We start from the raw sequence: 144,179 nt of genomic DNA, 5'->3' as shown, positions 1-144,179 counted from the left end.
GGGATGTGACTACATGAAGATAAACAAAATTGCATGTCCTTGGATAGGCTCAGACTACTTCTTTCACTTACTGGGTCCTTAACATCTCTATTTAACTCAGATCAATTAAAGAATAAATGAGTAACTAGGTGACCTGTCTGCACAGCTAATTGCTTGTCTGGTGTCTGAATTTTTATCTTTAATATCTCTTCATTGCAAGAAAGCTAGTAACCCTTTGAGAGGGATGACTAATGCCTATTAGAAATATTTTAATGAATTTCTGAATTGCTGGGGAAGGTGTCATAGTTTAATGGTAGATTTTTGCTCACACAGCTGTCTGTGGAACATTTTAGGTGCACTATTATCTATTAAGCTCACAGTGGGTAACTGCATAGTGATAAGTATATTTGCTGGCTTTGCAGGAGATGGAAGCTCAATTTTCTGTTCTGTTGGACTCTTATTACAAATTTAAACATGGTTCTAGAAATGAGCCGTAGCTACCAAACTGGTTTGGAATCTGGTCTTTCTTCTGGAAAGTTTCCTTTCAGAAGTTGTTAAGTGCTCAGAAACTGAATACTCAGAAAATTTAACAAGAGGAGAATAATATTTCCCTTAGTTTCCATCATACTGACTTTTAACATAAACTAAGAGTAACACATAAGATTTAATTCCTAAGCCAGTTTATATTTACGCTATTTCCTGCACCCAGGTCCAAGCAGAAATGCCCTGGACTTCAAACTTGCAACCTGCACTAAGGTCACACTCAGATTAGATCACAAGAACAAGTGTGTGTTCTGCTCTTTATTGAGTCTGAATAACCCCAGACTTTAGGTTAATTGCTGTAAAGACTCCACTCTGAAATGAACTTCTTATGCCTTTTTGTTACAGCATGCTCTTTTTCAAAAGAATTGCTAAGGCGTTGTTACTAAATAGATTGATTTAGCAATAAAACATATAATTAACTGGTCATTTGTCTATAACATGTCAGTAACAGTTGTGCAGAGATCAGTCTCTTGGTTAGCCAGCAGAACTGATACCTGCATGATACAGCATCATCAAAATCTAGTGAGACTGTTATATCAAGAGGGAAACAGCATCTTGCGGCATTTGTGTCTTTTCTCTGAAGATACAGGTGGGGATAACAGTAGAACCACTGAAAGGGAGAAAATGAAAAGTAGGGTTATTATGTGGTAATCTGATGTCAGTGACTCAAGGTCAATAATCACGGTGCTATGTTACATCATATGTTTGATTCCAAAGAAACGGGATGCTGATGCTAATTAGAGGTAAATGTTACCCTAATGCAAAGAAGAATACCTGGGCAGGTCAGAGCTTATGTTGGAAAAAGAGCATGAGTTAAGCCAAAATAATACTATGTGGAAATGTGATTCTCAATAAGGTTGCACTCTCATAGTGTGTAGAGGAAACTGAAATTCAAGCTATTACAGCGTTCATCTGATTCCTCCATGTCCTGAACAGTAAGCTGCAATTAAAAAGCATATAGATCCAATATATTAAATGAAAAAGAGCACAGCAGAGGTAAAATAGTTTATGAATTTTTGAAACCAGTAATTTCTGCAGAAACTTGTTAATTTAATTTTTGCAATATAGCCTACAAAACCTATGTACCTATGCTTACAAATGTAGCATAGGTACCTGTGCTGGTTTTGGCTGGGATAGAGTTAATCTTCTTCACAGTAGCTAGTATGGGGCTATGTTTTGGATTTATGTCAGAAACAGTGTTGATATTGCAAAGATGTTTTAAATATTGCTGAGCAGTGCTTACAGAGCGTCAAGGTCTTTTCTGCCTCTCACAACACCCCACCAGCGAGGAGTCTGGGAGCGCAGAACAAGTTGGGAGAGGACACAGCTGGGACAGGTGACCCAAACTGACCCAAACTGACCAAAGGAGTAGGTATGTATGACGTCATCCTCAGTATGTAAAGCTGGGGGAAGAAGAAGGATGGAAGGGATGTTTGGAGTGATGGCGTTTTGTCTTCCCAAGCAACCATTGCACATGATGGAGCCCTGCTTTCCTGGAGATGGCTGAACACCTGCCTGCCCATGGGAAGGAGTGAATGAATTCCTTATTCTGCTTTGCTTGTGCAGGCAGCTTTTGTTTTACCTGTTAAACTGTCTTTATCTCAACCCATGAGTTTTCTCACTTTTAGTCTTCTGATTCTCACCCCCCTCCCACTGAGGAATGTGATCAAGCAGCTGTGTGGGGATTAGTTCCTGGCTAAATCATGATAGTACCACAGAAACTGAAGTAAGACTATAAAGTCTTATGCATGAACTTCTTTCTTCTCTTTATTTCCAGGCATCTGGAAGGAAAGAGCTGGCTGGTATTTTTCATCTCTGACTCAAAATTAGAAGTCATCTTTTTCTTTTCTGCTGTATCCAGTAGCTATGACAATGTATAAATGTTCTAGCCCCCTTTCTCAGATTTCTGCCTTTTCTCAGCTATGTGAAGAGGTTTTAAAAGATGAAGCAAAGACTCTCATGTAGCCCATAAAGGAAAGAGGATATTTTTTTAGATTAAGGGATAGCAAGGATTTTTGATTCAAAGGCTGAATGGCATTGACCCGAAGAAAAGTGTTCTTGATAGAGTATGATAATTAAAAACATAATAATTTCTTTCAGAAATCAGGAATGGACAGAAAGGAGGAGTAAGTCAAAGCTACATGCTGTGGAAATAACTGTGGGAAAGAATGGGATGCACAGGAGGGAATAGAGAAGAATGGAAATGATGTTGCTGAATAGCTTTGAATTACTGCAAATGCTATTAAGAATTGGTGTGGGACTTGATGAGAAAGAAGGAAAATAGATAGCCTTGGAAGAGGATATTAAAAGCATTTTATCCTTGCAAGAATAGATGTTTGGTTACAGGGAAACTTACACTGATATCCTATAGAATTTGTCAATGATGAACTCTTTCTCCATTCACCGTTTAAAAACAGCATATTCCTCCAGTCTTTCCTCTCTACAGCAGCTAGAAGACAACTAATAAAATGTTCTGAATAATCTTCAGTGCATTAGCACAAGTCAAAAGCCAGACTAGCATAGAGAATCCTCCCACTTCCATTACACTAAGAAAACTTGTTTTTAAAGGGGTTGTTCTTTCTCTCTCTTTATATGTGTTTGTTTGAATTGTATTTATTTTGGTGAAGTTAATGGCTCCTAGGATCCCTCTGTTCTGCATAAACCACACAGCATCAGCAATGGGGACACATGTTCCTTCTACCGACATAAGTTCAGCACTCCTAAATTTAATCACTGGTAACACTAGGAGGCTGGTTTAAAACTGCTGAGTAATTTGGAACTGACCTTAAGCACAAGAGTTCTGCAGGCTTTTCATTAACACTTCATAGTACAGGAGGTAGCAAGACACTGCTCTTTCCCCTCTCTGTTATAATTTTAAGTTTTAGGGATGGAAGGTTTATCACAGGTGTTACTTAAAAGACAGTGTTATATTCCTGTCACAGCAAGTCCAGATGTTAACTCTCCTAGCTCCTAGAAGAGAATAAGCTTTATTCGTCACTAATGTCAGTGACAAAAAGCAGAACATCTCTGCAATTTGCCCACAGTGTGCTGGTGGAGACTCTAGAAACCATCTGTATGGCTAAGTAAAACAGGGTATCTCATAATGCTTCATTGTAGCTTCATATGTAGTATTTCCTTCATGTTTTTGTTACAAATCTTTTTTTTTTTAAACTGTTAAACTTATTCTGGGGCAGGTTTCTTTCTGAAGATGTATTTTGGGGAAAATTTCCTCCTCTTATCTTCCTTTTCTTTTTTCTTCCATCTGAACTTCTTTCCTCCCCTCTGGCTATGGACTGTTTGGGGGATTTAATCTGAGCAAGGTAAATAATCCCTTAATGGTCTTCATGCTCTTTTATTGCATGGTCTCATTTGAGGCTGATAACAAGGTTCATTTTCATTGGACTGATTTTCTTTATATGGACATTTTTCTGTAGAAAGCTGTATCAAATAGATTGCTTCAACTGAACTGACAAAGAACCTTCAAAGGGTAACAAGTCTGAGGCACTATTAAACTAGGTTAAAAATCAGTGATCTACAGCCAAAAGCTTAAACAACTAGAGCTCATTAATCCCCAAAGCTTAAAATGCTTTCTAAGTTTCCATGAACTGTACTTTAAGTTACTTTTTAGTACTTATTTTAGCTTTTAGAACTTAAAAATTTAATTGAATCAGGCCATTTTATGTTTCAGTTTTGGATCTCATAAGAAGATGGATTGTATTCAGGCATAAATTAGTGGAAATTAAGTACAAATGTGTCTTTAAAAATCTGTCCTTATATGTATACATAAGTCCTACTATGACTGGGCTTGTGTTACAGAATCTGTGTAAGTCAGAAGGAAATTTTTGTTTCAAATTCTGGAGAATTTAATTAATAAATATGAGAATACAAATCAAGTATAATTGTTGTTGAACAATAAATAATCTTGTGTGTGCATCTATAGCTCTGCCTTTAAGAAAAAAAAGACTAATTGTACATTATTTCTTACTCATTTTATAATATTACTTGTGTTTTCTGTACAGTAACTGTACTAAAATTCTTGCCTTCCAGACAAGTTCAGAGAAGAAAAAGAAAAAATATTCCTCAACAATAAAAATATTTTGTTGAATTTTGACAATTTGAGGAAATAGACTTGAGAACCTTATGATGTCACCAGGAATGTAACTTTTTATTCTGAGTGAATTTGGTATCCATGAAAGATACCAGACTGATGATATTGAAGAAGAAATTACTTTATTCATTGACATATATGCTTTAACACTGACCTGCAAAAGCTTTCTCAAGGGGAGGGAAATAGTCAGATATTCACTTTTGGCTAGACACTATCATCTTCAATGAATGGTATCTTACAGTAGAAGGACTCCATTGGGACTAAATATAGTAAAAAGCAACTGGTAATGTAGGGGTAGAACCCTTTAACAGTGACAGATAGATGAAGTTGTGAAGTTACAAAATGTGATCTTTGTGCACCTCATGAATTTAGAGGAAAATCTGTAACATGACAGTCATTTATTCTGGTTGACATAGTCAAGAGAAGTTTCTTCACCCCATGCAAGGTCAGTTTTTTGGGTTAGGTCTGGTTCAGATTTCAGAGTAAGGTCCTTTCAGCAATCCTGACAACTCCGGCAATAAACTGCAGAAGCTGCAGGGAAGCAAATTCCACATAGAATCATAGAATCATAAAGGTTGGAAAAGACCTCTAAGATCATCAAGTCCAGCCATCAACCCAACAGCACCATGCCTCCTAAACCATGTCCCGAAGTGCCATGTCTACGTGTTTTTTGAACACCTCCAGGGATGGTGACTCCACCACCTCCCTCGGCAGCCTGTGGTCAGGCATTGACCACTCTTGCAGTAAAGAAATTTTTCCTAATATCTAATCTAAACCACCTTTGATGCAACTGGAGTCCATTTCCTCTTGTCGTATCACAAGTTGCTTGGGAGAAGAGACCAAAAATTTGAATGTATTTCACCCTTCTCCCCCAATAAATATTTCTCCTTTAGTACTTACATATATACTAAGCCCATGTGATAGTGAATGCTTGTGGTCAGGTCAAACGTCAATGTACACAAATCTGTTTACTCCCAGTTTTGGAAATTTTTTTTCTAAGACCAGGATGGAGATCCTTTTTGACGCTCAGATGGGAGGCAAAGATTCTTCACAATGTTCTGTACAAATGCTCCCACAGGTGAATTTTTCCCACAGCCTCTCTATTAAAGTCAAATATCTCAGTACATCTTTGTGTATGGTAATCTATCTCCTAGTAAACATGTAAGAGGATTTCACCAAACAAGGGGAAAAGTAGAGTCAACTCTCACCTCATATCTATATACCTCTTTGTAAAATCACTATTTCCAGAATTATCTAGCCAAAAGCAAGAAAAACTGCTACACCCAAGATTTCTGGGTTTTGGCAAAAATGTTTGCTTTTCTTGTAAGTGCCAGCATAGATTTTCACTAATTCTTCACAACTGAATAAAAATTTAAAATACTTTTTTTCTGCATTTCAGCCAATTTCTGTCATACCACACACACTTTCATGTGCTGTGCCTATGTCTTCAACATAGGCATGTTAATCCCATGTCATATAGCAATAGCATGGTCATATTCATTTGATTTCACCTTGTAATTGCATTTTCTTAGGAATAGTCAGCAGACTTGACTTGCATTACTTTTCCTTTCAGCTTTTCAACAATAATGATGAAAGGATGGTGCATTCTTTCAAGACTACAGGTTAAAATTGTCTAAAGCTAGAAAACAGTCTGTATACATCGCTAACTGTTGGCAATTTGCTCGGCTTTTTTCTTTTAGATTTATTGAAATATTCACATAATAACATTGCAGTTTCAGATTTTTCTTGCCCTGTGTAGTTTTGCTGTCTTTTTAGGTACCACTGTGATGGTTGCACAAGTTTCTAGTTGGAATATAATTTCTTTTTTAAGTTAATGGGACATTTTTATTCTGCTTGCAACAGCCGGACTAGGCATTAGTTTGTAATTTCCCCTCCAAAATTTCACTGTTGAGAACAGCGTATCACGTCAAGGAACCATGCTCATAACAATATGGCAGGTCTTAAGTTGATGTGTATGACTTCTGAGGCAGATAAGAGTTTCGACTATTATGTGGGAAAGCACAAGGATTACCTGAAACTTTGTTGAGATATAGGGATTAGCTCATGGACATGTGGCTGTTTTAAGGATTCAGCCAGTTTATTCTGCAACAGTAGTCAGCTGTTGGAAATTTCAGAGAAAGGCAGAAGTTCCCCTATGATTTGCATATAAGAATTTATTCCGTAAAATAATTTCAAAATAAAAGATATTTCTTTCTAGCCTCAGGCAAACTCTGATTGTATATGTAGAAACATGAGGATTTTGCACATCTAGTACACCTTACTTTCACACGTACGTGGTCTTCTCCGTAACCCAATAATTCACTGGAAACAGTAAAATGAAGTAGCAATGAATTCCACAGGCTAATTAGAGATTCCTCATTTTTGTCAGTTGCCTTTGAATATCTTTTGCCTGGCTGTCATAAGATAAGCTAAAGAGGAGCAGTTGTGTGACCTTCAGTATATCATTATCTAACATATGTACAGGTAACACATTGCCTATTATTACTTGTTTCCAAATCTAAACAGCACACATATACAGATATCTATCTAATTTCTTTCCCTGGATTATTTTATTTTCTCTATGTCTTGAAGACAGAATGATCAGAAATATAAGAAATATAAGTAGCATTTTACCTGAGCAAAAAATCTTGTCAACTTTCTTCCTTGAAGAAAGTTGAATCAAATGCTGTACAGATGTGGGTAATTTAATATGCAACTTATACATCTTGAACCATCCTACTCACCTTCTACTAAAATGAAGAAATGTCCAGTCAATGGGACCAGATACACAAGTAAGAGGAACAACGTCTATCTTGCTGCAGCAAAACTTTTTGATCACCTTACATATGTAGAGACTGCCCTCAACAGGAGATAATCACTAAGAAACCTAATTATAAAGTGTAACATTATAGATCTCAGGGAATGTTAGACTTGAAACTTTCACTGTCCATTCACTTTCTTAATTGAGTTTTTTATAATACAATACATGCTAATTAGTAAAAATCAACTGCTTTACTCATGGTGCTTTTTCTTCATTATCATTTAGCAACATTAGACTTTCCAAGACTGAAATTTGGAAAGAAACAGAGGGATAAACTTACACATTGAATAGACAGCCATGTAACTGCTTTTAGAACTCTAAACCTTTCAAATCAACAAACAGAAAATGAAGGTAATTGTAGGGAACTTTCCCCTCATGTCAACCCAATGCATATGGAAGTAATGCTTGGAAAAGCCAACTGGAGATCATGAGCGATGATTTTATTGATCTGTTCATTCCTCTTTTCTGTGCCATCCTTCAGAGGATTTGTTAGAAAGAAATGTTATCATAAACTCAGCTTCCCTAGTGAATTTGTTCAAGGTATTTATTACTACAACTCTTTGGTAAAGTTTATATTTTTTCACATCTTTGTTCTCCAGTATGATGTATTTTATGACAAGCTGTCAGCCATATCTGGTTTTCTGTTTCTATAGGGGCCAGCAAAATTATGCTTTTACTGTTGCTGTCAGCTAGGAAAGAAATGAAGACAGATGTACAACTTTATGGAATAATCTGTAATGCACTAGTGCTGAAGAGTCCAAAACACTGACTGGCTCCCTCCTATGCAAGATGCTGCACAAACACACAAAAAAGACAAGTCTGTCCCAGAAATCTGACCATCACATCTGTGTGCTTTGAAGGAAATAGGTAGTATTATTCTAAGGAAAAGGGTAGGTTAGTGAGGTGAAATATTGCCCTTTTGTTAAGTCCTTGTTTTCTTGTGTTACAAGGCACTTGAGGCTGGCAGTACAGGAAAAGCTGTGGTATTAAAAGGAAATATTTTGAGATTTCTTGATTTCCACGAAAGAACACAGTTACCTCATCCTTACTAAGCACTGCAAGAAAATGCATATGCTCCGTATGGGTTCACTGCAGTTCCTGATCAGCACACCTGACATGGTCAGAGCCTGCAGCAATCTCACTGTCTTTACACACTATCTTGTCATGTTTGATTTCAATACAATATCAAGAATACAGTTTGTGATAAATTTTCTCCTTCTTTCTCGCATAAGGAAAATATTCTTTTTTCCTGCCTGCGGTTAAGGCAGTGCAACAAATAATACCAGCCTGAAGCAGAGTAATGTGTGTCTCTTCATTGAAGAGAGAGAGCAGGCATGCAGCCTTCGCTCAGCTGTAATTCAAAACCACATCTCTGTCCAGAAAGCCTGAGTTCTCCTTGGGCTATCTCCCAGAATGATCCTGTTATCAAAGTGATCAAGAGGGCTGTTAAATATAAAATACATGCATTCTTGCAGAAGCAAATCTGGAAGACCCTGCTCCTTTTTGAGTGACTAAACTAAGCTAAGTTCACACTCCATCATTTTTCCTTCTTTTCTTTCAAGAATCTTGTATTCCTTGCTTCACAGTGGGGAGTGGTAGAGATAGAGTAGGTTTTCTTCCCTACCTAAACCTATAGCACAGTGATTAGTTCATCCTTTTGTAAAGTTTTGAGTCTGAACTTCCTCTAGCTGAAGAGGAACCTGAAAGTGGATTTTCATTTTCATCTGTGGGTTGTCTAACATCCAAGCCACTATATAAGTCAATTAGCACCACTACGCTGGTTTAAGTCACCAAAGTTGCTTAACTGCTTATTAAAGCAAAATTATCTTTGTGTTAGGTATACTTACACAGTATCTTCAGGCAACTTGGGAACTCTTCTGTATAGAATATGGATCATCAAAAAACACAGCCTTCAGACGTGTTCTGGGTATGTGCTTAAACCAAACAGTTGATGTCTTTATTTGGAAAATTGTTATTCAGGTAAGAACACAACACAGAAAATGTAGACACCAACTAATCAGTTATTTTGCTATTTTGGACGTAGGTATATCAAGACTGTTCTTTTTATAGCTGTTAGATGCTTCAAAAATGTAGCGGAAGTGATTTTTGTGGCATTATTCAGAGCAAAATCTACAGTCTGAACTCAGGGTTCGAGCCCTGCAGTCTTTTGCACAGCATCGCTGCTCACTTTGAGATGGTCAATATGCTGCACAGCATTCCAAGTTTTTGTGTTATGTATTTCACTATTCTTAAAAAATACAACATAATATATAATCTGTTTAGAAAGGTATTTTTTTCTAGAGCTTTAAATAGATGAGAAAAAGGCAGAAGAGCAAAAGTAATGAAGTTATTCTACTGACAGATAAATTAGCTATTCATGTATTTTGTATAAGCAGAATTCTAAGGAAGAAACTGAAATTTTAAAGATATTTTTGGAGAAAAAGCATGGAGAGGTTAAGCAAAAGCTCTTAAGAAGCCTTGATTCTCTTTTAATGCAAATATATTAATAATGAGAACAAAGGAAAGGAAATGGAAATTGCTTTTCTATGTTGACCCCATGATATCAGCTTTATAGGTCTCTGATGTTTCCACATTTCCCAGCAATGTGGGATGAGGGAAGGTTCTTATTTCCTTTGCCATTTTTGGCAGGGAAAGCTGGTTTGCCTCTGTCCTCTCTCAGCTGAGTGGTAGTGGTAGTGTGCATTTCTTTTTTGTTCCTCTGCTTAAATTTGAATTCTGGCCAAGGAGACAGAGAGGAGAGCGGTGGTACTTTGCTCAGCATCTTACCTTCTTGCACCTTTTCCTCTGTCAGCCTAACTACCAGAAGAGATACGAGCATCTCTGAAAGGAAAATGATCTAATCCCACAGTGCACCATGAAGAGACCTGGCAGACAAATAAATGACTGACAGATATCCAGTGTTCTTTTGTGTGGTAGATTCTTTGCCCTACAGTCTTAAAACTCTGGAATTGGACCATTGTCAACTATTGCTTCATTTCAGAACTCCTTTGTTTAAATTTATGTTTAATCAAATGAAGTGTTATGCTTTTCTGAGCAAACACTGATGAGTTATCTTCTAGTAATCTGTTTTCTCCAACAGAGGGGTGTTTAAAGATCCCCCCTATGGCACTGCGTTCATGGAGTTCCTTGGATTTAAATCAACACAGCTGAAATAAGGGAGAAAAAGATAGAGGTTTCTGCTCAGAAGAACTCCAAGGCAGCATCATTCTTTTATTATTCTTATATTATGTTTCTTTTTGTGTTTTGTGCATTATATTTGAAATACTTTATAGGTGCAGAAGAACTGAAAAGGTCTAGTCTATTTTTTCCCGAACTGCCTTTCTTCCTGGGCCAATAAGATACTCTAAACTAAAAAGCAACACCTGATTCTTATTGGGTGTTATTTTTAATAGATTCAGACTTTTAAATCAGAACAGTCCATTTTTAACACATCATTTGATAGCAAAGGTCACAGAATTTCATGCAGTTACAGATAGCAGAGTGTCATTTCATAGTTAAATAACTGAATGACTTGGTAGCAAAAAATTGTACCAGTATAATCTGATTGAAATTTCTAATCAATGGTGAAAAATTATTGAGAACTACCTGGCAATCTCTTGGTTCTTGTTCGTGGAAAAGACTAAGGGTAAAAGGCTTTAAGGATAACAGAAAGTCCTGTCTTAAAAACTTAAAATAACTGTCCATACCGAAACATACTATTTATTGGATTTTTCTGAGCAACCCATACTGCTTCAGATCAGTGTCCAGTTCCTCTTTTTTTGGCTATTTCCTTTACCTTTTTTTCAGGAAACATTCTCAGCTATGTTTTTCTCCTGTAGAACATTATTAAAAATACTACTAAGCCTAGTTAGAAGACATTTCCTTTCTCCTCCCCCCAGTATTTCTGAAAAAAGCATTCATAGTACATATTCCATAGTATTGCCACTATGGCCTGTATCTGGAGTCAAATAATGATTAACAATAGCCATAAAGTTTGGCTGTTTAGCTCTTACCTCTCCCCCATTTTCTTTATACCCTCTTTTTTGAAGCCATTAATAGAAATGTTGCTGTGTGAACTTTTTGTCTCCTTTCCCATGCTTTTCTGTTTGCAGTCTATTCTGTCCAACAAATAAATAGAGCAGTAACTATTATCTGGTGTCTTAGTCCAAAGACCACAAGTTGCAAGACACTGCACTGAAGTACTTAAGAAACATGTCAATCAACTTCTAACCCATTAGCAATTATCTTTAAGAACTCCCACAGGACCAGAGAAGATGGACCGGTGTGTGGCTCCTTGCAAAGGAAACCTTTGTGAACAGAACAGTATGCATATATTATTTCTCAAGCCCATAAATATACCATGGAAAGTACTGAATAATCTGTACACACTTGGCAAGTAACAAGGTGAGAATAAAATACCCAAATTGCCAGACATTTGTATCAAAATATGTTGTCAGATGTAATCACCCTCTATGAGGTAGTAACTGACACAGAAGATCAGGAATTTAAAATCTTTTTAAAACCTTCTGATAAGCATTTTTACACTGATTTGTGTGACTTCGATAGGAAATTGTAGTAAAAATTACCATAGTACAACAAGGTGGTTATAGATCAATTGAAAACACATATTTAAAAAGTTGTAGTAGTTATTTACAAATTTTGAAGGAGGAATCAAGTGTCCTAAGTCCTATACCGTTCAATATTTTATTAATAATTAATTATTATTGTAAGTGAAATCTTGAAATAAATCAATAAATGTGGGAATAGGAGAGGCAGTGCTGGTATCCCATCTTGGAAAGAATCAATAAGCAGCACTGAAAGACATCAGAGATGATTTCTTAGTTCTGTTTCCTCTGGCAGCAGACCTCAGGAAGCACAGTGTCAAATTTTAAGCACAACATGTTACGAAACACAGAGAAGATTAGAGACCAAGAGAGAATGGCAAATAAAACTATGAGCCTTAGAAAAATAAGAGAAAGAAAAGCTAGTGTCATTGACAGACAAGTTTTGTTCAGCTGAGGAAGGACTTGCTGAGAATTTACCATTTATGGGCATGATGAGAATTAATCATTTGTGAAAAATTTTCCACTTATGGATTTATGAAGGTTTCTTTTTCTACATGTCTTTTGAAGAAAGAATAAGAAATAATCATAATTTTTAGCAGAAGAGATCTTTTTTGGAGGGGCTTTCAGTCTAAGAGTACAGTTGAGCACTAACTGATGGAGCCTGTAAAACTCTCATCATGAACACAGATTAGACAAGCACCTGAACAGGACAATATAGATGTACTGTGTTCTGCCACAGGATGGGAGAAGGGACCACTGGAATTCTGTAAGTCATTCGGTCAACCTGCAATTTACATGTTTCAGTCATCAGAAAGACAATTTACTAAGGTTTTTTGTTAACTCCTCCTGAATATTTAAGGTGACTAGCTAAAATGGGTGTTGTCTGCCTGTCCCATATGTAGTTAGGAGAAAACCACTTACATTGTCAGATTCTAAGTAGGGGAGATTAGAAAACTCTGTCTTTTACAAACTATATTTAATTTAATCATGTTGCTGAAATGTTGCCATAACTCATCACTTTCAATGGAATGCCATTTTTAAGAATAACTAAATTTTCTTGTGGAGTTGAACTACTCTCTACTGCAAATACATTCTCCCTCAGCAAGTGTGTAAGAGACTGTGTTACCCCTTAGTACTCTGACCACCTCTTCTGGGAAAAAATCTACCATTATCAGTGCTCAGCTGAGTAAACACCAGCAAGATATCTTAGGTGGATAAGTTTTTCTGAAACACATTCACATCACCATTTTCTTTTGGAGTTTTTTTTTTTAAACCATTCAGCATACTGGAATTTGCTGGAATTTGTTTATGTCCAGTTTTGGAAAGCACAAAAGTTGCTAGGTCATCTGGCTTTACAGCTGTATGTCATATGTGGAAATTAAATGAGTAATTAGAAAATAATTTAATTAGATTAATTTAATGATTAGACAGGCAGTCTGTTTATTTTAACTGGTTATGATATAACAGCCTGATATATTAGCTACAAACATGATCAAACGTCTTATAATTACCTAATTAAGACTGCAGTTTTCCACTTATATTTCACAAAGATTTATTGTGCTTATTCCAAAATGGTAAGTTTTTTCATATTACATTAAAGATGTAAGTCTATTATCTAATATTTTTATTTTGGTCTAAGTTGAATATCCCTAGGTACTCCTACTGACGGTTTAACTCATTATTTGGATGTGAGTTGGAGTGGAGACAATGTTTTTCAGTTCTAAATCCATCATTGCCTTGTCATTCAGATTTTTTCTGAATATTTTTCTGTACTGTGATAGCTATAATTTGTTATATGATAGGAAATCAAATAAAATACTAACAAAAAATACTTTGCAAAAAATACTTCGAATTTCAGTTCTGCTGGGTAGGAACTATCTTATACTTTATAATTTATAGAATGCATTATAGCCATAAGGGCTATGACACATCATATTTCAGTGGTCCTGCTTCAGTAGGAACAATCTCTGAAGAGTATTTCATTGACATTACAGCAATCTCTGAATAAGTACACTATCTACAAATTAAGGGCTTTAATCAGAGAATCATAGGATCATGTAGTAGTTCAGACTGGAAAGGACTTCAGCAGGTCTTTAGTCCAGCCTCCTGGTTAAATCCATGTGGACTGTTTTAATTTATTTTCTTCAGCTTCATGTGTACAACAAAGGTTGTGAAGAGGACTAGCTTCTTGATTTTCTCAGGGACCAAACTGGGGCTGAGCAGCCCGCAGCTCCACAGATTGTCCCTCCTGCCTCTTTTTGAGATGGGTGCTGTAATGGTCTTTCTCCAGCCACCAGGGACCTTGTGTGACTTTCATAACCTTTTAAAAATTACAGAAGTGGCCCAACAATTACATCAGCCAAAGAAATTAGATTTAGACAGCTTAAAGGTTGGGATTCAGCTCCAGATGAAGTAACCTAAATTTAAGTACCAACAGTAGGTGTCTATAAGCTAGATATTAAAGCTCCTCTTCTAGAAGCACTTAAATCTTACCTATTGGCAGGCAGCTGACTTGCTCCTTGGATGCAGTTGACTGCTTTGACTACTTCTTCAATTACTACCATGGAAGTTTAGATATTTAGTTGAAACTTGCATATAAAAATAAATCTTTTGGTGTCTTCATTGTAATGGCATTCTACTGCTGGCATTAATGGAAGACAATAGAGGAATTAGAGTGTCATAGTGAATCTTTCTTAGGAAAATTAAAATAAAGAAACTTGTTTGAGTAAAACAATTGTTTTAAAAAATGATTGCTTTGTTATTGATTAGAAAATATCTATCTTAAAATGCTTTGCTTAAAAATAATTTTTAAGCGTTCAAGATTTTTCTTGAAGCACAGAAGCATGTGTAAAAGTGTAATTTCAATTCTATCGGCAAGCATAAAAAGTTCTGCTATCTCCACTCAAATACAGGGCCCTTACCTCTCAAAGATTATTAATAAAGATGTTACATTCATTGTGCCAGATATATCTTTAGTATATAATCATCTGCCTCCTATTTCCTTACATAACAGTTTAGAACCGGGCTCTCCTTTCCTATCTGCAAATCAGAGGCAGTTTCACTACTATTTCCCACATTCAGTCATAACCTGCCTATGCAGTAGTAATTTTACATCACCTTCTACTCTTAAAGTCACATTCAATTAGAAAAAAATGTTATACCATATAGCTGGGAGAACACCTGGATCTCCACGGGCTTAGTAATGTATAACAGAATAGAAACTGGTCTATCACACTACCAAACCTTCTAATGCATTGAGAGGGATAGAGAATTGCAGCAACATAACATATATAATCAGAGTAAATACTTTTGCCAAGGGCATTAGAACTAGTAATAAATCCTTTTTTTCCAGGGAGCTAGAAGTCCAAAAGGAAGAGTACAAGGTCAAAAACTGAGCAAGTAATAAAATGAGCACTCAGGTAAGATAAGCAATAGAAAAATGATTTAGTTTTTTCATTAGCCTTCTCAGTTTACAAACAGAAGCTTACAGAGACTTTCATTTCAACCTTTCTCTACAGGGGTTGTGTTTCAAATAGAACTGAATACAGAGTTTACCAGATAAAAGCCAAACAATATCAAGTTGCCACTGATATTTACTTAAGATTTTTAAAATTATCTTGTTTAAAACTGTATTTGTGTTATGGGACTGGAAGCTAGCAAAGGCAATGCCAGTTTTACTAATGGCGTCCATGAGGAATCCTGAAAGCTATGAACAATTAAGTCTTATGTCTGCAGCTACCCTGTTGGTAAAAAAAGTGTAAGAAAAGGTAGGATTAGTGGATAAATGTGACATTCAAGGCAACAGTCATCCCCCTCTTTGAATCTTTAAAGGGATTTCATGCTTGACAAAGTCATTAGTTTAGTTGTGGGAGTCAGCACACAGTCAAAAGAGACATGGTTTATTCAGCTTTCCAAAAGATGTTTCACAAGGTTCCTCGTGAGGTGTTCTTCAAGAAAGTAAACTACTGTGGGATAAGAGAGAAGGCCGTTTCATGGAAGCATGGCTCTTCAAAAGGAGAGAAATAAAAGTGGGAAGCAATGATCTATTTTCTCAGTGCAGCGTGGTTACTAATAGAGAAAGGTCCTACAGGCATCTGTGCTGGTCCCTGTGCTATTCCCCAGGAAAAGGACAAACAGCGAGGTGATAGTCTGTTGATGACACTGAATGTCCACGCAGAACAATTCAATGTGTATATGCCTAAAGTAACACTCTTAGGAAAAAAATAATCTAAAATTTCCGTACTCATTGATGGCTCTAAGTGAGCAAATATAACTCAGGAAAGAGATCTTGATCATAATAAGTAGCTGTGTGAAACCATCAGCTCAGCAATCAGTAGCAGAGCAAAACCATACACTTTAGGAATGATTAGGAAAATAAAAGAACATGTCGTGTCCTACTATGCAAATCCATCCACTCTCATCTTGAATAATACATAGACATCTGACTGCCCTATTAAGGAAAGTATATAGTAGTTTTAGAAGGAAAAGGCACAGAGAAAAGTGACAGGAATAATTTACTTCAAGAAAATAAGGAACCATTCCTCATGCAAGGAACTTCTAAAGAGAAAGACATTCTTCAGTCTGCCAAATTGTTGTGGGGAGGAAATGGACAAGGAGATGCAACAGAGATCTACAAAATCATAAATGACATGGAGAGTATGAATGGGGAAAAATTTGTCACTGCCTCTTCAAATATAAGTGTCAGGGAGGATCAGATTAAGTTGACAGTAGAGCTTTCTGGCACAAGTTACTTTGAATATCAATAGACACCAAAGACTTCTGAAAACAACTTTAAACTCACAGAGAAAATAATAGGAAAATAATCCATTGAGGGCTATTACACACAAAGATAGACCACCTTGCTTATAAAGTTCATGATCTGCAGATTTCTGGGAATGTATTGGAGACCATGCCAGCAAAAACATCCTTAGTTTCACTAGTCTTTTCCTCATGCTTTCACCTATGCATCTATTGTTAGCCATTGTCACAGACCAGACACGAGATTTGATGAGCCTTTGATTTGATGACTCTTCCAATACTTCTATCATTATGTATATTTTCAAACATGATTTCCAGCTGTTTGTGAAATAACAGATTCTTCCATTTGTCTCTCTCTTCCTAAGCCTCTAATGGTTTTATCAACTCCTTAAAACAAAATATTAAATCATTACTACTGAAACTTTTAGGTGATACTACAGAATGTTTTGATAAAAATAGGAAGATTTTATTTAGACATACAGACTTGGATAGATTTATAAGGTGGTTATAGAAGAAAAAATATATAAGGAGCTCCTCAGTGATGAAGATCTGTATTTCAGAATAGTGTTTCAATAAATTCTTTGTCATTACTAGTGCTTTTGTACTTCAATCAGTTACAGGATTGTTAAAAAAAGTACTTTATGAGGTATCTTGGTCTCTATAGCAGGTAGTCAGAAAACATCATACCCTTAAAATGATTGGAACAACGAGTAATTAGCTCAGTTCTACACCTTGTGACTGTGGGGTCATGGTCCTGCGACTCGTCACAGGGTCTAGTCACAGGTAAAGTCTACTGAATCATTCTAATAGTTTTCTCTGGTTTTTATATCATGCCTGTTGCCATGAGCCTGAGCACACAGATAATGAAAAAATACTCCTGCTTTCAGCCTATGCACTTTATAAAGAATCCTTGCCTTTAAGCATCCTCAATAATGTCCAGATCCTTTGCTTTTTTCTCTTGTTAGATGGTTCATCAAAGTCCTCTTTGGCCTAAAGATCTGGCAATCACACTGACTTTGGTGCTGCAGTATTGTATCTCTGGCTAAATAAATCTCAGAGTACACCTCATCATAACTGTCAATCTCCAGACCTGAAATAACATTATTCTACTATGATTATGCTTTGGATTTTCTACATTTATTGTTTTCTTTTTATCTGTTTTCTTAAATGATGGTTTCAACTATGCTCCTGATATGCTTTTCTTCTTGAGCCTACTAAAAGGACATGAGACGTCAGATAATTTCTGCTTCTACTTTGATACTTTAGCTGAATCCTTTATTAATAAATTATTTGCAAGTCTTCCACATTTGTATTAGAATGCTTTTTGTTGTTGCTCTGCATTGAAAACTGCTTTGATCTTTCCGGTATGTTTACCATGCCACCTTTCTGTTTTCTCCCTTGAAATATACCTGCTTTCTTTACAACTCATGTAATATCACAAAAAACTCTAAAAAGGTCCAAGGACAGTTACTATGAAAATCAGTGAAGGAGCTTTCATGCAAACAGGAAGAACAAAATCATTTGTCTTATAGCCTTGACATGAGACTAAACCTATTTGAGACTGTATGCAAGCTAGGGCTAAATTACTTGTTGTAATGACAATGTACTGCAGCTACAAAGCTTAAAAAGGCCAAAGGATCTTAGCACTCCAAATACTTCCGCTATGTAAATGTAGCTTATCATGAAGATATAAAGCAGTATAAAAGTAAGTCTTGTTTTGACAGGAATGGTGCTGTATATTATTGATTTTTGTCAGCCTTCATTCTAATAAGTGTTTTCTACTTTTGGCCTCTATGCAAACTGCTTTTCAATTTTATATATGTGTATAATAAGCTGAAAGTTGAAGTACACTCTGCTGCTGTACACATCATACTGAAATTAAGAGTGCTATCAATCCTCATACAAAAGATTAAAGTCACCAGCTAAGGTAAAAATGGAATTACTGTTCTTGGTATTCTATTGGTATTATACAGTCAAGAACAATAGTGAATTAACTCCTTTTTAGGAAACATTCATCTCTAAGCTTTGCTGGATACAGAAAAACATAGAGGATTGTTAGTAAGACAGTTCTTATGTCTTTTGATCATCAACCAGAAATATCTACAGAACTACTTCGCTTTGAATCTGCTTTAGGTTCCTTTGTTCAGTGTAAAAATAAAAATATAATAAATTGAAGCTTACTAAAATGAAAATTGACTAGTCAAAATTTTGTGTTTTGTTACTTCTTTTGCATATAAAGGATATAAGGTGCTACTGATACCATTAGCTTTCTTTATGCAGGAATAGAAATGGATACAGAAGGTGCAAGACAGTGAAGGAGAGAACATATTATTTTCAAGTAACATAGCATGTTGTCTTCTGGAAATTATTCTGAAAACCATAATTCATGTATGATCTCTTACTATCAGATTTACAGTGCTACCGTAACTCCCAGTAAAGTACCTGCCAGCTTTCTTAAGGAAAGAAGAGATCTAAAATTAAGGTTTAAACGTTACATTATTTCACTTTCTTATTTTTATGGGAAAAATAAAAAGTCAGAAAAACAATATCTCAGATGGTAAGGTCTTTTCAACTTGACAACATGCTTGTATGAGTAAACATCTAGTTTATGTTGAAGCAATTCTGCTTGATTCAAATATAAAACAGAATGTGTAATTGTGACTCCGCTTTTGTAGAAATGGAAAATCTAATACTGACAAGCTAAAGGCATCTCAATGTCCATTGCATGAAAATCTTTCTGTTGTCTTCAGGAAGCATTTGACTCAACTTTTAGTGTATAGTGCGCCAGAGAACTATAAACAATTTTCTTCATGCTCATGTATGCATGGAAATACAGCTATGAAACGTCCATGGGTTTAGTTGTAAAAATGGCTATATGCATAAAAGCTTTCTACAAAGTGAAAGTAAAAAAAGAAAATTACAGGACAAAACCTGCACAATTGTGCGACCTCAAAGGATTACACTCTTAACTGAAGAACCCCATCAGTCTGTTACTTGGAATGGTTTGTTGGGTGTTCGTTAGGAGAGATTTGGATTATCTTCCGACATACACAGGTCAGAGTTTGCTTATTATCAAGCTGCAATAATTTATTTGATTTCATTGGAAGATTTCTAACTTGCCAATTCCTTAATTTAAGCTCTAACTTAGCTGGGCACTTAAGGAAAACTTCTGCGAAGAATGGGCCTAACAGAAATAAGAATGTTTGCATCCTGCCTCAAGCAGAAGAGCTGCATGAATTGCAACGAGAGATCAAAATCTGTTGATATATCCCTGATACAAAAGTAAAAGTGCTAAATAGGCAGCAGTGGAAAATAGGCATAGCAGTTGATGACTCCCTCATGTTGGATCCTGATCTCTTTACTCGTAGGCTATTCATAGGCTACTCATATCAATTAAATTTTGCCATGGTCTTAGTAGTTCTTTTTAGTTCACCCTAACAAACTGAATGAAGTACTGGGTCTCTTATTTAATATCAAGTTAAATTAACATCAACTGGATTTTTAGATTATATTTTACATATCTTAAAACAAAATTACAGGGGCACTTTCTGGCTGAAATGCCTTCAGTTCATCATATGTACAAACATCAGATGCTGAAGTGAACTTCAGAAATTTCTGAACCATTCTATGTGATTGCATAAAGCAGTCATTTTCCACTTACTTGGACTGATTTGGGGTCACACACTAAAATGTTAAACACCTGCCCTGAAGGCTGTGTCAAGGTTTTCTTCAAGAACTTCTGTCTTTGAAATGGCACAGGCCTAATGGGTAGTTTTTAGAAATATTGGAATATTTGAAGGATTGACATAAATTTGATGTGAACTCTTCTGTGTTCATAAAAATAAGTAAAGGCAAAAATTGAAGGGAAAACTGAGCAAAGCAATTATGAAACTATGCACTTGTGGGAAGGTCCCATCCTCATGGGCCTACATTCCCTCTTAACAGTTTCATCACCATAGTAATGCGGGTTGTATCCTAGCGGGGTGCTGTTTCCTTTAGCTTGTTTACTTCTGTAGAATATACTCTTGAAGGTGTTTCCCCAGAAACTATGCCGTCAAGTAGAACACACCTATACTTGTTATCTAGTATCTGTATCAGTGATCAGTGAAACAGCTGGCTCATCTTCTTGAAATTTCTCTATTGCTTTTTCTCCCTTTCCTCACAAAACAACATAATTTCTGTCCTTAAAAACAAACAAACAAACAAACAAAAAGTAAAAAAAAAAACAACACCAAAACCCACTCTCTTAACTGGAAAGCAGAATGAGTTAAGTCTGTGTGGGTTGGAGCCTATTAATGCATGCTGTTAATCTCAATGGAAATTGCAAAATATTGTTTTTATAAAATAATTCTTTATTAAGTAAGGCAGACCAACATTGAGGGATGGATTCTGTTCTGCGGCCTGTGCACAGAAAGGCCTTGGCACACTCAAAGAATAAGTTTCTTTTTGTCATAAACCACCTGATCTTCATCTTGCTTCCTGAAACCTGGAGCATGACAGTTCTTCCTCAAACTGCCTTTCAAAAATTTACTTAACCTCATGTATTTGGTCTCAGGTGTTAGGTTCATTGACCTTCTGACCAGGGTCTGCTACTCAGAGAATCTTTATATAGAAGGAAAATTATCAGCTTTACGGATGGTACTATGCTATATAGTGTACCTGGTTCACATCTACCTCTTCCAAAGTAGGCAAATCAGAAGATTAAAGAAAGAAAAAAGCAGTAAAGTCCTTCAAAGATGATTTCATGGAATAGCATGTACACAAAGGCCTTAGAAATGTTTAATTGTCTTTATTGAATTAAGCTGTTATTTACTTGCAATGTTCATATATTTATTATTCAATTTATCTGCAAGAATCTGTGGAAAGGAAGTGAGGGAACAGGGCTGAGGAAAGAAAAGTAGTTGCAGATGAGGTAGTGTTTCAGACAATTCCACAGTCATCGTAACTGAAGCTAATATCAGCTGCTCTAACACACAGCAACTCTGGAACCAAGGGGCCAGAGAGTCATTTTACACTCTCCTTCCCTTAAATGCATTGAATACCAAACCCTATTTTGATCATCTGGTTGACTATACATTGACAAATTCCAATTAAACTCCTTGACACTTTTTAACCTCATCACCAAACCACCTTTTCCTTCTGCTATTCAATGGTGGTAGAGCTGTTCACTGGCAATGTGAGTATAATGCTATGAGCTGCATCCAAGGTCTGTCTCATATTCTGGGAAAATTCAGTCATATAAAGTGATACTGATGCATATAAATTTGTAGACTCATGTGGTAAGATAGCTAGCAGTCTGTGGAACTAATGCACTCCTGAAGAGGAGACAGTGGCAGTATGTGTAACTAATTTCAATTCTGTTGTTTTCTTTATGTGTCTATGATTATAATTCTGGAGTTGAAGCTTATCTTTAAGTGTTTTGTTAGTAAGCATTGTTGAAAGCAACAAGCATTTTTCCTCATGAGAGATTAAGGTCATAAATTCTTTAAATCTTTGAAAGTTGATACCCTTTGAGCTTCAAAACTTCTATTTTCTTTGCAGGTACAATTAAGGTCTCTGCAGGCATTGTATATTTAGAGAAACATGTTAGCTACTGAAATAGGCACCAGTTTTAAGGTTCATTTTATCATATTTGTTATTGCATGACACTAATCCCGTTCCGGACACCCCAACAAATTAAAATATAAAATTCTACATGTCTTCAATTAAAAATACAAGAATTGTGAAAAAGACACTATTTTCCTAATTTGGAACATTTCATTGGGAATATCAATTCCAAGGAAGAATTCCAAGAAGTTTCTGGAGAAGTAGGATGGAAGTTCTGCTAGAAACAACACCCTTGCATCAAAGCACCTTGTAGTTCAATGGCTCTGGTAGACACATGGTAACCCAGGCTTCAAAGTTCCACCCTGTTTTAATAGAACAAGGATGTGAACTCATTTCAGGTGAGTGACCCACCAAGTCAAATTGGTGACTCCTGCATATGATGTCCACTTTAGCCCAGTGAAGAACTGTTTCCTTATTGCTGTAGGTGGCACTGATTAAAATACTATAAATGACTGATAACTACTATAGCCTCAGACATGATCTGTAAAAGGATTAAAAAAAAATCAAATTCATCAAGTCTTAAGCCTGACCTTATGAACAACTCTCTCTGGGGTTTGGTTTAGATGATGATTTACTGTAGGAAAGCATGCAATTATCATAGTGCTTTTATAAATGTCAGCAGAGGAACAGTTTGTATAATAATTCCTAGGAATAATTCTTAGGAAGTAAGGAGAGAGATACTGGCTAAGTATTAAATCAAACACTAAAGCTAGAGAAGGTTTAAAAGTCAACAAGCTTTAAAAGCTTATAATGATAATAAAAAAGGCCAATAATTACAAATTAAAAGCTTAAGTGCCCGACCTAGATTTTCATATATCTTATCCCTCTGCCACCAATCTTTCTGTGATGCTCATTGCAAAGGGTTAATACATTTTGTGCAAGTACTACAACAGGAAACTCTAACCGTAAACAGAAAGCATAACTGCTACAGTTTTATCTGAATGAGAAGTTTAACAAGTTTAAAACCTAAATATCCCTTCCCTTTGAGACACACAGATCTAAGATTTTGGCAGATTTTTAATGTGTTTTATCAAGCCTTGATTCCCTGTTTTTGACTGGGTTCTTAAAGCCCTAAAAGGAGAGATAATAGTTTTTACCAAAGTAGAGTTTTATGCCAAGGAGTCAACAGTGCAGCAGTGTTTAATCAAAATCTACATAGTAACATCAGAAGATAGAACTTGACAGGATCTCCTAAGGAAAGTACTGGTCTTGTTGCTTTCTATTGCAGGCACTGTGTCACCCATCAATTTGTGTACTACACAAACTTCCATCAGGTTCAGCTTTCGCTTTCTTATGGCTCAGTGAATACCTAATTGCCATTGTTAGTAAAAGGCTGCAGGCATTACACTAGTTTTCCTCATAGGAATTTTGCAAGGCATCAGGGATAAAGCCTATTTGACTTGTTATGAACTCTGTATAAGAATTTGCTGTGGGAACCAAGGAACAGGAACTTGGTACCTGGTGTTTCCTGTTACAGTGTGGAGTTTAAGGGGGTGAGCTTTCAAAGGACTTGAAAATAAGGACACAAGCTGGGAGGGAGGGAGGAAGGAAGGAAGGAACCAAATAGCCAATAGCAGCTGAGGAAATGGAATAAGGCAACAGGTGCAGCCTGGGCATGTTGCACCCTCCATCGTCATGCACAGTGTAGTCCAGTAGATAAATTACATCTTAGCCAAAGGTAAAGAACTCAAACAGTTTTATAAGACAGTAAGAACTCAGCACTCGGGGGCAAAGGTTAACGCCACTGAATGACAGTGGTAGAAGCTGCAAGTTTGCTGCCAGGACAAGCATCCCAGTTCCTTCCACTTGTATTATTAACCCTGCCTCTACAACAGCCTTTTGAACGGCCAGCAAGTTGTCCAGCACTGCATATGGCAACCTGAATCTGTTATGTGTCTCAGAGTACATTTCGTCAACAAAAACTGTGCATTTTTCCTGTTTATGAAACTTAGATTGCCCACTCAGACAGCAACAGTGCTACTGCATGGTTTAGATGATCAATAATATGAATCATTATAAGAGTTTATGTAATCAGTTATACAAAACATCTACAGAATAAGAGATGCATAGGTAGAATAAGCAGTGAGCAACCATTGTTACTGATCAAATATGTGATAAAAATGACGTGGTTTAGGCAATTATTTATGACTAAAAAAAATTATTAAATTAATACTAAGTTCCTATTCCAATAATTTTAGATGTGTTCCTCAAAGGTAAACCTGGGAAGACATGGAATTAAAATGATATACCCAACTTCAACTGGAGATTCTGAAGCATGGGTTTAGTATTGAAAAAGAGTATATTTTAAGGAAAGACCTTCCTTTGGTGTAATTAAGTGTTGACTGAGGTGAAACAAAGACAAATTTCTGCAGCTGAGTAGCAAACTTTCCCAAACAATATGTGAACAGAGGGCTTGCCTGCAAAACAATTTTCCTTAAGATGCTACTCTGCCAAAGTTGGACAGAATAAACAATTTAAAGGACTTAGTAACAAATATAAAGAATAATTTGAACTGAAAAATTATGAAGAATGGCTGAATTATGTTAATGAGTATTATAACAGTAAATGCAGTTGAGTTTAGGTTTTGAAGGAATTCAAAAGAAGGAATATTGAAAGGGAATAGTGAAGGAATCATAAATTGGCATTGATCAAACAAGAAAAAATTATTGATTTTGTAGAGAAAATCCCTGTTAATGGGTTGAATTTGATCTTAATTTCTATTTCACAGTGGAATGAAATAGTCTAAACCAGTCCCATATGATTTATTAAAGCCGGAAACTGTGTCCGTGACTTGTTTGTGGAAGACATATTGTATGAGTCACTGTAAAGTGGACTAAACAATGGGCTGTTAAAAATAATCTGGCTTTGGTAGAGAGATGATTTAGATACACACACAAATCTCATTTATCTCTATTTACTATGATTCAGTGATGGGCAAAGCAAAGTTGCAAAATTTCCTGATGCATTTGGAACCAAGACCAAGACTTTTCATATGGTGTTAGCACAATGCGTTTATTAATGCATATTTTAATAACCTATTCTAGTCTACTTAGGAAATACTTGTTGACATTTCCCATTTTAGTTGAAATGATGTCTTCTTTCTCTAGTCATGATACTCCAATCATGGCATGCTAATTTTTCAAGCTTTGTTAGGTAATCTTTAATTGTGAATTTCTCCTTGTATCCTACCACGTCTTCAAGAAAGGCTAAGTTTTTGTGTGCCCAGGAAACTGAACAGAAATTTCTTTAGTATCTGCTGAGACGTTTCCCTAGCTGTTTATGTATTTTGCATAAGACATGCTTTCTGAAGGATCCAAAATTAAAACTAACTAAATAAATGTGGACTAAATTAGCCTTCAGTATGAATAAAAGATCTATGCTTTTGTTCCCTCTTTACATTCTTACATTAATTAAAGTATCTGGTAATATCTTTGTGTTGTTCTGATGCTTTGATTTTCTTTTGTATATTTTGATGTGCCATTCACAAAAGCCATAAAGCCTAAACCCAATGTACAGCACAAAGTCTCTAGTGTGAGGTATTAAAACATTCAGGAAGATAATGTCAACTACTGAGGAAGCAAAAACTGTTCCAGTTTCAGAGTGTAGTTCAGAGATCATTATGAATGGGTTTAAAAATATCAGCCTCTACTCCATTAATGAGGATGCTGGGCTGGAACTGTCAGAAATGGTAACACTCCTTTCCTTATTATTTTATTAATTTATATCCTAAACCAGGCATCCTGACACTTTGTTTATTTAAGTATTGCAGGCTCCAGTTTCAATGTGTCTTAGATCTCCTGAAATTGCACTTTGTATACAAGAGTTGAAATCTGTGCTATTGAAGTTAACTTAAAAGCAAACTATTTGAACACTTCTGATAGCTGATGTTTCAACAGCCACAAACAGTAAGCAAAAATAAAACCCCAAAAATATGAATGGAAAACTAAACCAGCCTTCTTTATCTAGACCAGTGAAGGTGTGAGTGGTTCATCTAGGACTCATCAGAATGTCATTGGCATGGAGATGATCCCATGACTTTACCAATCCAAAAACTTGCCCTTGGTGAGTGAATCTGTGAAAGTCCTAAATCTCTTGTCTTTCTACATTACATGCAGTGATTGGTTGTCCCCATTGACAGTGTGGAAAACAAATCTGGCAGCCTCAAATGTCAAATGTTTTGTCATTCAGTGTTCTCTTGACCTCAGATGCAACAGCAGCTGCAACATGTAACTTAGGCAAATTTAATACATACCTGAACAATAGATATGAATTAAAATATTGTTGGGTAAGTATCTTCTTTCTTCCTTAAGGAATAAAAAAGACTAAATCTCAGGTTCACAGTATGTGGAAAAAGGGGCTGGCCACTTAGGAGGAATGCTGTCAGGGTATGCAGACATGCAACGAGGAAGACCAAGGCCCAGTTGGAACTAAATCTGGCAAGGGATGTCAAGGATAACAACAAAGTCTTCTTTAGATACATCAGCAGTAAAAGGAAGACTGGGGATACAGTGGGCCAACTGCTGAACAAGGAAGTGACCCTGGTAATGCAGGATGCAGAGAAGGCAGGCTTACTGAATGCCTTCTTTGCCTCGGCCTCTACTGCTAAGGTTGGCCCTCAGACATCCCAGCCCCCAGTGGTGAGAAGGAAAATCTGGAGTAAGGAGGACTTCCCCTTGGCTGAGAAGGACTGGGTCAGAGATCACTTATGCAAACTGGATCCTTGCAAATCCATGGGTCCTGATGGGTTGCACCCATGAGTGCAGAGGGTGCTGGTGGATGTTCTTGCTGAGCCACTCTCCATCATCTTTGGAAGGTCATGGAGGACAGGAGAGGTGCCCGAGGACTGGAGGACAGCAAATGTCACTCCAGTCTTCAAAAAGGGCGAGAAGGAGGACCTGGGAAAGTATAGGCCAGTCAGCCTCACCTCCATCCCTGGAAAGGCGACAGAGCTGTTCATCCTAGAGGTCATCTCCAAACATGTAGAGGACAAGAAGGTTATCAGAAATAGTCAACCTGGATTCACCAAGGGAAGATCGTGCTTGACCAACCTGATAGCCTTCTTATGATGGCATGACTGTCTGGGTCAACAAAGGGAGAGCAGTGGATGTTGTCTGTCTTGACTTCAGTAAGGCGTTCAGCACTGCCTCCCACAGCATCCTCACAGGCAAGGTAAGGAAGTGTAGGTTGGATGAGTGGACAGTGAGGTGGACAGAGAACTGGCTCAGCAACAGAACTCAGAGGGTCGGGATCAATGGAGCAGAGTCTGGATGGAGGCCTGTCACTCGTGGTGTTCCCTGTGCTGGGTCCGCTCCTGTTCAACATATTCATTAATGTCCAGAACAAAGGGATAGAGTGTAACCTCAGCAAGTTCGCTGATGACACCAAGCTGGGAGGAGTGGCTGATACACCAGAAGGCTGTGCTGCCATCCAGCGAGACCTGGACAGGCTGGAGAGCTGGGCCGAGGGGAACCTCATGACATTCAACAAGAGCAAGTGCAAGGTCCTGCCCCTGGGGAGGAACAACCCCATGCACCAGTACAGGCTGGGGGCTGAACTACTGGCAAGCAGCTCTGTTGAGAAGGACCTGGGAGTGCTGGTGAAGAACAAGGTGACCCTGAGCCAGCACTGTGCCCTTGTGGCCATGAAGACCAAAAATATCCTGGGATGCATTAAAAGGAGTGTAGCCAGCAGATCGAGAGAAGTTCTCTTCCCCCTCTACTCTGCCTTAATGAGGTCACATTTGGAGTACTGTGTCCAGTTTTGGGTTCCCCAATTTAAGAAGGACGCAGAACTGCTTGAGCATGTCCAGCGGAGAGCTACGAAGATGATCAGGGGAAAGGAGTGTCTCCCTTATGAGGAAAGGCTGAGAGACTTCGGTTTGTTCAGCCTGGAGAAGAGAAGGCTGAGATGGGATTTCATAAATACCCATAAATATCTAAAGGGTGGGTGTCAGGATGATGGGACCAGACCCTTTTCATTGATGCCCAATGACATGACAAGGGTCAACTGGCTCAAGTTAGAACACAGGAAGTTCCACCGAAACATGAGAAAAAACTTCTTTCCTGTGAGAGTGACAGAGCAGTGGAACAGGCTGCCCAGGGAGGCTGTGGAGTCCCTTCCCTGGAGACATTCAAAACCCGCCTGGATGCGTTCCTGTGCCCCCTGCTTTAGGCGTGCCTTCTCAAGCAGTGGGGTTGGACAAGATGATCTCCAGAGGTTCCTTCCAATCCCTGCCATCTGTGATTTTGTGATTCAGTTTCACTTGTCAGACTTAACATTAGTGTAAGAACAACCTTCATTATAGGATACTACAAGATTTTTTTTTCTCAGTAGTCAGAAGTTTATTGTCATTCTTCTCATACAAGCATTATTCTCATACCGAGAAAAACTCCTCTTCTGTGATAATATCATGACAAAGCTCAACATCTCTCTATATCCATCAAACTATTCTCTTCCAGTGAGGGGTGTTAGGTAACAATGCGCATAAAGTGCTATTCTTTTTGTCCAAATGCATTGTAATTTGTGCACTTGAGTCTTCAGTTAAATCAAGAACCTACATATACTTTGGACAAAAATATATTAGAGGACTCTGCTCTAGAGACATTGTTTTCTGACTAGTTCTTAAGCGAGACTTACAGATTCAGATGCAATAAGTATTTATAATAACTTTGTTATAACGACAGGTGTTCTCTTGAAATTCTAAAATGCTTTTTTACAATGCCAGAAAATGGTCAGATGATAACAGCTTCCACTAGCTAGAAACTTGAGCCATTATTTCCCCCTGAAAGAGTAACAACCATTCATCCTAACTTGAAGGTAGAATTGCAGTTTCTAGCCAGAAGTCCGTTTACTCCAAACCCACAAAAAGTTCCATACAACTTGTTCTTCTATCAGGATCTTGAAACAGCCAATCACCATCAAAAAAACCAAACCAATTCAAAAACATTAGAAGGGTAAATATAATATTTGTTTTCTTCCATCACATTGAAAGAAGCTTTTTAATAATTAATCATAAATCCAGACTCTTTTTTTAATTACATTTATTATATTAGTGTGTTATTGCTTAAAGGAACTAAAATCCTAAACAATCATTTTGCTTTTTTTCATTCATTTTCTGTCTGAAAAAAAGTAACTTTTCTTGGGCAGAGGTAAAAAATGTTAATTGGTGAACACATTAGTCATTTATTAATATTTCAAAATAACATAAAAGACATTTTTAGATATAGTTGCTTCTTTTTTATTTAACATGACCTACTATCCTTTCATCTATTTTGCTTGTTGTCAGACTTGCCTGTTGACAATTCTGACTTCTTTCATTTTAATTGTTGGTATTTATCATATAACATTTTCACATGATATTTAAAGTTCTTCCCTCCTAACCAGAATGGGGTGATTGAATGTTTACTGCTATAGAAGTATTCTTTCCTCCATTCTCTGCCCACGTTGAGCCTACTCATAACCAATAAACTAATGGCAATCTTCTGCCCTTTGTAACTGAAACAAGGAAATTTAACAACTCAGAGTGAGAATTGTCCTCCATGTGAAAAATATTCCCTTAATTCACTTGTCCTTTACTTTACAGCATTTTAAGTGAACAAAACTACCAGATGACAAGGCATGTTGATACAGAGTCATATTTTATTGATGTTTCACCTGACTGAAAAGGAGCTGATTTAAGGACAACAGGGCTAGCAGAGGAGGTGTTCTAAACATTTTCTATATGGTTCTTCGAAGTGGCAGACAACAAGACAAGCTCTTCTCATTTTGCTGGCATTTTTTTCCGAAATCAGTAAAGATAATGCTTTCACCTGCTTAACACCTTGAAAAATCCAGGATCATATCTCTTAATCTGGCTATACATCCCATCGTGACTGCTGTAACAAAACTCCATACAGAGACAGAAGTAGGTTATGCAGGTTTAAATAATTTCCTTTTTTTTTTTTTTTGAGATTCTATAGAGGATATTTTAGTGCTAATAGAAGTCTGAGCTTTTATTTAAGAAGCTTTCCAGTGAGAAACATTCAGATCAGCCCATTTCACATTATTTTTATTAATAGCTTCTTCTTACTTCAGTAGGATGTCATTATTTATCTTTGTCAATGACCATGACATACAGCTAGTCTCATAGGTACCAAATAGCTAAGTTAAAGGCTAAAGGTTCAGCTCTGGAGGGAATGGAAAATCAACACGAGTGAGGCAGATGGCTCATACATGGCACTAATTATGTTTGGTAAAAGATACCACCAAAGGCAAAATGGAAACTAAAACAGGAGAGTTTAAATAGAATCTTACATTTGTCTTCTTTTGAGAAGACAAGTGACTTTTTGTGCACATCAGGGCCTGTAGCAACAACAGCAGTAATAGTAGTAACAAGCAGGCTGGTTACAGCACATTCTGATTATAGGTATGCATTTGTGCCAATAGGTCTGTGTCTAGGTCATTTTGGACAGGGTCTTTGACAGTGGCACAGAAAAAGAGTGAAACACAGGACTCTCTGTGTCTGCTGAACTGCCATGGGAGGTTAATTACAGCTTAGGCTTGTGTTAAATTACTTCTGGGTTCCCTTTGGCAACTGCTATTAAATGAATATGAATGGGTCAGGCTCTAACAGAACAAGTCACCAACACATTTTGGAATCAACTGTTGAGTGGGGGAGTAGACACTCCAGAAGGGAGAGCTGCTCTGCAGGGAGACCTGGATAGGCTGGAAGAGTGGGCCAGCAAGAACCTTATGAAGTTCAACAACTAGAAGTGTAAGATCATGCACCTGGGAAAACATAATCCAAGAGTGCAGCACAGGCTGGGATCCACCTGGCTGGAGACCAGCTCTGTGGAAAGGGACCTGGGGGTGCTGGTGGACAGGAAGCTCAGCATGAGCAAACAGGGTGCTGCTGTGGCCAAGAAGGCCAACAGGATGCTGGGTTGCATCAAAAAGGGCATCGCCAGCAGAGAGAAAGAAGTCATTACCACGCTCTACTCAGGGCTTGTCAGGCCACACCTGGAGTACTGTGTACAGTTCTGGTCCCCTCTATACAAAAAGGATGTGGACAGGCTGGAAGGGGTCCAGAGAAGGGCCACCAAGATGATCAGAGGACTGGGAAGCCTGCCATATGAGGATAGGCTGGGAGAACTGGGTTTGTTCAGCCTTGAGAAAAGGAGGCTCAGAGGGCATCTCATCACCATGGACCAGTACTTAAGGGGTAGCTACAAAGAAGATGGAGACTCCCTTTTTACACGGAGTTCCATGGAGAGGACAAGGGAGAATGGACACAAGTTGCTTTTGGGGAGATTCCGATTGGACATGAGAGGGAAATTTTTCACAGTGAGGACAGTCACCCATTGGAATAATCTCCCCAGGAAAGTGGTTGACTTGGCCATGTTGGACCCTTTCAAGAGCTGTCTGGACAGGGTGCTGGGCCATCTTGTCTAGGCTGTGCTCCTAGAAAGGTTGGACTAGATGATCCCTGAGGTCCCTTCCAACCTGTGATTCTGTGATTTGGTAATGGATCTGGTCCCTGAGGAAGAGTTCCATATATGGCTCTTAACTCCTATATGTTGAGAAGTATCTTAAAGTAGTATTGATGGAATTGTTCCTTTTATGCAGGGTGAGTTTTACAGGGTTTTTGGACAAGAGGCAGCTGTTTGGTCTGTACTGGATAAACACTACCTAGTGACAGTATTATTGTATAATCGTTGGGTGTGTACTGTGTTGGAAAGATACTGATCATCGTGTTCTATAATTGGAACTGAGCTGAGTTTTATGTCTCTGCAGGATGCAAAGTATGCTCTCATTTCTGTGAAATTTTGTACTAATTTGGGCTTAAAGCAGTGCTTTCTTTGATGCCCATTTGCAAAATGATTTACTTCACATGGAAAATCTCCATTTTCGGTTTTAGAGTTACTATAACCTACTGAGAAGAGGTCCCCACGTATGGTACATTTTACTAAACTATTATCAGCAATGGAATCTGAAAGGAATAATTTGAACAAAGTATCACTATTAGAAGTAGTATAACTAAATTACTGGATTGGTTTGCCTAAGCAGGTTTAATTAGAATGGACAAATCACTGCTCTAAAATTACTATACTCCTTAAGCTAATACCTCTGCAGAGACATGGTATCTCACTCAGAGCCTGCCTGGGAATCTCATATTGGTGGATTGCACTATGTCCAAAGGAAAAAAAAACCCAACACTTGTAAAGACCATAATGGACGACATTCTCATTCATAGTGCTGTTCCTTAAGTACCAATTGAGCTGCAAAAAGAGGGTCATAAAATCTACATCTATGAATAAAAGAGCTTCAAGGAGTAAAATCAGGACCTGATTGTCCATTATGCGTAATCATCATCTTGTTCCCTCACACTGTTTTGGACTCCTTCAGCTCTCTGAGACAAATCTGCTCTAAAGGAGAGTAATTGTAAACAATGAAGATGCAAGCCAATTCATGTCCCTTGGTCTGAGAACTGGGATTGAACCCTGACTGTCTTGTCAGAAATATCCACATAGCCTCTAATGGCTTCTGCTGGCTTTTGGGTCCCTAATCACTCAAACTTTGGGAAGTTGTCAGCATATGTGAAGATAGGACACTTAGTTTATTGGTACTTGTCTTTTGAGAAGGATGTGGTAAGGCCCTGGCAACTCATGTGCATCTCTATGTTGCATATAACCTGATGAAGGTGAATATCTTTCCCTTTAATTATGTTATATTCTGCTATTATTTTATTTTGTTTAAAGCAGAAAGTAATTTAGACAGAAAACGTATGGTTTCTTTTGCTACATGGAGATATACACCATCTGGGAACCTCAAAGAACAGGTTCTTAGAAACTACCTTACATTCATAATTTTGGTAATAAACCAAATTCATTGACTGTAGTAGATAACTAGCAGTAACATGACTTAATGCTATCTTCTGGTTAAAATTCCAGTTAATTCTTATTACGGATATACCACTTAAGCAGTTAAGTAAGTTACACTGTTGAGTTACCATTGCTAATACAGTCTCTTGTGCACTGTGCCATATTTTTATTTACCTACCTGTTAATTTTCTCAAGCTGTTTGAGTTTCATCTCCTTAAGATTTATAGATCTTAACTTACAAATATGTGAAAAAGCATTCAGTTCAAGATTAGACACTTTCACTTAGGTACTCATATGTAGGTGTCTTCATGTGCACTGAATATCTAAGCTCTCATTTCAGTCAGTGGAAAGCTGGTCAATACAATCAGTGGAACCTAGACAATGATCTGGACATAAATTGAAATTCTAGAACCAGAAATACTACTTAAAGGAAAGAAAAATTACTGTGAGGGTGGTCAGACATTGGAGCAGGTAGGTTGTGGAGTCTCCACCTTAGAGTTATTCAAAACCCAATGAACATGGTCCTGAGCAACCTGTACTAGGTGACCCTCATCTGCACAGGGGGTTGGACTAGGTGATCTCCAGAGATGCCTCCCCAACTCAACTGTTCTTTGATTTTGTGATTCTGCAAGTAATCTTGCCAGACAGCATCAGTCTCTTTTCTCTCTGTTGTTGAATTCACAGGGGCAGAGAGGAGGTAGAACTGAGAGAATGAGATGGGCCTTGTGTTACAGGCATTATATTGTATTTTTGTTGTGCTGCTAACACATTTTATGCAATGATTCTTTAAAGCAACGTATTTCCTGGAATGTGCCTAATATAAGCCTTTCACTCCAATCCCAACCCATTATGTCACCATCTGTACACTTGTCATGGCACCATCACACAACTCAGGAAGCAAGTATTCACCCTGTTACGTAGTTGAACATGACCATGTTTCAGACACTGACAGTCTTTATCCTATTAAAAATGCATGCTTACATTTGAGGGACACCTGGACAAAACAGGGCTGGGGCGAATGGTGCAAGCAGATGAATTTTATAGTGCACAGGCCATAGATAGTACAGTTCTGCTTTAAAGTAAATGCAGAAATACTCCTGGCTGTAGGCACCACAATGGCTTCAGCCATCTCTTTGCTAAAGGTAGGATGAAAGATTAGAAAACCAGAGAAGTTTTTTAAGGGAGGAGGGGGAATTATTACAGCCAAATTTGGAATCAAGGCAACAACTGTGAAAGAAGAGGTTCAATTCTCTCTCAGAGATAAGTAAAATTTCATCTCGTCATTATGTAAGGGATTGCAATAGTCCTAATCTATCTATTGCTTGAGGTCCTTTTCATTCATACTTCTTTTTACTTTTATTTTTTATTTTTATTTTTGGTTTTGTTTTGTTATACCTGGAGTTGGTTTGGGGGGAATCTATAGCTTTGACCTGCATCAAAAGTGGCAACTCTGTACTGAACACTCCCAGCTTTTCCTACTGCTTATTAAAATACACTTTTAATATGAAACAGAACTGGACATACTTTAGTAATCTTTAACTGACATTTCATAGGGAAATGCCTATCAGCTTCTGGAAGAACTCTGAAAGTGCAAAGAATGCAATTAATCACCCTGCCTCTTTCACTGTTTGATTCTGCAGCAGTGATTGAACGAAAGCCACTCTTATTTGCATCTTGAACACTGCCAGTGTCAATATCTCAGAAGAAGAGAAAGGTGTGTTCTTTTGTTCTTTTCAGGTCTAATTTTGGAAGCCTAACAGGCTGAAGTTGCTGCAGAGGATTTCACTGCTTGATTGTTTCTTAAAGGGAAGAAGTCTGTAGTTAAGTCTGTAAAACAGATCTCTGATCTGAACTCCCAATCTGCTGCTGAAAAGGTAGAAGGAAAAAAAAAGAGATGTTGCAGGGTGCATCTATGTCAGAATTTTGGGGTCAGACCAGTAGAGTGCTTTTGAATTAAATCTCCTGACGGTGCTTATTTATAATGTTTGGATTTGTACCTTCAAGTGATTTTGGAGGTAATAAATCAGATTTATTTCTAATAAGACTAACCTAGAAGATTGACTCTGGGATTACATCTACCTCCAACAACTACCAGGCATTTAGTGCACAATACTAGAGAGGAGCTAGTCCGAAATAAAATGGAGTTGGTACTGAGTCCTCAGAAAACTTTTGAACTGCTCCGACTGCACTACACTATTTACTAGTGTAGATATTGCCCCTTCTAAAAAAGGGCACTTAATTGTGTCAGAGTCTCATTACCACCTACACAATAATCTGCCGCATGCAGCTATGTTAATGACAGCTGAAATGCCTCTTGAGAGTTGTGGTGGGGTTTTTTGGGCTTTTGCATTTTTAAATCTTTTTTTCCCCCCCCCCAGGAAAAAAGACATCTGCCAGTAAGATTCAGCAAAGGAAGAACAAAAGTATGTTTAGGAGAGAAATTTACAAAATGGGACCAGACAAGCTTTAAGTTACATGTCATAAAAACTTAGTTGTGCTTAATCAGAACAGATTGTCATTAGTATAAAATTTCCATTACTTTCAGTATAAAAAGGACTGAGGAATTAATGATTTCATGAACATTAAAAATTAATTTTTGGCTACCTGGACTGGAATGGAGTTTGTGTGGCTTTATTTATCTTTGTATTTTAAAGTAATTTCTTCAGCAGAAAATAATAAGTCATTTGTCTACAAATATAAAATATTGTTATTGAAGGATATTTTGATGTTTCATATTTAATTTTCATTTCACCTGAAGTGGGAATTCAAAAAGCATTTTGAAATGAAAAATTCTGTGATGCTGTAACAAAAGTTTTAACCTAGAAAATTTAGTGAGTTCTATCTTGAACACGTTGCTATTTTGACAACAGTTCAGAAGAACATTAGTTCTTTTAAATTAAAATTATTAATTGATACAGGTTTTATTTTCTTTTTCATAACTGGCAAAATTAACATTATTCAAAAATTATTTTTCTCAAAAATATTTCTGTAAAATTGAAAATTCTCATAGCAAAAGCTTATACATTAAAAGTGTGATTTGGTTTGATTTTGTGTAATATAGACTTTTTAGTTAAGGAGTCTGTAATTCAGACTATCATTAAAGTTTTTTTTTTTCTGTATATTCTTTGAAAATAGACTAGCACAATCTTTTCATGAATTGTATGTGGTTCAGGATACAGTGTTAAAACATCAGTATCCAAAACCTAGCATGTGTTATTCAATTCTCAGGCTAAAAAGAACTAACTTAAAATGATCTGTTTTCTATTTCACTGTCTAGCTGCACAGTCCAACTGGTCAAACTAGTTCTCAGCAACCAACCTCTGATGTTTTTGAGAGATTCACTACTCCAAAATTTTATTAAGGAGAGGAGAGAAGGGAAGAGGAGAAAGAGGAAAGGGAAGGATATTTTCTGGCTTGAGTTTATCTACATTGCCCATCTGCTGGATATCATTAGCCATTTTTTTTTCTAAATTACATAATGGTCTGTTTTTGGAGACATTCTTGGATTATGTTTGTGGATAAATCAGAATGAAATTTTTGAACAATAATTTGTTTATTGAGTAGTCTAATTTCTTTCCAGTTGCAACCATTCAGAATTTGGAGTTAACTTCAATAACCAACACAAAAAAGAAAATATAATTTTTACTACAAAATAATGTTTACATTTCAACAAGTCCAAAGCTTCTATCAAGGAGTCTTTTGTAGTTGAACAAGATAGGTAGTCTTCATTGCTCTACTGGGGGGTGAGAAAAAAAAAAAAACAACCAAAAAAACCTACCCAACCAGTTTCTCCACACTGTATTTTCTGCAATTTGGCCAAAATGAAATGAAACACCAAAAGGTCACATCATTCTGTCCTAAGGCTAAGTCCTCTTTTGTTCCCCTGTTAGCTTAATAGGTTCTGGATCACTACGTTTTTGCTACCATATATGTTCTGCAGACTACAGACTAACCATAAGGCATTTCTCTGGATCCTTTCCAGCTTGTTCATATACATTGTACAAACCGGGGACACTGGAACCAGATATGGTTTTCACATTTCATTACTGCAATTTATAGAAGCCATACCATCTTCCTACTCCATCATATTGTCTAGCTTAAAGGTCTCATTTTCCCTCTTAGCTATGGCATAACACAGCAGCTCAGACACAACCATAAAAATTTCAATGCCTTTCAGAGCAAATGCTTCTTAAAAACAGTTGGAAAAAAATGTTATTTATACTTTCTGTTCACACTTTTGACTTTACAGTTATCTGTGGGGGGGGGGGGGGGGGGGAAAAGCTAATATAGCCAAAGTCCATTTCCTTTTCATTTTATTATTTACTTATCTACATGTATTTCTACTTTCAAAACATAATTTTCCCTCAGTAAAAAACTTGAATTCTTGGGGCTATTTTTTTTTACCTTTTCCTTTACTCAATTTCAAGGACAACTTGCTTAGAAAATAAAATTAATGGAACTAACAAAGAATGGTGAAGTGTGGGGAGAAGGCAACAGAAAAGGACAAGGGCTTAAAAGAAATTTAAAGTGTTTAACATTGTCTTGACATCGGTATCAAAAAGAAGTGATGGGGAGGTTTGTTTTCCTGGTAAATTGTCATCTGCTCAGAGGTAAGAGTATGTAAAACAGAGCTGCTACAAATGAAAACATAAACGAAAAAGATATTTAGAACACAACACCAATGTCAATAAGAAAAAATAAAAAAAGGCAATTAGACACAGAATAATTCTACAGGAAAAGTGGAAAGAAAAACAATGCAAACCACTGCTTCCTTAAAGATAAGCAGACTAAATGACAGGAAGAGAAATGTGGAAAAACAGTGTAAGAGAAAAAGGTATATAAAAATACCAAAGTCTAAAAATGAAACAGCATGTATAATTATAATAAATTATTATTTGTGGGAGGTAAAAAATGTGCCACCCATCTTTCTGTTTTGTTAGCGGGAACTTCAGTTGAGCAAGGCAGTATTGGAAAAGATGTGGAGATCCCTCAACAAGACAACTAGTGTGCTTGTTTTTGTGGTTTACAAAACGTTTTCTTAAATACATTTTAATATGTAGACAAAACATATCAGAGGAAGGGTGGTTGGTTTTCATCTGGGACTTGAGGCAGGTGTGCTCTCCTGGTCAGAAATAGTTCCAGTGACAAACCAGAGACTTTGACATACATTTGTAGGATCCCCATTTGTAAGATTTTTATACTTGAGGAAACAATTGCTGTGATGACAGAAGATGATCTATCTTCTAGAATATCATATATACCTTTATAAGATATGAATAGATATGTTTGAGGCAGGCTTTTGGGCAAGGTGGACTTCTGGCCTGATTCAGGTAGAGCTAACGTTAATTATTCTTTGTGTTCAACATATCACTTAATAACAACTGTATTCTTGCAGACAGAAAGTTTTAAAAAGATAAATCTAGATGTGGTAATCAATCTACAGACTAAAGTGTTACCTTTGGAGCTAAATTTTAATTTCATCTCTCTTTAATGAATAAGACTAAAAGCCAGGATATAAGCTTCCATAACATATGACTTTGAAATACAAATTTTCCTTTTGTGATATTTGGATAAGGCTTCCCTTGAAGAGATGTTAAGAAGCCAAAAACATATGTACAAAAAGAAATTCCTGCATCTGAAGTCTAGCACAGGGTTATTTTAGTTTTTCTTACATTGCTGTATAGGGGTTAGACAAATAATTGATATAGAAAAGGCAAACATGAATTCTAGCAAAGTTCCCCAAGCTTGTTAGACACCAGTACTAGAGATATGTATTAATGAGTGGCAGTTAGTGTAATTTTATGCCCTGATGAAACACCCACAGTCTATTAATTTTATCTACTTTGCCACACTTATATTAACATATACTAGTCTGTGTAGAAAATAAAGCCTACAAGGCTTTATCTTCCCTGGTCTGAGTGTGATGAAAACTCTTAAATTAAGCGTATGGTTTCTCAGTCTTATCTTTATTCTGCCCACATCAATAGTCTATAGCCACACAGAGAGATCAGTGTTGAAGTAACGGTAACTGCAGGAGCCTTTAAGAGACATAAATTTAAGACTGGATCCTGAAGTCCTTTAGGACTGGATCCTAAATAAGCTGTTGACTAGGGTGGAAGGATAGAAGTACCAAGTATGAAATGTTAAATGAAAGAAAGTTCAAAGAATAACTTTTCAAGGGGGGGGTGGGCAGGCGGCGAATTTCAAATTAAAGTTTGATTGTGCTTTTTGGATTTTTACCTAACTATGTTAATAAGGGCCATAAAACAATCCATTCACAGTACACTGCATGTGTTGATAACCTTTAAATAAGGCTGCTGTCACATGGAAGTAAAAGAGGAGAGATGTAATGGGAAAGTGTTTCTGTCCAGTTTTTACTTGGACTCCTTCTATTCATTTTCTGTAAATAATCTAGCAAAAAAAGCACTATTAAAAGATATATTCTGAAGGCAGTATCCAGAGAATTTTAAGTATGTTCCTTCAGAATAATAACGCACAGAATATTTTAATGTGCTGATGCAAATATTTGCCCCAGAAATCCAACTGTAAGAACTGTCAGTTTTAGACAGGGTGTAAGGATATATCAATATGTCTAAATGTATCAACAAAACAAATGAAATCTCAATTTCTGAATAAGCTCTAAACCAGTAAATTATACATGAATATTCATAAATATGAAAATCTGTATATTAAAATATTACTTGTTCAAGATATTCAGTGAATTATTTTGAATAACGAAAAAATCATGGAAGCTGTGATATGTCTCCTAGTAATTCATGCAAGGAAAACAAGAAATAAATTCCATCAGTGATTTACAATTAATAGCTGATCATGCTATTTATTAGCCTGTTGAACTCTGCAGATACATAATATGGCTGTCAATAAATATGGATATTTTTGTGTGTCACTACTTATTCTAAATTCACTTTCTGTTTAACTTTTATGAAATTAATATTTTATACAGGGAACTTTTGCCTCTCTGTGCAGAAGCTATGATCCTGCCTAGGTTGTAGGCTTTTGCTCAAACTATTTTTGGATAGCACTAGATATCCAATATTGTATGTCTTAGTCCTGTTTGATTTTATCAAATTTGTGATTGTTCACGTAACTTTTGTATATCGGAAAATTGGGATGCTATATATTTTAGAAATTGTTTGCTGTTTGAGGAGACAATGATGCCTAGGGAGTATTAGGTCCCATCTTTACTTACCTTCCTGAATAAGAAATCCACTGTATAGGGGCTCTTTTTACACTTGACCAGCAAAGCTGACTCCTCTTGGTTTTGTTTTAATTTGAGCACAGCACAGGAGCAATCCCTGGGTAGAGATGAGAGTGGGAAATACTACTAAGTAGAAGCAAAAGAGATTTTAGATACTCTTCATATCTAATAAAAAATTATCGTAAATGTCAATGAAATACTTGTAGCCTGCCAAAGAGAATCCTCATAAAACTGCTAATTTCTTCTTGCTATCTGGCAGTTTCTAGTATGCTTATTCTTATGGAAAAGTTACATGGCAGCTCTGCAACGTTAAAGTGACCAACACCATGTGAATTACCAGTCAAGTGGCAATAAGTCACAAACTAAAAACATCCATGTTTATCATTTTTTAGTAAGAATATTACACTGATTCTCTTTTTGACTCTAGAGTCCACAGCTGATTATTGGAAACCCAGAGTTTCTATCCCACTTGCAGAAGCACAACTACAAAAATAGTTTTTTCCCCTTCTTCTTGAAATTATGCTTTAAAACTCACCTATTGTGAAAATGTCTTTTCCTTTTGTGATAGTGTTGTTCTCATTACCACTAATTAATCCTTTATTTCTCTTGCTCTATCTGCTATGCTACATTTTTCTTTGGTAATTGATCCATTTGGAGCACATTTACATTTTGCATAGAAATGCAGACCATCATGGTCTTGCTATCCACTCTGTTACCAGACAGTCAGAAATGCATACCCACATGCAGTACGACACGGAGCACAGTCCCACTGAGAGACGGGGTTCATTGGCTTCAGCTTGGCAGTCACATAGATTTGAGTTTCAGACTTAATTTGGACTTTGTCCTGCCAGCTTCAAGGATAAGCAGAATGCCCTCAATCTACCTTCATCTAACATGCCAAAAAAAGTCTTGCCATAATATTCAGTGTTTTCTGCCTAAAATTAGGAATTTTGTGAGATTTTATGTTACTTAAAAACCATTCCATTTTTATGCCAGGACAAATTATTAATATTCTGAGCTGTTTTCACCATATACTTTGAGTGGTGGGTTTTATACAGCAGGCAATTCTATATATTTCTGAGAAGAAAAAAACCGGGGTATTAGACTGCTGCCTGCTTTGACAGATGGTGGCTTTTCATAGCTTTGTAATAATAGAATAAATCTGAGGGAGATGAATTAGTGGAAGAGGGAACATGACCTAAAAGTCAAAGGTGAACAATGAATGAATTTACTACAAGTCATGCTTTTGCATCCATTTATATAGAACAACATATTACATAGAACATCTATATCTTAATCTTAGCAATCCAATAAATCAAAGAAACTATCAGCACAGAAGGTGTTCCTCATGGTATGCCCTAACATATTCCAAGCCTGTCTACTGCTACTTTAACCCAGAACAATAACAAAGAACTCCGCATCAGAGAAGTGTCAATTTTATTTATATTGATCCTAAAATCACATTTTGAGCTATATGCACTCCAAACAGAGTATGCATGTCAGTTGAGAAAAGGAAAGTAAACTCACACAAAACTGGCACATTTCCAATATAGAGTAAAGCAGGAGTGAGAAACAAAAAGAAGAATAGGCTGAAATTCACAGCAAGCAAACTATCCAATGGGATAAATCTTTCCACAAAGCCTCCATGCATTTGTTACTGATCTCAGTAGAATTCTTGCCCTGCTCTGTGACCTTTGCAGATACTATGACCAGGTCAGCAGTATCTCCTCCAAAGGCATATCAGTGTGTTGGATTTGGCTGAAATAAAGTTACTATGGGGCTATATTTTGGATTTGTGCTGAAAACAGCGTTGAAAATATAGAGATGTTTTCATTGTTGTTAAGCAGTTCTTCCACAGAGTCAAGGCCTTTTCTGCCTCTCACCCCACCCCACCAGCAAGGAGGCTGGGGGTGCACAAGGAGTTGGGGGGGGACACAGCCAGGACAGCTGACCCCAACTGACCAAAGGGGTATTCCAGACCATATGATGTCATGCTCAGCAATATAAAGCTGAAGGGAGAAGAGAAAGTGGGGGGACATTCAGAGCTACACCGTTTTCTCTTCCCGAGTACCTGTTACACTTGATGGTGTCACGATCCACTGTTGGGTTACACAATTTGGCAGAAGTTGAGCCCCCTTGCTTTCTAACCAACCTCAGATAATTCTGGGTGGCTAGGGGCAGCTGGGTTTAACCTCTGAGTGATATTCAATTGGATGTGTTATTGTGACCAGGTTTGTTGTATTCTCGGAAACACAATTAAGACTCAAAAGGGAGTCAAGTGCCAAGTCACTTTATTTGGCCAACAACAAGTACGCAAGAGAAAAGGAGAGAAATAGGAAAAAAAGGAAAAAGAGAGACAGAGAGTTACAATAGCTACCACCACGGATCTGCGGCATCCCGTCAGTCTGATGTATCTTCAGTCCGGTGGGGGAACGTTGCAACTGGTCTCCGCTGGTTCCGCCTTTTATAGCGTTGTCCCGCTGCACAGTCAATGAGCTGGTTTGCATGGCCACATCTCCCACTCGGCAGTGGGGCACATGCACAGTATCATCACTAGAGGGTGCTTGATGGTTCCAGAGGGTTCCAGGGGGTCCAAGCCCTGCTCCCATATGTTGTGAGATGATCCTAGGGCCAGGCGCATGTGCAGAGGACTGGGCCTGTGTGCTCTGAGACAACAAGATATAGATATATATGTTCTTGTTGGGTAGAACTTCCTCAGTTGCTGTCATGGTGAAGCCTTGGTAGTCAAGCCATTCTGCCGACAATGTTGAGACAAGTTTCTAGTCCCTTACAGATGGAGTCCTGCTTTCCTGGAGATGACTAAACACCTTCCTGCCAATGGGGAGTGGTGAATGAATTCCTTATTTTGCTTTGGCTGCACGTGTGGCTTTTGCTTTACCTATTGAACTGTCTTTATCTCAAACCATGAGTATTCTCAGTTCTATCCTTCTGATTCTCTCCCACATCCCACTGTGGGGAGCGAAGGAGTAAGTGGCCGTGTGGTGCTTAGTTGCTGGCTGGAGTTAAACCATGACAGGGTTGCAACAATTTAAAGGTATAAACATCACAATCTCCACCCTTGCTGCCTTTAGGCCATGTTATAGGGTTTAAAATTACAATTACCTCCTCCCCTTGCTCCTAGTCTGGCTAGCAACAAGGGGTTCCTGCTATAGTAATTCCCATAACATGTGACTCAAACCCTGGCTTACAACAATTTAAAGGTATTTCCATTACGGTCTCCACCCCTTGCCCTTCTGGACCAGACCATTAGGTTTAACACTTCAGTGAACTCCTCCCTTTGCTCCTGCTTGGACTTATCCACAGACTGCTGTCCACAACAGGTGTACCTGCTCCAAGTGGATCCTTTCCTATGAGCCACAGTCTCTCTAGGCATACACTTGCTCCAGCATGGCCATACCTACAAACACATTCCCTTCAGAAGTAAACCAGCTCCAACGTGGCCTTACCCATGGCTGCAGTCCCTCCAAGGGCATACATGCTTTGTCACGGGCTTCCCCAAAGCCACACACTTTGAGGTGCTCCGGCATGACCTGTGATCTGTGCAGTGGGTGGGGAACTGGCTGACAGGCCACACCCAAAGGGTGGTGGTAAATAGTTCCTTTTCCTAGTGGTGACCTGTCACAAGTGGAGTCCCCCAGGGATCAATATTGGGCCCAATGTTATTCAACATCTTCATAACCGATCTGGATAATGGCATCAAGTGTAGCCTGATGAAGTTTGCTGATGACACCAAGTTGAGTGGGGAAGTAGACACTCCAGAAGGGAGAGCTGCTCTGCAGGGAGGTCTGGATAGGCTGGAAGAGTGGGCCAGCAAGAACCTTATGAAGTTCAACAAGGACAAGTGTAAGGTCATGCACCTGGGAAAACATAATCCAAGAGTGCAGCACAGGCTGGGATCCACCTGGCTGGAGAGCAGCTCTGTGGAAAGGGACCTGGGGGTCCTGGTGGACAGGAAGCTGAGTATGAGCAAACAGTGTGCTGCTGCGGCCAAGGAGGCCAACAGGATGCTGGGTTGCATCAAAAAGGGCATCGCCAGCAGAGAGAAAGAAGTCATCATCCCACTCTACTCAGGGCTTGTCAGGCCACACCTGGAGTACTGTGTACAGTTCTGGTCCCCTCTATACAAAAAGGATGTGGACAGGCTGGAAGGGGTCCAGAGAAGGGCCACCAAGATGATCAGAGGACTGGGAAGCTCCATATGAGGATAGGCTGGGAGAACTGGGTTTGTTCAGCCTTGAGAAAAGGAGGCTCAGAGGGCATCTCATCACCATGGACCAGTACTTAAGGGGTAGCTACAAAGAAGATGGAGACTCCCTTTTTACACGGAGTCCCATGGAGAGGACAAGGGAGAATGGACACAAGTTGCTTTTGGGGAGATTCCGATTGGACATGAGAGGGAAATTTTTCACAGTGAGGACAGTCACCCATTGGAATAATCTCCCCAGGAAAGTGGTTGACTTGGCCATGTTGGACCCTTTCAAGAGCTGTCTGGACAGGGTGCTGGGCCATCTTGTCTAGGCTGTGCTCCTAGAAAGGTTGGACTAGATGATCCCTGAGGTCCCTTCCAACCTGTGATTCTGTGATATTTTCCACTTAAAATGCATTCACTTAACTATATATTAAAATTTGTATGCATTGAAGTTTATACAGGTTTCCCAGATAAAAAAACTAAAATTATTGTTAATAATTTTTTGATAGTGTGAGTTTAATATTTAGCTGTGGTGAAAAAGATGTCAAGAACTGTTGAGTGAGGAATAGAGAGCAGAACTGAAATAGAATAGAGAACTGTGTAACTCTATTAATATATGCAAATCACTGGTGCACTCACATTTTGAAAACCTCATGGGGTTCTGGTCACCTCATATGAAGAGGAATATAGTGCCACTAGAAGGCTGAAAAACATGTAAGGCTCCTCTACAAAAATATTAAACTGATTGAGGCTATTAAGCTTAGACAAGAGATGACTGAGATATAACAGAGTTCTGTAAAACCATGAATAATACAGAATGGGTAATAGTATTGTGGTTTTGACGACATGGAAATGAAGGAATATCAAATGGAATTACACAGAAAATTTTCTGAAATACTCAAAGGAAATACCTTTGTCATTCAATACATAAATAGATTGTTGAGCCTATGGCTACATAATGGTTTGGATGCCAAGAGCATAAATGGATTCAAAAGTTGATTAGGCAAGGTAATGGAGGAAAGCTCCACCAAAGACTACTAAACATGGTGGTCTGATTACAGCCTGTGGCTTTAGTTCAGGAGGTCCCTGAACCAGAGATAGCCAGAAGCTGCAAGAACATAAGCAAGAAATGTACCACTTTTTGCATACCCTGTTCTTATATTAGTTCCGTGAACATCTGCTGCTGGCCACCATCAAAAGCAAACCTCTGGTCTGATTTAGCACTGCTACCCTTCTATTGAGAGGTGGGGGGAGAGAGAGAGAGGTACTTTTGGGGGTTTTAGTTAAATTTACTGCTTGGAATTTTACTAAGTTAGAAAAAAACCCCAATAAAATACAGCATGCTGACCCAAATTTTTTTTAAGTCAAACAATTTAAAATAGCAGTAATGTGCTAGTTCTATTCTGTTCTAAGCAGGAAACTTCAAAGAAAAGTGACAAAAAGGATATCAGCTTGGAGATTATCTTTATCTCCTTCAGGCAAAGGAAGGAATGTATCTGGGTCTCTTATTCCTTGGACAGAGTCTCTAAGCAGGGAGCTAACAGTAGTAGAAGTGTCATGTATGGCATGTGCAAGGCTTGCTACAGTAAGTGTGGCATGAATAACACAGACAGAGACACAGCTACATCAGGGACCCCAGGGGGAGCAAGTGAAGAAGAAGCCAGGACTGCTCAGATGCCAAATTTCACTTTCCTGGAAAATGTCACTGTTGACAGCAGTCCTTTACATGCTTGAAGTACTTCCAAGGTTAGGCATTTTTGTGAGCAGAACTCTACTTTTGAATGCACAGGCACAGACCGTACAGCTAACACAGAACCACTAGACACATGTTGGACAGGAGGTGGAGGACAGCAGTGCCTTGCCCAACTCCTTCAGTCTCCACTCCCAGGCACCACCTGAAAGCTGTCTGAAGTCAGATGCCACAATTTTAGACTCGGTTGCTTAAATAGAAGTTCGGTACTATTTTCTTTGCAAAAACAGCCCCAAGTCATTGCTAGAATAATGCCCCTCCTACTAACCTGGTGAAGTACAGCTATGTATTGGTAAAAGAGAAAAACCAAAATTAATTGAAAAGAATTGCATCTCATGCTTATGATCTTTTATTCAAGAATTATTATAAATTTATTGACCTTTCAGGCTGTAATCTTGTTCTATACAGAGTGGAAGCTATTTTTATATCACTACAAAAAAATTCGTATCACTAAAAGGTAGGTCAGTGCCTCTCAGTCTCCAGTGTATCAGGATGACACTTTGAAGCTTTGATTTCTGCCGGTCAGGTCATATCCCCATGTAGCAGATAATATGACTTGACATTCTATAAACTCATCTATAAACCTTCATATCCCACGACAGAGAAGCTCCAACTGCACCATCACTATTCATTTGGGCATTGGCAGTTGCTTCTTAAAAACAAAGGCACAGAAACAAATAATATCCACCAGAGACCTCCTTCAATTGGCCAAGATATGTACGTCCTAAGAGAAAATATTCCAGTCTAACACATCAAACAGTACAAAATGTCATAGCATATTACATGATAATAGCTTTATTATATATAAAAATTCCCTTTTTGGGAGCTTGCCAGCATATAAGTCCGATGGGGATTCAGGTCTACCAAACAGGCATCTGTGTTAAGTGGGTGGAAATTCACTGCAATAGGGTAAACCAGGTGTGAACGGAGACAGTTTGCTTCAGTGAAGTTACTTCTAATCTACACAGGGTTAAAAAAACAAAAGTTGATCAAAATATAATTTAACAGTTATGGATTCATAATTGTAATTAAATGAGACAGATATTCTGTTGACAAAAGTTTTATGAATTGCAACTGATCCCAGTTGCCTAGAATTATAAAATATTTGTTACATGTTTCCAAACATCTAATACATAGATGAGAGACACACATAAAAATTAAATAAAACCACAATATGTCTCTATCAAAGAAGGTAATTTTCTCTGATAGATCTTCCCAAATTGTTATGCATGGCTAGAAATCAACTATGGTATTTACATTAGCTAAGTTTAGGTAACTACATAAATAGAAAATTAACTTTATTAGAAGCTCTGGCAACCCAGTGTATAGCCTTGTCTCATTTTTGTTTTCTACCAGTCACTGACATGAAGTTTTATCTCTGTCTTACAGAGACAAGCAGTTTACCATGAGAGCTGCATTGATACTCTGAGCTTCTTCACTTCACCACTCAAATATATCAAATGCAATGACCTTTTCCCAAGAAAATAGTTTTCCATCTGCAGACAGACCCTTTTAAAATAGTAAATGTTCATCAGTGTTATAGGGCTGTTAGAGGATTAGGTAGACCACCTTCTATTTCCCATTTCTTTTTCTGATATCTAATCATCCTCCAGCTGCATACATCTAACCAACTGCATGTGAAGGTCCCTATATCCGTACATACCAGCTCCTGAAATACAGTTAAACATGGGATTACGACATAGAATTATAGAATCATAGAATGGTTTAGGTTGGAAAGGACCTTTAGAAGTCATGTAGTCCAACACCCCTGCAGCGATCTGGGGCATCTTCAAGTAGATCAGGTTGCTCAGAGCCCTGTCCAACCTGACCTGGAATGTTTCCAGGGATGGGGCATCTACAGCCTCTCCGGGAAACCTGTTCCAGTGTTTCACCACCCTCAAAGCAAACATTTTTTTCCTTATATCCAGTCTAAATCTACCATTCTTTAGTCTGAAACCATTACCCCTTGTCCTGTCACAATTGGCCTTGCTAAAGAGTTTGTCCCCATCTTTCCTATAGTCCCCCTTCATGTACTGGAAGGCCACAATAAGGTCTCCCCACAGCCTTCCCTCCTCCAGGCTGAACAACCCCAATCTCCCAGCCTTTCTTCACAGGAGAGGTGCTCCAGCCCTTGGATCATTTTCGTGGCCCTCCTCTGGACCCACTCCAACAGCTCCATGTCCTTTCCATGCTGAGGTCTCCAGAGCTGGACATAGCACTGCAGGTGGGGTCCCACCAGAGTGGAGTAGAGGGGCAGAATCACCTCCCTGGACCTCCTGGCCACGCTTCCTTTGATGCAGCCCAGGATATGGTTGGCCTTCTGGGCTGCAAGCGCACATTGTTGGCTCATGTCGAGCTTTTCATTCACCTGTACCCCCAAGTCCTTCTCTGCAGGGCTGCTCTCAAGATCTTCATCCCCCACTCTGTATTGATACCAGGGGTTGCCCCAACCCAGGTGCAGGACCTTGCACTTGGCCTTGTTGAACCTTATGAGGTTCTCACAGATGCACCTCTCTAGCTTTGTCCAGGTCCCTTTGGATGGCATCCTGTCTTTCTGACTTGTCAACTGTATCGCTCAGCTTGGTGCCATCTGCAAACTTGCTCAGGGTGCACTTGATCCCACTGTGTCATTGATGAAGCTATTAAACAGTACCAGTCCCAATATGGACCCCTGAGGGACAGCACTCATCACCGGTCTCCATCTGGACATCGAGCCATTGACCACTACCTTCTGGTTGCAACCATCTAACCTATTCCTTACCCACTGAACAGTCCACCGATCGAGTCTGTATATCTCCAGTTTAGGGAGAAGAATGCTATGGAGGACCATGTCAAAGGCCTTACAGATTTCCAGATAGATGGCATCATAGCTCTTCCCTTGTCCACTGATGCAGTCACTCCATCACAGAAGGCCACTAGGTTGGTCAGGCAGGGCTTGCCCTCGGTGAAGCCATGCTGGCTGCCTTGGATCACCTCCCTGTCCTCCATGTGCCTTAGCATAGCTTCTAGGAGATTCTGTTCCATGATCTTCCCAGGCACATAGGTGAGGCTGACAGGTTGTTAGTTCCCAAGGTCCTCCTTTCTACCCTTTTTAAAGATGGGCACAATGTTTCCCTTCTTCCAGTCCCCAGGGGCTTCACCTGACTGCCATGACTTTTCAAATATGGAGAGTGGCTTAGCGACTACATCAGCCAATTCCCTAAGGACTCTGGGATGCATCTCATCAGGTCCCACAAACTTGTGTATATCCAGGTTCCTCAGGCAGTCATGAACCTTATCTTCCCTTACTGCAGGAGGGGCTTTATCCTCCTGGTCTCCATCCTGTGGTCCATTGGCCTGGGAGGGGTGAGGAGAGAGGTTATCAGTGAAGACTGAGGCAAAAAAAGTTGTTGAGTACCTCAGCCTTCTCCTCATCTGTTGATACTAGGCTATCATTCTAGTTCATCAGGGGGGTACGTTTTCTTTGACTTTCCTCTTCTGGTTGATGTACCTGTAGAAGTCTTTATTATTCTTTGCATCCCTTGCCAAATTCAGCTCCAGCCACGCCTTGGTCCTCCTGACCCCATCCTTACACAACCAGGCAGTGTCCCTGTAGTCTTCCCAGGATACTTGTCCCTGCTTCCACTGCCTGTGCAGTTCCTTCTTGCTCTTCAGTTTGACCAGCTGTTCTTGCTTCAGCCATGATGGTCTCTTCCCTTCCTTGCCTGATTTCTTACACCTGGGAACTGAGAGTTTTTGTGCTGTATGGAACACATCCTTAAAGATATGCCTGCTCTCTTCTGTTCCTTTGCCCCTGAGGACATGAAACAAAGTAAGTTAGTTTTATAACTGGAGGTGCTTGGCAAGTGAAATAGAATACAAAGTATGTCTCAGCTTCTGATACTAGAACAGACCATTGCATTACAAGATCTGAGATGGTATCCCAACATTTGACTGATCTGATGGACTTTTCTGTACACCAACCTTCAAGTTAGGAAATGCTGTTCTTCATCTCAGCGCTCCTGTGAATATGAGAAATCACAAGAGCTGCCGAGACATCTTTATTAGACTTCTGCTCAAGGTAGAAACACCATTTATTTATGCTGCAATCATTTGCCTTCTAATGGATTGTCTTAGTGTTGTGTTTCCAGATCTAATCAGATGGAAGTACCATTTATGAGCCTGCAGGGCCACAGAAGTTTAAAAACATTGTCCTAAATAGTTTTAATATCTTATTTTTCATGTTAACCTTTTCATCATCACTGTGCTCTGCTACAGGATTTCCTTGCCACTTGTGGAACCTGCTAAACTCTCTTCTTGCCTATGCTTCAAAGCTGGTAAAATAATATGAAGGCAAAGAATTTTTACTCTAGACAATTTAGATTATACATATACATCAGTATCCATTTTACTCCTGAGCCAATTCATTTCCAGGTCTAATCAGAATTAAGCAACAAAATTCAACTAATAAACCATATTCAGTATTTGTTGTGGCTTAGCTGGCAACTCAGCCCCACACAGCCACTTGCTCACTCCCCCACTGGTGGGATGGGGGAGAGAATCAGAAGGGTAAAGCTTGTGGGTTGAGATAAGAACAGTTTAATAATTAAAATAAAACAATAAGAACAACAGCAACAATAACACAATGAAAAGGAAAACAATGAGAGAGGTGCAAAACCCTGGGGGAGGGGGGAGGAAGGGAATGAACAACCAAAACCAAGGGCACATGACACAGCCGCTCACCTGATGCTGCCAGTCCTGAGCAGCAAAACCCACCACACATGTCAGCTGCCCCAGTTAATATACTAGTCATGGCATCACATGGTATGGAATGAACATCCCATTGGCCAGTCGGGGTCAGCTGACTTAGCTGTGGCCCCGCCCCTCCTGGCTGGAAACTGGAAAGGTCCCTGACTACTACAGGCACTACAATGAAGAGAATTAACCCTTTCTTTGACTCAGCCTCGTTGGACACCTTCAAGAGTCGTCTGGACAAGGTTCTGGGCCATCATGTCTAGGCTGCACTCTTCCTAGAAAGGTTGGACTAGATGATCCCTGAGGTCCCTTCCAACCTGTGATTCTGTGATTCAGTATTATACAGACACACACCGACCTGCATAGGCCATATATTCATGCCTATAAAGTACATAAGTACGTATGTAATATGTATGTGATTGTATGTGTACATACATATATGTGTATACACACACACAAACCATTCTCAATGAAAGTGTTGAGGGGACAGAAATACCAGAACAAGCATATTCTTCAAATATATATATATTTGTATATATATCTCTCTGTGTGTATATATATATTTTCTGCAACTGTTATTCCCCCCATGCACCTTGGAGATAAAAGACTGAACCACAGGCCTGATCTGGAATACCTCTTCTTATGCCTTCAGGAAATTCTGAAGATTTGATTTGCAACAATATAAAAAGCTAAACAATGATATGTTACAGTGCTACAATGCAGAAGTTGCAACACTGATTTAGCTGAAATGTTTCCACATTAGTACAAATATGAAAACAAGAATGGAATATGTACAACAAAGTAAATTTCTTGTACTGGTCATTCTGCATACAGAAGGTATTTCTTATTTAATACAAGTACTTATCTTATGAAGGAACATCAAGTAAATTCAAATAAAAATGGAAATACGACCGTGAATATACAATTTATATGTCCAGAGACAGTTTTACAAAAATACAAGAGTTCTTGACCGCTGAAAAAGAGATTTTCAGTAACTTATTAGCTGTTCTGCAAGCATAAGATGAGCAATACCTGGAGTTCCTAATCCCCAGCTGTCTGCACTGGAGCCCATTGTATCATTTTGTGTTTCCTGCGTATTGTTATTATCCAGAGATCCTTTCATTAGAAATCAAATCAAGAAAGTAGAATATGGACATGACAATGACCACTGTCTGGTTTAGTTCTAGTATGGATGTCCCTGGAGTGCACGCTTAGGGGTTTGAAATGATTCTGTCCTATGGTTTAATCTCTGACCTAGGTCTGTTTCATTACATCAATTGTTCTAATGGACTGGATTTGGGATATCCATCTACAAGCTACACTGTAGATGGACAACAGAACAATTCTCAGAAGTAAAAAATAAAAAAGGAATAAAAAAGAAGATATATTTCTTTTGGGATCTTTATTTGCTTATTCTGCTTTTCTTAACTTGTCCTTTACAATACTATTTTTAATGAATTTGTCAATTTAATGTTCTGATTTCCATAGTTTATGCAATAAAGGCTTATTTATATTAGTTAACTATGCAAAACATTTCATGCAAATATCCTAATAAAAAGCTGCTACACTATTTTTTGATCCCAATGGGATATTTAGCTGGAAATATGTATCCTAAAGATTATGCTGCCAAATTATTTTTTCTGGTATACCTGAACAACTAAATTTAACCTAAAGTGACAGAGGAAAAATTTTCTCAGATATCCTAGAATTTATTCTTAATACTTCCAATCTTGTACGGATGTGGTGGACAATATTATCACTGCACAGATGAAGTAAAAAGTAACAGCCAGTGACAACCTGCTTCAGTAGGCAAGAATCTTAGGAACCTGATTTATGACCTTGACAAATATTTAAATTGGAAACACCTGGTGTCTGGACTGGCATTAATTCAGAGCATGTGTTTCTCATTTTCTGTTACTTCTTTAAACAAAATAAGACTTCACATAAAACTAATTGAAAGAATACATGAGAAGTTAGGGTACTACCGTATGTTTAGATTCCCAGTTATCACTATCACAAAAATATGTATTTACTGATGAAAACACACAATCAAACAATTGAGTAATCCAGGTCCAGAAGAAATGTGAAAAAAACTTCATTATCTGCTTTGGGTTTTTTTATTTAAATTTGTTTCTTTGACTTCAAACTGTGCATGTTTTCCTTTCTCATTTCAATAACCTGACATCTTGCAACAAACAAAAGTTCAGTGCAACAAACCAAATTATATGCAGTTTGGTATTCTTGCACTGACAAAATGTTGGCTTTCTAAAATAATGTCTTTCCTAGGCTATGACTTTATGTTTCCTTGGTGAAAGCATAAATGCCCTATTTACGTCCCTACACCATAAGTTTAATTGCAGTTGTAGAAATTTACCTAAATGTTTAGAGTGTCATCTCACTATCTAATGGACATTAATCTCTTTACTAATAAGAATGAAATATATGTGTGATTGTGTGATGATCAGTCAAGTAATAATTTTATCTCTGCCATTGTAAAAATTTTTCTGTTATGGGCACTGTGCAATGTTTAATACACTGCTTTTATAACTAACTTCCAATACATACTGATATTTTTTGTTTTTTTTTTTAAATAAAGGAAACGAAATTTATTTTTAGGCACTTAGTAAGAAAGCAGTGCTTTCACCTATAATATCCAACATGAAGATGGATTCAACATAAGCAATTTCCTTAACAACTGAATTATTTAAATGTTCATAGTAGGATACATCAAAACAATTGAGAACATCTACAGGTAGACATCCATACCTCAGTTATTTAGACTTGGTTCCTTTATAGTCAACAGAATAAACAGTGACATTTATCATGCAATTAACTTGACCAATTTTGGTTGACTAATCTGTCAATTTGTACTTTACAAATTATGAAAAGGGGAGTAGAGGATGACTAGCTCAGACTATAGACAGTTACAATTAGAAAGATTAATCTCAGCCCCATATTCTGTAAGGATAGGATTCACCAGCTATGACTAAAGTATTCATCCATACCTTACTTAATAGTATAAATTATTGCAGTAAGTGTTGTTTAGAGTATGATTTATTTCATCCTGTTGTAGATGTCTTAAACAGAAATGTTAGACGGACGGTACCTTTGGAGAATCATCTTGTCCAACCTCCATTTCAGAGCTGGGCTTTCAACAGCACTAGGTCAGATCAATTACAGCTTTGTCCAGATAAGTCTTGAAAAGCTCCAAAGTTGGAGACTTCACCAGCTCTCTGTGTAATCTGGTTCAGCACTGCACAGCTGCTCTACTGATTTTGTTTTTCAGAATGTCCAACATGAACCACCAAGACAGATTTTGTGACCTTTGTCCCTTCTTTTGTTGTTTGCTACTACCAAAAAGAATTTGGTCCTATCATCTTTGTTACTGCCATTCAAGTAGTTTCACGCATCTCTTAGATCACGTCTTAATCACCTGCACACCAGATTAATGAACCTCAGCTTCCTCAGCCTCTCCTCATTTCTCACATGCTCAAGGATTCTGACAGTTCTAACTATCTGTTGAGCTCTACCAGGTTTTCCACACCTGTCTTGATATAGAGGACCCAATACTGGGTACCGCAGACCAGATGTAGCCTCAGCAGTGCCAGCTACCGGGGAATCATAACTTCCCTTGATATGGTAGTCATGTTTCTTCTAATATAGCCAAATATATTAAAAGGCTATATTGTTATTGGCAATGGAAGTTCACTGCTGGTTCATATCCAGTGTGGTGTTGAATCTCCATTATCCCCAGATGCCTTTCAGGAAGAATATTACTCAGCCGGTAGTTTCCCATTCTATTCCATAGAATTACTACACTCCAGGTACAGAACTTGGCACTGCTGCCTGTTGAACTTCTTGAGGTTTCCGTCAAGTATCTGTCCCTGGAGTTGTTAACTGAAACATTCATCACTGGATGCAAGCCAGAGTAGAAATAGATGTGCACTTCTCTTTGCATGCAGGAGGCCAGACAATCTTCAACCTACTTATCAGCTCATTCATCTAGCGAATACTTCCTCAGCTTCCAACTAAGAATGCTGTGGGAGATGTTCAAAGCTTTACTAAATTCAAGCGTATATATACCTTGAATAAATGTGTATTACACTGTTCTTCCCTATCCACATAACTAGTCATTTCATTATAGTCTTTCACATTAAACAAGCATTAAACTGACCCTTTGTAAATCCATCTTAACTTTTCTTGACTGCTCTCTTCTCCTTCGTGCCTTTTGAACTGAACTCAAAGAGGAAGTGACTTAATATCTTTCCAGGGACTGAGATAATCTTATAATTTTGAAGATCTCATTTCTGCCGTTCTTACAAAGTGGGAGCCTCCTCTGCTTGCCATGGTTTTTTCCCTCTCTTGTTCATTTTTATTACATTTCATCCTAACAGGCTGAGGTAGTAACACCATCTGCCCTGTTATGTTTTGATATAATGCATACATCTGCTCCTAGCCTGGAACAACAGCACCTGACCAGAAGACAACAGGTCAGAAGTCTTCCACCTGTTGATCTCAACAGGTCTGTTGTTCACCAAGTAGAAGAAAATTTCAACTTGTTTCATGTAAGAATACTGAATAATGGATATGGCATTAGAGAAAGCCCTCCTAATCCTCAGCAAATAACTCATAATAGTAACTTTTTTGGCTAGAAAGCAAAACAGAGGCATGCTATTTGTAATAAGTTTCAACATTTGAGTTTTTTTGATAGAATTGGTTTGGAGAAGTAAATTATCTGCAAGTTTAAGTTATAATAATGATATAATTATGGTAATATGCTAATAATTGCTAATGTAAGTTTGATGTTAATGAAAAGAGTGATTTGTGTAGGTAATAAAAATTAGACACCCTAATATATTGATCTCAATGTGTGTAAGAACATCTTGGAGAACTAATATGTAAAACAGATAAATTGAGGCATGTTTAAAAGAGTGATTCTTCAGAGTTTTCCCCAGGGCAGCTTTTGTTAATACCAGACCACCCACTTCTGCTAGGCCATGTGAAAACAAAAGAAGATAACAAGCTGAAACCTTACTGGAAAACAGACGCTTTAATTTTAATTATAAAGAATGTTAACTTAGATCCCTACTTCTGCTGAATTAAATCTCTGACTTTCTCCAATAAACTCAGAGTGACTGTTCAGAGATGAGCTTAGCGAGATTAAAAAACATTAATTAGGCCTCATCAGACTAATTTTATGTGACAATTAAAACCCTTGCTTTGCCAGTAACATCTCTGGAAGGTCTACTCACAGCACACTGAAAATAAAATAGGAGATTTTTAGTACTACTGCTTCCATGAAAGGTGATAGATAACTGAACACATCCACCTGTGTATCAGAAGACACAAGTTCAAGTTCCTACTGGCTTCTAAGCAAGCAGCATAGGCACCTAGCTGTATGTATTTTGTTCAGGTAAATAATAAACTTACAGTCTTCTTTATCAAAGCTGTACATAACTATAAAATTCCCTAAACACTCATTGAAGCATGGAGTCCCAACTGGGTGTAATATCGATCAAGCTATAAGGTCTTCTTAATGTTTTTTTAAACTATATGGATATATAAAAAGAAGAGAGGGAGTTTTCTAAACATAGTAGGTAAAACAACTCTAGGGAGATACAAGTCTCAAATCCTCATTTCAAATCAAGAACCAGGGAAGACACTCTAACCAGAGTAAACTAAGCAGAAATCAGTTGGATATAAGCAATTTCCTGCTCTTTTGCCTTTTCTGTCTTGGTTTTTCATGTCTTTTCAAGAAGCAGCAGAGTTAGAATCTTTCTAAAAATGAGAAAATCTGGCAGTACCAGCACAAAAATTTAGATAGTAACTCTCATGCAGGTATAAACACTTTTCATCCTTTTTAAAAAGATGCAGGTTGTTGAATTTGATTTTATAATGTTGTTCTTTTAATTGACTGTACTATGTTGCTGTCATGCTGTGCTTCAATATTTCATAAGATATGACTGTTTTATATAGTACATGCGTTCTGATACTCTAAGGATAATTTAAGGTGATTTATGCTGAAATATTACTAATACAGTCCATCTCTAGATACCATGGGTGCTTCCTTTGGCCCTGTTGTGGCAAAACAGAAAAATAAATAAATTTTTTAAAAATATCAATTTGGAAAGCATAATTCATCAGTTGTAAATCTGATTTAATTTTGGTAATCAAATAAATTGTGTCCAATTTTTGCCTAGGGTAAAATTCATGCTTAGTAAACCTCTGTAGAAAATCTTGTTTTATTTCATTAAGGGACAAAACTTTTAGACAAAAATGAAAATTTAATCTGAAGTGATTTAATAGAATGCTAATGGTACAGTATGAGGCAAGTGAAAACATTTTATCCTGAAAATATATTTTATTTAATTTGTAATGTTTTAAGCTGTTTATGTATAAGTTATGGGAAAATAATTTTAAAATCTGAAATTCAGATTAATGAAACTTCATTTTAAAATGTTGCAAAGGTCATACCAACAGTTTTGAAATGTAAAAAAACTAAACAAAACACAAAACAAAACAAAAAACCACAACCAAACAAAAAACCCAAAACAAAACCAAGTTGAGTTTCTTTTTCTTTCAGACTACATCCTTTCCTCCAATTTATTGTTTGGTAAAGTCATATTTTTGTTTGAAAATAGATTTGCTGGAAAACTTCTAATCTACATTTATTTTTCATCTTTGAGCCAAGCAGTTGGTCAACATTTTAGGCTTTTAATTGGTATGAAAAATCAGTTAGAGGAATCCAACAAGTTTTTAGCTTAGAAGTTATTCACACTGAGTATAAGCAAAATCCTTGTCCTTACACACAAAAGCTACTCCCACATCCACAAGCTGTAAAAGCCGAACTGACCATTAGTTCTATAGAAGTCAAACGCAGCTGAATGTAACTCTAGTCAAAACACCAGCACTCATCACGATGGCAGGAGAAAGTGATATGTTGACAATCAAACCAGTCTGACATGCTTCTGGCTGCTGAGACCAATATTTGATTCTGATTGCATGACTTTGATTACCATAGCCTATATAATAATTGTATTAATGATTTCCAAAATATAATTTAGAAAATTTACTGTTCACTTTTTAGAATTAATTTCAGAAATGAAATGCATAGAAAGGCTACTCAATTTTGAAAAATTCTTGAACCTCGTTTGTTTGTTTTCACTCTGGGTTATTTTATTACTGTTTAAGCTGGGTTTCCAGGTGACTATGTGGAACTAAAATGGCAAGAGTGATTATCAAAGCGAAACTACATGTACTGTGCCTTGATCCTAATTCTCTGATGATTTCATCATTAAGTTTTATGTGACATGTTGTGGTGGGTTGACCCTGGCTGGACTCCTCAGCTGGACAGGGGAGAGAAAATATAACAAAAGGCTCGTGGGTTGAGATAAGGACAGGGAAATCACTCAGCGGCTGCCATCAAGGGCGAAGCAGACTCAGCTTGGGGAAAATTAATTTAATTTATTACCAATCAAATCAGAGTAAGGTAACGAGAAAATAAAAACTAAATCTTACAACACCTTCCCCTCCACCCCTCCCTTTTTCCCAGGCTCAACCTCACTCCCAAATTATCTACCTCCTCCCCCGAGTAGCACAGGGGGACAAGGAATGGGGGTTGTAGTCAGTTCATCACAGACCATCTCTGCCTCTACTTCCTCCTCAGGGGGAGGACTCCTCACACTTCACCTGCTCCAGTAAGGAGTCCCTGCCATAGAAGACAGTCTTCCACAAAATTCTCCAGTGTGGGTCCTTCCCACAGCCTGCATTGTTAATGAACTCCTCCAGTGTGGGTCCCCCACAGGGTCACAAGTCCTGCCAGCAAACCTGCTCCAGTGTGGGCTCCTCTCTCCATGGGTCCACAGGTCCTGCCAAAAGCCTGCTCCAACACAGGCTTCCCATGGGGTCACAGCCTCCTTCAGGCATCCACCTGCTCTGGTGTGGGTTCTCCCAGGGGCTGCAGGGGGATATCTGCCCCACGAGCATTTAACCTCCACAGGCTGCAGGGGCACAGCCTGCCTCACCATGGTCTTCACCAGGGGTTGCAGGGGAATCTCTGCTTCAGTGCCTGGAGCACCTCCTCACCCTCCTTCTTCACTGACCTTGGTATCTGCAGAGTTGTTTGTCTCACATATGCTCACTCCTCTCTCTGGCTTGTGCAGGTTTATTTTCTGCCTTCGTAAATACATTATCCCAGAGGTACTACCACCATAGCTGATGGGCTCAGCCTTGGCCACTGGCAGGTTTGTCTTGGAGCTGGCTGGCATTGGCTCTAGCAGACATAGGGGAAGCTTTAGCAGCTTCTTACAGAAGCCACCCTTGTAGCCCCCACCCCCCCCAACCCTTCCACATAAACCCAATACACATGAGGATAAATGTTTCTTCATCTTCTCTCTGCCTTGGGGCTCTGCAGGTGTACTGGAAATATAGCATATTTTTGAGCACTAACATTTAAAGCTAGACTGGACAAAACGCTAAAGAAGATATGGTAAAAAAAACTTTTTTTGTAAAGCAGCCTGAGATCGGTTGATAAAAAGCAGTGTAAAAGAGCCAGGTATTATTTATTGTCATGGACAGGGACTACAATACGACTACTGATACTTTTTATTCTAACACCAGATTCTAAATCTTCTGTAGATAACTGTTCACTTGTCAGTTGCAGGAAATTCACTACCCTTCTTACCAAAAGAGAGCTCAACTGAAAGGCCAAGCAGATTGCTGCTGCCTTCTCCCTTGCATAAGCACTCAGAGACAGAGCTATAGAAAAAATCTTCACCGTGGCGAGTCTGACATAGACTTTCTCCTGACAATTCTGGACATCCGAGGTAAGCACTCACCAGTGACACTGATGTTATAGGAGCCCATGAGAAACAACATTGTTGTCTTGCAACTATCACAAGTTGCATTGACTTCTTAGAGAAACATATCAAAGGACCAGGAAACAGATCAAGAGAGGACCTTGGAAGGTGATACTATGTGGAGCATTCCAACATATCTTCAGCTAGACTTCCCATTAGAAATGCCCCAACAGTAAGGGATAGGATGCAGGACACCACCCACAAACTGTTTACTTTCCTGAGATAAAAGCATTGGTATTTGATTATGAAGAGGAATGGGCCTGTCATGTATTGCCCTAGATTCTCCTCTGTCATATGACAGAAGCAACTATATATAAATCATGTCAGGCATGATTTATCATGACTGTGTTTTCTAGAACTTTGTTCCTTTCACAGCTAGTTGGTTAATTTTAACTAACAGATAATTTAGACAGTTTACATTAACTTTACTATTATTATGACAATAAATTTACACTTCTACAGAAAGGAAAAAGAATAAGGAAATATAAGAGTTAGCCTTAGCTGTTCACAGCGCTGACTCAAATCTGTTCTGAATGTTAAAGGCATGGTCATAATTCAAAATGATTCAATTCCAAGCTCTTTTTTCATTATGACAAAAATCAAGATTGGCACTAATGTGTGAATAGCCCAGTTGGCTTTAAGGTCTGAGAAACATACAAACAAAGCACTCAAAAATGAAAGGCAATAAATTAAAATACTGCCAGATGAGTACTCAACAGTTAGGAAATACCAGAATTAAGGTTTCAAATGTAACCCCAATTTGACACTGTATATGTATGATAACAGTCTCTGCATGATCACATTGTGATTTGTTAATCACCGGTTCCAGATTAGAGCAACTGAGCACAGAAGAGATGAAAAGCCCACCCTGGTGTGAGTGTGATTTGCCCAGCACCACAAAGGAACTATCTGGTAGAATGCAGTTTCTTTGGGAAGCATCTAGTAACCACAATTATTAAATCTTCTTTCTGTCAGCTCCTGCTTCATTAGCTGTGTACCTTTATTTTCTGAAAAATATCACACTGGTATGCTACAGTCAACAATCTCTTTCATTATAAAACCTGATTTGCAGCCTGTGAACTGAATGTGGAAAGAATGCTATGAAAAAATTGCATGCTCTAATGTAATTATAGATGGTAACACATCTAAGACAGGCTAATTAAGGCTGCATAGGCAACCTTAATTCTGACATTTTTCTAACTTCTGAGTAATCTTAACACTCCTTATATATCAATTATAATTAGCTTTTAAAAATATGAAAAAAACCTGTTGTTGAGGCAGAAAAAAGAAGAAATCTTTTCCTCTGGAACCACATTGTGCTTTTTTGAGAGTCAAATCCTTCAGGACCACTATTCAGAAGGCTGCAAGAGGACCGACCTACTGCGGGGAGGCCTCGTACCATTAGTAATCTCTACATGGGGCGGTGACTTGAAAGGGGAATACACATCAGCGCTGGGAGGCTTCCCAGATACTTGTTGTCAGGAGAAAAAGGTGGGGATTAAGTATGCCCGGGGACAATCCATGCTTGGTACAATTGTTGCTGTTGCCAGGTTCTGCTGCTCTTGCTTTGTCTCTGTAGTACTCTGTTTAGACCTTTCTTATCCCAGTTCCTTCTCCTGCTTATTTTATTTTCTCATTCTCCTGGGCCTTGGTCCTTGCAGCAATTCTTCTTCTGAACTGTGGAGTGGCTGTTTCTTTCTGCTCCAAACTGCCCAAACTCAGCCTGCCTGTTCTTAGACTTCATCTCCAGTGACCTGGTGTGCAGAACCTTTGAAAAATGAACCATGAAACTCTGAAGCTTCCACTAAAGTGCAATTTTATGGGAAGTTTTGGATATGATTTAACACTGGTCCACTTTCATACAGAGTTTGGAAGGCAGAGCCACAATGTCAGCTGTCAAAACATGAAAACCTTGCCTCCCTGTCAAGAAGTCATGATATTGCTTTTCTTGCTAGTGTTTTTATATGACCCTTGCAATATTTCCTCTCTAATCTCATTGTGAGAACCTCTTTACACATGTTTTATTTATCTCTAAATAATTCAGAAACTCAAGAGAGAAAACTTCAGTATAAATATTGGAGCATGGTAAATTTACTGGTTCTGTTAAAAAAAAAGGTCACTGAGAAGTGTTTTGGAATCAATATCTCTATTCCACAGACAAAAATAAGCAGAAGGCTTTGAGTTCCAATTAGTAGACAAAAAACCTTAATTCACATCATTTGAAAGGCACAGAAATAGATGTATTTCTTTTTGAATATTTTTAAGTAAATAAAATGTCTTATTGCATAGTTGAGTTCCTAGTCACAGTGGCAAATCTTTTGTCAGTTTAATCTCTGCTTGAACTCCCTTGCTTGTCTGGGGGAGGAGAAAATCAATATTTCTTTTCTCTTTTGCTTTTACATGCTAACACAGTGAACTACACCTTGACCTGTAGTTAGGAATCAAAGTTACATAGGTTTTTCAAATTACTAAAGAGAGTCCAGGCCTAAGGAATTACATCAATAAAACAGAATCTGCTTTGGCCAAACTTACTTTGGAAGAGAAAAATAAAATAATAATGCCATTCTGGAACCCTGGTATTGATTCAATCTGATTTTGACATTTTAATGTTAGAGATAAAAATGCCACCAGGAACTGTGACATTCTCAGATGATACAGCCAAGACATTCTTAATACAGAATCAGAACTCTTCACCAGATGCTGCCCAGGGAGAACACCATCCTAAAAATTAATGAATGTAAGAAAACTATAAATAAATTTAAACCTAACTTTTTCTCACCATTAAAACAATGAGATTCTGGTGCATTTGCAAAGGTAATATATGTATACAAGAGCATATGCAGCTGGCTTCATCTCCCCAGTGCACATATTTATATTTGAGTTTCTCATCCTGGACTCCCCTTATCAGTGAGGAAGACGAGGCAATTCTAGGGCACAGTTAGTCTCTTACTAAACTAAACCTGTGAAAAAAGAGCCATACCTAAATAATAGGGTCAGGCATAGTCATTGTGTTGTAGTCTACATTGAACTCCACCTCTGATGTCACAAAGGTTTTTTTTTTCCCAGACATCTTTTTTTTTTCTCCCACATAAGCCCCAGACAGTCTATTCTAGTTTTCACTGACTCTTTTTATAAATTATTTGTGGTTTTTTTTAATATTGATCAGAAAAAGTGACTGGAATATTCCTTGAGATCAATTTCTGTTTATTCAGGGGAAATGAGAGAAATCATCTGATAACCTTGATATTCAGTTACCCTTTTTAGAACCTGTTTATTTATAGTTTGAAGAGTTAGCTTGAAATAATGGTAAATAAAGATAAAAGCTAAGATTTGTTTCTAATTTTAAGAAGTTTAGAAAACTTTAAGTAAAAAAAGAGTGGTGAATATTCTTTGTATACACTGTATACAAGAGGGGGAGGGAGGTTATCCTTCCCCTCTACTCTGCCCTAGTGAGACCACATCTGGAGTACTATGTCCAGTTTTGGGCTCCCGAGTTTAAGAAGGATGCGGAACTGCTCAAGCAAGTCCAGCGGAGAGCTATCAAGGTGATCAGGGGACTGAAACATATCCCTTCTGAGGAAAGGCTGAGAGACCTGGGTTTGTTCAGCCTGGAGAAGACTGAGAAGGGATCTGATCAATGCTTATAAATATCTGAAGGGTTGGTGTCAAGAGGATGGGGCCAGACTCTTTTCAGTGGTGACCAATGACAGGACAAGGGGCAATGGGCACAAGTTGGAACACAGGAAGTTCCACCTCAATATGAGAAAACACTCCTTTCTTGTGAGGGTGCCAGAGCAGTGGCACAGGCTGCCCAGGGAAGTTGCGGAGTCTTCAAAACCCACCTGGACGCATTCCTGTGCCCCCTGCTTTAGGTATCCCTGCTCAAGCAGAGGGGTTGGCTGAGGTGATTTCTAAAGGTCCCTTCCAACCCATGTCATGTTATGATTCTGTGATTTTTTTTTGTATACTTTGTATACTTTTGTGGATACTCTATTGTATTTACTGTTAAAAAGAGAGGAAAACAGGAAAAAAGTGGGTGGGTAAAAAACATACTTTTAAAAACAATTATTTAAAATATTGAAAATTTCTATGGTATGTTGTTTTCCATTACATTCTTCAATAAATTCTAGCTATTCAAGCACTTTCAGAGTGTGCTTTCCCAAGATAGAGACCATTTTTGTACTGACATGGAAAGGTGTGGATCAAAGGCTTTGCTTCTGTTCGTACTATATGAAGCAGCAGCTAAAGTAGTATCAGGAGGCGAAGATTTACAGAATTAGTGGGACTGAAATAGAGCTATGAAGTAGTAAATAACAACATTTATAAGAAAGAGAAAAATAAATCTAATTATTTCCAGCTGATCACTATTTGTGGATTAGATAAACAGGAGAACATTTATCAGTTAACTGATGGAAATAAAACTGGGTTAGCCTTGCTAATAGCCAAACTCTCACCCAGCTGCTCATTCAATCCCCTTTCCCACAGGACGGAGAGAAAGTAGAAAGAAGGCAGGAAGACTTTTTGGTTGGAGATGAAGACAGATTATTAGGTAAAGCAAAAGCTATGTGTGCCTGCAATGAAAAATAAGACATTAATTCATCACTTCCCATCAGCAGGCAGATGTCCAGCCACTTCCAGAGAAACACAGCCTCAGCACACATAGCAGTTGCTTGAGAAGACAAACGCCACAACCAGGACGCACACGCACTCCTATCCCCTGAACTTTTATGGCTGAGCATAGCGCCATATGGTACAGGGTATCCCTTTAGTCAGTTCAGGTCAGCTGTCCCGGTTGTATCCCCTCCTGACCCCTTGCCCATCCCTGACTTAATGTGGGGATGGGGTCAGGGCAGCGTGGGAAAGAGGGAAAGCCTTGGTACTGTGTAACCACTTTTCAGCAATAGCCAAAATGCTGGTATGTTATCAACACTGTTTTAGTCACAAATGCAAAGCAAAAAACTATATGGGCTTCTCTGAGGAAAGTTAAATCCATCCCACCCAGACCCAGCACACGTGTCTACAGAAAATATTCTAAATACATGTTCATCAGAACAGTATTTTTTATTTCAAAGATTTTCCAAGAAAATCCACTGAAGTCTTTTTATCCTAGTTTGATTGGAGTCTCATATTTTCTGATTCTTGCTTTGAATCTTCTTCAAGAACAATAGGTATCCTCATCATTTAATTACAGCCTGTGACTTTGCAAATGACCATTCACATCCAAATAAAAATTATATTCAACTACTTAAATATTAAGGCTGAAATGCTATATTGACTAAGGTAAAACAAATATTAACCTTATCTTAACATACTGAATCTTCAGCAGTGGATTTAAGTAAATAATAAAACAACATTGGATGACAGAATTTCTACAGGGAAAAAAAAAAAGTAATTATTACAAAAAATAGACTAAGCTAGTTAATTTTACAAATCAGCTTATGAAATGTCAGTTCCCACCCCCAAAATTCATTGCAATATTGCAACAGAAATTGGAGATGGAATTTTGCTTGGAGCCAAGAAATAATGGAGCATGCAGACTCAGAAAGACACAAATAACTTGCTGCAGCATAGAACATCAGAATACCCTGGCAGCCTGTCTTGTTTATGGAAAAAGGTCTCAACAGCTAGAGGACATGGTGTCAGAAGGTATGCCCACTTTTAAAGCAGATAATCTAAATAGTGCCTTCAGTGTTTGTATAAATCTTCTTCACAACTTCTGTCTTGATTAGAGAATCCTTTTAGTACAGGCTCAAGTCTTAGTCTACCAGTCACATTGGTACTTTATAAATTGTGTCTCTGGTGACTATAATGACAGAAGGCTTAAGATCCTGAGACTGGGTGATGGCAAAAGAATAGGCCAGGTTTTCTTTTAAGAATAGCTTTCCTCATGGCTATGCTGTTCCTTTGGACTTTCTAAGTCAATGATAACAAACATTTCATTAACTTGGTAAGAATTTAGAGCTCCCCCCATCTTATCTATATGAGTTAAGGGTCCACTCAATAGCTCTGCTGTGGGAATGAAATACACCTGTCTGACTAAATCTGCACATCTAGATCAAATGTGTCAATAGGAGACTTGCTAGATTTTGGGGGGCTGAATAATATACAAGAAAAGAGGAAGAGCATACTAGACCAGACCAAGGGTCTGTTTGCTGAATGGCCTGTCTCTGACAATAGGAAGTGGCAGCTGATTAGGCAAAGCCTGTAAGAACAAGGCAGGCCTTTAAGATACAAGCTTATTCTGTATTTTTCCTGCTCTATCCTCCCAGCTTTCAGCAGACTGTCTAGGGATTCCTAGAGCCAGAGATATTTTTGTCTGCTAAAGTCTTGATGTGTTTCTCTTCCATGACTTTGCCTTATTGCTTTTTGAACTGATTTGCACTTTTGATACCCAGAATACTGCTTGGCAGAGTTTCCACAGTGCATGTATTCAGGTAAAAATATGTTTCTTGTTTGCTTTTTACAGCCTGCTCAACGATGATGTCATCTGATGCTCCCTAGTTCTTATACTGTTAGAAACAAGGAGTATTTTCCACTCTTCTATCTCATGGGACTTGAAGTTCCAGCTAAATTCTATCCTAGGAAGTAATGAATTTCTGAACTACAATTTAAGGTGCTATATCATCCTGCTATAATGAATACATTTCTTTCACAGAAGACCAAATTCATGTTCAGGGAAATTATTTTTCACTGTTTGGACAACCTGCCCTCAAAAGAAAGAAATTTATATAAAGCTTGGTATAATGACAGGTTCAGATTTATTGTTAGAATTACGTATCAGATACTTAGAGAGAACCAGGTTAAGGATGTTCATTTTTTTACTAATCAGAAATAATAATAATAAAAAAACTTTCCAAGTTTAGCATTTTACAAAAGCTGATGTTTTTATGCATTTACAAGAAATGATAGCATCATTCAGAAGCACTCAATACAACGTTTCATAAGTGCAATGTAAGGTATTACAAATTCCAGTTTCAGGCAAAAATGCATTGATTTTATCCCATAAATAAATAGTTGTCCTATGGCAAGATATCCCAATAAATTTTATCCATAATCCCTAGGAAACTGCAGAGAAAAGACAGAACTGTCTGATTGCATTCCGTGTGAACAGAGAATCTAAAATGATCATGACATAAAGCAATAATGCTTAATATTCCTTTTAGCTTTCCTGCTTAACTCTGCCTTGTCCAGAAATTCTTATCATTCCAGTCATTTACAGTAAAGTACAAAAGTAATTTCTGTACTCCTAAAATGATTAAAAAAATAAAATCCAGAAGCCTGGGAATTTTATAGACGTCCACAGTCGATCTCCATTTTGGGGTTTATTTATGAAGATATAGCAAAGAGCCACTTTTTCAACTCTCTTGTCTGCACTTTTCGGTCTTATGCAGCTAAACCACAACTAGGTTTCAGATTGTGTATAGGTATATTGAAAGAATGAATAATCTACAACTTCAGGTTGTAAAGGTCTAAAGATGAAAGACAGGAAAGAGTGGGTAAATTAATTGCCTGCATATATTGACAGATACTTCAGCCTGAAAAACGGTTTTGTTACTGAAAGACATTAAAACAATTTTTTTTTTTCCTCTTTCAATTCTATCGTGATTGATTTAACATTACAAAGTATCAAAACTAATACAAAGGAAACTCAGTCAAAATCCTGGGTTGGCTAAAGGTATCTTCTAGCCCAGACTTAGTTCTGCCAGACTCTTAGTATTGACCCTCTAATTTATTTTGCAATGATCACTGTTAAGTCTCTCATTGCTCTTCCTTTGGAAATACACTTTGAATCTGAGGTACCAGCTGTATGAAGTCTCAGCTACTACCAAGAGATTTTGTCTTGTTCTTCCTGACTTCAGAAAGTGGTACTAAAAGTGCTGTATGAAAACCAAGGAGCAAAGGGACATGATTGTGAAGTGGCACTGGAGAACTGACTGCCTCCTGCAGGAAGTGAGGGATCTCTTCTATCACTTTGAGTCACCTGCTGTCTTGCCCACCAAAGTTCTCACATCCTAAGGGGCAACAAATGGAACTATAGGTGTTTAGTATGTGTCAAGCTATCCAAAACATTGGCATAGGGCAAAAGGACAGGGTTGAGGGAGGAGAGGACTGGTTGTGAGACTACACCTACAGGGGCCAGGCAAGGTGGCTTCATGCTGCAGGCAGAGATGTTAAGAAGTGCTGCTTAAAAATAAAAAAAAAAATACTAAAAGTAATCCATAGTAAGAATTAACTTGATCACACAGCAAGAACAAAGTAGACAAATGTTGGATAAGTTACATGTAGCATTAAGTGAGACACAAATGAACTAGGACCTATATGTCTTAGTGAGCAAGAGACATTTCCATGGGTGGGCCTGCAGCCTGACTGCACTATAGCAGTCTGTAAGAGAGCCTCCCTGGCCAGCTGGCTGGGAATAGACATGCTTACTAGAATAGATAAGAGAGAAAAAATAAAAGGAGCTACTGCCTTTGCAAGGTTTCTCAAATCTTTGCCTAAAAATCATCTATATCACACAGGATGCAAGTCATTATAAATAAAGCACAGAAAATCATACATGTGCTCTCAGAGTTTTCAGCACTGGGAGACATACTGGGAAAGAAGGTGTATTTAACATCAAATATCGCTAAGAATCATAAGATACTTTTGAAATTCAATATTTTTAAAATATTTACAATTTTCAAAATATTTAGAAAACAAGACCTTGTGAATATGGAATCCTTAAGGCCCAGCTTTTTAAAAGAAAATTGAAACTTGTATAAAATTATGTATTTCCAAGATTGGAAACTTTCAAAGTATAGTAGTAAATAAACACAAATGCTATGATAAAATTATTAGAGATGACAGCCATAGAAAAATGATACCCCTATTGCAGGAATTCTTGTGGAAATACTCTAGGTGCTGTGTAATATGGTCCATTTTAATTTTTGCCATGATCCCTTCTGGCACAAAACTCTAACGGACTTGGGTGAAAATAGTGATGAAATAGAAGCTATTGGATTATTGAAATATGGATCATTCCACACAAGTTATTAAATAAGAGAAATGCTGACAAAGTAATCTCTGAGATTGCATTGGTTTGATGTGATTTATTGCCTATATGTGATGGAATAGGTAAAAATACTTTGTCCTGGATGGAGACACCCATTTAAATCCAAGGTACTCCGAATAAGATATGCTTGGTAAAGAAGTGGAAACAGGCATACGACACAAAAAATGTTATTTCTGTCATTTATGTTCAGAGGCAAATGTTGAATTGGGAAGCAATTAGAGTAGAATCACAGAATCATAGAGTCATTAAGGTTGGAAAAGACCCTTAAGATCATTGAGTCCGACCACTAACTTATCACTGCCCAGAATACAACCATTCTAGCTGAAAAGTTATTCTCTAACTCACATTCTGCACATAGAATTGCTGATGTAATTTGCTATTACAATTTCCATCTTTGTTGAATGCCAACAAGACCTGTGAATATGTCATAACAAACAGACTGGCCCGAATATTGCAGAGGAACTGATGAATATAATCCCTGAAAATCCTACTGTGCTTGGTAAAAAAGGTGATGTTTTTATCACAAAATCCGCCACAAATTATTGTGCATTGAAATATAACTGTTATTCCCACTTTTTTTTGTGAGCCTTGTAAGGAGATAATATGAAGTTGCATTATCTAATAAATTCACATGATCTTACTAACAAATCAATATTAAATTTTTACCAGTCTGAATCAAAACTAATATATACTCTTTGGATATTCAACTCAAACCTACCTTTGTACTTCCAGAATTTGGCCAGCTCCAGGTTACAGACATCCACTTTGCAAGTGCATAGTTCTATTTTCTTAATGTTTTAAATTGCTACTGGCTAAAAAAAAAAATGTTTCTCTTTGTTAATCTGAATCCTGGAAATTGTGTTCTTATATAACCCTTTCTGTTGTAAAGTACTAGAATAAGGTAAATATGTCATGTAAGGCACATTTTCTTAGTGTCAGTCATGAAATTTAGACCAAAGAGTCCTCCTATTTACAAGCTAGATACAGCAAATAGTGGTTGCTTTTTTTCTTTTTAATGTATTTTTTTAATTTTTCTCAAAGGACATTTGGATATTTCTGAGAATAAGAAAAGCAATGGCGCTTTCCTTGCTGCAAGATCTTGTTCTCTAAGAAATAATCAAGAAAGATGTTTGAAAGAAGACAGGAATTAGCATAATTGCTATATGCCTCCTTCTTTATGTAATGTTCTACAATGCTTTAGAAAGAGACAGTAAGAATTTTTATTATTATTTTGAGATAAATAAAAAGTACTGTCAGACATCCATACCTTGTAAATCCCAACTTTGCAAATTCAAGAGCACTGGAATGGCTAGGATCTCACTGATATCTACTTTTCCAGGTCAATAGTTTGGAACAAGTTGTTTTACATTAGGCTGCAAAAGAAGGCATAAAGTAAACCCAATGGTTTTTACAAGTGGTTTTCACAGTAAATCGCATGCACCACTTGTTAACACTGGTTTTCAGTTGTTTGTAATTCACATAATCATGGTTAATTAGTTGAATGAATTATTAATGCAGTCTCAACACACAATACTAAAAACATCTTAGTATTAACTCATGTTTTTTATACATGGTTACCTATAACTGTTAGTTGTACCGTGTTAAGTGTAGTTAAGTAGATTTCAGTGAGATCCTAACCATTTCCAATGCTCTTCATATTAGTCCACTCTCACATACTGAAGGGTGGGACAATTCAGAGCTGCTCAGTCTGTCAGAAGAAATAATGTGCCTAAATTTGTAACTGCAGTTCAGTGGACAAGAGGTGGCAGACCTAATTTCTTAACAAAACCCGACAGCCCTGCTGGAGTGAGGAAGCTGTGAAGAGGTGTTGAGGTGTGACCTTTTCCTGAATGCTTCCTTCCCAAGCACTAGTGGCCAGTGTAGTGCCCAGCTGAAGTCCTCCATGAAGATAAAGCTGTTGCATCTGGGGCTCTCAGCAGCTAGTCTGTGGTGTAGAAAACTGGCTGGACAAGCTGAGGTCCCTCACTTATTTAGGTGCCACAGTAAGAAAAGAGGTTGCACAGTTTCTCTGAAGCTTCTCAGGTTGCTTAGTTATTGCAGCAGTGGCACAGGAAGGGCTGAGAGCCTTTCACAGGAATACACTGAAAAATACCAGGAGTCTGAAACTTGAGTGTAAATGCTTTCACTTAACATCTGCCATCAGTAGACTAAAGGCAGCAGAGCTTATCTTATACATGTGGGTGAAGGCCAGACTTTATGACTGCCTGATCTCCAAAAACATCTCCAGTTTAAATCAGTGGTGGAAGCCCAGAGATAAATCAAAGGTAATGTTTCCTCCATGTTAGCAGTGTTCCTCCCTGTTAGCACATTATCACTCACATCTACATTACACCTACTATAAATGTGATAGAAATCCTCCCATTGACTAGCCAAAGAAAGAAAATAGCAAAGTTTTAACTAAAGTGTAATTATGAGCTGTCCAAAATGCACAATAACTCTGTCACAACATAGAGTTGATTGTGACCTGTAAAGAGTTACTCTTGACATACTGTGCTATGTATAAGAATGAAATTTCTTGTCTTTCTGGGCTACCTGAGTGCCCAAAGATTAATTTTCAAAATTAATTGCTTCTTAATTGGGGAGGGAAAGGGGTAAGGGGGTGGGCAGGGAGTCTGTCTATGTATTTTGAATACTTCCAGGGCTATGCATCAGATAAACAGAAGTTTTCAGTCTCAAAGTTTTGGCCATAGGCTCCCAATTCATTTGCAGATCTGCCCATGAACATCTGTGGATTTTAAGCAAACATTTTTTTTATACTGAAAAGTACTTCATTAGTCATGCATGTTTAAAATTTGTCTAATATTCTCTGACTTTATAAACTGATCTATAAGTCTTAAAATACAGAATAATGATCTATTTTCTAAAACGTAAATAAAATAAATGGTCAAATATAAACCATATAACTAATAAAAATAATAATAAAACCTAATTAAACTATCTAAAGGAAAATCCATCTTCATTTTACTATAAACTATTCAGACAAGGAGACTCATCAAGGCATAGACATTAGACACTATTGGTTTTCTGGCATTTATTAGCTAACTGGCATCTCATTTATTTATTTCCATTGTAAATGGCTATTTTTATTGATGGTCTCTGAATTACTGAATGGACATCCAATTGTGCTTTTAACAGCAAGCATGAAGTACAGGTTTTCCATAATTATAATATTTTATTAACTACCTGTAAGTTTCCAGTAGGTGCAAGCCAGAAAAACAAGTGATATAACTTTCACCCACAGTTAAAGTAAGAGCAGGCAAGAAAGTTATGTATTAAGTCCTTGATGAATATGGCACACAGAACATCCGTAACTCACTTGAAAGTTTTCTATTGTTACCAAAGTCTAGGGCAAGGGACGTTGACCTTGGCTGGCTGCCAGATCACCACCCAGTGACTCTCTCACTTCCCCTTCTCAACAGGACAAGGGAATAAAATACAATGGAAAAACTCAGGAGCTGAGATAAAGGCAGTTTATTATTAGTTTATTATTTATTATTATAGGCTGTTATGAGGAAAGTTAACTCCATCCCAGCCAGACCCACTATATAATTACATCTAAATCAATTACATGTAGTAATTCACTCTAGAAGTAGAATAAGGGAAGCAATTATTGAGTCAAACCTGTGAAAACCAATGATTCACAAATCATTTTTTATAAATATTTTCAATGCTAATATAAGAAGAGCTACTTCAGGGCTTCTTAGTACTCTGCATTGTTAGACAACTTTAAATTAAATTTTGCCACTGCAAGGATAAGAATCAAATTAGTAAACCCTGGAGAGACAGACTGTCCTTTGGCTGTCACTGATGGGTAGGGGAGAGCTGGTCAGATCTGGCAGTCTGAGAGCCAGGATTGCTAATGCTGGGAGTCCTTTCAGGTCCCCTGTATGCCTGGACCCTTCACTCAGGAGTGAGAGGAGCAGCACACCCACCTCTCTTTGAGTCTGGCATAGGTAGGGAAGGCAACAGTCATTACCTCAGCCCCTGAAGTGATTTAGAATCATAGATCATAGAATCATCTAGGTTAGAAAAGACCTTTAAGATCATCTAGTCCAACCATAAAAACCCCAATTTACCACATCCCTTGTAGAACTACAACCAAATCTACACTTTCCAATGTTTATGACACAAAAACTGAGGTAAGCACCAGATCCAGCACAGCAATAGAGTTACCTCGTATCATTCCCTACATGCATTTATGAAGCTCCATCATAAAGCTGTTCAGAAGGAATATTGCAGTAGGCTGTTTTTCACCACCAATATGTAATTTGCATTTAATTCACACCTCAAATTTGTTTCTGGTCATTTCATAGTGATTTTCTCACCAGTAGACTTAATTTAATTGTCTGTCCTTCAGGCAATTGTATTTATTGTACTGAGGCACAAATCTATGGGTGGACTTGGGAGAAAAGGGGTTCTGGGAATTTTAGCCCAGACTTGCTACTGGCCTATGGTAATATGTGTTGCCAGGTCTTCTGACATTAACATGAACACAAAACCAACCATCTTCTTAATTAAATCAGGGCTGCATCAATGCCTGCAAAGTATCATATTTATAGGAGCCTTCAACAGTTCTTAGCTTTCCTTGATTTTCCAGGGATTTTATTGACAGCAAAAATGGTTTTCTGATATCACCTAGATGATAAGGCAAAATGTTGGCATTTCACTGAGAAAAGCATTTTTAAGTAAGCCTTGATCTGACTCTGGGAGCCTATACAAGGCCACAGCACCCTTTCTGCTATGATAAAGAAGCAACAGCTTGAAAATGTCATTTCTGAAAGAGATGTTAGTCTTTGGCATCTCATACTTTGGTATAGTTAAAATTAAAACAATAAACCAAAAGTATTAGTGGATTTGTTTTGTATCCATTCTGCCAGATAACACACTTAATACTCTCAATATAGTACTTTGCTTCTGAAGTATAATACACAGCTATATAGGGAGGAAGAAAAAACACGAAGTTAAATAATTCAGAAGCTCAGGAAGGTGACATACCAAATCAAAAAGTACAAAAAATAACAGCCTCATTAGGCTGAGAAAAGCCAGACGATAACTTCCTTCTACTCTATTTTTTAATTTTTTATTTATTTTTAAATAGCTTTTATTACGTCAAAAAATGACTTTTAAATGATTGAGGTCCAAAAGCCAAGATTTTTCAGATCAAAAGCAACATGAAAAGTGAGATTTAGATCATCTAGCTTTAACCACAAAAAAGTTACTCTTCTAATTTTACTAGTCATCTAGATTACTTCCACAGTAAATAAAAGAACAGGCATCATCCATGAGCAATTTATGCAAATTATATTGGATGTCTAAGGTGTAGGAGATATGGATCAATGACTAGCCTAGCTCTTGAGTGGAAAGAACAAGTGAGATGAACCTCATAACATCACGGAAGCATAGGCTTTTTTTGTTTGGGTTTTCTTTTCTATTTTTTTAGATAACTATATCTTTTCATAGACCCTTCACCACAATTGCTGATATCAGACCAGTAAACAGTCTGTCAACTCTAAATTCTCTAGTCAATGTAGAACAGTCTCTGTTTCATCATTACAAGATAGCCATATGTGTGTATGTCAGCATCAATCACAGCACAATGGGTCTTCAGATGGTTTTAGTATTTGACAGAAGCAGAAAAGAAAGCTGCACAAGTGATGTAACTCAGTGGTGACTGAACACAAAAAATAAAAGAATCCATTTAAATTACATTCTTAAAAAATTAAATCCAAATGCTAGCTTTCATGTTTCTGCCTTTAAATTAAATGTCATAATCATTTGTTCATAAACAACTCCTCTTTAATCCTCCTCATGTATAGATATTACAAAATCAGCTAAGGTTTATATGATGTTCCCTCTTTATATTTGAGTTCTTTAATCACATTAATATATTTTTTCCATTATTCTTTGTTTGATTAGAACACTACATAGAAAAATAATTTTAGCCTGAGACAACAAGAATAATGAAGTTTTGAAGTTTGATTCTGAGGCTACGTCATTAGGTGCAAAACTTTGATTTTCCTCATTGTGGCCTTTTGGGTATTATTAAAAAAACACACACAAATTAAAGTGTTATTCATTGGAATTCACCACATTTCATGGCTTACTTAATATTAATTGAATATAAAATTGGAAACTTACAAATTATTTATTGGGTATGCAAATGTATGTTTGTGATATTGAATATTTAGTTAAAAATTACCTAAGGAAGGCATAAAAAGTACAAGGTTTTAATAGTTTGCAGTCTTGTATTCGTGCCATAACTACACATGTCATAGCTGCCTCATAGCTTTTTTATAACCTCTACATAAGAAATCAAAGATCTCTGTGCTGCTCCTGTAGAACAAATGTCCATCGTGACAGGAAATGATGGTACATGTGCATGCAATCTCAGTAGAAAAGTGATTAGAGGGATGTTAAAGAAGGTATTTGCACTCTCCAATGTTAGGCATGTCTTAGGTAGCTACAGGCTTTGTTGGTGAGCAAGAACAGTGTTGCTTGAGGCAACTGATGAAGTTGCTACCCTTTGCTGTCCATTCAAATGAACTGCTGCACAAATTTCTGAGCTCTTTGTCAACAAGTTCCTGGTTGCAGGCTAAATTCAGTTAGGGTTTTTTCCCTCAGAAAATTGCACTATAAACTCTTATTACTCAGGATTTGATTAATGTCCATTTCAGATGTCCCTGTAGCAAGGGTAGAGCACAGATGGAGGCTTGCCACCCATCTGAGTTAAGCCATTCCCACCCATCAATCAGCATCTGCAGTTTATAACAAGATGTCTTAAGGAAAAGTGGTATCAGTGACATCTTATTGTAAAAAGCTGAGAGCTTCAGAAATTGATTAATGAGCAGGTCAGGAGTCCATCAAGTAGGAGCAAGATAGAGAGGTGGGTGTACCTTTCTAAGGCAAGCTCTCACCACTCATCCATCAGAGCCATACGTTAGCAGAAAAGTCACTTCAGTGTCCCTCTTCAGTCAATGGAGAAAAAGGCTTCTTTAAGGGCGAGCCAAAGCTGGATTCTGACTAACCCAGCTCCACTCAAGTGGAACTTGTTTCTTTCCTTTGACTAAATAGGTGGAATGGAAAGTTACCTAACTTAAAACCAGAAGTTAGACTTTGTGAGTACTCCTTAAGGACAAATAAATGGTCCTATAAAATCTTGACAAAGTCTGTTGAAGGGCCAACACCTTCACAAATTACTTAGCCAGTGGCAACATATTGCACCCATTCCACAAATACAGTGAACAATGTCTTTCAATCACTACATGCCCCAGCTTTTCCAGAAGAGTATATTAAAGATTAAAGAAGAAAAGATGTAGACAAGGCAGTTAGATTCACCTTTCTTCTGCTGCTCCACTTCCAAGCCTAGCAAGGACCAGGCAAGCAAATTGACAGGTATATTAGTAAATGTGAGAAAGCACATTTGATTTTCTAGTGCTTTTTTACATTGGCAGTCTATATTTATCTGTTGAGCTCTGCAATCCATTCAGGTTATTAAAGAACAACACAAGAAATTTCAGAAGCATTTATTGATCTTGCATATGTTGGTTTTGATTGTACACTGCTCATTTGCTTAATTTTATTGCAGAATTTTACCAGTGGGATCCAGCCTGTCCACAAAATTTCTAGCCAGTTAGTGATTTTGGAGATGGGGCACTGAGCAAAATCACGGAATCACAGAATCACAGAATGGCAGGGGTTGGAGGGGACCTCTGGAGATCATCTTGTCCAACCCCCCTGCTTGAGCAGGGATACCTAAAGCAGGGGGCACAGGAACACATCCAGGTGAGTTTTGAATGTCTCCAGAGAAGGGACCCCACAGACTCCCTGGGCAGCCTGTGCCACTGCTCTGGCACCCTCACAGGAAAGAAGTGCTTTCTCATATTGAGGTGGAACTTCCTGTGTTCCAGGTTGTGCCCATTGTCCCTTGTCCTGTCGTTGGGCACTATTGAAAAAAGCCTAGTCCCATCATCCAGACAAACACCCTTTAGATATTTATTGGTTATTGATGAAATCCACCCTCAGTCTTCTCTTCTCCAGGCTGAACAAACTCAGGTCTCTCAGCCTTTCCTCAGAAGGGAGATGCTCCAGCCCCCTGATCATCTTTGTAGCTCTCTGCTGGATTTGCTCATACAGTTCCGCATCCTTCTTAAACTGGGGGGCTCAAAACTGGACACAGTACTCCAAATGTGGTCTCACTAGGGCAGAGCAGAGGGGGAGGATAACATCTCTTGATCTGCTGGCCACACTCCTTTTAATACACCCCAGGATACCGTTGATCTTCTTGGCCACAAGGGCACAGTGTTGGCTCAGGGTCAGCCTGCTGCCCACCAGCACTCCCAGGTCCTTCTCAACAGAGCCACTTTCCAGTAGTTCAGCCCCCAGCCTGTACCGGTGCATGAGGTTGTTCCTCCCCAGGTGCAGGATCTTGCACTTGCTCTTGTTGAATGTCATAGGTTCCCCTCGGCCCAGCTCTCCAGCCTGTTCAGGCCTCGCTGGATGGCAGCACAGCCTGCTGGTGTATCAGCCACTCCTCTCAGCTTGGTATCATCAGTGAACTTGCTGAGGTTACACTCTGTCTCTTTGTCCAGGTCATTGATGAATATATTACACAGGACCGGACCCAGCACAGACCCCTGGGGAACACCCCTAGTGACAGGGCTCCATCCAGATTCTGCTCCATTGATAATGGAGCAGAGTTTGGTGGGATCTCAAACATTATATATGAGGATATATCTAGGTACAGGTTTTGGCTAGTATGAAGTTAATATGTTTATAGCATCTTGGTGCTACATTTTGGATTTGTGCTGAAAACAGTGTTGACAACACAGAGATGTTTTAGTTACTGCTGAGCAGTTCTTACATAGTCAAGGCCTTTTCTGCTTCTCACACCATCCCACCAGTGAGGAGGCTGGGAGTGCACAAGATGCTGGGAGGGGACAGAGCCAGGAGAGCTGACCCCAGCTGACCAACAGGGTATTCCAGACCATATGATGTCATGCCTAATATATAAAGCTGGGGGAAGAACAAAGAGGGTGACTTTCAGAGTAATGGCATTTGTCTTCCCAAGTCATCACTACATGTGATGGAGCCCTGCTTTCCTGGACATGGCTGAACACCTGCCTGCACATGGGAAGGAGTGAATGAACTCCTTGTATTGCTTTGCTTGTGCAGGCAGCTTTTGCTTTATCTATTAAACTGTCTTTATCTCGACCTATGAGTTTTCTCACTTTTACCCTTCTGATTCTCTTCCCCATCCCACAGGTGGGGGAGTGAGCAAATGGCTGCGAGAGGGCTTAGAACTGTTGTTAACACACAATTGTCTCTTTCAAAGAGGCTGCCTGCACTAGACCTATAATGTCATGTCATGTTCACTTTCTTAAAATTAGTTATAATTAGTTACATAGTTATCATGTAAGTCAACCATGAACAGTTAACTTATTAATATTTTAATAACTGTCATAGCAAGCTGAATTTTAATTAAAAGTTATGCAGATGCTAAATGAAAAATAGCATAAAGTAAGTGCCAGCACATAAAATTTCACAACAGACTTTTTGTTCCCTGTTTTTTTAAAGAAGCTATAAATTTAGTTAGGAAAATATCCCATTTTCCTGCAAAAAAACCACCCCAAACTAGTTGTCTGTTCAGAAGTCTGCTAGATGCCTCTAGTACTTCCTTTCAATAGCACAAACCCAAATATCAGCATTTAAAATTTTCTTTTCTATAAAATAATAATTAAAGAATTAAAATTACTTCCTGCCTTTATTAGATTAACACCTGGATTAATGCAGAAGGGACTCAAGAAACAAAATTAAGGGACTTAAAAATATCACTGATGTGTTTAACAAAAATTTGCTGCAAACAGTATACTGACTCTACTGCTTTTCTTCACTTTTTCCATTCTTTAACTCAGAGTCTGGTCACACAGCTGCAATCTAAGTAGGTTGTATCCAGCACAGGAAATATCTGAAGCAGAATGAGAGCTGCCATATCGGGTAATACAGAAATTAAATTTATCCCTACTAAATGGTTAGAGGGAAAGAAAAAAGACTGTATAGGGTAAGGCTTAGCTAAAGTAGTTCTGGTCCTCATATAGCTGCCAAATTTTCATAATTTCAAGTTCAGGGACTTTTCCAAGCCAGAGGTTACATCCTCAGGATTATGTTTAGCAGCCACTACAGACCTATTCTTTGTGCTTATGTCCAATTCCTTTTTGAACTCATTTGTACTTTTAAACTTTGTAACACCTTGTGGCAATAATTTACGTACTCTAATTGTGCTCTGTGTGGAAAAGAATTTCCTTCCTTCCCAGCATCTTTCCAGCATCTTCTAGATTTTGGGAGTGTAAGACATGGATGGGATGCAAGACAAGCCAGGGGAAGGAAATAATTAAATGTCTATTCTTAAAGGAAAAGTAATAAATACTGTCATAGTTTTAGCTGGGATAGAGTTAATTATCTTCAAAGTAGCTAGTATGGGTCTGTGTTTTGGATTTAGTATGAAAACAATGTTGATAGTGGAGAGCTGTTTTAATTGTTGCTAAGTAGCGCTTACATTAGTCAAGGACTTTTTCAGCTCCCCGTGCTCTGCCGGGTGCACAAGGAGTTGGAAGGGGTCACAGCCGGGACAGCTGACCCCAGCTGACCAAAGGGGTATCCCAGACCATATGATGTCATGCTCAGTATATAAAACTGGGGGAAGAAGAACAACGTGGGGACATTCAGAGTGATGGCGTTTGTATTCCCAAGTCATCACTACATGTGATGGAGACCTGCTTTCCTGGAGATGGCTGAATACCATCCCATTGGTGGGGGAGTGAGCAAGTGGCTGCTTTTTGCTTGGTTGTTGACTGATGCTAAACCACAACAATCATCATATACTGTACTTACTGTAATGACTAGATATGTTGTCATTGGCTAAGTGGGGGGAGGCAGTGTGCATATGTTTCTTTAGCTTTTGCTGTGTTTCTACAAACTCTTTCAGAGAATTCTACTGAGCTACTACAATTTCTTAGCACACATTTGTTTTTATTGAAAAAGAGCTTTAGGATTTAGGATTACCCTGAAAATCTTTTTTCTCCATTAAAGAAGGGACCTCACCTTCTTCAGAAAAGCAACTCTCTCTCCATTGTCTAAAGCACATTTTTCAACTTTAAACAGATGTTTTAAAACTGTAGCTTTGTATATAGTTCCAGATACTTTCCTGATGGCAAAAAGACCTTCCTACAATCTACAATTGCACTTCCTACAGTTGCACTTACCCCTCACAGATATTCTAAGAATTGCTGGATTAAAGAGATAAGTAAACTGATACAGGCTAACAACTTTCTTTTTCCAGTCTGGTTCCACAATTACTGACATAACTGCAAGGGAAGTGCAAGATTAAGAAAAGGTAGCTAGAACACAGAAATTCCTGAAGCTAGCATGTCTGTCAACCGAAAGTAAGTGAAAGCATACCCCTACCATCCCATCCTACATCTGCTCACTTGTTATGGAAATAAGACAGCAGTAACTGTTTCATACATCTCAAGGCCAGAACAGTGTCAGCGGCTGACACGATTTCTGCTACACTGCCAGCAGCCATTGCTTTTCAGTAGCAGAGAATATTAATGAGCCTTAACCACAGTATGCTTCAGGACTCCTTCCCACAAGGGCTTACAGAGAGAAGTACACTGCCTATGTCTTATCAGCACCCTCCCTATGGAAATTTCCTTTAGTTTTGTTTCATGATATAAAAGATGTGGAGGTTTTAACCCGTAATAATGTGGTGGGTTTAGCTAACAGTTGAAATGCCAATATTTGTCACAGAATAATTGTCCACACTGGATATGGTATCCAAAAAGAGGCTTTTGTAATGCAAAGCAGACATACCTTTATATGCCGTATTCCAACTGTTGATTTTTAGATTTATATCTTTCTATTCTTTTAAAGAACAAGATTAAGAACACCAATAAAGACTTAATGTTCTTCACTAGCAGGTAGCATGGGTTTAACTACCTTTTTTATTATTTGAACTGAAGCACCATTGTTCAGAACTACACATTAGTTCTGAACTTGCCTAAGAACTTTTGGGAAAAAAACTTAAAGGTACTTTGAAATCTTTCCTATTTAGTGGTTAGACAAAAGAACTCAGTTACGACTATAATAAACTCTTGATTTATCAAGCTTATAAATAACCCATAAATGAGACACTTCTCAGACCTTAAACGTTTTTTCTAATATGAAAGTTGATTTCTTATGTAGTCATTTATTTCTCACCAGTAGTCATCCCTCAGAGACAAACATGGCATTTCACAGAATAATTTGTGCTTTTCCTTTGACCACTTTTGCTAAATTTGCAGTTGCCAGACAAATTATTTAAACAGTACCTGATTTTACCTTCAAATTCTCATTAACAGAAATAGGAAGTCCACATTACTGCTAGTCTATTGATACTGATCCTGTCCTACTTGGGCTGAAATATAATTTAATGTGCTTGGGAAGAGGGCCTAATAATACCAATTACAAACATTAAAATAGCATTTGGATGCAAATTGTTGATAACTACTTGAATTTCAATGCTTTTAATGAAATAGACTGATAAGGTTATGTGAAAAATGGCCAGTGTTTTGGAAAGTTATCTCTTGCTTATGCCCATTGCAAAGAGTGCTGTAAAACATCTGAAAGAACGTATTAAATGCTCAGGAAAGAGAGAGAATGAACAAAAAAAAAAAAACACAAAGGAGAAAATGAATTTTCACAGTTTCTTTTATTTCCTTTTATTTTACTCATGAAGATATGTCATATCTATTCTTCATTCTATACAAAATTCAGTTAAAAGTACTGAATTTTTTCTTTAAAGTTTCATGGGATTTTGGATAGTCCATCTAATGGAAAATCTTTGGCATGTTTCCCTTTGAGATTACATGTAATAATCACAGCTGTAGGTATATTTGGCACTTGCATAGAGCAACCAATTCTTCTGTGATGCATAACAGCTTGAGGAAAGTTTTCCTGTGTGTTTTTGCTGTAGAAGCTCCTGGAAAAGCTGGAATTTTGTGGTTTCCACCATACTAGGCCATGTTATGTTGATACCTCAGAAAGAGTATCTGCTGCAGTATATTGCTGCAGAGTTTGCAGAAATGTGGAGAGACGGCAGGTTGCTAAGGGTTAAAGCTTGCTGTAAGGAGCAAATGACAAATTATGAAGACATGAAGGTGTGCGTGAAATTTCTGGACCAAGGGAGGTGTTCTGTGAACCCTGAGGAACTGTCACTAACCTACTCATCTGGTCCCAGCCTTCATGGAGGGATAAAACTGAAGATCTGAGCCTTCTTGTGTAGAGAAAACTTTAAAATCCCATCCTCCTTTCTGGATGATTATTCTAATGACCAAACTAGTAGGTACTGATAGGTAACACTATCTTGAGTGTTCAGAGTAGTGCGTGAGTCATCTATAAACAAATGATCAAGGCAGGTTCATCAAGAGGTTTCAACCTGGAAATCATAATCTCGTTAATATACCTAATTCTGATGTATACACACATATATGGGATACAACCTATGTTTCAGACCTTCCTTTTAGTATGAACTGTTGAAAGCCGTGTAGGTCTCTGATCAGCAGGCTGGCTGTTATTAAAGCTGTAATTCTTTCCCTTTGCTGTATGGCAACAAAAGGACCCATCTTAGATCTGTAACTTCTGGGAACTAGGATTGCAGACAGAAGCATTGTGCTTAGACACATAATTTTCACAGTCAAAACAATGAATTCATGCTCAACCTCTGCATTTTTTTTTCTGCTAATGCAGAACATTTTAACAGAAATAAGCATATAGTTATAGCACAAATTTGTAACGTGAAATAGATTGGACCTGTAGCAGATACATTTCAGTTTCACTCAATATTTGTGAATTTGAACTTGCAAGCTATTTGTGTTGCTTCATGTTCTTTAATGTTTGGGTTTTGTTGGGGGGTTTTATGTTGTTAGGTTTGGGTTAATTTTTTTTTGGTTTTGTGTTTGGTTTGGTTTGGGGTGTTTTTTTGTAATATGAATTATACGCAAAGTTTATAGCTCCTGAAACTGATGCTTGAGCATACCACATGTACACACAAGGAAACAGCGTTCAAGCAACCATGTCAGATTAACAGAAAGGCAGTAAAGAAACCTGATTATCAATGTAGACAAAACCTTTTCTGTTTTATTTTCAGTGTTAACTCAAACCAGAGTCGATAAACCTCAACCCTCCAGTCTGGATCTTTACCTAGAGATCTACCTAAAGCATTTAAACTTTCTTGAAGGGAAAGCTGAATTACATCCTACTTCAACACTTTATCGACAATCAAAAATTTGTTCCTTCCAATACACCCTGATTTTTCAAGTGTATGATTTAATACATAGGAAGAACAAGGAGATTCTTAGTTTTCTTTTCAGTGCAATAACCATTTTTTTGTATTTCCACTTGCATGTTCTTGTCTTGAAGTACGCAGAGGAAACTATCTTCCAGTGGTATGGAAGGCCTAGAGTTCTTATCTAACTCTTTGGGAGTTACAAGTCATTGCTATCTTTTCTAATTAGGTTACTAAAACTAGTAGCTGTCTGAAAGAGAGGAAACCCGAAATCAATGAGTATTTCTAAAGTATCCGGCATAAGTAACCAGCACAAGGGCCATAGAGGATATCAGAGGTAAATTCAAGACATCATGATTCACTTTACATTACTTATTTGAGAACCACATCCAATATGCTGCAAAGAGATATGTACAGTGAACAAAAAATACCTCTTCTGCTTCCGACTGCAGCCCTTGTAAGTTCCCCATTAATTAGAAAGCATATTTCATTTGTATTAGGACACACATTTATTTTGTATGTGTAGCTGCAGGCCAAGAGAAGCTGTGCATATATTCGAGGTATATTCATATTATTGATTACTGGTGCTTCAAGAATACTTCACCAAAAAGAGGATATTAAATGTATTCCATAGGTAAATAATGTAAGACCAATAATATTATTTAACTATATTAATTTAATAATTAATTAATTTTGTTCCATTTACTTCCACCACTATCATTCATTTGGTTTTAAACCATCAGTTTTAATGGGAAAGATATTTCTGTTTCATCTGCATTAAAAATGTCTTTGGAATAGTAGTCAGAAAACAGAACGAGAAAGCATTAACCATCCATTCAGGAGTGATGTGGGGATCACACAGGATGCTATGCTTGGCAATTTATTTTCGTCTCCCTCTTCAAAGCACGGCAGTGATAAAGCCAGTGCCATTCACACTGGTGGTAGCCGCTGTCTGTGATTTTTACCTGCGATTCTTCTTATCCAGCAAACCTGACCAGCTGTGGGCTCACGACCCTCTGATTTCCACAAGAGGAAATCCTCCCCAGTGCTCCCGCTGTTGGTAGGTGTTAGTCACCAGTTGAACTAATTACTGCAAGGGGGGAAAGGAAAGCCTGTTTCACATCAGACCATCTTCAGCAGATCATACCTAGTGTTTTGGTGGGTTTATGAGTAGTGCACTGAGAGCCATTAGTGTCTGAACTGAGCTACATGAGGATAACAACAGGCGATTACCCTATTTAACAGCTGTTAAGTGGTGTTAATTGCCGGCTATAGACCACAAGCTGAGCAATTTTGTGCAAACTGTACAAACAGAACAAAACAAATGGATGATGTAGGGGAAAAATGGATCTGAAAAAAATCTCTCTATTAATCCAAAATATGCATACAGCTGGAGAGATTATATGCATTGCTGGTGTGAACTATTTGTAGCAAACACTTTGTCAAACCCAACCCATTACTGAATTGTCTGTGAATAGACAGCAATTTATATTAATTTCTTCATTATTCACAGTCATTTAATGAATGGTTTGTGGGAACACATGTTTTTGCCTAAGGTTTTCTCCAGCAGGGCTAGTTCCTCATAACCTCATTCTTATTGAACGGTGCCTTAATTTCTGTGAAACAGGCTAAAAAGTAAGATATTTTCAGAATCTAGCCTTAAATTATAAGGTAATAATCAGAGAATTATGTCTACAAATGGGAAGATATCTATAAATGAAATTATGTACAGTTTCTTTTCACTGAAATGTTGACAATAACTGGGAAAGTCCAGACAAAAAGTCTTTTTTAAAGACTTCAAGATGTTTTTAGATGCTCAGCTGATTTTCAGGTCTCTGATGCTGTGAGCATTTAGTAATCACAGTGCAGTATATGACCAGTAGAGGTGCTCACTGTGTACCTTGTATTGCCTAATAGCATGTTTTAGATTTTACCTGGCAGACGAAGGTTAACTTACTTGGAAGGTATAAGTACCAATGTTGGCTAAGGTCTGGATGCCGTTAAGATATTTATACACTATGGAAGCAACCACGGAAGAGAGTAATTTTAGAGAAAGGCAAAGTTTTGTAGCTCCCAAAAAATCATTAGAGCAGAAGAAGGATATTTTGCAAATGAGCTCTGGATGCCTATCTGAAATTATTCTTTGTGATAAACTACCCACAAACAAGCAAAGTAGCTGCCAACAAATGTGCCAGATAACAGCAAAGTAGTGGCATTGCTGATGTGCCTAAGTTGATGCTTCATGCTGGTTGCTTTTCCAAGTGTGAATCAGAAAGAAGACTCACTACCAAGTACACAGCATACTCAAGGACCTGTATGGTCTTATGTTTTCTGTTGTTCTTGCTCCTCCTCACCTTGATCAGCTGGTGTATTTCTCTCATTCTTTTTTTGTTTAATTTTGGCAAGGGTATTATTTTCCCTAAAGTTTAGGCTGGTCTTTCTACACAAAAAGTATGTCCCACTACATGGACACTGCCATTACAGGGCATGACAAAATCCTTTCATACCAGTAAGAGACATTTCAGTGGACTTCCATGGAACAAAGGACCTTAATTTTCAGGAAGCCTTGTGGCCCATGAAAGTTACAGAACTCTTATTTAGCTGAGAGATGAAATGCCAAACACGCCATCAAATTTTTTACAACTGTGAATTAAAAGTGCTTCCTTTCTTTTCCCTCACTAGAGAGTTTCTGAAGGGGAGGGGAGTGCTGATATGCAATAAACATTGCTTATCTCTAAGACGTGACACTCGGACTATGACATTAGATTCTTTGGTGTTTTGGGTGTGAATTTTCTTGAACTGTGAAAATTGCAATTTTAGACTACATTTGATCTTCATAGAATTTGAATACTTACATGGAATTTGACTTTACAAAGTAAATTAGAAGTCTTCTGAATTCAATAATTTTCATATTATCAATGGGAAGGTCGTTTCTATAGTAACTTGTTAAAGGGTATTCAAACACTGAGCAGCATGCATTCCTTTTTCTGCTTTTTCTTTTTTTTTGCTTGTTTGTTTCCCCTTACCATTTTTTTTCACTCAGCATCCTTCAAGAAGAAAGTCATAAAAAAGAAAAAAGGAAAAAAACAGAAGGACTGGTGCTGGTAAAATGGCCATTGATCACAGAACAATAACCAAGGATTGTGACGCTAGGATTTTACCTGTACATTATAATAGATTTAGGAACTGAGCTGCTAAAGTTCCTAGCCACCATCTCCCTGGAGAATCTAGTTATAGCTTAGTCCTTTCTTTAAATAATGTGCGTTGCAGTTTAAGTCTATAGTCTGTGTAAATACATACAGAGAAGAGACACATAAACCTAATCTTTCTCTGAATACGGCTATATTTTATATATGTCATTAAATGTTTGTATGCTCTAAGACTGTTTCAGTGAATACAGAACCAAGGCTCCTTACCTTGATATGCAGCATTTGGTTTGAGTAAATTAATGAAAACCCTGATTTATAGATGCTAGAATTTGACAAATCCAGAAGCCTGATAGGGGTGAGGTGGTGAAAGCTCCATGCCCCAGCTCCAATGAGCAGACAGGCTGGGCTTGTATTCCCACTAAACACACACCCATGGCACACACGTACGCACCATCCCCACACAGATATATTCACAGCGAGCCACACAGGTCAACACAGACAAACAGAGCACTCACACAAAACCAACAGCACCAACAGCCTCATCCTGCTCCATTTTCTAGGTAAGCAAGATTAAGACCTTTTAATGGGGATATATATCTCTATGTACAATGTGGACAGCTCCAGTAGCTGCGCTCAGTCAGTCAGTCTGTCCAGTAGCTACCCCTGGATCCCAGTCTCCCCAGTTACTGGCACATGGACATACAAACCCTCGAGCCCACAGACCCACTGTAGCTGCAGGTACAGACACTCTTGCCTATACACACACACACAAGTGAGTCTCCCAGTCCACCCTCAGATCCCACAGTCTCTCCAACAGTTGGCCTGGACCCCTGGTGCCTCCAGATGCCAGCTTCTCCTCCGGTCTCACCCTCATAGACAAACATCTTCTCCCCAGTTCCCAGCCCACATCACCTACTCTCTAGCTCATCTGGAAGGATCTTCACTAACAATCTCACCCATTGTCACACCAGTTGCTGGTGCCATGGACACATGGACCCCTCTGACTCCAGGTGCCAGTCCCAGGGGCTGTCACTGAGACCCACATATACACCTCTGCACACAGACCAGAGAGACCCACCCTCAGGAATATAGCTAGAAATGGGTTTTGGAGGAATGCAGGACACACTGAGCTGGTCAGGTGCAGGGCATGGCCAAGCAGGTGCACAGCCCCTGCTGCACACAATCACCTCCTCTACCCATTTATCCCTCTATTTTCCCACTTGTTCCTCACCAAACCATCTTGATCCCTCCCTTTTCCTACCCTTGGTTTGTCCCTAAAATATGTAGCAAATCCTGAGAAATCCCAGAATGCCCTTCCCTTGCACCCCATACTGAGCCCCATCCCCTTGATGGCAATGACCTCTCAGTCTATGGGGTAATGGGGACCCTCTCATGTTGGCTTGTGGTGACAGGTGTCCCCTGGCCAATGGGCTGAGGTTTCCCTAGAAAAGCCCTCCAGGGAAAGGTTGAGGCTCACGTCTGTGGCACAGTAGCTGGGGGTCCTTCTTGCTTTTGTTCCCTGGGGTCTTTTGGGGTGGGAATGAGCCTTTGGGGGGCTTATAGCTCTCCTTGTAGGTTGCATTGGAAGCAGCTGAGTTAGGGTGTTACTGGGGCTCCCTACCTGCCATTGCTGCCTGGGGCTCTTTTTTGCGTGGAGGCCAGCTTTTTATCACATAACCTAACTAATGGGGCCTGATCTAAAATCCTGCAAAGTCCGTGGAAGAGTGTGGGTGTTCCTGTGAGCTTTGGATCAGCATCCAAAACCCTTCTGCCAGCACCTTTGTCTGCCTAGGAGATATAATCTAGCTACTGAGAAAATCTTAGAGATGTCCCCTTGGAATGCCCACATTGTCAAAATGAAAGTACGTAAAGTAGGATATCACTGCAGAAGGTGAGTTATACTTCAAATAAAAACAGCAGGCAGAGGCTAGTGTGCATCCAGGGAGTCGACAGCAGTACACTGTATACAAAACTACATATCAGTGAGGTAAGCAAAGAAGAGAAACAGTCGTTGCTTTTTTAAGATAATGTGGGCATAGTAGAGAAATTGTTTTCTTCTAACCTTACTAGACTGATGTATCCAGATACACCCCTTATCAGGCAGTACCTGGGAATGCCTGATGAAATACAATTACAAGTTTATGCATGTAATATATACTATCTCCCTTCTGCATAGATAATTATGGATTGGTGCTACTAAGTCTCTGAAACCCTCCCCCGCATGTCAAGATGACTATTTCTTCTGTGCTTGCTTTATTCATCCCCTGGCACAGTTGCAGTAGACAGTCAGTGTGGATAGGCAGTATGAGTGAAAAATATGTACTTCAGAGGAATGCTGCCAGCCTTTCTTGCACTCTTTGCTGTCTTGTCTACTTACACTGTAGATTCTTCAGCTTCTGAATGTTACCATAGGACAGATAGCACTAATAATATAGATAAAGAAGATTTCAAAACTGAAGAGGGATATTCTGACATTTTCTGTAACATCATGAAGCATCAGGTAAGATGAATCAGGGGGAAAGGAACTGACCAACCAAGGAAAAATCAAGTTCTCCTTCATATTGCTTCAGTGCTATAAATCAGAATATTTAACCTTGATATAGTTGACATGAGAGTCTAGAAAGTGTGCCACTATTCCTTTTTCACTATTAGACTTGGGTATTAATTTTTACTGGATAAAGTCTGAAATAATCACATATGACTAGTAACATTGGCACCTGAGACTTTAGGGTGCTACTTAGGGTAGCACTCAGTGTAATAAGTAGACTTTATATTTTGTACTTCTTGCATTTCGCTGGAGAAGTTTTTCTTTTATTTCATCGTATGACTGAAGTGAAATGGAATGCAATGGAAATAAGCTCCTCCAAGTCCACAGTCAGATTTGGGATGTGGATTGTATCTTCCCAGTAGCAGTGGTACAAACAAGGCTGCAAACACGTTTGATTTGTTAGCACACCAAGTTTGTCTCTACTTGCTAGCAAAATAACACCTTCCTTTCTCTTTGTCTTAATGTACTTACAGAATGGTGTTTTTTCAGAAATCGCTTCATAGTTGCATATCTTTTCTCATCAAGGCCTACAGTCCCATATGAATACTTCCCTTAATACTGCTTCTCAGTGTTTGCTCCCACTTTGCTTTTCTCTGTCCAACATTTTGTTAAGGATCATATCATAATGTTGCCACTCTCACCTTCATTTCAGCAACTTCTTCCCATTTTAATAGAAACAGTACAGAAGAACTTGTCTGTCTCATGGATGACTCCATCTTCTGTTTAACTAACTTCTTAACTAATTCTAAAATCTTCCTGAACAATCCATTCTCCTTTTCCCTGCTCCCAACAGGCCTCTTGACAGCTAAATATTCTCCTTATTGCCGGTTATGACACTGTGCTCATTCTTTTATTAGTCACAAAAAGACTTCTCTCCTGGGTTTTACTCATTGTACATATTTGGTGGCTTAGAGTAATCCCCAGCCATAGAAGTTCCCTTTTCTTTTTCCCCTTTAACATTAATCACAGATTTTCAATCAGTTTATTCTCATGTAGCATCTAAACTAGTATTTACACCTTTGATGTAAAATACATTTCCTGCCTTTTTTCCTTGTGTGTCTCCCTGAACAAATTGTATTCTTTTATATCTGTGTCAGATGTGTAGTATATCCCACAAAGTCTCTGTGATGACAGTTATCATTTTGATCATGAATTAAGACATTGTACTTCTGTGTTAACCGTATACAGACAGCTAAGATAGTCTAATTATTCTTCCTATAATTCTAATATAAACAAAGTACTTGTTCTCTCCTTCCCCATAAATCTTGAGCTTTAATTCTATGGTTTTTATGTATTCCTTCAGACTTTAGTTCATTCTGTTAGAAAAGAGGTAGGTTTAGCTCTTCCAAGTGGTACAATCTGTAATAAATTCACAGAAATTGGAGTTGTACCAATATTAAATCTTTGGAATTGAGAAAAGAATTAGGTCAGCAATCTTTTCGGACTGGAACAGATGTCTACTGATGATTTTTAAGAATTTTTATTACATTATTATTTGTGTTATTATGCTTACCACTATAGAGACAACTACAATAGGACTGGGCCCATACTGTAGTGAAGACATTAAGTTTTCCCTTTGGAAACAATAATAAATTGTGTCAGTTTTCTAGGCCTAAGCAATTTCCTTGAACAGTGTAATTAATTTGTAAGAAGACCCCAGCCAACTGTAAAGACTGTAGTATAAAATTGCAAATCAGAAACTTGTGAAAAATAGTACTTGCTATAAAAATAATAACAATAGCATGCAAAGTAATTGAAAAGTAACATGTAAATAAATTACTGTGGTGTTGTTCTTGCTGGTATGGTTAAAGTTATGTCAGCATTTCCATTACAAGATCCATTTTTCAGGGTTTATGGGTCAGCTATAAAAATTAAATAAAATCTTTCTAAGTCTAATGTTGGATTGTCTTGCCCTAGGAAGAGTTTTGATTATAATATTATAGAGGAAGAACACCAACCACTCTTCACAAAATAACTGGCACTGTCTCCAGTTGAAAAACAAGGAATCAGTTTGCAAATATAATTTACAGTTTTTGAACTGAAATTGAAGTTGCGGATGCAGCCATAAAATTAACTTGTTTTTCCCATCATTCAGCTGTTTACAACTTACTCTTAAATGCAATGGGACTGAAGCTAATGGGATGGAAGTTAAAGGATTTCTGTGGAGAGTCTGTGGAGAGTCGGAGAAGTTATAGTGCCATCTTAAATCTCACACTGCCTGCTCCACATACTCCTCTGTGGAAAAAAAAACTTGTTAGAACTAAGCTCCATGTCACAAAGAAGTGAAAATATAGGTAGTTGAGTCACTGCTGCAAGATATTTGTAGAGGAACAACACAGCGAAAGCATTTAAGAAAAGGTTTAGCAAAGTAAAACTGAAACTGCACCAAAACCTCTTTCTGCAGGTGAATTTTGTTGGATTATTTTCCTCCACAGGCATTAAGAGAAGATATTTATTTAGTACTTTTTGCTTATACAGTACATTCTAGATTCAGAAAATGTCTAAATAATGGAGTAATCAGTAATAATTTGGGGCCTGAATGATATAATAGGATACTATTAAGGGAAGATACCATATGTGCTTTACTCAACTTCCTATTACTATTGTACACTGACTGCTGAATGTTATGGATCTTTGATCTGACTAAATATAGCATTCTTATGTTTTTATGAGGACTTGTGGTAGTGTTTGAGAGCATTAGCACTGAGATAATGTTGAAGGACTATAGGCATGGTAAAGAGGTAAATCCAGTGCAGTCTCATTTCTACTGACTTTTGGGAAGAAGCCTGGTGTGAACCATTCCCTAATACCATTTTGAGGGTAAGTAGTTGAAATGCTTCAAAATAAAACCAAGGAATGAAATAATAGTTCTGTGTGAATGATCTGGATACCCAGAACCAGGAGTCACATGAGTCGTCAAGTTATTTATCAGCAAACAAATCCTTCAAAAACTGTTCTGCTTATGAGCAAAGATCCATGAATCTATAAAACCTCTATGTAGACCCCATATCTGACCTACATATGCTTACAAGACATTGAAATCACATTTCTAACACAATGGTACATTAGAGAGAGAAAAGGGTCTACACAGCGACACCTTGCTTTGCTTTTCAGGTTGCAAGATAAGCTACCGTATTACCTTCTTCTGTGTCCACAATGTAGGTAATTTTGGATAGTGGACGCATGTCAGTATAAATCAAGGAACTCCAGTTTAGTCGCCTGCATTGTTGTAAATACAAATACTGGAAAAGCTACCTTTCTGGCAAAGGCATTCCTACCTTGCACATACCAGCAGAACAGAATCACAGAACAGCTGAGGTGAGAAAGCAACTGGAGAGATCAAGTCCAGCCCCCTGCTCAGAGCAGGGTCGCCGACCACAGGCTGCACAGGGCCATGTGAGCTGGGTTTTGTATATCTCAAAAAAATGAGATTCCTCCCCCTCTCTAGGCAACCAGTTCCAGTGTTTGACCACCCTCACCATAAAAAAAGTTTTTTTCCTAACGTCTAAAACAAATTTATTTATTTCAGTTCATGCCCATTGCCTCATGTCTATTCACTGGGCAACACTGAGAAGACTGGCTCCATTTTCTTAATTCCCACCATCAGGTATTTATACACATTGACACAATTCCCCTCAGCCTTCTTTTCTCCAGGCTGTTCCAGCTCTCTCAGCCTCGCCTCATATGATGGATGCTCCAAGTCCTTCATCGCCTTTGTGTCCCTTTGCTGGACTTGCTGCAATAAGTCCATGTCTCTCTCGTACTGGGCAGCCCAGTGCTTGGCACAGCACTCCAGACTGAGCAGAGGTGAAGGATCACCTGCCTAGGTCTGCTGGCAACATTCTGCCTGATGCAGACCATCAGGCTGTTGGACTTATTACAGTCATATCCCTTGGCTTTAGGCATTGATGTTAGGATCCCATTTGAGATTAAGACACCAACATTTAGGTCCAGGAGGACACCAGATATAATTCGTCTAGTTCTATTCAATATCATTAGTAGGGAATGGAAAGCTTTTCAATTCACCTGAACATAGATACCCTGGTGGGATTCAGTTGCCTAAATGTAGGTGGTTTGTGCCTTTTTAGAGGGTATAGGGTATTCCCTATGCCTTCTAGCTGCCACACATCAGCAGATCATATTTGTTATCTTATGTGAATATCTTCGAAACCCTGTGGTACCCTAGAAGCCACTGGCAACCTGGTTTTAGACGCTAATGTAACAACTAAAGTTACACAGCTAATGACCTTCCAGTTTCCATTGTCTGTATTATAACTTTATATATAACTGTGTTATATAACTTTATCTACATAGGCTAAGGTTCCCCCTGGAGTCACCAGGTCTTCTATCAGAGTCAGGTCAGAGGAGGAGGTCATCTCCTTCCACTTAACCAGCTGAATTCAAAAGAAATGGTATGAAATGTCCTTGCCCCCTCTGTTCGTTCACTCCTTCTCCTGGACTTACATATTCAAAGCCTCTGCAAGGTGGAGAAGAGCTCTGACTAAGAGCACTAACAAGTAAAGGAACAATAAAAGAAAAATGCAATCCCAAAATACCTGAGAATTAAAAAAGGCAAATGAAAAGCTGATTATAGGTCATTTTTTTTTGTCCTCCAAATTTTGCAATAAATAACATGTTTTTGTAGTGCTACATCTAGTATCTCCAAGTGATTTTGTTTACAAAGCCTCTCCTTATTACCCACTCCCGATGTGCACTTTAAAGAATGAATCGCATTAGCGTGATTACATTTGCATTAAACACACGGTTGGATTTTTAAAAGTACAAATGCTTGCAATTTTATGACACACCCGCATGAATTATAAAATGATGTAAAATAAAACTTTGCTTGATTTCATAATTACCTGTTGTTATCCCTTGCTGATTATATATTCAGCACAGACATGTTAATCCTGAAAGTCTCCCTGGCATCCTCTCTTCTCCTCTCCTGACTCTTTTTCTTCTGCATTCCATTGAGTAACAAGTTGTTTCAGAGTCTGTAGAATGAAAAATGTTCAACAGCTATAGATATATGCAAATCTTAAACAACCATACCCAAAGTTAAAAGTGGAAGTTTTAATACGTACCTATTATTTCTGGCAGACATATATTAAACTGCTTTGATCATATTTCTTTACTAAGCTTCCTCATCTGGTTGAAATATAGCCTTTTAGAGCTATTTTCCCCTCTTCATTTTCTCAGAAGGTTAGCTTGTATTTTATATAGCATAATCTTCTGAAATAGGCTGTTTTCTATTTGTCAGTGGTGTACTATATGAGCATCTAAAGATACTTGGAAGTGTGTGAAATGTGAGGCTTGAAATATCTTGTTTAAAAAACAGCATGTGTGGGACATTAATTACTATATTGTTGTACCTTAATTCCTGTTAATAAAATGTCCACCTTTGCTATCATTCAAGTTAGCAGCAAGGTCCTCAGTGGCTTCAGACAAAATTTATTATTAAACATGCAGAGGTGATGTTACTTTCATAGAAGGTAAAAGTCATTTTCTTAAGAATTAGGTATGTGACCTAGGCAAATCATCAAGCAACTTATTCTGCCATCAGAGAGAGAGCAGCACTGTCCCGAAAATGTTTCATTTCATCCTAACATAGGCATCTTCAAAAGGTGACACTAGAGGTCAGCTTATTTTACCTTTGTTGCTCCACTGGCTATAAAGCAAATTTGTTTTGACTTGGGAGGCAAATCATTTGCCAACACATAGACATCTAGTGTAGATATGTGTGTTGGTTTTAGCTGGGATAGAGTTAATTTTCTTCACAGTAGCTAGTATGGGGCTATGTTCTGGATTCATGCTGAAAACAGTGTTGATAACACAGAGATGTTTTAGTTACTGCTGAGCAGGGCTTACACAGTCAAGGCCATTTCTGCTCCTCACCGCACCCCACCAGCAAATAGGTTGGGGGTGCACAGGAAGTTGGGAGGGGACACAGCCAGGACAGCTGACCTCAACTGACCAACAGGGTATCCCTGACCATATGACATCATGCTTAGCATATAAATATGGGGAAAGAAAGAGGGAGAGGGGACATCTGGCTTGATGGCGTTTGTCTTCCCAGGTAACCGTTAAGCATGATGGAGCCCTGCTTTCCTGGAGATGGCTGAACACCTGCCTGCCCGTGGGAAGGAGTGAATGAATTCCTTGTTTTGCTTTGCTTGCATGGCTTTTGCTTTACCTATTAAACTGTCTTTATCTCAGCCCACAAGTTTTCTCACTTTTATTCTTCTGAATCTCTCCCCATCCCACCAGTGGGGAGAGAGTGAGCAGCTGGGGGTCTTAGTTGCTGGCTGGGGTTAAACCATGACAATATGCCATGTGGTAGCCAACCAGAAAGGCAAGAGGTTTACCCTTGGTCTTCTGTCAGATGCAAGCTGTATTTTGATGTCTCAGATATTGTAGGGAAACTGAAAAACAGCCAATACCTACATTTAAACTATTGAATCAACTTCAGATCACTACATTTGAAGCTGGCTAGAGATAGTTAAGGAATGTTATGAAACTACCCACTGTGCTTCCTTTAGTGACAAGTTTAGGTAGGTCTTTTTCCAAGAAAATAGTTTATTCACCAGAACAAGCACTTCCAACATATGGAATCATAAACTTCAATTTTTAGTTAGAGTGCTTGGTTTCATAATTTGTTTAAGCTTAAAAAGGAATGCTAAATTGAAAAAAAGTGAAAGAAATCTTTCATCATTGCAAAAAAAAAAAAAATGTTGTTTGACAAGTTAAAATACTGGCTTAATTGTTTTTATTCATCCAGAACTGTTCCAACACAATTGCTACCAAAAAAAACCCAAAAGCCAACTAAACCCAACCCAAAACCAAACAAAAAAACCCCATACCCCAACACCCATCCCAAAATAAAACGAAGTAAACCCCAATCATTTGCTGTACAAGGTTAGGGTCTTATACGTGCCAGATTTTGTATCTGAAGATGCATGTCTTGTTCTCACAGCACTGCAATGTACATTAAAAAAAGAATTACTTTGAGAAATTGCATGCTTCATACCTTTCTGGTGCCTGAAACACAATTTCTTTACATCTGTACCTATCCTCATCTCCTTTGCTTCACACTGTTCCCTGTATGTACACCTGGCCTAAATTTAATATCTTAGTTTTAAACTACTATAATACTACTGCTTTCAGCACATTTAGTGGTGGCTTTTAGTGTGCAAATGAAAGGGGAGTCAATCATTATGCTTTTAGAGCCTTTTATTTCTCAGTTAATAATGATGATCTTTGAGCTTGGTCCTGCAAATGATCATTCATGTGAGTAAAATTAGGCATATAGATTTGCATTTGTAGGAGTACTGATAATGGAAGCTCTGGCATTGTTAGGTTGCTATGCAATTGCACAGCAATTCTCCTTTTGATTCCTGAATTCTCTTTCGTATCACCACACCTTCTGAGACAGGTGAACTGTTAGTCACCTTCTGTGAAAGTTTAATGCTTTGCAAGTCTGAACCCTTAGATATGCTCCTCTTAAACCATGTTTGAGCATTTAAGACTCATTGCAGCAAACCTAACATAGAAGCTATGCTGGGAATGAAAGGGTTAGTTGCAGTTATATAAGCCTCTGATTTGAGTTGTTTTCCAACACACCAGTATTGGAAAAGACAATAATACCGTCATCAAGACCCATGTGTACAAGGCTATTTGCATCTTTCACGTGTTATGCAAATAAGATATTTTATTAAAAATTTAAAGCAACTAATTCCCTCTCATACGTTTATACTTTTATTAGCAGTACATAGCTGAGCCATTTTCAGTGCAGTCATTATTGTTAGTTTGTTCCTGCTCTCCACTCCACATGTGTTTTCCCCTAGCTTAACTGCCTTGTAGAAAATGCACCTGTCCATAGAATTATACAGAAGTCAGAAGAATAATAGCAGAGATGAAGCTAAAAATAATATATTACATTTTACAGTGGACAGACCTTAAAGACCCACAATTAGTACCACACAAAGCACTACTGCGTGGTTGGATTCTGTATCCTATGTTGCCAGATTGCAGACACACTCATTGTACTAATGGAAGTGTTATTTCCTCTGATAACCGTGGTAATTCATCAGAATATTTCTCCTTCTTCTTGAACATTTTTTCCCCAGTCTTCCTGCATTAAAATAAATTAAACAAATTTAGATCAGTTTTGGCTCAAGTCTCTTATTACTTTGTCAAAGTCTTTTAGAGCAAACCTCAGACTCGGTTCTCCTTGTCCTCTGTGGCAACAGTCATTGCAAACATCATTAAGGATGTGAGGTCTCTCCCTTAATTAAGAACTAAAAGGTTTCATTTCCTAAAACAAAAGCATGTGGCAGGTTTTATTGATCTGGTCTATGTCGCCAGCTGAACACATTAGCAGGGGTTATTGATTACTCTAGCGGTAATGAGCTTTGTTCCTCGTCAGGTAAAGCACACATTCCTAAGAAGATCTTTCCTAAAAAGGCCTATATGTGTATGTATTCACCAAGATATACAATGAAGGAGGTTTTAAAAGTCCTTATTACCTATGTATCATTTTTCAAAATTTAACAGCAATCATTAGAAAGGCTATTTTCCCATCATTATCTTGTTATAATTCCTTCTGAATTCTAATGATGCACTTAGGAATGAATTCAAAACCAAAAGAACCACAGCATGATTTTTTTGAATGTAAGCACGTATGGCTAATACTGCTTTTAATAACCCCCAGCAAAAGAAACACCATTATACGTTAATAAGCAGCTATGGTGAAGTACAACTTGGGTAAATAATTGTCTAATGGAGCACATAGGATCTATCCCCAATTTTGAAAGAATAATTTCAGAATGATGACTGTCTCAGTTAATACCTTAACAACAGCTAGTTCAAATTTGGATAAGGTTCTGCTATTTAAAAAGAAGCTTCCTATATTAAATAGTACTTCTGTGGAGAAAATACCTGACAGACAAAAAGGGGCTTAATAGTGTCTGGAAGCTGGAATTAGACAAGTTAAGATCAAGGTGTGCACAAGAGAGACCATGCAACCAACAAAACAGGGTTGAAGGGAGGCCACCTCAATTGTATGCACACAATAAGAAGTAGTGAGAGGGCATCGCGAGGGGGGAAGCTCTTATACCCTTTCTGGGAAATCAGCACGAGTGGGTGTACCTCTGAAATGCCTGTACCCAAACATTTGCAGCATGAGGAACAAATACGAGGGATTAGAGGACTGTGTGCAATTGCAGGGCTGCAATCTCATTGCAGTCATGGAGACATGGTGGGATAGCTCAAACAGCTTGCGCACTGCAATGGATGGATCTTACGGAATGGTCTTTAGGAAGGGCAGCATGGGAAGGTGAATTATCCTTTATGGGAGAGAGCAGCTAGAATGACTGGAGCTCTGCCTAGAGGTGGATGATGAGCCATTTAAGAACTGATGGGCCAGGATTAGGAGGTGGATCACACTGGGTGACTGCCTGATAAGGAAGAACTAGCTGAGGCTTTCTCGTCTCTTCATATGCTGCCAATATCTCTGTTTCAGTTGGAGTATAGTGGGCTTCAGACATTCTGTATCCCCGACTCCAAAACCCTAGGGGTCAAACTCGGGTCTCCCCTGGCGCTTTCCGCCAGAGGCTCCAGGTAGGGCCATTCTCCCCGGCTGCAGTGTAGAGCACATTCTTTACATCTTGTCCTGCCTGGACTGGCCCAAGAGCGACTGCATGAACTATCTCCTGTTTAATCTCTTCAAAGGCTTGTCGTTGCTCAGGCCCCATTTGAAATCATTCTTCTTCCTGGTCACCTGATAGAGAGGGCTTACGATCAGATTGTAATTTGGAATATGCATTCTCCAAAAAACACCACCAACTAAAAATGCTTGTGTTTCCTTTTTGCTGGTTGGTGGAGACATGGCTGCTATTTTGTTGATCGCATCCTTTGGGATCTGACGACATCCATCTTGCCATTTGATTCTTAAGAACTGGATCTCTTGTGCAGGTCCCTTCACCTTACTTTGTTTTATGGCAAAATCAGCCTTCAGAAGGATTTGGACTATTTTCTTCCCTTTCTCAAAAACTTCTTCCGCTGTGTTGCCCCACACGATGACGTCATCAATGTATTGAAGGTGTTTGGGAGCTTCTCCCTGTTCCAGTACAGTCGGAATCAGTCCATGGCAAATAGTAGGACTGTGTTTCCACTCCTGGGGCAGTCGATTCCAGGTGTACTGGACGCCCCTCCAAATGAAAGCAAACTGTGGTGTGCACTCTGCTGCCAGAGGGATTGAGAAGAATGCATTAGCGATATCAGTTGTGGCATACCACTTGGCCACCTTTGACTCCAGTTCGTATTGAAGTTCTAGCATGTCTGGCACAGCAGCACTCAACAGTGGAGTGACTTTGTTCAGGCCACAATAGTCTACTGTTAGCCTCCACTCTCCATTAGACTTCCGGACTGGCCATATGGGACTGTTAAAGGGTGAGAGGGTCTTACTGATGACTCCTTGGCTCCTCAGTTGGTGAATGAGCTCATGGATGGGAATCAGGGAGTCTTGGTTGGTGCGATATTGTCACTGGTGCACTGTTGTGGTGGCGATTGGCACCTGTTGTTCTTTGACCTTCAGCAACCCCACAACAGAAGGGTCCTTCGAGAGGCCAGGCAAGATAGACAGCTTTCCTCTGTCTCCAAGGCAGCTACACCAAAAGCCCACCTGTACCCTTTTGGGTCTTTTAAATGTCCTCTTCTGAGGTAGTCTATGCCAAGGATGCACGGAGCCTCTGGGCCAGTCACAATAGGGTGCTTCTGCCACTCATTGCCAGTTAGGCTCACTTCGGCCTCCAATACAGTTAGCTCTTGGGATCCCCCTGTCACTCCAGCAATGCTGATGGGTTCTGACCCTATATTGTTTGATGGCATTAAGGTGCACTGTGCGCCGGTGTCCACTAAAGCTTTATACTCCTGTGGGTCAGATGTGCCAGGCCATCGGATGCACACAGTCCAGTAAGCCCAGTTATCCCTTTCCTCCACCTGGCTGGAGGCAGGGCCCCTCCAGTCCCGATCATGGCAGTCACAACTCACTTCCTGTAAATGTGAATCAAGAGTCTCTCTATTAAGCTCAGAAATAAAATCAGCACTTCTACTCCTCTGTCTGGGAATTTGATCACTGGAAACTGGAGCAGCAGCTTTCCTGGAAGAGCCTCCCTGAGTGATTGTTCTTCCTTGCAGCTCACGTACCCCTGCCTGTAGGGTCGAGGTAGGCTTGCCATCCCACCTCATCATGTCCTCTTCAAGGTCACGCAGGTAGAACCATAGGGTGGCCCATGGTGTGTATCCTCTCCTTCGAGCAAAAGGACGCTTATTCCTAACAGCTGAGACACTATTCCGTAGAGGTGGGGAGTAGGACATATCTTCTTTGATTTGCTGGACCTCTTGGGATAGTTTCTCCACAGCAGAGACGAGCGAGGAAGAGATATTTGTTTCGTAATCCCGGAGTCTATCAACCACCTCCACCACTGTTGGTGCCTCATCATCACTCCAGGACATCACTGCCAATGAGTTTGCATGCGAAGATGGTGCGCTCCGTACAAACTTCCGCCACATGGGTCATGTGCACTCAGCTTCAGCTGGATCTTTGGATGACCGTTGATTGCCCAGGTCACTATAAATCACCCCAAGCACAGCTATTTCACTCTAGATACTGGATGTCTTTCTCCATAGTTGTCCATTTTCCTGGGCGATATGTAACATCTTCTTTAAAGGGATACCTTTCCTTCACTCCAGACAGGAGTCGCCTCCAGAGGCTGAGGGCTTGTGTTTTTTTTCTAATTGCTCTGTCAACAACCCCTTCCCCAGAAAGGGATCCCAGTTGTTTGGCTTCTTTTCCCTCTAATTCCAGGCTACTGGCCCCATTATCCCAGCATCGGAGCAGCCAGGTGACAATTTGCTCACCTAGATGACGGCCAAAATCTTTTCGCATATCTTACAGCTCACTCAAGGATGGGGATCAGGTAATCTCCGTTTCATTTATTACTTCTTCCTCCTCTTCTCCTCGTGATGGCCCTGGTTCTTCACCATCCCATTCTAAATGAGTTGGCTTCCGCTTCCAAGATTTCTTCTTGTGTATGGGGGCGACTGATACTGGCATGGGTTGATTCTCCGAGTCAGCTCCAGTGCCTGTCGTAGGGGTTTGAGCAGCCACAGTGCCTGTCATCAGGGTTGGAGTGACCACAGTGCCCACCACTTTGTCTTTCAATCCAGAGACATTCTCTTCCCCCTGGGGGCACCGAATACTGTTGAGCAGGGCTCGGTATGCATGGGCCAGGCCCCAGCACGTTGCAGTTATCTGTGTCTCTCTGGAGTTCCCAGTGTAGCAACATGCTTTCTCCAAATATTCTACTAGTTTTTCAGGATTCTGCACTTGTTCGGGGGTGAAACTCCAAAACACTGGGGGTGCCCACTGCCCTAGGTATTTGCCCATGCTATCCCACATGCCCTGCCACTCATAATTATCAAGCCTTGAGTCAGTTCTCTGATTGATATTCATAAGTTGCTTTCTAACCTTAGTCAAAACCAAAACAACATGCCCAAAAACTAACAATAAGTGCACCTTAACCACCAAAGGATGTTCAAGATACAAAAAGGTTGTTGTGATAGAGGCAGAGACATCATAGAAGAAAGTTGCAAAGATACTTTTCTGTATTTCCTTCATATAAAGTCTCTCAGAGGAGGTATAATTGCTAATTGCCTCAACAAAGTAGTATCCAAAGTACAGTAACGGTTCCAGCAAAAACCCCAAATACCAGATAAAGCTGAAAACCAGTGTTTGCATAACAAATCTTTTAGGCAAAGCATCATTAATCACAGCAGACTAAACAAACCAACACTAATCTTTAACACCAACTGCAAAAAGGACAACATGGTGCTGTGACCAGCAGCTGTTATTATCTCCAACCCTCTAGCCTCACCTTGGGCACCAAAAGTGACTGTTGTGGTTTAGCCGGCAGCTCAGCCCCACACAGTCACTCACTCCCCCACCAGTAGATGGGGACGAGAATCAGAAAGGTAACGCTCGTGAGATAAGAACAGTTTAATAATTAAATTAAAATTATAACAACAACAACAGCAATAATAATGCAATGGAAAGGAAAGCAATGAGAGAGGCGCGAAACCCGGGGTGGTGCGGGGGAGAAGGGGAATGAACAGTCAAAACAAACCACACGTGATGCAGGCACTCACGGCCCGCTGACCTGACGCCGCCAGTCACCCCGCATGGCAACTGCCCCAGTTAATATACTGGTCATGGTGTCACATGGTATGGACTACTACAGGCACTACAGTGAAGAGAATTAACTATTTCTCAGCCAAAACCAGACTCATCTTTGGGAATCACAAGTTCCTGATATCTGTGGGAAAGTTTGGAGCAAGGAGGAGTTACCCTCAGTAGAAGAGGTTCAGTCTGGAGAATATCTTAAAAAAATGAACACACACAAATTAATGGGACCTGAGCACCCATGGGTGCTGATGGAGCTGGAAAATGTCATTGCAAGACAACACTCAATTATTTTGGGAAGATCATGGCAACTACAAGAGGTTCTTGGGCAATGGAAAAAAGGCAAACCAATCAAGACAGGCAAGAATGAGGATTGGGGAAACTAGAGGCCAGTCAGCCTCACCTCAATCCCTTGGAAAGTGAGAAAGCAAATAATCTCAAAATACATTTCCAATAATATTAAGGAAAATACGCTGATTGAAAGTAGTCAACGTGGATTTACAAAGGGGAAATCCTACCTGAACAACCTGGTAACCTTCTGCAAAGAGCTGACTGGCTCAGCAGATTAGCTGATGTTATTTACTGTGCGACAGTTGACACTGTGTCCCATAAAATACTCAAGAACAAACTGATGAAATACAGACTAGAATTGTGGGCAGTGAGATGGATTAAAAAGTGGCTCAACTGCCAGGCTCAGACAGTTGAGATCAGCCACATAAAGTCCAGCTGGAGGCCAGTCACTAGTGGTGTGTGCCAGGGTTCTATACCAGAGCCAATTCTGTTCAAACGCAATGTGTTTGCAGATGTTACAAAACAGAGCAGTGGCTGATATACCATATGGCTGTGCTGCCATTCAAAGAGACCTCAACAGGCTGAAGAAATGGGCCAACAGAAACCTCATAGAATTCAATACAGGGAAATGCAATGTCCTGCACCTTGGGAGGAATAACCCCAGGTCCCAGGACCAGGTTTGGTCTGAACAGCTGGAAAGCAGTTTGACTGGGAAGGATCTGATGGCTGCCAAGTTAAACATGAGCCAGAAATATGCCCTCACAGCAAAAAAGGCTAACAGTAACCTGGGCTACATTAAGCAAAGCATTGCCAGCTAGTGCAGCTCGTGAAAGGAGGTGATCCTTCCCCTCTGCTCAGCTCTGTTGAGACACCTCTGGAGTGCTGTGCCCAGTGCTGGCCTCCCCAGTACAAAAGAGACATGGACTTAGTGCAGCAAGACCAGAGAAGGACCTCAAAGATAAGGAAGGCCTTGAAGCACCTGTCATGTGAGGAGAGGCTGAGAGCGCTGAGGACTGTTCAGCCCAGAGAAGAGAAGGCTTAGAGGAATTGTGTCAACGTGTTTAAATACCTGATGGTGGGAATAAAGAAGATGGAGCCAGAGTCTTCTCAGTAGTGCCCAGTGAATAGATATGAGGCAATGGTTACTAACTGAAATTAAAAAAAAATCCTTTTAAACATTAAAAACCCTTCTCCTCTCCTTTCCTCTCCTCTCCTCTCCTTTCTTGTCCTGTCCTTTCCCCTGTCCTTTCTCCTGTCCTTTCCTGTCCTTTTCTGTCCTTTCCTGTCCTCTGTCCTCTGTCCTTTCCTTTTTCCTTTCCATTCCTTTTACACTGAGGGTGGTCAAACACTGGAACACGTTTCCCAAACAGTAAATTTTATTTCTAAAGAAAATTTCTATTAAACTTAATCTAAATTCTCAAAACTATCTGAATTTTTGTCAGTAAGAATAATGATGTTAGAGGAATAAAAACAGGTTCAGAACATAGAATATGGCTGAGATGTAAAATAAATCTCATAGAACTAACCCCTGCTTTAAAACATTGTAAGAACAAACACAGTAATTTACAAATTCAGTAGCAAAGGTGCTATACCGTCAGAGAAGAGCATGATCTCAACTATGTACAAGGTTTTAGAATACATTTTGCAAGAAAGAAAAATCACATACATAGAAAAAAAAATAAAAAATAAGACAATATCACCAGAGCTCCTGTCACTGGGAAAATAATTAAGCAAAGGAAGATAAGAAATAATTTGGAACTGGGTATCAAAAAGCAGACAAAATTAGTTTAGTAGGATATAGAAAAAGCAGCCTGGATTAATGTTATGTGTGGAGCTACTTAAAAAATAAACATATTGGGATCAACATGATTTAATTTTTTGTAATACAGAAAAATAGCATACCTTTGACAGAAAAAAAGGTTAGTATGTTACTAATGGCTGTTAATCTGGAAGCATTGTTAACGTGCCAAAAGGTCAGGATGTGTTTTACAGAGCACAACAAGGATGATACAGAAAAATGGTGAAATATAATCATTTAAGCTGTATGGCCATGCACTTATCTCTTCATTTATCTCAATTTAGATGGGTCTGGGGGCTAGTTATTGTAGATTACTTCTATGATCAGTTGAGAGAAACAGGCACCTCCAGACTAAGATACAGAATCCCAACTGAATGGGTTGTTTTCCCGGGGAGCCTTTCATTGACTGTAAACGGAGTTTGAAGGGTGTCTAGTTATGACTAGGCCTGTTTTACAGGATTAATGAAATACATTTCAGCGATAAACTGAAAGCTCATCTGTTGAACTTTGCAAAACCTTACCGGTACAGAATTTTATTTAATCTACTTCAACAGTTCAAAGCGGTTAGCCCTGTGTATCACCCTTAAACAGCTGCAGCAGCTCTGATGTCTGCTGAAATTGTAAATTCTTTTCTCTTTCTTGGCTTAGCATCCTAATATTCCTATTAAATATTCTCTGCTCAGTGATGCGATTACACAATACTTTGTTTTTTCCTGGTAGAAACCTGTCAGCATTTGCTTGGCAACTTTTAATTAGTCCTTTGCAAATCTGACCATAATGGGAAAGTTTCCAGCATTTGCTTTATCTCAGCAAACATCCACACATATGGTTTAGTGAAGCAATGAAAGGCCCACAGAATCTTTTTAATTCCCTATACCCCAAGTCCATTTGAGGAGCAGAAAACACAGTGCAGGCCCTAAAAGTAATTGTGTGAGTGTCAGTAGTTTTAGAGTGTAACTGTGACTAAGACATTTCTGCATATTAGGGATAAGTCTAATTTATTTGGAATATGAGAGAGAGTGACAAAGGAATTCTAAATTTTCAGTCAATTGGAGGACGATGGAGAGCTGCCATCATGACAAAGTCAGCATAAAGACAAACCCTTCGCTATACCAGTACCATCATATTTTTCCCAAACTATACTAGAGATGAATCAGCAATCACTGACAAGATTTCATCTGGAATATTGCATACCCTAGTCATTCAGTATACATCTACATTAACTATAACACAGTCAGGAACAAGTTTAAATGCCTCACTTGGTTCTCCATACTTCTTAGCTGTCAGCTCACTGACCAGATCTGTCCTGGACAACTCCAGCAAGATTTCCACAATATAGGTCCATTCCTATTCAGGGGACCACGCCATCCAGGTTCTGTGTCCATAAGGCAGTATGCATACAACCACACAAGGTCTGTCTAACACAATTCTCTGTAGTCTCACAATATTATCCAAACCAGTTTTGTACCTTTGCATACTCCTACATATGCCATATGCCAGGGCATAGGAACCATGTTCTCATTTTCATGCTATAAAAACTTTTCCCTAGGAAACTGCAGTATAATCCTTGCATTATTTCAGGCACTTTGAAATTATCCCTACTACCACCACTGCCTCACATGATTGTAATTTTATATCTTAGGGGCACTAGCTGGGCCTGAAGATCCCACAGGCCAATGCATGCCTGTGGGGGAGGGGCTATCCCTGGCACAGCATGGATCAATTTTACATGACACCAGGGCCAGGGGCTGCTCCTTGTCCTTCTTTTATTTATCAGAATAGACACATGCCTAGGCTCCAGATAGATTAATTCTGACAGATAATCCAAGAAAGACAAACAGATTGGGGATTTGGACTTCCTGTTTTACAAGAAAAGACAAAAAATTTAAAACACGTTAATTCCCAAAGGGCACATAACTAGCGCCTATAAACATATCTGTGGAGTAAGTACTAGTGAATCAGAATTGTTTTTGAGCTGATCCAATGTTTTCCAACCTTTGCCAGTTTGTAAACACCTAACATTTTTTTAGGAGCTTTTGATGACTTGAGAAAAATCACATGTTATTCTTTACATGGAAATTAAAGAGGAATTATCTGTTTATGTTTATTTATATATTTATATATATGAAATATGTTTGTGTATATATATTCCCTCCCTGAAAAGGAAATTCTCCAATTCCCTTTACATTCTCTTTCAAAGTAGTCCACAGACACACAAGGGTCTGCGGACACAGGGGAAAATCTCTAAACACATCATCAGCAGAAGAACTGAGTGATGCAGAAATAAAGGTAGAGTGGGAAATAGGAAAACATTTTTATTTATTAGAGCACTGAGGTTCTGGAAGGTATTTTAAACATGAGGAGTAGGCTCAAATTTAATATAAAGACTGTTATGAAAAAATTACTTCATAAAACCATTGTGATACCTAGGGACTAGATTGAGGAAGGCATTAATGTTCCTTATGGTGCAGAGAAATTATGGAGTAAACTGTGCTCCTTTGACATAGTCAAATGATCTAAAAGTTCAGAAAAACAAAATCATTTCCCTGTATTGAAAAAAAATCAACTGTGAAGTACAGTTTAAAATTAATTCTCAGATCATAATTATAATTTAAAAAAATATTTTGAAACATAATTCTAGACCACTTATTCCATGCTGAGATGCTGCTTCTTATCTAACTTGTGGGCTAAAAAAGAATGTATTCTATGAATAGAATAAAAAATTGTCAGTCACAAAATAAAATAGAAAACATACGACTCATTCTAAATAAAACAGAAACCCATGAACTGATTTCCCTCAAATAAAAGTGAGAAATCCACATCGTGCACTACTACATTGTATTTTAGGATTGTTTATTTCTTTTGCAAGGACAAATGTAAGATATTCCTGATTCAGTGTAAACGTAAAGTTTTACAGTTCAGTTCACTTAAGCGCTACAGACTTTAAATTTTCATTTTTACTCTTTTGGTTTGAGGTGGTAGATAATCCTCAGTCGCCCTTTGCGCAGTGCCCAGAGCTGTAACATCCTCTGGCCCAGTCAAATATGCCAGATCCCCACCGCAGTCTAAGTGGGGAATCCCAGGAAACACCACAGTCTAGATGCAGCCTCAAAAAAACTTAGCAATAGGGGGATTTTGTAGAAGAATGAGACCATAATTAACAGTACTAAGTGAAATTCAACTTCTAGAACAGGAAAAAAAAAAAAGAAAGAAGCAGCAAATTCAAAATAATTTTGTGGAACATAAATTCTTTTAAAGAACCTATTTTTCATATTTTAATTAAAATGAAAAATCTGTGCATTCCCAAATGTAAATTCCCTGTAAAAATGAAAATGAGATTCATCAAGCCTAATTTTAGTCTTCGTCTGAGTCATTTTACATTCCTTCTGTAGCTGATAAAAGTACGCAAAGCTAGGGAGCAGTTCCTTTGGTTTATTCTAAACATCTATATCAGGATGAGATCCTAAAATGGTTTGTTTGGGTTTTTTTCCCCTCTCTATTTCACTGTAAAATGAACACAAAGGGACCCGTTCACTGTAGTCACACCCACCACACATAGCTAAAAGCAGCTGACATGGATCCAGCTATTTCTCACAAGTCAGTTCAATACTGAACTGAAATTTTCTATACGGGAGCAGGACATAAGAGTAACAGCAATATGGAAGTGACGGGTTCCTGCTGTGAACAAGGAGCCTTATCCAAAGCACATGTCATGAGGCAGTGATTATGGACTCGATCCCCATGAATATCAGAAAACAGGGTTTACTGTTTTGCTAAAATGATAATAAAATGAAGTCAGTTTAGTAAAATTAAATATTCCTGTTCAGGTAATGTATTTAATTTTCCAACACAAATGTTAAAATAAGAAATATGCTTTTAATGACCTACAATTTTCAGGAAACTGGAATTGTTAGTGTATGTAAAATTGTCTTTAAGGAAAACTCCCAACTAAATCTGGAAGCTTATGTTCAGCTCTCTCCTCAGCCAGGAGCTGAGCACCCATGTAGTGGCTCACTTGCTGCCTCCCCCAATGGGATGGGGGGAAATACAAAAATCAAATTCAAAAAGCCTCTTGAGTCAGGATGAAGATAGTTTAATAAGTGAGGGAAAGGGGAGTGGTGTGGGAGAGAGTGATGCAAAGGAGATCACTCACCACCTTCCACAAGGAGACTGATGACTAGCCAATGTCTGAGCAATGGATACCTTTGAAGACAAACACCCCTCCACCACATTTTTGTCACTGAGCATGATGTCATATGGCATGGAGTATTCCTTTTGCCATTTCAAGTCACTGGTCCCTGCTACGTCCCATCACAGTTTCTTGCTCACCCTCAGCTTACTCACTCTAGAGAGGGTGGCAGAGTGAGAAAAAGGTAAAATCTGGGTGCTGTACCACTGCTGTTCAGCCACAGACAAAACATGGGTGTGTTATCAACACTAGTTGAGTCACAGAACCAAAATAAAGCATCATACAGGCTGCTACAAAGAAGGTTAACTCCATTCCAGACAGATCCCGTACAAAGTTACATAATCATCCAAAGAGGTAATGCTAATATGAAAGATGATGATTTAGTTTAATACCTCAACAGTACTTACTGTTCAAAATATTTCCAATGCAACTATTTTCTGTCAGAAAATACTAATCAAAATGTTTTGCATGAATACATATTTTGTTCAATAAGAGGAAACCTGTCCCTTTTCCCTGGATCATTGAAATCTTTTCTTTGGACTTCGTTGTTTCAACTTCTATGGTCAACAGTTTAGCATAGGCATAATAAAAAAGCAGAAGATTTCAGGGCAAATAATTTGGAACTGAGCTCAAGTTCCCCACCTCATGGCAAGTATATTTTGCATGCCAGTGGAAATATCAGGCTTCCATTACCTACGTACCTGTTACCACTATTATGGTGCAATGCACTCCTCTCTGCAGTTTACTATTGGACTAACTGTTGTGCACAAACTGAAACACAAGATGTTCTGTCTGAATATTAGGAAACACTTTTTTTTGTGAGGGTGACTAAGCACTGGCACAGGTTACCCTGGGAGGTGGTAGAGCCTCTATCCTTGGGATATTTAAAAACTGTCTGGACACAGTCCTGAGCAACTGGTTCTACATGTCTCTGCTGTAGCAGAACTTTTGAACCAGATGTCCAGAGGTCCCTTCAAACCTCAACCATTCTATGACTCTGTGACCTTAGAGAAAAATTAATATTAAAATGCGCAAAGTGCACAAAATGGTGTTTGGTGAGAAGCCAGGACACATTGTGCTAATTAGGCACAGGGCATGGCCATGGAGAATCACAGAATAAAATCATTGAATCATTAAGGTTGGAAAAGACCTCCAGAATCATCAAGTCCAACCATCATCCCAACACCACCATGCCTCCTAAACCATGGCCTGAAGTGCCGCATCTACACATCTTTTAAATACCTCCAGGGATGGTGATTCCACCACCTCTCTGGGCGGCCTGTTCCAATGCCTGACCACTCTTTCAGTGAAGAAATTCTTCCTAATATCCAATCTAAACCTCCCCTGATGCATCTTGAAGCTGTTTCCTCTCGTTCTATCACTAGTGTTGCACTGACAAAGAGGTGCACTGACGAGCCCCTGCTTGCATGCAACCGGCTCCTTCCACTTATCCCTCTATTTCCCACTTGTTCCTCCCAAAACCACCGTGATCTCTCCCTTTTCCCACCCTTGTTTTATCCCTAAAACATCCCATAGAAAACCTGTGAAATCCCAGAATGCCCTTCCCCTGCACCCTATACTGAGTCCCATCCCCTTGATGACAATAACCTCTCAGTCTGTGGGGTGGATGACGCCCTGGAAACAGCTGAGTTAGGATATCACTGTGACTCCCCATCTACCATTGTTCCCCAGGATGTGTAAATTTTCTCTAAATAATGCAGTACAATTCAAAATATCCTAAAATAATCCCTCAAATTATTTCTTTGCCAACACCGAAAACCCTCAAGAAAAAAATAGAGTATGAATACCTGGATTCAACATATTTTCTAGAAAACAATAAAAATTCTATTCATCTGAAACATTATCTACTTCTCTGAAGTAAAATTCAAATGTTTGTCAGATGGTAAATAATCATTTACTTACATTTTATTACCTGTATCCTTTCCTCTGCAGATAAGCAACAGGTATCATTCTGTTGTTTTACATGGATGTCAAATCTAGGCTCATTTGTCAACTACATGTCTCAGCATATGAAATGTAACCACGTAATACTGTGTGTTTCTGAAAATCATGAACTGAATACCTAGTAATGGTCGACTGCTCTTTTTTTCTTAAGTGTCTAAAGGTTTCAGTAATTAGGAAAATATATCTCCTTACAAAGTTGAAAGCATTGAAAGCCCTACTTGAACTAGACTAATTATTTAAATTGTACGGTAGCATAGCTTCTTCAAAACATAGCAAAAAGAAAAAAAAAACCAAAACATTTTTCTTTACCAAGAATGACAGGTTAATATTTAATTTCTTTTAAGTTGAAGTGCAGAATTTGGGAAAGACTTAAGGCACAGTCCAACCCCACAGGTGCCCATGTGGTTTCTTCCTCTAGAACAGAATGCAGAATGCCTGCCTCAGTCCTGCACCCATGCTCCCTGTGGCATCGGGCAGAGTCTGCTGGGGAACTGGGACTCGGGACTCGGGAAAAGTGTATTTTCCTCTTAGGTGTTCATATACGTAGCAGATCAGCAACTAGTATGGGGTCCTCTCAGGTGTGTAGCCCATATGTCAGGGTGAATTTACATCAGTCAACTTCTCTGCTAATGCTGCTGGTTTGGGGCTTTAGCATTCTGAGAGACTGTAAAAACTTTGATGAAAATTGTGTTCTGCTAATCATATACATCTTAAACGGTTAAACCTGAAATTTCTACTGCTGTCTATAGTAGAGACACGCTACCTATTGTCTTTTGTTTTCTGAGAGCAGTTTGATGCTATTTAATAGAAAGCAAAGGGAAGAGCTGGTTTAATAACAATTAGTTCTATCAGCAACAGATTAATGAAAATAAATTTTTATCTGGAAAAGGATCCTTTTATTAACATCTTTTGCTAGAATTATATTAAGCTTTTGCGTCTCTTTCTGGCTGTGAATCTTCATTACACTTTTTGAAACTTTGTGGGTTTTAGTGCCCTTATCATTCCACTACTGTTAAGTTTGTCTGAAAAGCTGCACCATGTTCCAAACTTCTGAAGTGAGCAGGTACACAAAAAATGAGTGTGATTGTACAGGCTACTTCTGTCCAAAAATAAAGCCAAAAATTCAATATTGAACATGTAAATAACATTGCATTTTCTGGTGGAAGGATAAATGTACACCTGCTTTCTCCTCCAAATAATGTACAAACAGGAGTTGATCTGAGGCACAGTACACCTGACCATGAGCATCTATTTCTAACAAACCCAATCCTGAAGAAGATTCTGGTACACATGGCCATCTGTTTCCAAGTATCTGTGACATTCAAAAATCTGTTCAGCATTCCCAAAAATCTATAAAACTTTTGCTGTATTTTTTGACATTTGATTACATTTATTAAATTTTATTTTATTTTTACATTCATAACAAATAATAGACAAAGCAGCTTTGAAATAGTTAGAAGTGTAATTTTTTTCTTTCTCTAGCATAGTGAATTTCAAGCTCAAGCAGCTCAAAAAGAAAAAGTATTAAATACTGCAACACACACACCTTTAAAGACCCTTATTCTACATGTATTAGATCCCTATCTATATGATGAACATGACATTAATTTTTTCTTTTCTGAATCGTGTTTAAAACACATGTAAAGAACGCTGCCTCTACCTCTTGTATTCAACCAACACTAACAGAGCTGACTAACTGGAACTTGGGAAATAGCTTAGTATTGCCTCTCTTGTGGTTTAATTTTTTCTTTGGGATGAGTGAAAAGAAAATAAGAGAACAGAAGCCCCATTATTGGTGACAATAAAATAGATCACCATCTTCTGCTTTAGGATTTTAGAAGAATAACATCAATAATAAAAGTTAAGTCACAGGTATGATTTATTCTTTTTTTTGATTCAATTACTTTATATGAACTTATTTTTCATCGGTAATAATGGAACTTTTAAGTGTATTTCTTGTTTTATAAACAGGATCTGTTTATAGAAAGATTCAAAGGACATGTTATAACATTATATAATACACAATATAACATGTAATAGCATTCATTTGTTAATTTAGCTTCATAGACTAATTTTGCATAGAATTATAGTGCTGTGTGGTTACAGTTTACCACTATAGATATAATTTGCTTTTAAGAACAAGCATAATTTTTTTTTTTGTTAGAACTGTTGAGTGCTGAGTGCTTTCACTTAATTTTATGGTGTGAACAGAACGAGCAGAGTTTCCCACAGGATACAGAGTTATGAGGCTCTGGCTATGCCACAGATCTCTGCTGGGACGTCTGTGCTTGTTAGCACCTTGCAAAACCCCTCCCTAGCACCTTGCTAGCATCGCACTGCAGAAACTCTGACAGATATTCAGCCCCACCAGCACAAACCATGCTGCTGGCTTAGGGCCTGCCATCCCTGCACCCCTGCAGGGTACTCACCCACCAGAACCAACCTCATCAGAGCACACCACATTCCCTCTCTGATTGCAGCATGCTGACAGCAAAGGCAGACCTCGGAAACAACACTGTTTCTTACTCGTCACGAAAGTCCCAGAGAAACAGAACTGGTTTGCTTTGTTTTTTAATGGAAAGAGAAATTATAGAATACTGCTAAGATTAGGATTTTGCTACAGGTTTTGTTCCTCTGCTTTCATAGATGTAAGATTTTCTGCAAAGACATATCTGGTGACTCTGTTGACACCTGAAAATATAAGATCTGTGCTTCTGTTTAAAACTAAACCCCTTTCATTGCTAACCATTAAAGTCTGAGAGACTTTATGACTAATAATAAACCCCAAGCTTTAATCAGCTTGATATTTGTTTATGTTGCAATTCAGCTAATTTTTTTATTTCTTAATTTGCAACACTCTGATATGTGTAGGAGAAACTTTTGGCATTTAAGAATGAAAGAAGATATCTAGGTGTGGTGTACTGACCCCAGCTAGTAGTTAAGCACCACACAGCCCGTTCACTCCACGCCCAAGGGCAACGGGAAAAACAGGAAAAGCAAAAGCAATAAAAGTCATGTGTCAAGGCACAGACAGTTCAATAAGTGAAAGAAAGACAAATCAAAAACCCCGCAAAACATGTATCAAAAAGTAGTCACTCACCTCCTCCCACAAGAAGATCACCGATGCCCAGTCAGTCTTGAGCAATGCACCCAGTACATTGAATTTTGAAAACCAGCCATTGTGCAGCGCTTAGTGACTTTTTGAATTAAACTTCACATATATCTTCTCTGGACCCAATTCTACTACTTTTGGAAATAATGAAGTACATCAAAATGTACTGCCTTCAAAATTCATTTAACCTCATCAGAAACTAAGATGAAACAATTTCTGAAGAATTATGCTTCTAAAGTGTTGCCAAAGAGCGATACAGGGCTACTTCAGGCTGTTTTGCATCATCAGATTTTGATTTATATCATTTTAACTAGCTGTAAGAATGTAGTAAAGTTGGTACAGATCTCTAGATATCAGAAATTCACTGTTGTGATGCAGTTACTTTCTCCGCTCTACAAATGATATAGGAGATATAAGTGAGGGTGAAGAAGACATTGCCAGGACAGCCCTGTGTATGGAAAATAGTGAGTGCAGTACCAATGCCATTTCATCAGCATGAACATTTCTGAAATGCTACATCAATTTTGAAAAAAAATGGGTCTGAAAACATAGCTGAAGAAATAGAATATTTGGGCAATTTTGGAATACAATATTTAGAATTTTCAGCTATTATTTTGAAATCTGAAACTTGAATTTTGAATTTGAAATTTAAATTCTGAAAACATAAATATCTTTCTGTTTCAAAACATATTTCTTTATCTAGCATGAACCACAAATTGGCACAGGCTACTTTGATTTATGAAATGACATTCTGACGCTGATATTGATTCAAATCTGTCTCCCTAACTCCCACCCATCCAATAACTCCATGAGTTTTGTTCTTTGTTGTCACTATTGTTCTAAATACATGACAACTTCCTGTGGAAAAGATACTCTGAGTTTTGACAAGCTTAAAATCATACCAACTTATTGCTGTCTTCTGGATAAGGCTTTCCCAGGTGCTTGGATACATTACATTATAAATCCCCTACCTTGTCTCTATATCATTCAGAAAAGCATCTTTTTTCTGTAATTGCCATCATCCTTTTCTGTCACTAGAACAGTCTAAAAGAAATTTAAAGTAACTGAAGACTTCTAAAGAGATGAAAAGGTAAAGATAAAGCTTTATTCTTCTTGTGTCTAGGAAGTGTGCTTCTATGTACAGCTGTAACACAGAGGCTGAGGTGTTCGCTTAGGTGAAAAATACTTAGGTGAAACTGTTGTGTGGCTAGACTTGAATATAAACTTTCTGGTCCAGCCTTTGACCCTCTCAGGTCAAAGCAGATTTCTGAAACTGGCCAGCGTGGAACATCTTTATTGAAATCACTGTACTAACATTAAAAAATATGAAGAGATATAAGATAGATAGATAGATAGATAGATAGATAGATAGATAGATAGATAGATAGATAGATGGATGGATGGATGGAAAGACACATATACATATATATGTATATATACATATATACACATATTACCATAGATATATCCTCACTTCAAATCCCCTCACTGTTCCCTCTGCATACTGGAACACAGACACACTCTGGGAAGAAGATGGTTGTGCAGCACTGAAGTACTCAGACTCTAACAATTTTGCCCTTTGCTCAGTCAGAATCATGTTTTCTCACAGAAGGCTTCACCTGAGAGATATTTACAAAAATGAAGAAAGAGAGAAGTGAAGCCATTTACCCATTTTCACTCAAAAAGCTAAAGCCAGAATATGAACTAAAAAAAAGAGACAGAGATTAGACTTTTTTTCCTTGAGTTTTCAGTTTGTTTGTTTTTCAAGGAAGAAGAGCAAAATCCCAGGGTAGCACTCTAATCACTAAGCTACAGAACAAAGAATCCTATTCTTGTTTTCATTTAAAGGAGATAAATACTGCCTTTGCTGAGACATTAGAGAAACTCTCCCACACTTCCATCTTAAATAATATTTTAGAGAAAGGGATTGCTTTTGGTTTTTTTTTTCCCCCAGAGGTTTGGGGCTAATAAAAATTTAGTTTTATTTTTTCTCAGAATTGCAGTATTTTTGTAACCTGCAGGTTTCTGGTTTCACACTAAGATGGAACAACCTTATTTTCCTATGAAAGAATAAAATCTGCTTATAGTATTTCTCTCTCAAGCAGAATCAGAGCATAGAAATCTCACAAGGAAACTCTCCTGGAATTTCCTAGCTAACTTCATAGAGGGCTTTGGATGTGGCTTCATGTGAAGTGTTTGAAAAAAATTCCTGATTTTCAAATGCAAAATACCCCTTTGTTGTTTTTTTTTTTTAATTGGAAGTCTTTCCAATTCTGCAACCATAAATTTTACTGCTTTGCCTGAAACCAGCAGCGCTGAACAGCACTATCAGGAAGCACCACCCAGGAACAAGTTCCTCACAAGTAGTGATAATTTGCCACAGCAGTTGTGGAGGTGAGCCATATAACTGCATTAGCAGAGTTAGGATGAAGTCTTTTGTAAAAGACATTAAAAACTACTTAAATACAGTAAAGGAAATGAATAGAGGCTGGTTAACAAACCTCATGTGTGACTCTGAGCCCCTATCAGGAGCAAAATGAGTGAATCACTAGGATTTATGCTAATTTATAATCAGCAAAAATAAATGCAAGACCAATGCTCTGAGGATCAGCTCATGGATTTCCTGCAAAATACAGCAGGGGTAGCCAATGTTTAAGAATAATTAATGTGAAATACAGGCATGGGAAAAAAACCCACAATATTTACCATTTTCTGTTGTGCTGTTTGCTCATGTGAATATACCAATGCTGGCTCTTCTCTCACACCCTGTGTCAAATGTTCCTACCTAGTAGCATTGGCCCCTTGCACCTAACACGCGCACACGGATGCAGCTGTATTGGTGCTGCAGACAACCATGCAAAGGCACAGATTTCTCCCACCAGAGAAAACAGAACCCCAGGAATGGCAGCACTGGGAATGCTCTGGCCTCGTTAACAGCCAGTAAGTCTTCCTCTGCTGTACAAACAAAATGAAAACCAGCCCTTTACCAGAAACCTTGTAGTATAAACAAACAAAAAAAAAAGAGTAGAGTCAGCTTCTTTGGAGAATGGACCAGTTCTATTATGTGTTGGTGTATAGGAAATGTTGTGTATTTTATTTCATTAGTATTTTAATATGCATTGGTCTACCCAAATGGGGCAGCGGTCTGGATTTGGGCCTGAGGCTACTAATCCAACAATGTTAATAAAGAACAAAACAGTACAATAATTATGATTAATACTTTCTTTCAATGCAGCAGTCTGGTTCATCATCTTTAGCAAAGTGTTATTTTTAATTTAAACAAAGCACATTGCCAACAAGCTAAATGTGTCAAATTGAACAGTTTAGTCTTCCCAGTATATATACCCTCAAGTGTACTTTTGCATCTGTTATATATTTGGAGGGTGAAGCAATGTTGTGCTTTTTACAAACAGCTTTCCATAAATTTAAGCAGGCAAACAGCTAAACTGACACACAATTGCAATATCACAGCGCTGGAAGGAGTTTCTGGTAGCGCTATCATTAGGTGGTGAAAAAGGCTTCAGTAAGGTTGTTTGGGATTATGTCTTTAAATCCTTGAGACAATGGGATTTGATGATACTTTATCAATGGGATTAAGCCTCTCTTTTCTTAGTCCCCTCGTCATGGGTGATTTCACATTAGTGGTACATTTCAAAAGTATTCCCATCACAGACAGGCCTGGTATTCTTCAGCACAGGTCTAGTACCATTGACATTCACAACCTGGATCTTGTTATACTACTATTCTTGGATTTGAAATAATTGCCAAAGGCAGAATAATCCCCAAATTTTTATAGTAGTTTATTTAAATAAATGAGACCTATCACTTTTTCTGCACAACCTCACAGCTGCTGCTATCAGTAAACGCAGGGTCAGAAGGTTGTTATTCTGTCATGGTTTAGAGGCAGCTCAGCCCCACACAGCCGCTCGCTCACTCCCCCACCGGTAGATGGGGGAGAGAATCAGAAGGGTAACGCTCGTGGGTTGGGATAAGAACAGTTTAATAATTAAAATTAAAAGAAACTACAGTAGAAATGCAATGTAAAGGAGAACAACGAGAGGCGCAAAGCCCCGGGGGAGGGGGAAGGGAGGGGAGAGGGGGAACGAACCGCCGAAACAAACCGCACGCACCGCAGCCGCTCGCCGCCCGCCGACCCGAAGCCGCGCCGCCTCAACGCTGCCACTGCCCCCCCTCAATATACTGGTCACGGTGTCACATGGTATGGAATGAACCTGCCATTGGCCAGTCGGGGTCAGCCGCCCCCACCATGGCCCTGCCCCTCCCAGCCCCCCCCGCCACGCGGCAGAGCGCGGGAAGCTGGAAAGGTAGCCGACCCCCACAGTGAGGAGAATTAACCCCTTCTCAGCCAAAACCAGCACATATTCAAAGAGAAAAACAGTGAAAATATTACTTAATAAAATATTAAAAGTTTTAATTGGAAATGCACAAAAGTATTTTGCTGGTAATACTCTTTGAGGAAAAAACGAATTTTCCAATAAAATATAAAACCATATCCAAAGTCAAACTCACTGTCATGTGTATATATAGACCTGTATATATGTATATGCACAATAAAAAACACCAAACACACAGTTCCAAAACAAACAAGGCATATACTTATTAGTGAGTCTTCTTTCGTTGGTTAGAAGAAAGTCTAGAAGGTTCCTGGAGTGTGCGGAAGATAACTTCCTGACACAGCTGGTGAGGGAGCTGATGAGGTGCCACACTGGACCTGTTGTTCACAAACAGAGAAGGACTGGTGGGTGGTGTGATGGTTGGAGGCCATCCAATAGCGATCATGAAATGACAGAGTTTTCAATTCTTAGAGAAGTAAACAGGGGAGTCAGAACTGCCACCTTGGACTTCTGGAGGGCAAACTTTGGCCTGTTTAGGAGGCTGATGGACAGAGTCCTCTCGGAGGCAGCCCTAAAGGGCAAAGGAGTCCAGGAAGGTTGAACATTCTTCAAGGAGGAAGTCTTAGAAGTGCAAGAACAGGCTGTCTCCATGTGCTGAAAGACAAACTGGTGGGGAAGACGACTGGCGTGGCTGAACAGAGAGCTTTGGCTGGAACTCAGGAGAAAAAGGAGAGTTTATGACTGTTGAAAGATGGGGCAGGCAAGTCAAGAGAACTACAAAGTTGTAGTGAGGTTATTCAGGGAGAAAATTAGAAGGGCCAAAAACCAGAGTATCTGGCTACTGCCATAAAAAGGAATAAAAAAAAGTTTCTATAAATCCATTATAAATGAAAGGAGGGCTAAGGATAATCTCCAGCCCTTGTTAGATGTGGAAGGAAACATAGTGACAAAGGATGAGGAAAAGCCTGAGGTACTCAATGCATTCTTTGCTTCAGTCTTTAGTAGTAAGGCCAGTTGTTCTCTGGGTAGCCAGCACCCTGAGCTGAAGACCGGGACAGGGAGCAGAATGAAGCCCCATAATCCAAGGGGAAATGACTAGCAACCTGCTACACCAGCTAGACAGACACAGGTCTATGAGGCTGGATGGGATCCACCTCAGGGTACTGAAGGAACTGGCAGAAGTTCTCACTAAGCTGCTTTCCATTATTCACCAGCAGTCCTGGTTAACAGGGGAGGTCCCAATTGTCTGGAGATTAGCAAATGTGATGTCCATCTGCAAGAAGGGCCAGAAGGAGGATCAGAGGAACTACAGGCCTGTCAGCCTGACCTCGGTGCCAGGGAAGGTTATGGAGCAGATCACCTTGAGTACCATCACACAGCATGTACAGGACATCCGGGTCATCCGGCCCAGTCAGCATGGGTTTATGAAAGGCAGGTCCTGCTTCACTAACCTGATCTCCTTCTATGACAAGGTGACTTTTAGTTGATTAGTTGAGAAGGGAAAGCCTGTGGATATTGTCTACCTAGACTTCAGTAAAGCCTTTGACAGTTTCCCACAATATTCTTCTGGATAATTTTCCTGCCTGCTCATGGCTTGGACAGGTGTGCTCTTCGCTGGGTTAAAAATTGGTAGGATGACCGAGCCCAGAGAGTTGTGGTGAATGGAGCTAAATCCAGTTGGCAGCCGGTCATGAGTAGTGTTCCCCAGGGCTCAGTGTTGGGGCAGTTTCTGTTTAATATCTTTATCAATGATCTGGATGCGGGGATTGAGTGCACCCTCAGTAGGTTTGTAGCTGACACCGAGTTGTGCAGGAATGTTGATGTGCTTGAGAGTAGGAAGATTCTACAGAGGGATCTGGACAGGCTGGATCGATGGGCTGAGGCCAGTTCTATGAGGTTCAACAAAGCTAAGTGCCAGGTCCTGCACATTGGTCGCAACAACCCCATGCAACGATACAGGCTTTGGGAGAAATGTCTGGAAAGCTGCCTGGTAGAAAAGGACCTGTGGTTGGTGGTTGACAGTTGCCTGAATATGAGCTACCAGTGTGCCCAGGTGGCCAAGAAGACCAAGAGTATCCTGGCTTGTATCAGAAATAGTGTGGCCAGCAGAAGCAGGGGAGTCATTGTTCCCTTGTACTTGGCACTGGTGAGGCCACACCTTGAATACTGTGTTCAGTTTTGGGCCCCTCACTGCAAGAAGGACATTGAGGTACTGCGGCATGTCTGGAGAAGTGAAACGCAGCTGGTGAAGGGTCTAGAGCACAAGTCTTCTGAGGAGTGGATGAGGGGACAGGTTGTTTAGCCTGGAGAAAAGGAGGCTGAGGGGAAACCTTATCACTGTCTACAACTACCTGAAAGGAGGTTGCAGTGAGGTGTGAGTTGGCCTCTTCTCCCAAGGAATGAGTGATAGGATGAGAGGAAGTGGCTACAGGCTGTGCCAGGGGAGGTTTAAATTGGGTATTAGGAAAAATTACTTCACTGAGAGGGTTGTCAGTGATTGGAACGGGATGCCCAAGGAAGTGGTTGAGTCACCATCCCTGGAGGTATGTGAAAGATGTGTAGATGTGGTGCTTATGGATGTGGTTTAGTGGTGAACTGACAATGTTATGTTTACAGTTGGACTTGATGATTTTAAAGGTCTTTTCCAACCTATAGGTTTCTCTGTGTGTTTGTGTGTTCTTGGGACAACAACATGGTTAAAAAAAATCAGTTCAATCATTAAACTTATTTGTTTCTTCAAAGAAATAACTGTGGAAAAGCATGTATCTGAAACATATATAAAATATTAATTCCTGTTTGTGGTAATAACCACAAAAATTTCTTACTGATTTACTCAAGTTTTCCATAATCAGAAAGAGGAGGATGAGAACTGGTTTTCATAGGGAAGTTTTCAAGGACCCCCTCTGCCATCTCATCAATGTTCTTGGAAATAAACCATACCAATACAGTGTCTGTCAAGGGCAACATTCACCTCTAAATTCTTAGATACTTACATTTTTATGTGTCTGAATGCTGTTGTCTGCTTGTGGTCTGGAGACCTGTTTTCCTATCATAACTGAAGGAGGTCTGTTCAAAAAGTATAATGGACTTCAGAAAGTAATAAAATATAAAGGATTTGGTTCTGGTGTGTATTCATAGACATTAAGTGTCATTTGAAATACCCTCCAGTATCTCCCTGGCCCTCAGATGCTGTTCCAACAAGGCTTAATGCTCCTTTAGGTCCTGAGTCACATTTGCAGATGTCCTAGATGTTCTAGAGTGTCCAAGATGAAAGGAGATGCTTACAGTGAGGGAACTGCCTGAGGGCCAGTGATGGGATCCAAGATACCAAGCTCACATGCCAATGCAAAGTGTGGGTGTCTACAATTAGGAGTTTAATCCCATTCACATGCTGCTTCTTTAAATCAACTCAATGCAGCTGTATTTAAAGAAGAGTATTCTCTCATGAGCCATTCTGTATGCCTCCTATTTCAATAATTAGGTTTATTTCTTGATCTCAGGATACTAATTTACTTAACTGTAAAGGAAAGCATATTTCCCTAAGTCCCTTATAGTCAATTTTCATAACAATTTCTTGATTTGGTTCCCAAACTGTGATTGTTTATTGTGAAAGATCATAGAGTTTGCAACTAGATTAAGATGAACATTTTCAGTAATCTTCCCAATTTGCCACTTTGCTACTATTGAAAAATTAAGTATCCTTCAGGCCAGCTGGCTTTAGGTGCTTGTAGAAAAGATTTTTTTCCAAGACCAATTTCAAAGTAAAGGCTAAGACTCCTTTGACAGTGGAGCTCCTGGATTTATACAAAAATTCTACTTTTCCTCTTTTAAGACAAGAGATGTTTATAGAATGAGAGGTTAATACCAGGAACAAATTCAAACCACAGTGTCCCTGCAGACAGGGAATGCCTAAAGGCTTTAAATCTAGAAACTATACCACTTTTTTTTAAAAAAGATAGCTTTCTGAATTCTTAAGACAGATATTTCCTGCAGGTTTTCAAATAGCTATAGGAATATGTCTAAAAGCTTTAGTTTTACCAGCATGTGAAAAATCTACAATAATGTTCATGAGGTGTTGGACATTTTTAAAAAAAGAGCAAATAAACACCAGTAGAAAGAGGAGATAACTTATAGTTTGATAATTGGCATAAACAGATTCTCATATGATCCAGGTGATTTTTTAAACATTAGAAATACATGCCTTCTGCCAAAAATTAACAAACAGAAAATTTACAAGAATTTATAGTATTACAGTAATTGATATTACACTACTAATATTCCTGTATTGTAGTGGTATTACATTATTTAGTATCTTTATAGCATTGCATTAACACATAGATCAAACGTATTATCATTGAATGAAGGACTAAAAATGTTTGCATCCACTAAGGAGATTCCTTATGTTATGAGATCTAATTATTTTTAATACATGAAGTCACATGAAAATTATAGTCCTGTTTTTATTATTTTGTCTATGCCATAAGGATGAACAATTTTAATAAAAAGCATATATAGTGGTCTACATGCAAGACCAGAGGGATATAAGAAATCAGATCTGGAAGAGAAAAATCACTGCTTAATTTACCTGTTCACAGAGGTAATGCAAGCATGTCAGGAAGCACAGTGCACACTGTGTACTTATGCTGTGCTCTTTCTGCAGCATTATTCGGTGTGCCTCCCTGCAATTCAATCTCAGTTCAATCAATCTCGACTTGTAGAAAGAGAAAATCCATAGAGAAATGACCTAATTGGTTTCTCAATATCTAATTTAAAATTTTTTTTCATTTACTGGTTTCTTGGAATTGAACTTTGTTAATCTCAAGTTCTTGCTATGTAAGAAAATAAAGCCTCCAAAATCATGATGTTATTTTTCTAAAAACATTCAGTTAAGAATATTAAAAGTTGGATTTTTCTCACTTTTTTTCTTCCTTTCACAGACCAGATAGATATTCTGCAGATGTTCACGCTATCTGGTTTTTTTTGTGCGTGTGTGTGGTTTTTTATTTTAGTTTTTTTTTGTTTGGGGTTTTTGTTTTGTTTTGTTTTGTTTGGATTTTTTAAACAGAAAGGTTAGCAGATTACTTGTTCATTTTCTTTAAGATAAGGTTCTCTAGTGAGCACCTGATTCCAACAGCTGTAGAAATAATAATTTTATATCCTAAATGACTACGCACAACAAAATCGTAAAAAGAGACAGCAGTGAATGCACTTTTCAGAGCTTTTAACAGAAGTACTCACCCATGGCTAGAGGGTACCTGCCTGAGTAGTTATTCAAAATTTAATCTGGCTACACAAATAACAGGACCAGCTGATTCAATCACTGTTTAACTTGATCTCCTGATTAATTTGGTTAGAGCATTAGGGGCCAATATGTTTTCAGCTTAAAATAATTCAAGAAGTGTTTGTTTTTAGCAGTACATCAGGACAAGGTTATAAGGAAACCACATTTGCAGGAAGTTTGGTAAGGAAATTTAGTAAGAAGGTTATTTTGGGAAGAAATATTAAACTTTGCCATGGTGAAAGGACATTGGGGAATCTGAGATGTCTCTAATGTGTGCAAGGCTACACAGCTCCCATCAAAGAAATCTGAGTGATTTTACCATGCAGATGGTAAAAGTATCAGGTGCATCAACTTTGCTATGTCGCTGCAGCAAGGAAAAGTGTAATGGAAAGCTAGTATTCCCCTGAGAAAGACAGAGAGCGAGATCCAGACTATAAGCACTCTGCATTCACGTCAGTAGGCAGTACTGTGTAGGCAGTATTACAGTCCACAGTAAGAATACTCATGTTTCAGTTGTTCTGCCCATTTTCAACTACCCTGTGAACGTTTATTTTCACCTTTGTGTATTGGGAAGTCCTCTGTAAGCTCTTGGGCAAGACACTATTCCCATCCTCAATGTCACAGAATGGTTGATGTGTGAAGGAACTTCTGGAAGTCATCTACTCCAAATCCCTGCTCAAAGCAGGGTCATCTAGGGCCTTCTTTACTGCAAGGGCTCATTGCTGTGTTATGGTCAATTTGGTGTCAAACAGGACCTCCTGTTCTTCTGCAGGTTACCTCCCAGTCAGCCCCCAGCCTATACTTAACCTGGAGTTATTCCTCCACAGGGGCAGGAGTTGCTATTTCCCTGTGTTGAAGTTCATGAGGCTCCTGTTGGTCCATTTCTCCATTCTGTTGAGGATACTCTGAATGGCAGCACATCCATCTGGTGTATCAACTACTTTTCCCAGTTTTGTATCACCTGTGAACTTATTGAGGGTATACTCTGTCCCATCATTCAGGTTGTTCATGAAGATGTTAAAAAGTATTGATCCCAGTATCATCCCCTGGCGTACACCATTAGTGTCAGGTATCCAGCTGGACTTTGTGCCACTGATCACAACGCTTTGAGCCCAGTTGTTCAGCCAGTTTTCTAATCCAGCTCACTGTCCTTCTACAGCTCATACTTAATCAGTTTGTCCATGATGATGATATGGAAAGCAGTGTTGAAAGACTTGCTTAAGCCAAGATAAATAACACCTACTGGTCTTACTTCATCTGTCTCACCAGTCACCTCATCAAAGAAGATTATTGAGTTGGACAGATATCTTTCCTTTGACAATCCATTCTGACTATTCCTATTCATCTTGTTCTGCTTAATATGCTTGGAAAAGTCTTCCAGGAAGATATTCTCCATCACCTTTCCAGAGATCAAGATGAAGCTGACCAACCTGTAGTTTCCCTGATCCTACCCCTTGCCTTTCCTGAAGACGGGAGTGACATTTGCTTTCTGCCACAGCTCTGGAACACCCTTGTCCCCCAAATACCCATGACTCTCCAAAGGTAATGAGAAGTATCCTCACAATGACATCAGCCAGATTCTTCAGCAATCATGTGTTCAATACGTACATAAATTTAAGACAAGCAACTTAGTGTCTTTGGTTCAAGTCTGGCAAAATTATAAGGAACAGAATATGGACTTTAAAATGAAAGCATGGAAAGCCTTATGCCACCGGACAGTAAATATAATATTACCAAAAGTTATAATATGTGGATTATTAGAGTTACAATGAAAATGCCTTTCCATAGAATCTAACTTCTACCAAAATAACAGTAAAATAACACCACAACCACCTGCCAGAATGATTAAAGGAGAAAGTATGTCTCTAATCACTTTAGATCACTTTTCTGAGTATTGCTGGGGAGTCCAATATTTGAGGGGTTTTGAGGAGCGCCATGTTGACTGCACCAGACCAGTTTTCCATCCTCAGCTCTTTTCTGCAAATGTTTCTGCTTGGGAGTTTATTACTTCCTAGAACTGAGATGTCCATAAGCCACTAAAGGAGTTGTTCTGCTGCCAGTGCCACCAAAGCAGGATGGCCAAAGCAGGACTACAGAGGAGAGGAAATGATTCCGGGGGGGGGGAGTGGTGAATGATAGTAATGGTAATGTAAATGAGTTCAGATACTATGGTTAGGATGAGGCAACTCTCTCTACCTGCATTACCAGAGTTAAAACTCTGAGAGCTGATAAGTACATTTAAATGCTTGAAGATGCCATGTATTTTGGTAGAAAAAAGAAATAGAAATTCTTGCTGTGTTTATCATTATGAATATCATTGAAATCTTATTATATTCTTAAAATTCTACTTTACCTTTTCAAAATTGAGAAAATATTCTTTTATTTTATATCAATAAACCTTTCAAGGGGTCTTTCCTACATGCATACTTTGAATGTAACTCCATGTACACTATGAAAAAATGTTCTGGACAAATATATCATGTATGGCTTCCAGGAAAACCCTTTCAAAGCTTGTCTTATTTAAAAGAAATAAGAGATTTCTGGGCAAATTTGATCGAGTTGGAGCAAAGAATCAAGAACAGAGAGAAGAAGCATTGTGTGGTTGAGTGAGGAAAAGATACGTGATACGAAAATGTTTTCCCTTGTGTTTTGCACAAGGCACATACATTGGATTAATTTGCCAGTCTGTCAATAGCATAATGCATGGAACTGTGGTCAGGGATCCAGAAAAAAATCAATCTCTGACATCTTCAAGAAGCCTATCAGATCATGTGTATAGAAAAGCACTTGGACGTCTACAGGTGATAAAGGCTATCTAAACGCTAAATATTACTTTTATCTGTAGTGTAAGTAGCAGTGTTATGCTGAAGTGAGAATAGTGTACTTACATCCTTATATTTCATCTGTTATCTGCCTGTTCTCTTGCAGCACCTGTGTTTCAAATTATAGTGAAAATGAATCAAGTGTTCTGTATATGGTCTATTAACCAAAAGAGCCTAGATTTTCCCTGTGTAATAGTACTTAACACACTTACTTTTTTTTTTTGTTCAGTTGTATCTCAAAATATTTGATTTCTTTGTCACTATTTACACAGGGAATTCTATCACTCTTTCTCAATGTTTGTCCAGAGGATTGAGTAACGCTATAATCTCTGTTCAAACCCTGCCTTTGTGATGTCTTTGACAAATGACTTAAAAGAAGTTTTCAACTACAGTTTTCACTTGTATGTATGTGAGACCTAAGTTATTACCTATTGCCTTATTTAAATCTGGGGACAGTGAGAGACACTGCATTGCAGAAATCAGAATATAATTGTCCTAGTTCTCAAGACCAGGATGCTTCTGGGCAGGGGAGACTCTTACCTTGGGGACAACATCATCCATCCTCAGCAGAATTTTACAGCTTTCCTAAAAATCTTTCTGGATAATATTTCCCCCCTGCGCTAAGTACAGTGGCAGACTCACTAGCACTGATTGTCCTCAGAGCACACTGGGGCAGGAATTGTAAACTGGAATAGGAAGCACCCAGGAGAACCAGAAGTACATTGTGCATTCACAGTGGCCCTCAGCTGGAGAGTTTTGATTTCTACTGAAGTTCCAGGATGACTGTGGAGGTCTTCAGGCCCTTTAGACAGCAGTTAGGCATCTGGCTGTTCCCTTCAGTGCCATTCCTCAGGGATTTCTCTTCTGAAGTACAGAAGATGCTGAGATGACTGTGCTGGCTGTGACTCTTCTGAGAGAGGGAGTTTATCATCTTCGGTGTGGTGCCATGCAAACACAGCAATATTGCTTTCAGGCCTGAAGGACTATGCGTGTAGTCTCTCTGCATGTGACATGAATTGGCTGGACCCAACTGTTCCTATGTTTGCTATATCTGAGTGGAAGCCTCTGCTCCAGGAAAAGATATTTAATTCTCTGCAGATCAGTGTCTGCTGCCACAATAAGAATCTTTGGGCATATACCAGCCGCCTTTTATAATAAGCCAAACATATGCCATTAAGTATGAATACTGGTTCATACACTATGGATGCAACAAAGCACCTGCAGTCTACAGGTTAAAAGTATATATGTTTTATGAAGCAATTTCATCCACTGCTCATTAAGAAAGCCATCACCATGGTAACTTATATGTTACAAGTCACTACTACTATCTCTAAGATCTTTAAACACATAGCAACAAAGATTCTGCTGGAACATACCCACCTTAGTAGTGTTTGAAACTTATAAATAAGGTTTACAAAGCACATTATAAGTATTAGAGAGAAGGCATGGGTGTTTGATACCCAGCTGGCATAAATCAAAATCACATTATTAATTTCTAGACTTACTGATCCTATAACAAATTATGCCAGCCAAAGACAGCCTATTGTCATGTTTTTCTTCTTGTCTTTATATTTCTCTTCACCTTGTCATGTTAAATATTCTTTTAAAAATGGTTGGTAATATGAATATTCTGAAGAGGAAACACTTTATGCAACTTGCCCTAAGTAATACGGTAGGTGTGGAAAAGCTGTGGAGATTCAAGTGGTCTTCCAAGGGGCATGGAACCACTTGCTCTGACCCTATTGCTCAATCCTCCACAGGAGTCTCAGTGTCCAGATGCAGCTTCCCCAGTGACATCATTCACATGACAGTAACTTTATCTAGTTTTGTCACAGAGAGACTCAGCAAAAGACAGCTCCTGCTAGGTCTGTGTTTAATAAGGAGTACAGCCACATAAAGGAGATCCAAAGTCACAGACAAGGAATTTTTCTCAATAGATAGGTAACGGCAGAAAGGTAAAGTGAAAAAAAATGGGTATCATTTCTGCATCAGTTTTTCTCTGTGTGGCTGTAAGAACAAAGACATGTCAAACTCTGTGGGCTTTCATACTTAAGGAAGTGATCTGCTCTTTGAAAATTAAGGGGAATTATCACCTCTCACTTTCCCTGTGGCTTTCCCTAACAAAATAGAAGATCTGGCTAACATATGTTATATGCATATTCATACATGCACAAAATTCCTCCTCTTCACTGACTGAACAAAATATTCTTGGCTAGACCAGGTAGAAATCTTTCCATTTCTATTTTGTGGGTATTGATTTTTTTAATGATTTGACTGTAGAGTTTTTAGGTCATAATAGTGTATTGCCCAAAATTACTTTTAATGGAAAAACATTTAACTTTAAAGACTCTTGATCTTCTTCCCCAAATCTGGGAGAAAACAACTTTAAACTAATATATCTAACCAACTTGCTTATTTTATGTCAGCATTTTTGTTTGGTTGGTTTGGGGTTTTTTGTTGTTGTTGTTGTTGTTGGGTTTTTTTCTTGTGGTGGTAATAGTAAGAAAAAGCTCATTTAAACTTGCTTACTTGCTTTAGTGTAGTGATCTATCTTGCTAGTAATTTATACAACTATAGTATGGTCATCTGAAGCCAAAAAACCAGGCTATTTTTTATTTAGAAAATAGGTTGATGTAATCTCAAAGAATAGAATTAAATGAGATAAAAGTTAAAAATAACAGGTTATGGTGTTTAAGAAAGTAATTAATATCCAAAGTGTGTGGATTCTATTGGTGTGCTGCACCCTTTTCAGCTCAGTTCTTTGCATACTATTATTAACATTCAAAAAGACTGTAACACAAGTACAGCAAGTTCCAATTCAGCAGTAAGTAGTGTCATGAAATGTAAGATCCCCACATAAAATAGGTTTTCACTTTCTATAACAGTAGCATTAGTCCCTTCCCTCTCAGAGCATCTTGGTAACGATGGGGCTTTACATCTTCAGCTCGCTTTGCAGTCATGGACTACAAAGGCTATAACTACTACTACTGCTGCATCAGTGGCTCTCAATTACATGTCATGTCTGAAGGCTGCTGTCTGTATATCACCATGTGTCTAGGGAAGTTTTCTGATCTCTGTTGTTGCCATATGACAAATATGATCCTTGGCATGAGAACTGTCTTCATGCACTCCGTTTGCATTGGTCCCCACAAACCCTCATGCTTTTAATGTCAGTGTATTTTACCATATACCTAATGACAGCAGAATTATGCTTTATGTTTGTTGAGTAACATCTTGACTTTGACAATTCCTTGTAAGGTTACCATATTTACTGACTTGTATTTTCTACTTTGCTTGAGACTCAGTCCTCCAGTATGTGTCTGCACATCTCTGGCTCTCTGGACTTAAGGAAAGAGAAGTTTGCCAGAATTTCATGGACTAAGCTCAGCATCTTACAGATAATGCTCTATTTTAGATTTCCTATTAGTACATCAACCCACTAAAGATGAAAAGTTATTTTCATGTCATAATCACATATTTTCTTTTTTTCCCCTTCAAATTATCCCTTGTTTTATTTCAGACCTGCAAACTTGAAGATCATTTCTAACTTCAGAAACAAGAAGGAACAATGCAACTAGGAAATTGTTTGAATTGCTAGTCACAGGGATATTTAAAGGCAGTGGAAAATATTAAGACTGTAAATTTAACTTTGACTTTAGTAGGAGGCTCAGAAAATGTTAAAGCACAACTTGAACAAGAGGGCAAGTTCCTGACAACCACAGTTATCATGCTTAATCAAAGTTAAGCTTCCATTGTATGAACATACGCAGCTTGACAGAACATTATGCTGTTTCTCTTTAAAATGATACCCCACCAATAATTTCCACTGTCAATTAAATGAGAAAAATATATATTTAAAGAACACACTGTAGGCTGTAATTATATTTTTTAATGTTTTTATTTGACTTGTGGCTTAAATATAGATTTTTTAATGAGATACAAATCTTCTGGCAGAACTCTCCTTAGCAATGGGTGAACCTCAAAAGCTTCAGAGGTTTGGCTCATTTCTGATAAACAATGAAAATGTTAGGTGTTTAGTCAAATCTTAACTTGAACTTTGTAAGCCAACTACAGATCTTCTTCAGTAGCTCCAAACTTTACCTGAGTTTCTGATGGTTTTTGAGTATTTCAGCTGACCTGAAAATTACATCAGAAACTTTTTATATTTTAGATAAAATTTCTGTGTTTATAAATGAACTACTGTTATCATCTGATCATAAACATCTTTCAGTTTGCGGTACCCAGCTGTTGTTATGGCTTTGATACTTTTTTTAAAAGAAGTAAAGACATGTGGATCATCCCCATTTTGGTATGGTTGAGGAGGCTGACTCCTTTTGTCCAACTATTCTGATGGGTTTGTGTGCTGGTTTTGCCTGGGATAGAGTTAATTCTCTTCACTGTAGCTGGAAAAGTGCCGATGGCACACTGATGCTTTAGCTGCTGTTAAGTAGCAGCTCAGTGTCACTCAGTAGCGCCTGGAGCAGTCGGGGGCCTTTCCAGCTGCCCGCGCTCTGCCACGTGGGCAGGAGGCTGGGGGGGCGGGGCCACAGCCAAGATGGCTGACCACGACTGGCCAATGGGATGTTCGTTCCAGACCATGTGACGCCACGACCAGTACATTAACGGGGGCAGTTGGTGCACAGGGTGGTGGTTGTGTCTTGGTGGCTGGTGGTGTTGGGTTGGCTGCGTCACATGTGGTTTGTTTTGGTTGTTTATTCCACCTTCCACCCCAGATTTCACCTCTCTCTCATTGTTTTCATTTCCATTACATTGTTATTGCTGTTGTTATAATTTTATTTTAACTATTAAACTGTTCTTATCTCAACCCACGAGCGTTACCCTTCTGATTCTCTCCCCCATCCCGCCGGTGGGGGAGTGAGCAAGCGGCTGGGTGGGGCTGAGTTGCCGGCTAAGCCACAACAGTCTCCTGTCCACACACTAGGGATAGCTAAGATGTGGTGAGTTTTCAATCCATGGACTAACTAAAATGGTTCAGTCATTTTGGGTTATTCTATTCACAAGCTTCCAACTCCCTGTATATCACTCAGTGCCCCAGACACCTCACTAAGACCTCTGGATCCTGCTGCTGCAGAACCTGTTTGTAGGTTTAATGGTGTGTGCAGCCACGCAAAAAGTCTGCATAGCAGTGCATCCTTCATAATAACAATACGAGAATGTACCATCATATCCCCAGGTTGCAAAACACCATTAAGTGCTATGGGCAAGAATCACTGAAATATTAGAAGACTACACATGGGAGCACAAGTAATAGAAGGGAGCTCATCTGATTTTCCTTGGGGACTGGTACCTACTCCTAGAGGAATTCCTGAAACCTTCAGTTCCCTTCTCCCAGTATATGTGAGAAAATGCTTCTCTGCTTCAGCAATTTGCTGGGAGCAGAAAGATGGGGATGTGACTTGCCTTTAGTTCCTCACCCTCAGTGCTGCTGGGAAGGAGGAGAGGCCAGTCAAGGGGACTTTGCCCCATTTCTGGGCAGGGGGTGGCAGGATGTAGGACACACTGAACCTGCGTGGTAACAGCGATAGCTGCTTACCATGAAGTTTTAGGTATATGGTGACGTACATAAACCTAATACCACACATAGTGAAATATAACACTGGCACTTAATAACATTGGTATCAGGTATACAGCATTGTTGGTCCAGCTGTGTACTGCTAGATCCATGAAGTGCTCATTAAATCTGAGACATGAGAAAGAGGAGGAGCTCAAGTTTCATCCACTTTTAGGGTGTGCCTTGACATTAGAAGGTACCCATTTAAAGTTTTAAGGAAAAAATCCTTATTTAATCCCAAATATTTTATTGAGATGTAATTGTTATATCCAGCCTATAAGCTACCATCCCTTTTTGAAATACTTTGAAGGAAAGCTGTGTCCCAGATATTACCAGAGGTGGATTCAGCAGTCTACACCTGGTATTATGCTCCTGTCTGTACAACACATGTTGGATAAAGCATCCTCAGGTGAGATTTGTCCATTGGTAACTAAAAATCATAGAAAGAAGCCAAATGGTATTTTTACATTTCTCTAGTCTGTTTCTAATATAACCAGGAGACTTTCTGAGCTCTGGTGACAAGCTGAATTCACTGGTTCCACTATCCTGTCCTATATTACACTGGAGGCATTCAGCTTCTGTCTATGTGTAGCCAAAACCTGCCACCCTTTGTCCGGCTGAACAGAACCCTTCTCTGTAATGAAATCTATTGACTTTATCTAGAGGTGAAGTTAAGATGCGGTAGATAAACATTGTATTAGTTACTGAAAGCATTAGAATTACTTGATAGCTGGCTTTTAAGATTGGTGTAGTATATAAATTGAGGTAGTTATGTATTCTAGTCCACGTAATTAATAATACATCAGCATAACTGCAAAGTTCTGTACATAAATGGCTGCAATTGCCATGTAAATAACTGCGTCATGTAACTACATTTAAAATGGGTTTGTAGGAATACAAAAGGAAAAGATATTAAAAATAGAAATATTAGTAGTTACACACAGCATAATCACATAAACTACAATAACTGTGTAATTACAGAATAGTTAGAGTTATAGTGTTATAAAGTGTGGTTGCTTCTTGTCTTAACATAACTCATGACCTGACATATAACTTAAAAATGACTTCAAAAGAAGCAAGATTAATTTTTAGTTTTATGGTCTTAGAATCTATTGAAGTAGATGGAAAATTCTGTTATTTCAATAGCTTTAGAGTGGAATATATAGATAAAGCTATAATATGAGTAGTAAAACTTAAGTCCTCTGACGAAAATATGAGTTGCTTCTTGCATTCATATCTAATACTCCACTGTTAAAATGATTTTGACAAATAGGAGTTAAGGAAAGGAAGAGAGAGAAAGGTTTGGGAAGATTCTCCCCTTTTGGAACTATTAAGAATTAGGACCTAGACAAGGCGCAGATTTAGGCACCTTGTCTTCCCATCTTGTTTTCTCCACTAGACTAAGCCTGTTGTTCTGTTATTAGTGAGGTTTCTCAATGCCTTGCTGTGATGCCGATTGGGAATGCTATTGCTATACAAACAATACTCTTATTTTTGTTATTTTTTCTCCTGTGTATTTTAGTAGTCCTATGTTATGTTTGAGGATCTAGAAAGCATGGAGCCAAATAAAATGTTGTTTTTGTAGATCTTGGATATCACATGTTATCTATGCTTACTAATATCATTGTCTGCAGAACGCAGAGGCTCTATACTCCCTTCTGGAAATACTGCTAAGATAAATTACAAGATAAATGCAATTCAGAAGTAAAGGGAAGAACTGTGAACTTCACTGTTTTTAAAGATCATTAGGATAAAGATATATGCTGATGTGACAAGAGAAACAGCTGCCAGATACAAAAGTTTGCTGGATTTAAAGACCAGGGAAAGAAATAAAACAAACAAAAAGAATGAAATATTAGATGTGGGATTCCACATACAGCAACTTTAATGATCACAGTAGGAAATCAAACAAGAAAATCTAATGAACCAGAGCTGTCAGAGAAATTTCTTAATAATTTGGAGAAAAGAAACATCAGTGATTTTTTAACTTGTGGCACTGGCCTGTTGGTTTCAAAATGTATTTGAGTGAATGTAATGGATTTGGAACAAAGCATGTGTTACAAAGTCTTATGTAAATTATAACCCTGTAAATATGTTGGAAATTTTAGGCTTCAATTTTCTTCTTCTTTTCAAGTCCTTTTTCTTTTTCTTTTTTTTTTTTTCTTCTTCCCTTGGGTAGGTTCTTTTTTGGGTTTTTTTGGCACTTGTCTGTTTCTAATGCCAGTTATCTTCATGATATCTGAGCTGAATTAATCCAGGTTAAAATTTCCCTTCCAGTCATGTTTTATTCCTATTTGTTTTACTAGGTCTCTGTTAAAAACATGATAAATAACCACTCAGCTGATAGCATAAAAGAATTACATTTGGCTTATCAGCTGATAGCATAAAAGAATTACATTTGGCTTATAGAAGCTGAAAGCTATTCAGTACAATGACCTGCTACTGACTATCTGAGCATCCAAGAACCTAGTTTATAGCATGAGAAGGCATATCTTTTGTGTACTACGAAAAAAATAGTGAAGAAAGTCCTGATCTGCCTGTCCTTGACCCAAAAGCAGTGTGAGGCAGTTCTTTGGCATCACACTGTCCAACACTCTGCTGATACAGAACTTCACATTTACTTTGCTTCCAGTGATTTCTGTGATTCCCTGGATGCAGAAGTTACTTACCTTAGGAAGTGTACAAAGAGTTCTGACTACCAGAGGAAGGAGGTACTGAAAGATCTCTCCCATAGGAGTAATAGACTTCAGAGCAGTTTTTAAGGAGTCTTCATTGTCACAGTGATTGTCATCTTCATCTCTAATTCTTGCTGGTGAATCTAATTTCAACAAGCAATTGCAGAATTTGATCTTGTAATGCGAGAGAAATTAAATACTTCAGCATTTCCAAACTATTGGCATATCTGCTATTCATCAAACCTTTTCTTCTCGCAAGGCACTTTGAGGCAGAGGCAGAAACTCTAACTCTGTTGATGTCTTTAACCAAAGAAGAACCAGGGGATCAGCTAGATTTTACGACTTTTAAGAAATATCTAGTACTCTACAACCTGCTGGACATAATAAACACAAGAGAATGTCCTGCTGTCATTGCACACACTTTCCTGAGAGAAGATAAATCTTCATTTGTGTCTGCTGGACATTGACAAATGACGTTTTGTGTTTTTCATGTCTGAGTGTTTTTGTGTCTTTGTGTCTTTTATGTCTGAGCATTCACACAGTGCTCAGCTGCCTTTCTTGCTCTTCTGCCAAAGACTTTGCAGCAACAGAGGCAGAACAGAGTGCCTATCTGTCCACTGTATTTAAAATGTCACTATGAACTCAGTTTGGCATTGCACAAGTGTCATGGTTGAGCCCCAGTCAGCAACCAAGCACCACACAGCTGCTTGCTCACTCACCCCTGGTGGGAGGGGGGAGAGATTCAGAAGAGTAAAAGTGAGAAAACTTGTGGGTTGAGATAAAGACAGTTTAATAGGTAAAGCAAAAGCCATGCAAGCAAAGCAAAACAAGGAATTCATTCACTCCTTCCCATGGGCAGGCAGGTGTTCAGCCATCCCCAGCAAAGCAGGGCTCCATCACGCATAATGGTTATTTGGGAAGACAAACACCATCACTCCAAACGTCCCCTCTTCCTTCTTCTTCCCCCAGCTTTATATACTGAGCATGACGTCATATGGTCTGGAATATCCTGTTGGTCAGTTGGGGTCAGCTGTCCTGGCTGTGCCACCTTCCCTTCCAGCTTCTTGTGTACCCGGCAGAGCACGGGGAGCTGAAAAAGTCCTTGACCAGTGTAAGCGCTACTTAGCAACAACTAAAACATCTCCACATTATCACTGCTGTTTCCAGCAAAAATCAAAAACATAGTCTCATACTAGCTACTATGAAGAAATTTAACTCTATCCCAGTGAAACCAGGACAACGAAGAACAAGGGAAGCTGAGTCATAGACATTTTTCCCACTCTGCCTCACTTACAAGGAAGCACTCACCCCTGGCAAAGACAGAGGAGCTCAGGAAAACTGGTCTCAAAAACAGACCTCAAAACAATGAAGGAATCTCTCAAAGATGTAAGACTAATCCTCCTTACATTATCCATTTAAGTTGCTCAAATGAATTAAATACTACCAGCTTATAATTACTTAAGAATTGTTTCTCACCTATTAGGAATACATATAGTAATCCTGGTATGTTTATGATCACTTTGGATTTGAATTGGCAAGTGATAACCTGCAAGACAGCAGTTTGCAGGTGATTATAAACTAAGATCAAAGTTGTCATTAGACTATAGTGTTAATCGCTAGATGACAACAAGAAGAAAAGATGGTGTTGGTTTTAATAAGCTAAATTATTTGCTTTAACATTACAAGGGAATCTAATAACAATATAATAATAATTATATTCTTGAAAAAAAATACATCCAGAAGCATTTCAAATTTCTGAATTTAACCCCCCTGCCAAAGAGCAATGTAAACATCTGCTAACATTTAGCAATTAATTATTGATAACTCAATTTAACTCACTCTCTGTGCTGTTTACTGAAATTAAAGTCATTTAGTAATCAATAATCATCCTTATAAAACAAGGAAAAAAGTTAGCTAACAACAGTACAGATCAATAAATTAGCTCATCTAATAGAACCTAATATTTTAGTTCAGCACTCTATCTAAGCAATAGTATGCATTATTTTAACTGAAGCAATCATGAGGAACCTGTATCCTTTGTAAAATTTTCATCATGAAAACAATAAAAAAATCGCAGTGATGATGGACTTAGATATTTTTTTTCTTGGTTGCAAGTTTGGAAGTATTCAAGAAAGCAGAAATGGTCCTGTTCCCTTGAATACAGTTGGACTGTAAGTAAAATCACAAGGACATTAGGAAGCATTTCTTTACCGAGAGGGTGGTCAAACACTAGAAAAGGTAGTCAATGCTCCAAGCCTGTCAGTTTTTAAGAGGCATTTGGACAATGCCCTTAACAACATGCTTTAACTTGGTCAGCCCTGAACTGGTCACACAGTTGGACTAGAAGATCATTATAGGTCCTTTCCAACTGAAATAGTTCTGTTCTATTCTATTCTATTCTATTCTATTCTATTCTATTCTATTCTATTCTGCCTTTTCCCATTTCTTGGTTCTCCTTTTATTCTGTCTTCATCCATACCTTTCTCTGTGTGAGTTCCCTCCCAAAAAGTCAGCGACAACCTAAGTACTTTCTAGTCTCAGTTTTGCTACATCCATATTCAAATCTGGTATTACTGACGTGTGTTACTGGCCTTGCAAATTCTACTCTCCAAAAGTACATGTCCCCTGCACAGCTTTGAACCATTCCCACATGTCCTATCACTGGATATCAGGGAGAAGAGACCAGCACCTCCCTCTCCACTTCTCCTCCTCAAGAAGTTGTAGAGAGCAATGACGTTTTCCCTCAGCCTCCTTTTCTGCAGACTATACAAATTGCCTGCTCCTGTGCTTCTAAAAGACTGACCAGAATTCTTGGACACCTAAGCCCTCAAATGCAGATTCCCAGGGTACTCTGATAAATAATTCCTGAATACTTTGCTCTCCTGAAATCCAGGGTAGCAACTCTGCTGTCCTTTTGCCTGATGACGCTAAAAATTTTAAACTCAGCCATTTAATGATCACTGTGACCAAGACAGCCACCTACCATCACATCCCCCACAAGTCTTTCTCTATTCACAAATAGCAAGCCTAGGAGGGCATGTTTCCTAGCTGGCTCGCTGAGTACCTGTAACAAGAATTATCTGCTACAATCTTCAAGAATTTCCAAGACATGCTCATCACAACAGTATGATATTCTCAGCTGATGTCTGGGAAGTTGAAATCTCCCATAAGGACAAGGGCTACTGACGCTGAAATTTCTCCTATTTGCCTATAGAATAACTCATCAGTGCTTACATCCTGGCTGGGTGATCAGTATTAGACACCAGCTACAACATCTCCTTTGTCTTCCATCCTCCTAATCCTCACCCAGAGGCTCTCATCCACATCAGCACTAACTGTAAGGTCTGTACAATCAAACCTCTCGCTTACTTACAGTGCGATGCCTCCACCTCACCTGCCCTGCCTATCCCTCCTGAACAGCTAGTAGCCCTCCATCCCAGCACTCCAACCGAGGGACTCATTCCACTGAGTCTCGCTAATACCAAATATATCATAGCTCTGGGAGCTGACCAGTATTTCCAGCTCATCCTGTTTGTTTCTCATACTGTGTGTGCTGGTATACAAGCATTACAGATATGTTCCTGAGCCTTCAGTGTTCCCAGGAGAAATGTAAATGTTCCCATTAGTATTGCCACCCTCAGGTGATGCCTTGCCAACCCTTGGCTTCCCTGCTGCAATCCTGTAGGTATCCCCTTTGCCCACCCTACCACAGTAAGGTAGGCAAGCCTTATGACTGGCTCTCTCTGGGTGTACCTGCCAGCAGCCCTGTGCTTGACCACCACAGCATAAAGCAGGACAATAAACTTACTTGCTGTTCTGCCCTTACCAGCTGTGTCCAACCTATTTCTGTTGCAGGAGGACAGGGAGAGGAAAAGGAACACCTTTCCCTGATAGCAGGAGAGGTCTTAGCACAAATGCATTGAACACGCTAGAATCCCCATGCCAGTGCCCTTTCCAGGCCTGGTGTCATCAGCATCTTTCTAAAAACGTCCTGACAAAGACATTGCTTATACAGACAGGCAAAAGCTTCTGGTGCAGATAGCAGACCACTGATAAACTGCTGTAAGGCTTAGGACTGCCAGATCTTCAGATCTAACCAAGAGTTTCTGAGCTGGGTGTCACCATACAAATGTCACCTTCTAGATTTGTTTAGAGAAAATTTCATGCCGAATAAAAGATGGGTGTCATAAAATCCTTCCAGAGACTATAAGTGACTCTAATTGAAAAGGAATCTTTCTTCAAAGAAAACTTAACAATTCCCATTCATCACAGCCTTGGTTATAATGACATATCAAGTTATCAGATACATCTTTCCCATTGAAGAATTTTGACTGGTTATTAAATTAATGTTTTCCACAGCACATTTTGTAGTTTCACAGGGGTTTATTTCCATATATGTGAAATCATCATGTAAGAGAATGAAAGTAGAAGGACATGGATGATGAGTCACAGTCTTCCTAGTTATTTAAGACTGTGGGTGAACACAAATCTGAGTTGCAGTAAATACTGAAGAAAGGGTAGTACCATGGAAGCCTGACTCATGCTTCTAATGGAAATTTAAAAGCAAGTTAATCTGCTAGAGTAGAAAATACCATAACAAAATTTCACAAATGCTAACATTCAAAATGTTCTATTTTTCAGACAAAAACTATAACTAATACCATTATAGCAATCTAAATAATTAATCAACATAATTTCATTTGCTTTATCTTCAAATTTGCAATAAATACAGTTATGAACTCATTCTAGCAATGTTTCCTGCAGAAACTATACACAACCAGCATGAATCACAGTATTTTAACTATTCATGCATTATAGCAATGGACACTAAGCATGCATCAAATCCGGTGGGGTTTTTTACTGAACCTTTGTGTGTTCAAATATTCTAGTCAAATCTGAGGAAAGTGGTAGGCATAACAAGGTCTTCAGGTAAGATGTTTCTTGTTTATGGTTCAGTAGAGTAAATTCTAAGGGAAAAACCCAGCTGTCTCCATAAGAGAACTTGAGCGCTGTTGGAAGGAGGAATTAAGAACAAGCATAACAACACTAAGAGTTATGTTCAACAAAGGATTTACATTGCAAAAGTTTAATATTTCGGTGTCCTGAGTTCATACCCTGGCTGATAAACATCAAAGGCTAGATTATTCCCACAGCTGAGCAAAAATAATAGCTTTCCTGAGTTTTCTTTTGAACTGCACTTAGGGAAAAAAAAAAAAAAGAACAAAGAAAGTTTACTGGGTCTATCTGCTAACTGGACTGCTTCTGATAAATGTCTTGCCATGAACTAGTCTCCCTACAAGGTGTTAAAAACCCTTTGATGTATTCTTGGAACACCTTTCTTACTGGGTTGCAGTCACTTCCACTTTTCATGTGAATGGACTGTGTGTAAAAACCATTGCGCTTCATAGCCCAAACAGAGCCTCCATGCTGTTTTCCTGCAGTCCATTTCTAATTTCCCTGTCGACTTGAATCCAAAACACTTTGTCACAAGAATGCAACTCTGAAGTCTTGATCCCATAACAAACTGTGGACTTCTTGGGCCGCAACCTAAATAGATAAAGTTGGTGCTATTTCACTGAATCAATAGGATTTATTCCACCTATGGATTTTCTCCATCCATAAGGTGCTAAACACTATAAATTTCTAGATTTATTCTTCCAACCTCAAAGGAGCTACTTAAAACCTTTAGGCCAAGCATTAAAGACTTTAGTTAACAATTTAAAAAAGAGGAGAGAAACCTTCAGAAATGAAAGGTTAAATATACAGATTATTTTAAGGGTGTGTAATATCAATCAATATTCTTGAGAAGAAAACTGAAGCTCACATGTTGGAGGTGAGATTTATCACCAGTGAATTATTTTCATCTATAAAACAAAGAACAAAAGAGAAACGTGCTGCTTAACTTTTAATAGCAGGGTGTTCACCCAGGAAATAAAACTGGAAAAAATATTGTCAAGGCAACTTAATAAAGGACATTTATTGTTCAAAGTCAATTCAGAGCATCTGTCCACCTAATTACGACATTTTCAATTATTTTGTGAGACAAGCATTCATTTAAGTCAAAATAATTTGGAATAAAATAAAGATCAATGGAGAATTTAATACACGGAAGCTAATAACAGCAACTCAGGCCAAGGGAAACACTGACAAGGTGGATAAACCAAGTAGCAAAGAGGAACATATATTTTGCACCGTGGAATGGGAAATGCGGTATCCATTTCTTTGTATTGGCACTTAAAGCTAGCAGAGGGGACAAAGAACAATGAGAATCCGATATCTGGAAAATAAAATAACTGGATTTGTTTAGCTGGCAATAAAGAAAACTGAGGCAGACATGGTACAGCCTTCACCTACTAGAAAAACTACTGCAGAGGGGCAAGAACAATCTGTTCTCCATGTCCAGGGAGGATAGGAAAAGAATTAGTGGGTTTAAACTGCGGTGAGGGAGATTGGAATAGAAATATGAGGAAACTTTATAACAGTGAGGACAGTGAAGGACTGAAACAGACTGCCATGGACAGCTATGCAGTCCACATCACTAGAGCTCTATAAGGGCTGTTTAGATGCACATCTGCAAGGAACGATACAGATATTGTTGATCTTGCTTTGGGACATAGGGATACAGAAGATGACCTTCACCTGCTTTGGGTCTGTGACATAGATAGTACAACACCTAATTACCATTCGTAACTTTCAGGAATGCTCAGGGCTTGTTACATTGACAAGGGATACTTTTCCTGTCTGGAGGAGGAATAACCAACAAGCAGACCAGGGCAGGCTAGGTCTGGACTGGAGAACAGTTTTTTCTCTTCCCTGCGTGTACAGTTTGATTGATAAGCCAACAAAATTGGGTAATGTGGGTGCTGGGAAATGGGAAAGGGCAGACTCTGATCAGGACTGAAAAGCTTTATTAAGTAAGCTATAGCTGTAGTTATATTGGTCTGAGCCCCAGGTTTCTGCAAGAAAATGTAAACACATAGAATTTGGCCAGCCCTAGCCTAGATATTGATTAGTCAGTCATAAGTTAAAACCAGAAGGAAACCTTAGATCACCTGCTTTAATCTCCTAAATTTCACACAGACCACATTTCACTGTTACATTGCTTTGAGTCAGTTGTATGAGTCTATCCAAAGCATGTTTACTAGACTGGTCTCCAGTTTGATCTGAAGACAAAAGAAACAAAGAAACCCATCACTGCTTGCCATTTTTCATCCTCTCCATCCCTGCCAGTGCTTGATTATCCCATAGTTAAAAATATGTGTTGTATTTCCCATTTGAATTGTTCTAGCTTTCATTCTTGTAATAACTTTCCAAAAGATTAAAGAGCCCATTAGCACCTGCTATTCTCTCCTGTGGAGATCTTTATACACCTTAATCAAGTCACTGCTCAATCTTCTTTTGGTAAGTTATGCATACTGAACACTCACTGGAAAGCACTGTCTCTACCCATCAGAACGTTTTGCCACTCTCTATTTCATCAGTTTTTCCCTGTGGAAGAGTGTGGCATATACAGTGGAAACCAGCAAGAAGAAATTCCAGTCCTGAAACTTTGTGTCAAAATTTCCTCAGGGCTCCTTATTCACTGTCCTGAAAACTTTTAGGAACAGCCATTGTCATGGCTTAGCCCCAGTCAGCAGCCGAGCACCACGCAGCCACTCGCTCACTCACCCCTGGTGGGACGGGGGAGAGAATCGGAAGAGTAGAAATGGTTTGAGATAAAGACAGTTTAATAGGTAAAGCAAAAGCTGTGCACGGCAGCAAAGCAAAACAAGAAATTCATTGACTACTTCCCATGGGCAGGCAGGTGTTCAGCCATCCCCAGCAAAGCAGGGCTCCATCACGCATAATGGTTATTTGGGAAGACAAACACCATCACTCCAAAAGTCCCCCCCTTCCTTCTTCCCCCAGCTTTATACACTGAGCATGATGTCATATGGTCTGGAATATCCTGTTGGTCAGTTGGGGTCAGCTGTCCTGGCTGTGTCCCCTCCCAGTTTCTTGTGCCCCTGGCGGAGCACGGGGAGCTGAAAAAGTCCTTGACCAGTGTAAGCGCTACTTAGCAACAACTAAAACATCTCCACATTATCACTGCTGTTTCCAGCAAAAATCAAAAACATAGTCTCATACTAGCTACTATGAAGAAATTTAACTCTATCCCAGTGAAACCAGGACAGCCATTTACCATTTTCCATCTATTTCTAGTTAGGTTGAATCAAACAGTACTCTGAAATGTCATTTCAAATCCTGATGGTTCATATTAATCACCTGCTCGAGTGGTATTTGACATACCACTGAATGCTCTAACTTCATAAATAGCTGATCTGCTATTAGATAGCTGATGTTTAATATCATCATTGACAATTCTGCATGAGTTGAGCCACTGAATTTTATTGTGGTGCCAGACGAGACACAAATTCTTACTCTTTTCTTCCTCTATCAGACCTCTGAGTTCATAAATAATAAAGGAAATGTACTCCAAAACTTGCATGACAAATGTCAAAGGATTGTAAATTTTAATGGTTAGGAGGATTAAAAGGGGTATTTATGCTACCTCACTGTAGGCACCCAGAATGGGTGCCTAATTCAGCCTTTTTAGATTCCTAATGAGTGTGATTCAGTGCAGAAACTTACCTTTGGTGTCTATGGCTTTTTTGGGGAGGAAACCATACATTAGGAAATACCCTAAGTGTTATTTGAGGTGCCCACTTTTTCTTCCTGCTCACATTCTCAAATATTCTTTGCATGGAAACCAGAAAATAGGAAGAGAGAAACAAAAAGAAATGGCCTGTGCTTGGGTAGCTTCTCAAAAAAAAGAGTTATGACATGACACAAAATTTCTAGCATCAGAAAGTTTGAGTAGCACCTTTTGTTTATGCACCTATCAATATAATTCTTCAAGGGACATTTGACCTGCAACTCTGTGAACTCTAGTTTACCCTCTGTTATTCAATTTTATGAAAAAGCTGGTAGATAGAATGGAGTTGTCTAACATTAACTGGAAAAAAAAAAAAAAAGCTACTTTACAAGAGCAGAATACGTTGCTGGGAAAATAAAAGGAAGACCTGCTTCTCAACATTATGAGATTAGAGGCCTCTGAGCATTAGAATTATATTAGAAGAGCAAACTTCCACTGATAAATTGAAGGTATGTGTTCAAAAATCATCTTAACATAATAAACATCCAGTAAAATACTCTCCCCTAAGGGACAAGTATCAGGGACAAGGAGCTAGGACAACCCAAACCTCTGCCTTGCCCTTGTTGAGTAGGCCAGGCAAGGTCCAGTAGACACCACAGTGCTAGAAATAGTCAGCTGATGCTGGCACCAGAAACAGGCAATAATGAATGCATTGGCATTCCTTGCACTTAGTTTTTAAACAAGAAGTAACATTACTTAGTCTACAAGGAGGAAATAGAGGTAAACAGACTGATCAATGCTAGAAAGTCACAAAGCATCATAAGTTGGCAACTAGAGCTGTCGTATGATCAGACCAGTGATCATATATGTGTATTAAATTTTTTATTTGACAACTTTATATTCTTCCAAAGAATATGCATTATCTGACGGCTTCATAAGTGGTGGGAATTGTTTTGCATGAAGTAAACACTGTTTCAGGCAGTAGAAATGGAAAATATAAAGTTTGTGGAGTCTTAATATAATGGTGTCAGAACAGGCACAATTTCACCTCTGGCAGGTGAAGATTTAACATCTGCCTGTCTCATATCTGATGTTACAGTAACTCAAGGAATCCCTCAAGCATAACCAGAACAGATCTCTGTC

This window comes from Phalacrocorax aristotelis, chromosome 1, assembly GCF_949628215.1.
Source record: "Phalacrocorax aristotelis chromosome 1, bGulAri2.1, whole genome shotgun sequence".
Classification (NCBI taxonomy): Eukaryota; Metazoa; Chordata; class Aves; order Suliformes; family Phalacrocoracidae; genus Phalacrocorax; species Phalacrocorax aristotelis.
Note: the sequence above shows the minus strand (reverse complement) of the source record.